The 144,179-nt window shown below is 39.1% G+C and overlaps 2 protein-coding genes and 2 pseudogenes across 5 annotated transcripts; 1 reads left to right on the top strand and 3 right to left on the bottom strand.

Moving 5' to 3' along the window:
• Window positions 1-41,505: 41,505 nt before the first annotated feature.
• Window positions 41,506-102,654, bottom strand: LOC105034861 (protein DETOXIFICATION 42). 4 transcript variants are annotated; one of them, XM_019847116.3, is made up of 15 exons: window positions 102,217-102,652; window positions 101,984-102,130; window positions 101,637-101,758; window positions 99,690-99,899; window positions 99,326-99,519; window positions 95,381-95,516; window positions 54,699-54,795; window positions 54,455-54,555; window positions 53,872-54,035; window positions 52,778-52,849; window positions 52,555-52,671; window positions 52,288-52,383; window positions 52,083-52,204; window positions 42,204-42,298; window positions 41,506-42,002 (listed from the first exon to the last, which is right to left on the bottom strand). In XM_019847116.3, the coding sequence occupies exons 2-14, from the start codon at window positions 102,109-102,111 to the stop codon at window positions 42,253-42,255; spliced, it is 1,605 nt and encodes a 534-aa protein (XP_019702675.1). In that variant the 5' UTR covers window positions 102,112-102,130; window positions 102,217-102,652; the 3' UTR covers window positions 41,506-42,002; window positions 42,204-42,252. The 4 variants fall into 4 exon arrangements, with proteins under 4 accessions (XP_019702675.1, XP_073105516.1, XP_010908478.1 ...); XM_073249415.1 differs by lacking the exon at window positions 41,506-42,002 and adding an exon at window positions 101,451-101,519 and having other exon boundaries at window positions 42,006-42,298; XM_010910176.4 differs by lacking the exon at window positions 41,506-42,002 and having other exon boundaries at window positions 42,006-42,298.
• LOC140854057 (uncharacterized) lies at window positions 42,312-48,720 on the bottom strand (annotated as a pseudogene).
• Window positions 72,613-74,612, top strand: LOC140854056 (uncharacterized; annotated as a pseudogene).
• A 3,722-nt stretch (window positions 102,655-106,376) lies between the features above and the next one.
• LOC105034860 (probable glucan 1,3-alpha-glucosidase) lies at window positions 106,377-142,979 on the bottom strand. Its single transcript, XM_010910175.3, has 6 exons — window positions 141,318-142,979; window positions 122,926-123,199; window positions 122,715-122,850; window positions 110,956-111,166; window positions 110,646-110,852; window positions 106,377-106,914 (listed from the first exon to the last, which is right to left on the bottom strand). Exons 1-6 carry the CDS (start codon window positions 142,905-142,907, stop codon window positions 106,549-106,551), a joined length of 2,784 nt encoding a protein of 927 aa, XP_010908477.1. The 5' UTR covers window positions 142,908-142,979; the 3' UTR covers window positions 106,377-106,548.
• Between the last annotated feature and the right edge of the window lie 1,200 nt (window positions 142,980-144,179).

Genomic DNA, 144,179 nt, shown 5'->3' with positions numbered 1-144,179 from the left:
GATTTATCACATAATCCTTAAACTGTATCACGACCAAATGATGCGCTATTACTAGGACGATAGCGATATCAAATGTAAGTCGTTGTGTGCCATATGCATTGGTTGTCCTCGTAACCAAATGGTGTAGAGATACTGGTATGGCACGTAGGTAAAATATAGGAGTACATCACTGAACGTGACCAACTACGGAGCACTCTACTGTCAAGGATAGCTCGTGAAGGATATGGGTATAAGAGTCCCTCCGATCTGAGATCGCTACGGTGACTTACAAGCAACTCACTGTATTTTGATGTCAGACTATCTGAGTTTATAATTTAGTGATGGAAGGTTTCTGGACACAATCAAGTACTTATCAAGTTAGTGCGTGAGTCAAGATGAGATTGATCCCTCTGAATTAGTAGGAGTTAATGTATCAATATATTTTAATTTAGCAAAATCTGAGCTCGGATAATCCATGAGATGGATTTGAAAGGTTAGAATACAATGTGGATGACTTATCTAGGATTGATAATTAAATTCTAGGTCATCCTTGAGCATTAGGATTAAAAGGATGAATTATACGGTAACCATACGCCAATAGATTCTTGAATATTGCTTCGCCTTTATTCGACCTATCCGGACGTCGAGTCACCATGCTAGATGGTTACATCGATTGATTCAAAAAGTTATTTCTATGCTATCGATTTAGGTTCAAACCTATGGGGTCATACTCAAAAAAAGTTTTTGACTAATGTGTGGTTGATCAATGATTGAGAATCGTTCAAGGCTTAATCATCAATTCGATTGATGATTAACCTTATACAAAAGTTGTAATAAATTTATTCACTAAGTATTAATGAATTAATGAAAGATTAATTAATAATTAAATTATTGATTAGGTCAATTTGATTGAGTAAAGAGGATTAAATAAAATTTAATTGAATTGGATTCAATTAGGTTTAACCCGATTAGGTTATGAGATGATCTAATCGCTAAGGGAGAATTATCCCTGATTTGATCAGAATTTTGGTTTAATTAATTTTTAATTTAATTAAAATTTGATTAAAAATTTATGAACTTAATTAGATTTGATTTTATTTATTTTATTTGGACTAAACCATATGTGATTTGGTTTGGATTCAAATAAGGAAATAAAGAGTCCATATAGGATTGGACTCTTCTCCCTTGCGTCGACCCACTTTGCATGCCATCTATCTCTATGCACAAATAATTTGTATGAGATTTTTTCACACCAAAGAGTTTCCCTCCCTCTCTATCTCACATCCAAATCTAATTTGATTTTGATAAAAGAAAGACTTTAAAATTGGATTTCAAAATATTCTTTATCAAGAGAGTCTGTTCTTATCCAAATCAACCTCTCCATGCCAACTTATTTTTTTCTCCTTATATGTGCAACATTTTGAGGACATTTTTGTGGGAGATTAGTTGGAGAAGTGATTTATTATGAAAAAATATGGGGTGGGGCGTCCCATATTTTCTTAGCATGTTTTGGCATAAATTTTTAAGTAGAGGTGACAACACATCAAGAGTTCATGATCTCTAGGACTCTTCACCCCACCTCCTAACACGTTGAAATAAAGGGAGTTTTATTTCATTCTTATGTGTGTAAGAGACTGAAGAGAGAGGCCTTCATGTTGAAAGGAGTTTGGCATGGGTTCATGGCATAAAAAAGAAGAGGAGAGTCCTTCTTCTTAGGGTGTGCACAAAATCTATTTTCTAGGGTTTTATACTTTTGGGTTTGGGAAGAAAGAAAAAATAAGAAAAAAATTATTTTTCTCTCCATCTTTCTTCCACCTCTTAATCTTCTCCAGAATTCCATATTCAACCTTTAGAAAGGTTTCAAAGATTTGAAAAAAAGATCCAGATCAGTTAAGAAGAAAGTCTTCGCATGAGCTAGCACTCTCGAGAAGGCCGATCAGATCAAAGCTTCGAGTGGATTTTTTGTAGAGACCAGACGCATATGCGACTGTGAGTAACCAGCAAAGATCTTCTTCATCATGTCTCTTAGTAGCGGTGATCATCGACCCACACTCAGGTATCAAGTTCTGAACTCAGATTAGAAGTAGATGTGATCTACTGCTCACATGCATGCATGTTGATTTTATCTTCAATAGTTTTTAGATATTATATGCAACATATCATGTCATAGATCCTAAAGTATGTTGATTTGATGACTAGATCATATACATGTTAGATTAATTTAATTAATCTATTTACTTTTTACTATAATTTATTCAAAAAAAATTTTGAAATACATGCATGAAATTGCTACATTTTCCAACACCTTGATCATCTTCCATGTGGATCACCATTGGAGGGCTTCTACTTTGAATTTTTATGGAGATCATTTTGCCATCGATCATCTTCTATAGGATGTATAATTTCTATCCTATTGCATGCTTGAATGGTTTGATTGGAGTCTATAAGGTGATTCTAGGATTTGAGTTTCAGTATGCTGGTTTTAAGTGTTAAAACTCTTTTTATGCATGTTAAAAAATTTTTAAAATCCATATTTTAATGCATGGTCAGAACCCAACATCAACCCCCTGCTGACTTTGGATGGTCCGCTCTAGAGGATCTTCTAGCCTTCTTCCTGGCCCCCAACCTCTACCGCAATCAACCAATGGATAGACTGGTCTGGGCGAACCTACCGATCCCCTTGGCCAATAGCATCCGGTGATGAGGACATTCATAAGCTCTTGGGCTTTGACATGTTGGACAACAACCCTCCATCTAAAATACGGATCAAGATATGCCAATTATGGTTTTTGTCTGCATGAGTCAAGTCAGGGTACACCCTCTTATGCCATTATCCTACTTGCCACCCACGTGCTAGGTAAACTCACATCACCTGACCTCCCCTGATTGAGAATATGCCATATAGCTCCATGTGATGGGATAGTCAGAATGACTTTCTGCCCCTCCTTGCTTGACTTTAGTTCCCCCCATTAATGAAAGACCAAAGAGGACTCTCAGGGAATGTGCAAATAATGAGCCATCTGGGCATCAAGCTCGAGATCAGGGGAAGCTCAGTTTTAGCATTATCTTTGGAGATTCTGAGCCGATCCTTACTCCTAACTGAACCTTTGGTCCTCCACTATTATAACCTATCACTCTGAGGGTGGCCCCTATCATACTGACCCTCTGAATAGGATCCACTAAAAAGCCCTTCGATACCTACATTCCTATCCATAAGTGGGTTTGGACCAACTGGCCAACCCCCTCTCCTGGCCAGCGCACTCCATCTAATAGTAAGGACCACTTGGCCTCCAGACTTCGACGTCACAAAAGGGATCGGGCATCAAACAATAGAACAGGCTCAAGGATTAATTATGATTCTTATCCAAACAAGTCAAGTCAGGATATATTATCGTCATTTCACTCGCCACCCACAAGCCTACTAAGTCCATGTCACGTCACCTTCCTTGCCTAAAGGTCCACTTGCCAACTGACATTATCCAGACAATCCATCACGTCACCAATCTCTCTATAAGTAGAGGTAAAGAGGAGACCCCCAGGTACATACGTGTGCCCATCATACTTGTGCCCTCTCGAGATTTTCTCACCTTCTCCTCTGTTGCACTAGATTCTTGACTTGATCGTCGGAGGGTCCTTGTCGGAGTCAATTTCGATCGAGACTTGTCTTGCAGAAATGCCGCTCCAGTGGCCCCTAGCTTACTCCAGCCATATCTATATGCAGTCAAAAATCTTTCACAACAGTTAGAATCGGCGAATACAAACTAGCAAGCAGATCACTACCACTTCTTGTATTAGGCCACAACTTAGGTACAAGACTTTTATTGATTTATCCTATAGACAAGATAAAAGTCTTAAAGCCTTCATCCATTTGTACTTAGATTATCTCAGTTCCTCCAAGATAGTTCCCAAAGACCAAAATGGAGATGGAGCATCAACATCATATACATGGACCAAATGGATTTATGGTAATATCCTACTAGTCATGAGGTTCTGCAAGTATTTGTCTATCATCAAGAACTAAGAGAACTAGTCCTTCATGCATGGCTTCAAGAGTGATAGAAATCCAAAATAAGAAGAGAAATTGGCACATTAAGGAGCTCATTGCATCAAACCTCACAGCATCAACTATTCATCAGAGGAGAAGGTAAGAAGGGTGTTGCCCATGGATAGCTACCCAAGAGGGAGGATAAATTGGGTATTAAAAAAAAATAAATGGTACTTATGCAAATTATACTACTTAAGTGCTTAATGAAACAAGATATAAAATATGCAGCAAATGAGAATAGTAAAGTAAAGGCACACAATCACAAACACAATGATTTTATAGTAGTTCGACATCAAACTCAGTACCTATGTCCACTCCCTAAGTAAACCACTTAAGAATTTAACTATAATCACTAAGCTTGATTATATTTAGATTATTTTTCTTGGGTTCATAATCCAATCCAATTGGTTTTGACCTAGGCTCACCAACCAAAACCTTATAATGATTATTTTTCGAGGCTAACAATCAACTCCGATTGATTTTAACCTTGGCTCACCAATCAAACCAATACAATGTCCAACTCAAGGCTTGGACCAATCCAAGTTTCTCACCCCAAGAAACTTAAAATTAAACATAATTAATACAAGAATAAAAGTTCAGAAAATAAACACAATAAGGCACAAGAGAATAAAATCTAAATTGCTTGCTAGTTGCTTGACTTCTTCTCCTTGAATGCTTGAGAGATGTGTGTGAAGATCTTCAATGCTGATTCTCTGACTTCTCTCAGCTTGAGGATAGTGGAAGGACATAAGAAAATCAATAAAACACTCCTTCCTTTCACTATTAAGCTCATAAACTAAAAAATACTTCAAAGCTCTTCACTAGGGTTCGAAAAGATACTCTTCAATGCTCCAAAGATTTTCTTATATAATGCTGATATTTTCCACCACTTAAAATCATCTGAAGATCCTTTGAAAAGTGTTTGATTCGTTGGAGATACGAAAATAACCATTGTAGGGCACATGGGATAAGAAGCTAATTTTTTCAAAAACTAGCCGTTACAGACACTGGATGAGCTTAGTTTTTCTCTGAGTCAGCTCAGTTCTTCACTGGGTCAGCTCAGTTCTTCGCTGGGTCAGCTAGTCATAGCAAGCTGAAAAATAAGCTTTCTATCTTTTGATGTGTTCTCAGACTTGGTCAGCTACCTTTCTGACTGAGTCAGCTAAGTTGCTCACTAGATTGGCTTAGTTGAAAACTGAATCGGTTAAGTCCCCCAGATCCTAAATTTTGAATTTCTATGCTTTCTATGTTTTGTATCTACTTGGACTGGGTTGGCTTAGTTTTTGGCTAGGTCAGCCCAGTTTGCATGCCAAGCATGCCAAATATTATTTTTCAGCCTTTCTTCTCTAATTTGATTTCTAGGCTAGACTTGCCTTCTAAACTTGATTTATTCTTTATTAAAACTCTTTGAAGGGTGTGTCTAATCTAGAGTTTTATCACTAAGATCTTGGGTGGTGATTCCTAATTTAAATATTGAAAAATATTTGGAAATTGTGAGCTTCTTGAAACTTAAAACTACACATCCTCATAAACAATGTTAAAAACTTAACAATTTATACTCAAATATTTTTGTTATCATCAAAATCAATTCAGGGTGAACAACTCTCTCTTTTTTATGATGACAAAATCCTTTGAGTATAACCTTTCCTTCAAATTTCAAATTGATTCATTTTCAATTATTGCATATATACATTCAGATTTTATCAATTTCACTTTCTATAATTGCATACACAACATATGCAATCAAATTTTATCAATTTACACATGCTCCCCTGAGTATGAGAATTATGCTCAATTCAATTTTAATTTTATCAAAATTTGTGATACTCCCCCTTACTATGTGCCATAAGTTTCAAATTAACAATTTATCAATTGTAATTTCAATTTGATACTCAATACTCAATTTGATGCTCAATGCTGAATTACTATGTTTTATTAATTGTAATTTCAATTCTTAGTTTCAATTTGATACGCATTCATTTGAATTGATACTTATTCTTCTCCCCCTTTTTGTCATTATCAAAAAGGTAAACAATCATTATACAACACATATAAAGGAAGTATTTCTTATATAAAGCAAAGGCAAACTTCATTCATTCGTAAAGAAAGGTACATTGAGTCCAAAAAAAAACTTGATCATTACATAACCAAAACATTGACAACAAAAATGCTCAAAATGTTATGTAACTACATGCATCCTATATGCAACCTAATCTATGCTCGGCTCGGGAGGGCGGAGGAAGCTAGATCCATAGGCACAGAGGCATGCTACTTGACAAAAATCTTCCTCACTGCATTCTCCATCAATGAAGAGAGACATCCAGAGACACGATAAAAAATATGATCAGAAACACGATGTACAATCTTCTCAATCTGATCCCCAATAAGTCGAATAGTAGATGAAGACACAGTAGGCTTAGGATGCTATGGCACAGGCTCTGGCACATCTCTTTCCTCTCCTTCCTCATCTATCTTGACCCACTGCCCATAAACCTTCTTAAATTTCATCCTCTTCATTGACTTCAAGTTGTAGGTGTCATAGTACTGAAGCTTTTTGATAGGCTCTCCTTCCAAATTAACTCCAAAATCTTAAAAAACCAAAGTCAGAAACATTCCATATGGCAAAGCTGGCTTTCTCCTTTAGGGGGTTTCTTACATTCTCTTTAAAATCAAAGCTGGAAGATTGAATTTTTCTCTTCTTAAGGTGTGATACATGACAACAATATCATTTTTCATCAAAAAATCAAATTTTTCAATCCGAGGGAGGAGGATTCTAGTAGTAATGTGATGAAAAAGTCTATACTCTATAGATAAATCCCTAGCATGAATCTCCTCAAAATGCATTGCATCATCTCTTCCAAATAGAAATCTTAACCCAATAGCTCTATCATCTAATCTTTCTGCTCCTTCAGTGGGTGCTCTAAGCAAAACTCCTAATTTTTCTTGAGACAAATTGATTTTAACCCCTTTCACTTCTGTTTCAAAGGATTTTGGTCTAACAATGGCATTTACATAAAATTTCCCCACTAGATTCAAATAGGTTGGAAGATCAATACTAGAATATAGATATTTCCATCCTTGAAATTTTAAGCATTCACCAATCTCAAAATCTTTATTTTTTAGAAAATTAAAATCTATTTTTCTCCCAATTGTAACAGTTCTATAAGAGAAATGGAGACCTTGACCTAGGAGAGGGTGGAGACATTGGAGAGATCGGAGGAGGAGGCTGAGAGGGGGCTGTCGAAGGAGGAGAAGACTGAGATGGAGACTGAGATGGCTCAGAGCGATCTTCATGATACTTGGTCCAACGTTCATCGTGAATTCCTCATCTTGGCTGCGAAATGGGGCACTGACGCTTCAATCTCGAACCAACACATTTTTTGGGTGCCATGGATCCAAAAATCTCTCCGATTTGAGGTGGATTAGGGTTTTAAGGAGAGGATTTTAAAGTTTCTAGAGTTCTAAAGGTTGATCAGTTAAGAAACAAAACACCCTAGGTCTTATGAAAATTTTGTTTAAAAAATAGGATTTTTGACAACTTAGTCGGCTCAAAATAATTGTGAGTCGACTAAGTATCGGATCGGCTAAGTTTTTCATGAATAAAAATATTAGCCAACTCAGTCTGGCACAAATCTGAATTTTCTAAGTTTAACACTAATGATAATGCAATTTAAACATGCCTTTCCTAATGCAATTAAAACATGAATAATTCAAGAAATTTATCATATTAAAGACAATCATTTTATCATAAAATTTACACACAACAATTCAACAAATTGGATCAAATAAATCTAATTGTTTTGTTATTGCACAAAATCTCTCTTCATTTAAAGATTTTTTAAAAATATCAGCAATTTGATTTTCAACTGACATAAATTCAAGGGTTATATCATTACTTTGTACATGATTTCTAATGAAATAGTGTCTAATTTTATATATTTTTTTTGAATGTAATATAGGATTTTTAGTTAAGTTAATAGCACTTATGTTGTCACATCAAATAGGAATATTATTACAAGTAATACCATAGTCCTCTAGTTATTGTTTGATCTACAATAGTTGAGCACAATAACTTCCGACAGTAATATATTCGACTTTCATTGTTGACAAAGCTACTGAATTTTGTTTCTTGTGAAACTATGAGACTAAATTAACTCCTAAAAATAGACAAGTATCATTTGTACTCTTCCTATCTAAGCAAGAACCAGCAAAATCAGAATCACTATATCCAATTAAGTCTAATAAAGATTATTTTGAATACCACAAACCTACATCTTAAATATTTATTAAATATTTAAAAAAATTTTAACTGCAGCTATATAAGATTTCTTAAGATTTGATTGATAATGTGCATACATGCATACACTAAATATTATATCCAACCTACCTGCAGTTAAATAAAGTAAAGATCCAATCATATCTCGATATAGCTTAAGATATACTATTTTTTCTTTTGGATCTTGATCATGCTTGCAACGTGTGCTCATAAGGGTGCCACTTCATTTGACATTCTCTATCCTAAATTTTTTTAATATTTTCTTGATATATTTGCTTTGATTGATGAAAATCTTCTCATTTGATTGTTTGATCTGGAGTTCGAAGAAGAAGTTCAGTTCTCCCATCATATTCATCTCGAACTCACCCTGCATAAGTCTAGCAAAATCTCTACACAAGACTTCATTAGTAGTACCGAATATGACATCATCGACATATAATTACACAATCAATAAATCATTTGATTTTCTCTTTATAAATAATGTTTTATCTACATTCTCTCTTTTAAAATTATTGTTTACTAAAAACTTACTCAATCTATCATACCAAGCCCTAGGTACTTGTTTTAACTCATATAAAGCTTTCTTAAGTTTATATACATGATTAGGCAATTTTTGATTTTCAAAATCTAGAGGTTGTTCTATATAAACTTTCTCCTCAATTAATTTATTTAAGAATATACTCTTTACATCTATTTAAAAAAACATAAAATTTATAAAGCAAGCAAATGCTAAGAATAATCTAATAGCTTCAAGTCTAGCTATGGGTGCAACTATTCATCAAAATCAATTTTCTCTTCTTGATTGTATTCTTGTGCAATCAATCTAGCCTTCTTTCTAATTACATTAGCCTTCTCATCAAATTTATTTCTAAAAATCTATTTAGTTTCAATTACTAAAAAGCTTTTAGATCTTTCAACTAATTTTTAAACTTTATTTTTTTCAAATTGGTTTAACTCTTTTTGCATTACCAAAATCCAATTAAGATCTTTTTCAGCTTCTATTATATTTTTAGATTCTAAATGTGATACAAATGCAACATGATTCATAGCTTCTCTAACTGCTGCTCTAGTTTTAACACCATGAGATGGATCATCTATTATTAATTCCTTAGAATGTTCGAGATCATACCTCCATTCCTTTAGTAAATTAGATGTACCTTACTTATCTTGAGATTGTGGCACTTCTTCTTCAACATCTTGCTCCACATCTTTTTTTTCTTGAGAAAGAGTATCTTTAATATTCATGTCTTTCAACTTTTTCTCAAGATTTTTTGCATCTACATCAAGCTCTTCTTCTCTTATTTTAAGAGAGTTAGTCTCATAAAAAATGACATGCATTGATTCTTCTACTAACAATATTTTTTTATTAAATACTCTATATGCTCTATTATAGATGAATAACCTAGGAAGATCTCCTCATCAGATTTTGCATCAAATTTTTTTAGTTTATCTTTATCATTTATTAAAGTAAAACTACATCCAACAACTTTAAAATATGAAATATTAGGTTTTTTTTTCTTTAAAGAGTTCATATGGAGTTTTCTTTAAGATTGATCTAATTAATGCTCTATTTAGTACATAGCATGCAGTGTTAATAGCTTCCATCTAAAAATATTTTAGGAGGTTACTTTCATAAAGCATGGTCTATGCTACTTCAATTAATGTTCTATTCTTTCTCTCTACCACCCCATTTTATTGAGGTATGCTAGTGGCTGAAAAATTATGATTAATTCTATTTTTATAACAAAAATTTTTAAAGTTATAATTTTCAAATTCGATTTCATGATCACTTCTTATATTCAAAATACTACATTCCTTTTCTCTTGTTATTTTGTTAAATAAATTAACAAACATATCAAAAGTATCATCTTCATGTGATAGAAACAAAATCTAAGTAAATCTTAAAAAATCATCAATTATAACAAAACCATATCTTTTTCCTCCAAGACTAGTAGTTGAAATAGGTCCAAACAAATCCATATAAAGTAATTCTAATGACCTACTAGTTGAAACAATATTTTTTGATTTGAAAGAAGATTTTGTTTATTTATTAAGTTGACATGCTTTATAAATTTTATTCTTTATAAAATTTATTTTAGATAAATTTTTTACTAAGTCAAGTTTAATTAATCCAGCCAATGAATCCATGCTTACATAATCAAGTCTATTATGTCAAATCCAACTAGATTCATTTACTTAGCATTTATAGCAATAAGACATTCAATGTTTTTATTTTTAAGTTCATCAAGATCAACAATGTAAATATTGTCATGTCTCTTTCTTATGAATTTAATACTTTCATCAAATGAACTTGTTACAATGTAATGAGATGATTCGAACGAAACATTGAAACCTCTATCACATAATTGACTAATGCTAAGTAAGTTATGCATTAAACCTTTTACTAGCAGAATATTTTCAATACAAGTGGAGGGTGTTATCAAGATATTATCGAGACTAATTATTTTACCTTTACCATTATCTTCAAAAATTACTACACCTCTATCTTTAAATTCAGGAGAGATAAATTATGACTTATCTCTCATCATGTGCCTTGAGCATCCACTATCAAGGTACCACCTTTTTTTAGCTCTCACAGATGCCAAGCACACTCATACAAGCAATGAAATAAATTTAGGTACCCAAGCTAACTTGGATCCTTCGGGGTTAGCACAAATGGTTTCTTTTAGAATCAAAATTTATTTTATCTTTGATTTATTTGAATTAAAGATTTTGTATTCTATAAATTTCTATCCAATCTTATTATATTTATAACAAATAATGTTTCTATCATAATTTTGAGATTTTGCATATATATTCTTTAAAAATTTTTACTTTCTTAATCGATTATATCCTATACCGACTTTATCAAAAATCATCTTTTGATTATCAATCAACATTTGCAAATTTTTAGAACTTAGCATAAATCTGTTTACCGTAGATCTTAATCTAGTTACCTCATCTTGTAAGAAAATATTATATAATTCCTTAAAAGTAAATTCAAAAATTAAATCATCATTGTTTACCTCATTCACCAATGCCATAAGACAGATTTGCTTTTTCTTCTCTTTGACACTCTTCATCACTTGAAGAGGAGTCCTCATCATTACTTCATGCTATTTTTAGTGCTTTCTTCCTTGATTTTTTGGAGCTTTTTCTTCAACAATAGACAGTCCATTCGAAAATATCCGAGCTTCTTACACTCATACCAAAGAGCTTGATCCTTCTCTCTTTCTTTTTCCTTTTCTTTGCTACCTTCTCCTTGGTTCATGTTCAACTCATGGGTCATGGTGTACCAATCAGCTCCTCTAAGGTAAGATATTTAGGTCCTTCAGCTCTTGAATGGTAGTCACCTTTGGCTCCCAATTCTTTGGTAAAGATCTAAGAATTTTATGCACAATATCACTATTAGTATAGTCTCTTCAGAGACTCTTTAAACCATTCAAAATATCAATGAATCTTGTGAACATGTCGGTGATTGTTTCATATGGTTTCATTTTAAATAGCTCATATTTATATACCAATATATTTATCTTTATATCTTTGACTTGATTAGTACCTTCATGGGTGACTTCAAGTCTATCCCAAATCTCTTTGGTAGATAAATATATTGATATTCTATTAAATTTATTTGTATCCAAAGCACAATATAGAAAATTCATTGCTTTGGCATTAAGTTGAGCTAATCTCTTATCATGTTCATCCTAATCCTTTTTAGGTTTGGAGATGGACACTCCATCATGAAGGAAAAATCGTCTTTTTTCTTTGTAGGATCTTCCAGATTTCATAAAATCTGGGGTGGAATAATTTAAAAATTTTATCCTATGTTATTTCAGATCTAATATTTATTAGATCTAATTTTATTATCTAATATTTAAAATCTAAAATTAAATCTAAAAGTATGAGAAGTATAGACATACCTCAAGGGTAATCTGATTACCCTCTAGATGATCTCAGCACAGCCCGAGGTTCTGATGTAGCAACATAAGCGCCTGACCTCTATCAGTATCCACTCAGACAGGACCTAGAACGTCTTCTCCTCATGAATCTACGCTCCAAAAATCAAATCTCTATCTGATTTGAAAGTGCTTCAGAACTCCTTCTGAAGTTGGAGCAGCAGCCTTTCGAAGATGTTCTACAGCCTTCCTGTTTCAGGCATCACCATGCTTTTTCCTTGCACCAGATGAATGTCCAACTCCTTGGACATGAAGAGGGGAGATAGGAGAGTAGGGAGGATATAGAGAAGAAGGGAGGGGGTGGCAGCTATTGGGTTTGGTGCATAAAACAACTTCAGCCTAAAATCCTAGGCTCAGAAGGGTTTATATAGACCTTGTATGCTGCGCAGTGCCACATCATTCAATCAATCAAAAAAATTTAATAAATTTTGAAAAAATTTTGATTGGTTGCTTGACATCATCTGATCACATCAGATAAAAACTCAAGCCTCTATCTCAAAGTTGGTGCCAACACTGGATAAGGACAAAGAGAGGTTGGCGCCAAAGAGTCCAATCTTATCAAGACTCTCCAACCTTATCCACTTGGGGCGCCCACTTAATCCAATTGGGCTCACACTATAATCTGATTATGGCACCCAATTTGATATGGTTTGGCTCCACAAAAATCCTCCAATAAGCTCTTGCCAAGTGGCCTTCAATTTAAGACCCATATGTTAACTTTTGATAAATGTCCTAAAATAAAATTGGCAGGTGACAGGAATTAGCAGGTGCTTGTCTTAAATTCATCTCATAAATCAAGACAAGCCTTTTCTGAGCTGGACAAGCTTCATTTAGACTGAGAGAAACCTTTTCAAGATTCTCTGGATGAGTCAAATCATATTTGGCTCAGTAGTGATAGAAAAAATTACATGAGGAGAAAGTTAGGCTCAATCGTGTGCTAGCACGATTTCTTTGAACCTAATTGGATCTTATCCAAATCAATTGGGTTAGCCCAATTGATGACATCCAGACCCTAACCCTTGTTTGTATGACCCAGTTAGGTTCAATTCTATATGGTAATGAGACATATCACGATCTCATCATCCACATCATCGAAACTCCGTTCGATGGACTAGAACTCTTCTGATTCAGACAATTAGAATGATCGATCATTAAGATAATTCTAATTGCTCCCAAAATCCACCAATGATACCTAGTAGTATATGGTGGCAATCCATCAGAACTGAAGATGAACCTCTCAGTGCAGCTACCTATGTGATTGAGTTCCTCTATCATGTGTCCCGACTGAATTAGGGTTAAGGTGAACTCGTCAAACCCAACATCAGTCATATGAATCAATCGATCGATCCGAGTCCAATGTGAAACCCCAATAAAAAACTTTTTTTCCATTATTTCACTCTGCCACGGCCATGGGCTTAAGAACTCGATCTTTCGATCATTATAGGACTACTCTCATCTACCGAGGTTGATAGATCCCATCTTGGTGCGACCTAGTTCGTACAATGAATATGCTACAGCCAACATACACCTCAGGGTTTCGAATGGCTAGGAGATCGAGTTATGGTGTAGTCAAACTATAACACACTCAAGGTGAACTGTCGATGCACCTCAGGTCAAAGAACTAGATACACAACTGCAGCATCGAGCTAGTCATCGACGAGAAGGTAGACTTCCTTATGACTGTTCGATATGGTCATGCTCAGTACTCTCATTCTCAATGAATACCTGTACTCTCACTTCGATGTCTCCACACCGTAGACTCAAGACACATCTACCCTAAGGAAGCGATCGTACACCAACCTTCCGGATCGATCACCATCCTCGTGATGATCCTATGGTCAGGAGCTGTTTATAAGTTAGTTATGTAAATTCATGCCTTAAATTTTCAACTCTTGAAAATATGAATTGACATTCCTACTAACTCAAAGGATGTATCACAGACATAATGTACACAATGTGATAGAAGAAAAATCTATTTATTGATTTATAATAAAAATTATAAATTTGTCCTTAGATTTGTATAGGAATGTGTCAACCAATCTGGCATCTAGGACACACATCTAACAAACTCCTACTTGACCTAATGCCAATTGACTACATATCTAAGTCCCATCTTCTCAAGGTGGGCTTCGATCTTTTGCTGGCCCAATGGCTTAGTCAGCGGGTCTGCCACATTGTCTGTGGAGTCGACTCTTTTGACCTCGACATAATCCTTTTCGAGGTAATCACAGATCAAATGAAATCGCCGCTCAATGTGCTTGGACTTCTGGTGAGATCTTGACTCCTTAGCTAGGGCTATGGCATCATTATTGTCACAGTAAAGAGGTATGGCATCCGATGACATCACTCCAAACTCTGTGGTAAACTTTTTGTACCAGAATGCCTCCTTCACAGCTTCCGATGCAGCAATGTACTCTGCCTCCATGATGGAATCAGCAATCACCGTCTGCTTGGAACTCTTCCAGCTGACTGCACCACCATTGCAAATGAACAGACTCTCGATGTCGACTTTCGATCATCTATATCAGACATAAAGTCTAAGTCTGTATATCCTTGAATCTGGAGTTCTCTATTCCCAAAGACTAGAAACATATCCTTAGTCCTTCTCAAGTACTTAAGGATACATTTCACAGAAGTCCAGTGCTCTTCGTCTGGATTCGACTGATATCTACTTGTGACACTCATAGCATGGGCTATATCAGGTCGTGTACATAGCATGGCATACATGAGGCTCCCTATTGCCGAAGCATAAGGGATCTTGCTCATGTGTTCAATCTCCTCAGGTGTGCTAGGGCACATCTTCTTGGAGAGATGAATGCCATGTCTAAAAGGTACTAAACCTCTTTTGGAGTTTTTCATGCTAAACTTTTTTAGCACCTCCTCTATATACATCTTCTGTGAAAGTCTGAGCATCTTATTTGGTCTATCTCTATAGACCTTAATACCCAGTATAAAGGATGCCTCTCCTAGGTCTTTCATAGAGAACTCCTTAGATAACTATACTTTGACTGAGGTCAACATGAGAATGCATTTCCAATTAGGAGGATGTCATCTACGTACAATATGAGGAAGACAACCACACTCCCACTGACCTTTTTGAACACACATAGTTCCTCCTCGTTCTTGATGAAACCAAACATTTTGATCACATCATTGAAATGAGTATTCCAACTCCGAGATGCTTGCTTAAAGTCCATAAATGGATCTTTGCAGCTTGCAGACCTTGTGATCATCATCACTGAATGTGAAACCAAATGGTTGTTCCATATAGATATCTTCCTCAAGATGTCTATTTAAAAATACCGTTTTCACGTCTATCTGTCATATTTCATAATCGAAATAGGCTGCAACAGCAAGCAATGTGTGGATGGATTTTAGCATGGCTACGGGCGAGAAGGTATCCTGATAGTCAATGCCTTCGCGCTGACTATAACCTTTCGCTACGAGTCTAGCCTTGAATGTCTCCACATTCCCATCTGCACCTATCTTTCTCTTGAAGATCTATTTACATCCAATAGGTACAATACCTTCAGTTGGATCTACCAAGGTCCAGACTTGGTTTGAGTGCATCGAGCCAATTTCTGATCTCATTGCCTCTAACCATTTCTCAGAGTCAATATCTGATATCGCCTCATCATAGGTCTTGGGATCATCACCATGAACCTCATTTTTTGTGAGGAATATTTTCTCTACGTCCTCTTGTATAGTACCTAAGTACCTTTCAGGAGGATAGAAAATTCTAATCGATCTACGAGGTGGAAGAAGTTGTGTTAGGACTGGTTCTAATTGATTGGGTTCCTCAGGTTCTTTAGCTCGTTGCTCTTGGGAGATATTCTCCTTGAGCTTAATTATTCTTCCGATGCCACCATCTTGAATAAACTATTTTTCAAGAAAAGTAGCATTTTGACTTACAATCACATTGTGATCTTTCGAAATATAAAAATAGTATCCTAATGACTCTTTAGGATATCCTATGAATCGAGCTCTAAAAGATCTGAACTCTAACTTGTCCATCTGCTGTCTTGACATGAGCCGGACAATCCAAAATTCTGAGATGATTCAGACTTGACTTCTTACCATGCCATATCTCATACGGTGTGGTAGGAATGGTTTTAGAGGAAACCCTATTCAATACATAAATTACTGTCATAAGACAATATCTCCAAAGAAATTCAAGGAGGTCCGTGAAGCTCATCATGGAACGGACCATATCTAATAGGGTCTGGTTTCTCCATTCTGAAACTCCATTGAGTTGAGGCGTTCCAGATGGAGTCCATTGAGAGACTATACCATTATCCTTAAAATAGTCTAGAAACTCCCGACTAAGGTATTCACCTCCTCAATCTAATTGAAGAACCTTAATGGGCTTTCTTGTTTATTTTTCTACCTCATGTCTGAATTCTTTAAACCTTTCAAAAACTTCAGACTTGTGTTTCATTAAAAATACATACCCGTACCTAGACATATCACCAATAAAGGTAATAAAGTAGACGTAGTTGCCTCTAACCGACACATCAAATGGGCCGCACACATCCGTATGTACTAGGACAAGTAGGTCTGTGGCCCTTTCCCCATGTCCCATAAAAGGAAGCTTGGTTATTTTGCCTTGAAGGCATGATTCACAAACTGGATATGACTCGAAAGCCAACGAACTCAACAGCCCGAATTTCTCTAATTTGTTAACCCTATCTTCCGCTATATGATCTAGCCTTGGTGCCACAGATACCTATTATTTAGACTATCTCTAGGCCTTTTAATTCCTATGGTATTTATATTTTGCTCAATATTAAATACAGATACATCAACATGTAACTGATAGAGACCGTTAATGACAAAACCATTTACAACTTTATTATTTTCATAAAAAATATTATAATGATCCTTATGAAAGCTAATCACATAGTCTTCTTGTGCTAAACATGAAACATAAATCAAATTCCTGCTTGCTGCAGGCACATAATAACAGTCTCTTAAAACTAAATCTAATCCTAACGATAATCGCAGAGGGTAGGTTCCCACGGCCACAGCAGCAACTCTTGCTCTGTTCCCGACACGTAGGATCATCTCCCCATCCCTCAACCTCCTGCTCTCCTCAAGACCCTGCATAGAAGTGCACAAATGAGCACTAGAATCAGAGTCAAGTATCCAACTGGATGCAGAAGAAACCGTAAGGTTAGACTCTATAACGAGCATACCTTCAGAAGGACCATCCTTCTTATTCTTTAGGATGGCCAGGTACTGAGGACAATTTTGCTTCCAATGGCCGTCTGATTGGTAGTGAAAATATTTTCCCTTATCAGCAGCCTTCTTCTTCGGTTCTGTCTTCTTCTTCTTGCCATCCACCTTCTGCTTCTTCCCAAACTTCTTTTACTTTTCAAAAGACTTTCTCTTGGAAGAACTTCACTCCACAGTAAGAACTGAACCTTTTGAACCCTTCATAGAAAGCTCAGCCATAACCAGCATGTTCATTAACTCGGCCAAGATACACTGCGTTTTATGCATATGGAAGTTCATGATAAACTGACCATATGCATCAGACAAGGACTGAAGGATCACATCAATATGAAAATCCTTATCTAAGATGATATCGAGCTTCTCAAGCTCCTCAAGGTCCTTAATCATTGTCAAACAATGATCTTGGACTGACTACCCATCACGCATCTTGGCCTTAAAAAGTCTTTGATAGACTTGATACTTGGCCGTGCGACTCTGCTCACCAAATAACTCTTGCAGGTGAGCCAACATTTGGTGGGTAATCAAAATATTCTCATGCTGGTGTTGCAAGTCATCAGACATTGCACCCAATATGTAGTACCTTACTTTATTATTGTTGGGTATAAAATAATCCCAGTCGAAGTTCGTAAGAGGCCGACCCTCCCAGGACTCTTCCGACTTCTGACTTTGTGCGACATCTTTCTGAACTCCCCCGATCGTCCGAGCTTCCACAGTACCATCCGGACTCTCCCAGCAGTCGACCTTCCACAGTGTCCTTCAGATTCCTCCAATGGACGAACTCCTATTGTGCCATCTGGACTTCTCCAATAATGAGCTCCTTCATTCATCTATCGAACCGTTTCAAATACTCTCTGGGCTTCACTATCAACTGATTTTCTACAGTGATCGACTACTCTCCGAATCTCTTCCAGACTTCCTCCTGTCACGATCGACTTCACTCCGAGCTTCTTCCAGACTTCGTCAATGTCCGAGCTGCTCCAGTAGTAGGACTTCTACAGTAACCAGACTCCATCCAAGTTTCTACGGTGGACTTCAGCCGAGCTTCTACAATAAGCGATCTCCATCTGGGCTCCCATGGCAACCGATCTCCATCCGAGCTTCTTCAGTAAGCGGCCTCCTTTCGAACTTCTGCGAGAATCGGACTCCATCCGAACTTTTATAGCGAATGAATTTCAGACAAACTTCTACAACGGACGGGCTCCAGCAGTCGGATTTCTATAGTGACCGACTATCTCTGGTGTCTTCCATACCTCTCTAGCCATCAACCTTCAACGGCGTCAATCGAATTTCAACAGTGCTGACCAGACCCCTCCAACAGATAAATTCCCTCCGAACTCCTCCAGCAGACGAACCTCCACAATGCCTTCCAAATTTTACTATCGATCGACCTTCTGTCGGATTCCTCATGCAACCAAACCTCACCAGTGGACAGTCTTCAGATAAGCTTCAACATCAGACAAATTCCAGACAGACTTCTCTAGCAATCAGACTCCAGCCGGATTTCTCCAACAAAAAGTTTCCGTCCGAGCTTCTACAGTAGATGACTTCGGTCTGCAGCATCAACGCCTAAGGCACCCAACAACGGCCTGTCAGCAACCTCGAAAATATTCGAGCTTCTCTCAGATTGCTGAGACAGAGAGCTATTCCGCTCCATTAGACGTCCCAACCGAGCTTCAACCGTCCGGCCCGAACTCTCTGGCAAGTCGTGACAACGGACATCACTCCACTCTCTGTAACAAACTCCACATGGCCCCACCACTCTCTAGCAAGTCGCGACAACGAACACCACTCCACTATCTATAACAAACTCCATGTGACCCCGAAAGTCCCACTTACACCACTACTCTCCGTAACAAACTCTGCATGCTCCTGAACAGCCCACTACCAGGCAGTTACAGACGTCGCTGTCAATCAGTTATGCTCTTCCATCTATAAAAGAGATCCCCCAGATACATTCTTCTCTAAGCTCTAAACTCTATCTTGAAACTCTGCTAAAATCTCATTCGAGTGCTCCATTTCTGTTGAGGCAGACTACTGACTTGAGCGTCGGAGGATCTTGCCGGAGCACTCCCAACTCTAGTTTAGACTTTCCTTGCAGGTCCTGACGGCAGCCGCGATCCTCTCGACTCCAGCTTCTCCGGCATCGACAGAATTTTGCACCAACAGTTATCATCATCCGTCCACTTTTCCAGAGACGCTCTCTGTTCAGCAGTCGGACATGCTGGCATGGTAGGTGGCTCCTGGTCCCAGACATGAGTCAATTTTTCAAAACCCAGAATAATTCTGTAGTTTCTCAACCAGTCCTTGAAATTGGATCCAATCAATCTGTGGGTGTCTAGTATTTTGGTCAGGGGGTTGGAGGTAGACATGTTTTCTATAGAGAGTCGAAAGTTTCTAGTTAGATTTTGTAATCAGACTTAACCAATTTATTTAAGAATTTTATTTTTAAACAAATTAAGCTTTCACTATTTTCTCAGATCCCTACACTCCCTTGGTAGAGATGTGAAAATCTCGGTGATCAGTGATTTCTAGTGGGTGGTGCGGTCTCACCAACTGGCTTATCACCTCACCTAACAGTTATTGGTGATGGGTCAACCGATGAGTGGACAACTCTTGTCCAATGATTTTCTAATCATGGTGCACCCAAAACTTGGTCTCTAATTCATGAAGCTCACCGTGTCCAAAATATTGCTCCAATCCTTAGTTAAGTCAGACCCACCATTTGCATGAACTAGATTCCTGATTGGATCCCTCACCATATCCGAAATATTGAGCCCAACCCATCCTCTAATTCATAGCATCCAATGCCTAATGGACATGGTTGCGTCTTCTCGGTGCAACTGAGCCACTGTAACCAGCCGAGAACAATCAACCCCGAGAAGGACCCGCACATCCATAATGGTGGAAGACCTAGACTTAATATTTTTTTAGAAAGATTTGAATTAGGTCTCATTAAACTTGATTTGACTAGTCATAACAATTATGACTAACCTAGTGGCATGGGTCAGCTCGAATTGTTAGCCACCTCAAATCAAAACTGGATCGACACATATGGCCAGGTAAGTGAGACCGGTGGAAGGGATATGCCATTAACTCGACAAGAATGCATTCGAGTTGAGTAGCTCCCAATTAAAAATTAGTCGATCGCATCTGCCCAACTTATCTTAGACACCAAATTGTCGAACCAGAACCAATTGGGTTAGCCTAGAATCCAAACTTTAACCACTGAGCCAAATTAGGTCTTAACTTGATTGAGTCACATCTAAATGTGATTCAACCTTGACCCAGACTTAATCCTATTAGGCTGGTCAATTATTAGCTTTCATGATCCCACCTAACCAACTCTTGATTCGGTTTGATCAACCGCTAGACCTAATTGAGCTACCCATGCCCGAACCCAATTTTATGAAAATATCTTAGATCTAAAATTCTTAATTTTAGACCAAATTGATTTCATAAACTTAATTCATTAATTAAGTTTGGATTCATAAACAAAACATGTAAAATAAATCCTAGGGTTTCAGGATCTAGGGTTTTGCAGAAAAGTAAGTTTTGATTTTTGATTAAGGATGAATGCGCGGCACCCCTACACATCATAAGAACACCCCATTGAATGGGAAGAGAGGGTCTTAAAACCCTACTTTATTCTTATGACCAGACGGTCATGAGGAACACCTTAATCAGAAATATAAATTTAACTACAAAACTAGTTAGATCTTAATTTACATATCTCATATACAATTTAAGATCTAACTAATACATATTTTGCATACATATTATGTATCAAAAATTGATCCAATTAACATGCTTTCAGATTTGATACATCACATATAATATTTGAAAAATAAGATTTAAATTGAACTATTCAAAATTAAATCTATTCTAGATAAGTTACTGGAATAATTCTATAACTAGTCTAGGCATGCAACAGATCAATTTTATGAAAAAATTAAAATTTTATTTTCTATTTTTTGATCTGATTATAATAATTATAACATCAAAAAAATAGAGAATAAATTAAATTTAATTTATATTTTAATCTCATTAAAACATAAAATTTAAGACTGTTCATGGATTCAACTAATCCTAGTCTAGTTATGCATCTCATGCATGTTAAATCTTCTTAGATTTAATTTTAAATATTTTAATTTTAAATCTTATCATATCTGATGTGATATCTAAAATTTTTTAAATATTAGATAAATAAAAATTAGATCTAAATTAGATCTGAAATAGATCCAAAAATCTGGCTCTGATACCAGTTAAAGGAAAAACTATCTTTTTCCTTTGTAGGATCTTTCAGATTTCATCAAATCTGGGGTGGAATAATTTAAAAATTTTATCCTACGCTATTTCAGATCTAATATTTGTTAGATTTAGTTTTATTATCTGATATTTAAAATCTAGAATTAAATCTAAAAGTATGAGAAGTATAGACATACCTCAAGGGTAATCTGATTACCCTGTAGATGATCTCAGCACAGCCCGAGGTTCTGATATAGCAATGCAAGTACCTAACCTCTACCGATATCCACTTAGGCAGGACCTAAAATACCTTCTCCTCATGAATCTACGCTCCAAAAATCAGATCTCTATCTAATTTGAAAGTACTTCAGAACTCCTTCTGAAGTTGGAGCAGCAGCCTTTCGAAGATGTCCTACAGCCTTCCTGTTCCAGGCATCACCACGCCTTTTCCTTGCACCAGATGAACGTCCAACTCCTTGGACGTGAAGAGGGGAGATAGGAGAGTAGGGAGGACATAGAGAAGAAGGGAGGGGGCAGTAGCTATTGGGTTTGGTGCATAAAACAACTTCAGCCTAAAATCTTAGGCTCAGAAGGGTTTATATAGACCCTGCATGCTGCGCAGTGCCGCATCATTCAACCAATCAAAAAATTTTAATAAATTCTAAAAAAATTTTGATTGGTTGCTTGATGTCATCTGATCACATCAGATTAGAATTCAAGCCTCTATCTCAAAGTTAGTGCCAACACCGGATAAGGACAAAGAGAGGTTGGCGCCGAAGTGTCCAATCTTATCAAGACTCTCCAACCTTATCCACTTGGGGTGCCCACTTAATCCAATTGGGCTCACGCCATAATCTAATTATGGTGCCAATTTGATGTGGTTTGGCTCCATAAAAATCCTCCAATAAGCTCTTACTAAGTGGCCTTCAATTTAAGACCCATATGTCAACTTTTGATAAATATCCTAAAATGAAATTGACAGGTGACAGGAATTAGCAGGTGCTTGTCTTAAATTCATCTCATGAATTAAGACAAACCTTTTCTGAGCTGGACAAGCTTCATTTTGACTGAGAGAAACCTTTCCAAGGTTTTCTAGATGAGTCAAATCATATTTGGCTCAGTAGAGATAGAAAAGATTATACGAGGAGAAAGTTAGGCTCAATCGTGTGCTAGCACGATTTCCTTGAACCTAATTGGATCTTATCCAAATCAATTGGGTTAGCCCAATTGATGACATCCAGACCCTAACCCTTGTTTGTGTGACCCAGTTAGATTCAATTCTGTATGGTAATGAGATATATCATGATCTCATCATCGACATCATCGAAACTCCTTTCGATGGACCAGAACTTTTCTGATTCAGATAATTAGAATGATCGATCATCAAGATCATTCTAATTGCTTTCAAAATCTACCAGTGATACCTAGCAGTATATGGTGGTAACCCATCAGAACTGAAGATGAACCTCTCGATGTAGCTACCTATGTGATTGAGTTTCTCTATCATGAGTTCCGACTGAATTAGGATTAAGGTGAACTCGTCAAACCCAACATCAGTCATATGAATCAATCGATCGATCCGAGTCCGATGCGAAACCCCAATGAAAAACTCTTTTTCCATTATTTCACTCTGCCATGGCCATGGGCTTAAGGACTCGATCTTTCGATCATCATAGGACTACTCCTCTCATCTACCGAGGTTGATAGATTTCATCTTGGTACGATCTATTTCCTACAATAAATATGCTACAGCCAATATACACCTCAAAGTTCTGAATGGCTAGGAGATCGAATTATGGTGTAGTCAAACTATAACACACTCAAGGTGAACTGTCGATGCACCTCAGGTTAAAGAACTAGACACACAACTGCAGCATCGAGCTAGTCATCGATGAGAAGATAGACTTCCTTATGACTGCTCGATATGGTCACGCTTAATACTCTCGTTCTCAACAAATATCTGTACTCTCACTTCGGTGTCTCCACACCGTAGACTCAAGATACATCTACCGTAAGGAAGCGATCGTACACCAACCCTTCGGATCGATCACCATCGTCGTGATGATCCTATGGTCAAGAGCTGTTTATGAGTTAGTTATGTAAATTCATGCCTTAAATTTTCAACTCTTAAAAATATGAATTGACATTCCTACTAACTCAAAGGATGTATCATAGACACAATGTACACAATGTGATAGAAGAAAAATCTATTTATTGATTTATAGTCAAAATTATAAATTTGCTCTTAGATTTATACAAGAATGTGTCAGCCAATTTGGCATCTAGGGCACACATCTAACACATCAATGATGATCTTAGGTGTGTGGTCCCATCATTATGACATTCTACATGTCATAATCTTGTGCTTGGATGAATATTCTCATTCTTGCTTTCCAATAGGTGCAGTTTGTCCCATTGAAGAGTGGTCTATTGATTAATTATCCTTCAACCAATGAAATCCTAACTAGGGTTGCCATTTAATCTTTAGCACTTTGACTGCTAGATCAGCAACTAATATTAGAGCACCTGCTCTGATACTACTTGTTGTCCAAAAATGACTACCCAACAGGGGGTATGAATTGGGTATTTAAAAAAAATAAATAATATTTATACAGATTATACTACTTAAGTGCTTAATGAAATAAGATATAAAATATGCAGTGAATGAGAATAGTAAAGTAAAGACACACAATCACCAACATAATGATTTTATAGTAGTTCGGTGCCAAACTCAGCACCTATATCCATTTTCTAAGTAAATCACTTAAAAATTCAACTATAATCACTAAGCTTGATTATAGTCAGATTATTTTTCTTAGATTCACAATCCAATCTAGTTAGTTTTGACCTAGGCTCACCAACCAAAATCTTACAATGATTATTTTTTCAAGCTAACAATCAACCCTGATTGATTTTAACCTTGGCTCACCAATCAAACCAATACAATATCCAACTCAAAGCTTGGACCAACCCAAGTTTCTCACCCAAAGAAACTTGAAATTAAATAGAATTAATACAAGAATAAAACTTCAGAAAATAAACACAATAAGTCCAAAGAGAAGAAAATCTAAATTACTTACTGGTTGCTTGACTTCTTCTCCTTGAATGCATGAGAGATGTGGGTGAAGATCTTCAATACTGATTTTCTGACTTCTCTCAGCTTGAGGATAGTAGAAAGATACAAGAAAATCAGTAAAACACTCTTTCCTTTCACTATTCAGTTCACAAACTGAAAAATACTTCAAAGCTCTTCACTAAAGTTCAAAAAGATACTCTTTAATGCTCCAAAGATTTTTTTATATAATACTAATTTTTTTCATCACTTAAAATTATTTGAAGATCCTTTGAAAAGCATTTGACTCATTGGAGATACGAAAATAGCTGTTGAAGGGCACGTGAGACAAAAAACTACTTTTTCTAAAAATTAGCCATTACAGACACTAGGTCAACTCAGTTTTTCTCTGAGTCAGCTTAGTCCTTCATTGGATCGGCTCAGTTCTTCATTGGATCGACTCAATCACAACAGGCTAAAAAATAAACTTTCTATCTTTTGATATATTCTTAGAAGTGGTCGGCAATCTTTCTGGCTGAGTCGGCTAAGTTGCTCGCTAAGTCGGCTAAGTTGCTCACTGAGTCGGCTTAGTTGAAAACTGGATCAGCTAAGTCCCCTAGGTCCTGAATTTTGACTTTCTGTGCTTTCTATTTTCTGTATCTACTCAGACTGGGTCGGCCCAATTTCTGACTGAGATGGCTCAGTTTGCATGCTAAGCATTCCAAATGTTATTTTTCAGCCTTTCTTCTCTAATTTGATTTTTAGGCTAGACTTATCTTTAAACTTGATTTATTCTTCATTAAAACTCCTTGAAGGGTGTGTCTAATCTAGAGTTTCATCACTAGAATCTTGGGTGATAATTCTTCATTTGAATGTTGAAAAACACTTAGAAATTGTGAGCTGCTTGAAACTTAAAACTACACATCCTCATAAACAATGTTAGAAACTTAACAATTTATACTCAAATGCTTTTGTTATCATCAAAATCAATCCAAGGTCAACAAGGGGAGATGCCTACCGTTAAGGAGCTCACAAGCTCCTAGCCTTCCTCTCCTCTCTCTTTCACTCTCTTTCTTTATTCTGATGGGACCTATTCTGGAGCTCTAGAGTTCCAAAACATTGCCTTTAGTGGTTGTCTCCATAAGAAGATAGCTGCTCCAAGTGGGAGGATAAAGGGAGGGGGATTTCATGAAGAGGGAGAGCTTTGTTTGAGAGGCATCATGTTTGTCATAGTATCTTTCTCTAGCCCTTGCCTACCTAATTCCTATTTCCCATGGGTTGGGTTTTGTGGAGAGATTGGGAGAAAAGGAAGAAACAAAGGGAGAGGGAAAAGAAGAGGAAGAGGGAGAAGGAGAGGAAGACAAGGGCGGCAATGGTTGCCAAGGGGTCACCAATAGGGTCTGTATAGCCATCTTAGGGAAGAGGTTAGGGTAGAGGATAGGGGTAGGATCAACATTTGAGGGTGGATTTTTTAATGGGCATGATGGTGATGATAGATCTAATCGTTATGTAATTACATCCACATTATTTAACAAGTAGACATTTTCCTCCACACCAACTAATATAGACTAGGCAAAAGAAATCTCGAAAGGGAGGCAAACTATGTCCACGTTAGCTAATAAGTAAACACCATCGATGAGCTCTGACCCTAATTGAAAGGAGAGTAGACCACATTATAACAATTCAGAAAATACAAGATTGACATTACAATAATTAGATATGTAAGATGCAAATTCATGCAAAATATAGGATTTCTAAAAATAAAATAAATAAAAATATCTAATAAAAATTTCAAAACTAAAAAAATACTAAATAAAATTATGGGCAAAATAATTCAAGATTATCAAAGCCAAATGACGTAGACGCTATAGCGGGCAGATATCTTGATTTGATGGATCGGATCCAAAAGGATAAAAAATCAAACTGATTGTCCTAGACCCTATAGATTTTGATAGTGCTACACTAAAATGGGTATAACTTTCTCATCCGATATTAGAATCACTTATATACCTTAATTCAGAAAGCTCTTTTTGTGCCCTATGAGTTTGACCTAATTTTGGGACCAGATTCATTCATTTAACAGATCAACGGGAGCTCGAAAGATCCTACACAAGTTTGAAGTTTAATTTTTTACCTATTTTGTATTCCAAATAAACCTAAAATTTCAGATAGTTTGGGCATCTAGTTAGAATTTTTCCTTTATAAATAAGGACCCCTGGCCAACATTGTAATCAGTTTATTTTCTTTAGTATTGAATCAAAAAAAACTCTAGAAGAGAATTTCTTCTTTCTTTTTCTATTATTTTTATTTCATGAGTCTTTCTTCTCTCTTTACCTTCAAATGTGGCCTAGGATACATCAATTGATATCAAAGCCCGATGATCCTTAAGTGGAGCTTTTTTCTTACAGTCGAGATGGTAGGTAGTACTGGTAGCTGCAAGTAAAACTAAACTATAACCTAGGTGGCAGCAGCTCCTGAAGAAATCATGTAATAGGAGCAGGATCTGATGATAGATTATTTGAGGAGATAGATGACAAAATTGACTACGCTTCTTACGTAGTTGGAAAATTAAGATGTGAGATCTGAGGTGAATCAAAAGACCATAGATCTGATAGAGAAACTTTAGATTTCAAGAACCCCTTCCATAAGGATACTCCCATCTACCAACATGAAGGTCAAGGCGATTCATTCGAGCGACCAATCTGTTGGTATGATACCATCAGAGTAGATCCGCTTGAATATTTGGGTAGTCTACAAATAGAGGTATTCCTCGATTGGCTGGATAAAATCAAGTGCATCTTCGATTATAAGGAAGTACCTGACGACAAGAAGGTAAAACTTATCACCTTAAAGTTGACGGATTAGGCTTCTGCTTGTTGGCAACAGCTAAAGAAGACTAGGGAGCACAAAGGTAAGCCAAAGATCCAAAACTAAAAAAAGATGAAGATGTTGAAGGAACAATTATTGTCCTTCAACAATACGCAATCCCTATATCAACACCTGCAAAACCTCCCATAAGGGTCTAGGTCTGTGGATAAATACACAGAGGAGTTCTACCAACTGGTCGCTAGAAATAACCTGACAAAGGATGAGTTGGCTGAGCGAGAGGTTCCATCTATGGTACATCCTATCCTTCATGAATTTACTGATATTTTTCTTAAAGATTTGCTTGCAAGACTACCACCAAAAAGAGATAAGGAAACTTCTAACTCGAGAATGAGTTCTTTTTAGTTTGGGGAGTATGACGAAGATGTCATAGTATGCAAATATCTTGATTTAACGGATCAGACCCGAAAGGACAGAAATTCAAACTGATTGTGCTAGATCCTGCTGATTTTAATCTTACTACGCTAAAATAAGTATAACTTTCTCATCCAACATTAGAATCGCTTATATGACCCCAATTCAGAAAGTTCTTTCCATGCCTTATGTGTTTGACCTAGTTTTTGGGCCAGATTCATTCGTTTGATAGGTCAACAGGAGCCCGAAATATCCTATATGAGTTAGAAGTTTAATTTTTTACCTATTTTGTATTCTAAATAAACCTAAAATTTTAGGTAGTTTAGGCATCTAGTTAGAGTTTTTCCTCCATAAATAAGGGCCTCAGGCCAACATTGTAACTAGTTTATTTTCTTTAGTATTGAATCAAAAAAACTCCAGAAGAGAGTTTCTTCTTCCTTTTGCTGTTATCTTTATTTCGTGCATCTTTCTTCTCTCTTTACCTTCAAAACGTGGCCTGGACTGCATCAGTTGGTATCGAAGCCCAGCGATCCTTGAGCAGAGCTTCTTCCCTGCAGTTGAGATGGCAGGTGATGCTGTGACTGTTGGAAATAGTATCCCAAAGCCAATCGTCAGTCTGTTGACGATTGTGCTCTTTCTTGTATTAGTATATGAATTATAAATTAATATTCATATACTAAAAGTTATTTTGATATTTTTTCATCACAAATTATTTCATCTTCTAATGAACTCCTGTGTTGTGGTGAAGTCCTTAGGACTATTTAAACTCGACAAAGGAGGATTTATCGTTTAGTCCTTAAACCTGTTCGCGACCAAATGATACGTTGTTACCAAGGACAATAACATTTATCAAGCATAGGTCGTTGTGTACCATATGGATTGGTTGTCCTCTTAACCAAGGAGTGTGGAGACACTGGTATGGCATACAGGTGAGATGTAAGGATATATCTGCACTGAACGTGACCGACTCCGTAGCTTTTTTTGCTGTCAAGATTTGCTCCGATGGGATATGGGTATAACTGTCCCTCCGACCTGAGACTGCCACAATGACTTGCAAGCAACTCACTGCACTTAGGCACTGGATTACCTGAATTTCTAATTCAGTGACGGAAGGCTACTGGGTGTAGTCAAGTACTTGACTTGTCAGTGCATGTCAAGATGGGATTGACCACTCCAGTTTAAAGAGCTATGTACAGTCGTGTTTCAATTTAGCAAAACCTTGGCCAGGGTAGTCCTAATGAGGAGTCACAGGACTGTTTGAGTTGAGCATGATTCGAATGATCTGATCAGGGTTGATAGTTTAACCCTGAGTCGTCCTATACACAGGGGTCAAAAGGGATGAATTATATAGTAACCATATTCGCGTAGGTTCTGAATGTTACGATTGCGACTATTCGATCCATCCGGACGTCGGATACCATTGCTAGATGGTCACTTCGATTAGTATAGAAATTAGTTCCTGTGCTATCGACTTAGGTTCGAACCTGCGGGGTCACATACATTAGAGGTTCCTATCTGATCTGATGGCTGGTGAAGAGTCCCACTGGACTGAGACTCTTCGACCAAGAGTCCTAATACTCAAAAACTCTGAGTCCTACATGTCTGAGACTCTATGATCGAGAATCAGGATTCTCTGATCATAAGTTCCACACATTTTGGGTACCGGGGTAAAGAGTCTCACTGGTTTGGGACTCTTCGATCAGAGTTTCATATTGATGGACTTTAATGTCCGATTGCCCATCGAATTTGGACTCAGTATTTATGAGAGATTTAATTAGTGATTTGATCACTAATTAACTCAATTTGATTGAGTAATTATTTTTGGATCAAGTCCAATTGACTTGGATTCAGTTGGGTTTGACCCGATTAGGTTAAGAGTTGACCTAATCGCCGAGGTGGTTTGGTTCCTGATCTGATCAAGGGTTGGGCTTAGTCAATTTCTGATTTGATTAAGATTTTATTGAGCCTAATTAAGCCTAATTGTATTGGGTTTAACTTAGTCTAATTGTGCCTAACCTATTTTGATAAAGTTGGTTCAATTAGATTGGTTTAAAATTTCAAACCAACTTTGACTTATCTCCCTGCGCCACCTCACCCACCTACACCTATTTGAATTCATGAGAAATAAGTTCTCGTGAATTTTCTCCCATACAGAAGCCTTCCCATGCTCCTCCCTTGTGCGCCATTTGAGTGGATAAAGATTGATTAGTTGGCCATTCAAATTCAAATGATGTTTGAATTTGAATGAACAACTAATCCCATGCGCCACCTTATCCACTTGTGCGCCACTTGCTCTACACGAGAAAAAGTTTCTCGTGTAAATTCTCTATGCACAAAGAACCCACGCCCCTTCTCTTCTCACGCCTTGAGTGGATAAGGATAGGTTGGTTGGAATTTGAATTCAAATTCGATTTGAATTCAAGTGAGCAACCACCTAGCTTTATCCTCTCACGCGGTGAAAATGCTGTAAAGATACGGTCTTGCACCATTTTAAAAAGAAAGAGAAGGTGGGGCATGCGATATCTGATCTGAGAGAAAAAGGATGGCATGAGAAAGGCCTTCTGCGTGAGAAAAGAAAAGAAAAGAAAAGAAGAGAGAAAGGGCACAGGGTCTTTTGTGAGTATCCTAGGATTTCTGCCTAGGGTTCGAAAAGTGAGAAGGTGAGCTATGAGTGTCGTGAGCCCACCAAACTTCAGGGAGAGCTTTATCAATCTCTCAAGTTTCTTTGCTAATGATCTAGAGCATCCGAGGAGTCGGCAGACACCGATCGAAAGAGTTCGATCAGCATCGACCATCGAAAGGATTCTGCAACGAACTAGCATTCGTGAGGAGTCGATCTGATCGGGAGCTTCATGTGGATGATCCACAGAGGCTAAACATACTGTGTGGCTGTATTGCGATGATCAGACCTTCCTGACGGTGATCAGACTGCAGCGATCGACTACTTGCATGAAGGTTATGTGTTCTGAACACATAACAGTAAAATATTTACTGTAGAATTCGAAATTTTAAATTTAAATGCATGCTATATATATCATATTTAGATCCTTGTATAGGGTTAATATATGTTAATTAATTAGATTAATTAATAATTTTTACTGTAAAATTATAATTTTAAAAAAATTTTAAAATTATCGTTTTACCCCTGCACTGAAATTCACTTCGAATGGTATCAGAGCCAGTTCTAAAATATGATATACATTTGCATGCATAGATTAAGTAGTAATCTAAACGTTAAAATTTAAAATTTAAAATTTAAAATTTATTTAAAATTTCAAATTTAAAATTTAAAATTTGAAATTCAAAAATTTAAAATTTAAAATTTGAAATTTGAAATTTATTTGATTAGATCACTTGGTAATTAGGGCTCACCCATGTCATTAGGTAAATCAGTGTGACTGATTTAGGTGCTCCTAATACCGACTTTAATTAAATCCTTTTTAATCTGAGTTGGTGAAGTCAGTGGGAGGATTAAAATTGGCTGGTTAATTTCTTCTCTTCTATCCTTTAATAAAATCCTCAAAAAAATTATTAGGTCCCTAAAAAAGATTAAGTTATAGTGATAACTAAGTCATAGCCTCCCATTAAGTGAGTGATAATGAGTCCATTAGTTTAATAATCACTAGAGGCCCAAAGGCCTGGTGCTTATTGACTAATGGAATTATCATTCATAATATGATCATTTGGTTGAGTCTTTCTAATGGTGGTCAGGTTGGCTGGTCAAAGTCGGGCCTGATCATTTATTGGTCAGATTCACCAAATCAAGTCATGTTAATGGTTGGACCTAACCAGATCTTTTCAGTGGAGGCCAAAGCCTACTGATTAGGTTCTAGGGCAAAAATTAATTACTAGAAGTTATTTAGAGAAACAACTGGTTATGAACCTACCCATAGATGCACATAGATTGACCAAAGTTGGGCTCGTGTGTAGTCTGTGTGGATTCTAGTACCCACTAAGGAATTAAAGTAATTTCTCAAATTGGAGGTTGAGGCTACCAGTTCGTAAAAATACTGGAAGAAACTTTAGACTAAAGTCCAAGTCGTTAGTATTAATAATTTATGTACTAATAAAGGTCTAGTTTTTTTTTATGCAGCTATGGCCACTACCCTATTGCTCCGGTCATTATTAGATAATGACAAGCTCATGAGACCTAATTTCGATAGCTGGTATCGAAAATTAAAAATCGTCCTTGAGCATAAACGGATCCTTTATGTAGTAACAGATCCGACACCTGAGGAGCCAGCCCCGAATGCTAGAGGGACGGTCCGAGACACTTATCAGAAGTGGCTCAATGATCGCACCATCTTTCGGTGTATAATGCTGGCGACAATGAATGATGAGTTCAGCCACAGGTTCGAGAACGTCCAGCCGCAGGAGATGCTTCAAATATTGAACGACTCTTTTGGCACGCCTGACGATGTTGAAAGGCACAAAACTAGTTGTGTTATTTTCAATGCTCGGATGAGGGATGGGGCCTCAGTCACTGATCATGTACTGTACATGATCGAAATGATTAAGCGCCTAAGTAAACTGAACTTTTCCTTGCACGAGCAGCTCGGTAAGGATACGATCCTTAATTCTTTGTCCAAGTTCTTCCTCTCCTTTCTTACTCATTTTTGAATGACAAAACCTGCAGTGAACTACCACGGCTTGTTGAGGTTGCTGCAGAACTTTGAGAAGGACCACCAGCTCCATAAGGAGTCGGTGAATGTTGTGGGAGGGTCTTCTTCTGGTCGTCGACCCTTTAAGAAAGGAAAGAAGAAGAAGAAGAAAAAGAATAAGAAGGTGCAGCCGCATGCAGGGACGTCTGCACAGGTCAGACCAAGAAGCATAAGCTTGACCAGAGCTAGACGGAGTGCTTCTTTTGCAAGAAGCAGGGGCACTGAAAGAGGAACTATCCTCTATACATTGCCTCCCTGGATTCGAACAGGCTGAAGAAGAAGCAAGGTAATTATATGATAACACTTTGCAACTTTTTCATTTGCGATACTACTGCCTGGGTATTGGATACCGGAAGCCCTTATCATATCTGTAATTCGATGCAGGGTCTGTAGGTCAGTAGGAGATTTGATGAAGGCGAGAGGTTCTTGAATGTTGGAGATGAAAGCAAAATTTCAGTTCTAGCTTTAGGAATCATGAACCTTATAATCAACTCTCGTAATGTAATTCTGAGTGAATGTCACTATTATCCAAGTTTTTTATTAAATATTATTTTTGTAGGCCTTTTGGCCATGTATAGTTATAAATTTTTAATAAAAGAAAATGTTTGCAATATCATTTTGAATGGTGTTACAATATTTGTTGGACAACTAAATAATAGAATTTACTTACTATCACAGTCTGTTAATATGGTTCAAACCTCCGGTAAATGTCCTAGAATGGATAATATGTCAAAAGTCTACCTTTGACACTGTAGGCTAGGTCATATCAATAAGAACAGGATAAATAGGTTGGCTCAAGAAAAAATTCTTGAAGTTGGTGATTGTGAATCACTTCCAACCTGTGAGTCCTGTCTTCTTGGGAAGATGACCAAATCACCTTTTATTGGAAAAGGTGAGCGAGCCAGTGAACTCTTGGATCTGATACATTCTGATATATGTGGATCCATGAGCTCAATTGCAAGAGGTGGATATTTCTGCTTTATAACCTTCACAGACGACCTATCGAGGTAAGGATATGTCTACTTAATGAAGCATAAGTCGGAGTCGTTTGAAATGTTCAAACTATTTCGAAATGAGGTAGAAAAATAAACTGGAAAGTGTATTAAAACTCTTCGATCTGATCGAGGAGGTGAATACCTTTCCAATGAGTTTCTGACATATCTTGGGGAGAATAGGATTCTCTCTCAGTGGACTCCTCCTGAAACACCACAGCATAATAGTGTCTGAAAGGAGGAATCAGACCTTATTGAATATGGTTCGATCCATGATGGGGTTTGCTGGTCTGTCGATCTTCCTCTGGGGATATGCGCTCGAATCGGCTTGTTACCTTCTAAATAGGATTCCGAGTAAGTCTGTAACCAAAACACCTTATGAGATATGGATAGGACGTAAGCCAGTACTCTCGCACCTTAGGGTTTGGGGGTGTCCGGCTTATGTTAAACGTTTAATTACGGACAAGCTTAGACCTAGGTCTGATAAGTGTTATTTCATAGGGTACCCAAAAGAGACCCAAGGATATTATTTCTACCTAACTGATGAGCAAAAGGTGTTTGTCAACCTTAAGGCAATCTTTTTGGAAAAGGAGTTCTTTGGTGAAGGGACTGTTGCCTCTAAGGTCGAACTTGAGGAAGTTCGGCAGGTGGAAAAATCGACACAAGTTGCTGAACTTGAATCGGATTTGGTTAGATCAGATCTGGAGCCCATTGTTCCTGCACCCTTAAGGCAGTCTGGTAGAGTACTACGTCAACTGGACAGATACTATGATTTCTTGGTCCGGGATGGTGATCCTGTCGAACTTGATGAAAACGATGAGGATCCGATCACCTACATGAATGCAATGCAGGGACCTGACTCTGAGAAATGGCTAGAGGCCATGAAATTCGAAATGGAGTCCATGAAGGTCAACGATGTGTGGACATTGGTTGACCCACCCGAAGGAGTAAAACCCATAGGGTGTAAGTGGGTCATCAAGAGGAAGAGGGGCACAGACGGAAAGGTGGAGACCTATAAAGCCCATTTGGTTGCCAAGAGATATCGTCAACGTTATGGTATAGACTATGACGAGACATTTTCTCCTGTGGCAATGCTCAAATCCATTCAGATTATGTTTGCGATAGCTGCCCATCTGGACAATGAAATCTGGCAGATGGATGTGAAGACAGCTTTCCTAAACGGAGAGCTGGACGAAGAGGTGTATATGATACAACCTGAAGGGTTCACATCCACAAATGAGTCTAAGGTGTGCAGGCTACAGAGGTCCATTTATGGACTTAAGCAGGCATCCCGGAGTTGGAACATACGTTTTGATAGGATGATCAAGACGTATGGCTTCGTTAAGAACAGAGAAGAGCCCTGCATTTATAAGTGGGCTAATTATCCAGTAGTGGTTTTTCTTGTATTGTATGTGGATGACATTCTCTTAATCGAGAATGATGTCCCTGCATTACAGGAAATAAAGATTTGGCTGTCGTCACAGTTCTCCATAAAGGATCTGGGAGAAGCTTCCTACATCCTAGGGATGAGGATCTATAAGGATAGATCTAAAAGGTTGCTTGGCTTATCCCAGTCCACGTACATTGATACTATGCTGAAGAGGTTCAGCATGGAGAATTTCAAGAAAGGCTATCTACCGATAGGCCATGGAATTTCTCTCTCAAAGAGGAATTATCTGACAACACCTCAAGAGAGAGAGCGTATGAGTAGAATTTCATATGCTTCGATAGTGGGATCTATCATGTACGCCATGACATGTACACGACCAGATGTGGCATACTCACTAGGGGTAGTGAGTAGATACCAATCTGATCCAGGAGAGAATCACTGGAAGGTTGTTAAAACCATCCTGAAGTATTTAAGAAATACTAAGGACCAGTGGCTTGTTTATAGTGAATCGGATTTGAGACTTATAGAGTTTACAGACTCTAGTTTTCAATCTAATCATGATGACAGCAAGAGTGTGTCGAAATTTATTTTTACCCTTAATGGTGGGGTTGTCTGCTGGAAGAGTTTCAAGCAGCATACTGTGGCTGATTCAGTTTGTGAGGCAGAGTATGTCGCTGCATCAGATGCTGCCAAAGAAGCGGTGTGGCTGAGAAAATTCCTCATCGAGCTCGAAGTAGCACCCTCCCTTGTTGGTCCAATTCTGCTCTACTGTGACAGCTCTGGAGCCATTGCTCAGGCGAAGAAACCGAAGGCACACCAGCAGACGAAACATATTCTGCGCCGCTACCATCTTATCCGAGAAATCATGGATAGAGGTGACGTCGACCTTCAAAAGATCGACGGGAAGGAGAATCTAGCCAACCCATTCACTAAAGCCATTATGGTGAAGGAGTTCGACGACTTCAAGTCAAAGATGGGTATTAAATACTGCACCGATTGGCTTTAGGCCAAGTGAGAGATTGTTGGGAATAGTGTCCCAAAGCCAATCGTCAACCTGTTGACGGTTGTGCTCTTTCTTGTATTAGTATATGAATTATAAATTAATAAAAGTTATTTTGATATTTTTTCATCACAAATTATTTTATCTTCTAATGAACTCCTGTGTTATGGTGAAGTCCTTAGGACTATTTAGACTCGACAAAAGAGGATTTGTTGTTTAATCTTTAAACCTGTTCGCGATCAAATGATCGTTGTTACCAAGGACAACAACGTTTATCAAGCATAGGTCGTTGTGTGCCATATGGATTAGTTGTCCTCTTAACCAATGAGTGTGGAGACACTGGTATGGCATAGAGGTGAGATGTAAGGGTACATCTGCACTGAACATGACTGACTCCAGAGCTTTTTCTGCTGTCAAGATTTGCTCCGATGGGATATGGGTATAACTGTCCCTCCGACCTGAGACTGCCACAATGACTTGCAAGCAACTCACTGCACTTAGGCACTGGACTATCTGAATTTCTAATTCAGTGACGGAAGGCTGTTGGATGTAGTCAAGTACTTGACTTGTTGGTGCATGTGTCAAGATGGGATTGACCACTCCAGTTTAAGGAGCTGTATATAGTCGTGTTTCAATTTAGCAAAATCTTGGCCAGAATAGTCCTAGTGAGGAGTCACAAGACTGTTTGAGTTGAGCACAATTCAGATGATCTGATCAGGATTGACAGTTTAACCCTGAGTCGTCCTATACACAGGAGTCAAAAGGGATGAATTATACAGTAACCATATTCGCGTAGGTTCTGAATATTGCGATTGTGACTATTCGACCTATCCAGACGTCGGGTACCATTGCTAGATGGTCACTTCGATTAGTACAGAAATTGGTTCCTGTGCTACCGGCTTAGGTTCGAACCTGCAGGGTCGCACACATTAAAGGTTCCTATCTGATCTGATGGCTGGTGAAGAGTCCCACTGGACTGGAACTCTTCGACCAAGAGTCCTAATGCTCAGAGACTCTGAGTCCTACATGTTTGAGACTCTGTGATCGAGAATCAGAATTCTCTGATCATGAGTTTCACACTTTTGGGTACCGGGGTCAAGAGTCTCACTGGTTTGGGACTCTTCGATCAGGGTTTCATATCGATGGACTTTAATGCCCGATTGCCCATCGAATTTGGACTTAGTATTTATGAGAGATTTAATTAGTGATTTGATCGCTAATTAACTCAATTTGATTGAGTAATTATTTTTGGATCAAGTCCAATTGAATTGGATTCAGTTGGGTTTGACCCGATTAGGTTAAGAGTTGACCTAATCGTCGAGGTGGTTTGGTCTCTGATCTGATCAAGGATTGGGCTTAGTCAATTCCTGATTTGATTAGAATTTTATTGAGCCTAATTAAGCCTAATTGTGTTGGGTTTAACTTAGTCTAATTGTGCCTAACCTATTTTAATAAAGTTGGTTCAATTAGATTGGTTTAAAATTTCAAACTACCTTTGACTTATCTCCCGGTGCCACCTCACCCACCTGCGCCTATTTGAATCATGAGAAACAAGTTCTCATGAATTTTCTCCCACACAGAAGCCTTCCCATGCTCCTCCCTTGTGTGCCATTTGAGTGGATAAAGATTGATTAGTTGGCCATTCAAATTCAAATGATGTTTGAATTTGAATGAGCAACTAATCCCATGCGCCACCTTATCCACTTGTGCGCCACTTGCTCTACACGAGAAAAAGTTTCTCGTATAAATTCTCCACGCACAAAGAACCCATGCCCCTTCTCTTCTCATGCCTTGAGTGGATAAGGATAGGTTGGTTGGTATTTGAATTCAAATTCGATTTGAATTCAAGTGAGCAACCACCTAGCTTTATCCTCTCACGCGGTGAAAACACTGTAAAGACGCGGTCTTGCACCGTTTTAAAAAGAAAGAGAAGGTGGGGCGTGCGATATCTGATCTGAGAGAAAAAGGATGGTGTGAGAAAGGCCTTCTGCATGAGAAAAGAAAAGAAAAGAAAAGAAGAGAGAAAGAGCGCAGGGTCTTTTGTGAGTACCCTAGGGTTTCTGCCTAGGGTTCGGAAAGTGAGAAGGTGAGCTACGAGTGTCGTGAGCCCACCAAACTTCAGGGAGAGCTTTATCAATCTCTTAAATTCCTTTGCTGATGATCCGGAGTATCCGAGGAGTCGGCAGACACCGATCGAAGGAGTTCGATCAGCATCGGCCATCGAAAGGGTTCTGCAACGAACTAGCATTTGTGAGGAGCCGATCAGATCGGGAGCTTCGTGTGGACGATCCGCAGAGGTCAGATATACTGTGTAGCTACATTGCGATGATCAGATCTTCTCGACAGTGATCAGACTACAGCGATCGACTACCTGCACGAAGGTAATATGTTCTGAACACATAACAGTAAAACGTTTACTGTAGAATTTGAAATTTTAAATTTAAATGCATGCTATATATATCATATTTAGATCCTTGTGTAGGATTAATACATATTAATTAATTAGATTAATTAATAATTTTTACTATAAAATTATAATTTTGAAAAAATTTTAAAATTATCATTTTATCCCTGCACTGAAATTCACTTCAGTGGCTGCAAGCGAAACCAAACTACAATCCAGACGGTGGTAGCTCCTAACCAAATCATGCAATGGGAGCGGGATCTGATGATAGAGTGCGAAGATTTGAGGAGACAGATGATGAAATTGATAGTACGTCTTATGCAGTTGAAAAATCGGGATGCAAGATCCAAGAAGAACCAAAAAACCATAGATCTGATGGAGGAGCTTCAGATTTCGAAAACCCCTTCCATAGGGGTACTCTCATCCACCGATATGAAGGTCGAGATGATTCACTCGAATGATCAATCTGCTGGTATGATACCATCAGAGTAAATCTGTCTGAATATTTGAAGAGTCTATAAACAGAGGTGTTCCTCAATTGGCTGGATCAGATCGAGCGCATTTTCAAGTATAAAGAGGTATCCGATGACAAGAAGGTGAAACTTATCATCCCAAAGTTGATGGGTCGGGTTTCTGCCTATTGGCAACAACTAAAGAAGACCAGGGAATGCAAAGGCAAGCCAAAGATCTAGGACTGAAAAAAATGAAGAAGACGTTGAAGGAATAATTCTTGCCCTTCAACTATACGCAATCTCTGTATCAATGCCCGCAAAACCTCCGACAAGAGTCTAGGTCTGTGGATGAATACACGAAAGAGTTTTACCAACTAATCGCTAGAAACAACCTGACAAAGGGTGAATTGGCTAAGCGATAAATCCCATCCATGGTATGTCCTATCCTTCAGAAATTTGCTGATTTTTTTTTTTTGAAAATTTGCCTACAGGACTACCATCAGAAAGAGATAAGAAGACTCTAACTCAAGGATAAGTTCTTTCTAGCCTGAGGAGTATGACGTAGATGCCATAGCAGATAGATACCTTAATTTAATGGATTAGACCCGAAAGGATAGAAAATCAAACTGATTACTCTTGAACCCAGCTAATTTTGACCCTACTGTACTAAAACGAGCATAACTTTCTTATCCGACATCAAAATCGCTTATATGACCCTAATTTGAAAAGCTCTTTCTATGCCCTACGTGTTTGACCCAATTTTGGAACCACCTTCATTCATTTAACAGGTAAACAGGAGCACGAAAAATCTTGCATAAGTTGGAAGTTTAATTTTTTTACTTATTTTGTATTCTGAATAAACCTGGAATTCAATGTAGTTTAGACGTCTAATTAGGATTTTTCCTCTATAAATGAGGACCCCCAGCCAACATTATAATTAATTTATTTTCTTTGGTATTGAATCAATCAAACAAAATCTAAAAGATAGTTTCTTCTTCCTTTTGTTGTTATCTTTGTTTCATATATCTTCCTTCTCTCTTTACCTTCAAAATGTGGCCTAAACTGCATCACCAAAGAACATGGACATTGAAGAACTTCAAGTTTTACCTCAATATATCTTACTCAAAAGAATGCAAAACACGTGATCCAATTCAGTCTCTAGTGATTCCAATATATCAAGTTATTTAGAGAGACAAGTTCAAGAAGTAACGATTGCAAGGGATACAATGATTGCTGTGCGGGCAGGCTAGTAGCGCCTTGGTACTTTTTAAAATACTTGACCCGTCATGCGCCAAATGAACGATACATATTTTTTCACAAGCATACATCCAGCTGCTTGTTTTAGTAAACTGAGGCTTACCCCAGGGATCACACCATTTTGCCTAGAAGTTCTGGGTTTGATTCTTGGATAGCATAACTTCGACATCTAGATCCAGGCAACTACAATATAGGCAATTTCCCTCCCTTTCTTCCAAAAACATTCAGCTGCTTTTTTTTTTAAAAGGAAAAGACATCACTCATTCAGCACAGCATAGGTCCAACAATCTCCATATCCAAACCTCTCCGTTTTGTAAGCATGATATCAAACGAAGTCAAAGAACGGAAAAGAAGTCAGCGGATGACAAGACACCGACCTTTAGGAGACAAATGCTCATTTGCTATTGCAAATGTATCAAAAATTTGAACAATTCAATCCTGCCATGAAACACATAATATATTCAAAAAAAACTGTAAAATCATCCCATACCAATAATGCCAGTGTGCCACCAAAATGATGGCAAAGAAACAACTACTTTGACACATCTTTCGGAGCGTAATGTAGCAGAACAAGACACATCTTTCGGAGCGTAATGTAGCAGAACAAGACTGTATTTTATAACCCATGACAGGACCAAGAAACAAGGATGGCATGACCCTTATTTTACCTTTTTGGTTGGGGGAGGGGGTGCTCGTCTCGAGTCACACAGGCGAGATTAATAACTTGGTAGCTAAAGAGGAAGCCCTAGAATATTTTCATTTCATGCTGCAGAGCAAATGTAGATTCCTTAGAAATTAAAACCCTTAATAAAATTTCAAAGGATCACTTCCAATAGATTTCAGAGTGTGAGAGAGAGAGAGAGAGAGAGAGCGAGGAGTTTATTATGTGAACCTAGGTAAGAACAGATTCAAAGAGAACACTCTTGTTGTGTGACATCATATAAGAGACATCCAAGCATCATGGTAATCCCATCATGAGCACTAGTACACTTACCTACCATATCTCATAATTAGCCCTGAAAAAGGAAAGAGTCAACACAAGGTCAAACGCAAAAAATAGTTAATAAAGGTTTTTAGTGACAAAGTTCAAGCTCACTTGCTGCCACATTTCTGTAGGATTAGAAAAGCTGGCTGGTGCATATTATTGTAGATATATGTCAGCTTTCCAATATAAGATGTATTGGATAAAGTCAAGTTGTTTCAACAATTGAGTAGTCCACATTTAGAAAAAGAAAAAAGAAGGTTTTACATTATTGGCATACTGTGTACACTACAGTCACATTCACAAGATTCCATAAGACCAAGAGGAAATATGCCATGATTGTCCTTTTAAGCGTACACAACAGAACTTTTTGATCATTCATTGATGATTACCCATTGTAAAAATCTATAAACATATCGTAATACTTCTCCCATTTCTTGTTGTAAAACATGACTGCTGAAATAAGGACCTAAAGGGGTGATTTTATAAGCTTTATAAATCACAAATACAGATAACGGGTGATTTTACACCTAAAGGGGAAGGAAATGGGGCCAATGTTCCTCCAAATGGTCTTATAAGGACCCTGCATAACTTTGTCGTGCACATGCATCTATTTCTCAACATAAAAAGCTTTTTGGAAGACCGATTATTATCTTTATGCGCCAAGATATTTTAGCCATTTGCAACAGCTTGATTACATGAATATTGTGGCATCAGAGTGTCTAGAGTTCTATAGCCTGTATGAAGGATTATTACCATCACAGAAACTGCTGGTGCCTCTGACCAAAAGACATAATGCTCTCATTTTGTGCTCGGGCTAGCTTTCAGACAAGAACCTGTTAAAGGAACCTTCAGTCTCTGATAGCTAATTTTTTTAATCCTTTTTTGTGTTAAGTATTTGACCAACTAGTATTGACTTGTAACACTCAAATGAAGAGTATATTAGTAAAAGATACAGTATGTGTATACATACAGATCATGGAAGCAACAATGATCCAAAAGAGTGAAAGGACCTATAGCAATACAAGTGTGCACACCTTTAATAATTGAGTTGGCAAAACAAAAAGGAATCCCAAATGTAAAGCTTTAAACACTCCGGAGAAATGTCCACGGCCCTCTAGCTGTCCCTATCCTGCACATGTCGAACATTTGATAAGGAAGCACAGAAAAGAGTCAAGGTCCAGCACAGTAATTTAGAAAATGTCATATGCCCTAAGTTATTACACTCATCTTCTGTTGTGATTTCCGTTTGATATCCTATTCTATGGTTCTTGCACCAACAATGACATGATTAATATTCTGCCCTTTTTTAGATTATACACCATATCAAATATCATTATTAGAGTCTACAAGCATATGATAATGCATTATAATATGATATCGCTTAAATGATCCCACAGAGAAGTGCTGTAGGCTCAGAGTCATGTAAATGGAATGGTCACATGCCTAGTGGAGGGTGCCATTATGGACCTAGGAACAGAGTTTTCATTCAAGGTTTACTAATAACAGCTGTTATAATGGTTGCAGAGTCTTATGTTATACATGTATGTAATGGGTGATGGCTCTAGTACCATGAAACATCACTTGACTTTGTACAGTTCTTCCAATCCATACAGCATTTCCTTTAAAAATATTAAATTTCCATATCAATTGAAAATCTTATGTCAAGACTTACATGATCAAGTAACATTTTATTATTAATTTCTATAACACTGTTGGTTAGTAATAGTTGTTAAAACAGCAATTATGTTATTCCAGAAACTCGATCAAGGGACTAGGCAAATAACAGCTATTATTTCGATTCAAATAGTAAATAGCAGATTCAAAGGAGATATGATTGGATAATGACATCATGGAAACTTTTTTTCATGAAATGAAGATCAACAACATAATTTTTTCATATTCCATGTTGTTAAAGCATCATCCTGTAACAACAAATCTATTTGAAATCTGAACACCATGATGAATTATGGATTCCTCCAGGATTGACAATACTGCTATGTATATTATGTTAGGGACTTAAGGTTTGCCATACCATCCTGTACCGAATGGAGTGATATAGGGCATATCATACCATACCGGTTTAATATGGCTACATGGTATAGTGGATGCACCAACACTCGGTATGCCGAACCGCCCCTATACCAACATAGTAATAGGTTAGCACTAGTACAGCGCCTAATATCAAGATGATGAACCTTGGTTAGTCTAATTTTAAGGATCACATAACAACCTGTATGAGAACATAATATTTTCTTTTGTTAGTATGATTCTATATCAGTCTATATTATTTTTTTGTATGGAATCTATACACTAGTATATATAACCCTTGATATATACCGAATATGAAGAAATAGAAACATAAAATCCTTTCCCTCTCGCTTATTTTTCTTTTGATTCTATAAATATTTTAACATGGTATCAGAGCCACCAATCACCTAATATGATGATGCCATCTCTTTTGCCTCTTCCAAGCCATCGTTGCCATGTTTAGAAGCCTTGAAGACCCCCATTGCCAATATATCGATCTCTGTCTTCTGATGAATCAACACTCGGACATCCATGATCCTTTGATGTCTCTACAGCTCTCCACCGCTTTTCTCCTCAGCTTCAAGTCTTGCATCGTCTCTCCTCACCATCACTCGGCCCCTTTCTCTCCATCTCCAATTTCACTTGCTGCCTCCGGCTCTTTCATCATCCAATTCGAGTTCTTTTACTCCTTTGCTATGGTGCCTCCATTTGCAAGGATTGTCAACCTTTGGCTTTGCCTTCTCTCGTAGTGACAGCCCTCACTGGCACTATACCTTCTCTGTTTTCTCACAACCACATCATCTAAAACAACTACAATAACCGACGAGTCACTCTGTCATGTTAGCATAGACAAGACACATCATCCAACCACATCATTGATCAGTCATGACATCCTACTACATCATCATCTGTCCAACCACAAAGCTTGTCACATCAGTTGTTTTGCCATATCAGTACAATGTGAGAGCCATATCAATCACTAATAAGACGATATCATCAAATATGTTAGTCAGCCATATTAGTTTGCAACATCATCAAACACACCAATCAACCACGTCGGCACATATATCAGTCTATCATGTTAGTCAGGCAAGTCTACAAACACCAGCCTGCCATGTTAGTCAACCACGTCAATGGACACATCAATCTGCCGCATCAATTACCTACATCAACATTGTTAAAAATATTAGTTTACTACATTAGCTTTCTGATCTACCACATCAATTTTTGGGCTGCTATGTCAACTTCCTTTTCCACCATGTCAAATTCTGTATTGTCACATCAGCTGGACACATTAGCCTGCCATGTCGGGTTCTGAGCTACTAAATCAACTCCTGATCTGCCATATCAGCTTTTGAGCTTCTATACCGACTCCTGCTCTAGCATACCAGATTTTATGCTATAACATCACCTTGACGGTCTACCATATCAACTTCTGAGTTGCTAAGTCAACTCATAATCTACTACATTAGTTCTGAGCTGCTATGCTAGCTCTACATTAGTCTCTGTGATATTACGTCAACTTTTGATTTATCACTTCAGCTTTGCACTGCCACATCAAGTCCTAATTTACCACCACGTCAGCTCCTGATCCATCATGTCAGCTTCTGAGTTACTACATTAGCTTACAATCTACCACATTAGCTTCTAAGTACATTCATAATCTAGTTTCCAAAACTCAAGTTAGCACCTATAGTACTATCTTGAGTTTAAGAGGGATATTAGCGTATCGGCCATATTATTTTCCTTGTATGGATCTATACACTAGTATATATGACCTCTAATATATACCGAATGTGATGGAACAAAAATATAAAGTTCTCTTATATTTCATCTACTTTTGCAAATATTTTACACCTTCAACAGCATATATCAGATCTAGTAAAGCTTGCCTTCCCAAAGCAAATTTTTGGATTATTAGGACCGATTTGAGGAGCAACTTCTAATCCCCTGATTGTTGACTTCGCAAGTAGAATCTGAAGAAGTTTTGTAGGTGTAATAGTTCAAATCTATCACCTTTCTGACTTCTAAAACCAAAAGCTTCCACAACTAAGCCAGCACCGATGCCCGATTCTTATGCTGCGACTAATCCGCCGCGGCCTAGAACATGAAGCTGGTGGGTTGGTGCTTCAGGCGAACGGCGGACTCACACTTGTTGTGGACCACCAAGGCCAAAGCCTTGAAGGCGTCCACATCACCCTACACCATAAGCTCCAGGTCAATCAACCTCAGGTAGGTGGTGGTGGTCGAGGAGAAGGCCTAGATTGGGGCGAGGGTTAGAGGAGATCTAGGGATTCTGAGGAGAGAAGCAGCCAAGTGCTTGCGGGAAGGGAGAAGAGCCCATCTGAAGATGGCTCGAGCAGCCATGGCTAAGAGATGAGAAAAGGTAAAAATGGAGAGAAGAAACAGAGGTTTGGAGGAAGAGGGATGCAGGCTGGAGAAAGATACTAGGGAATAAAATCCTATTATTATGAGAAAGATATTAGGGACCTAATATAGTATAATACAATAGGCAAATCCCATGATTTGGTACATGTACTAAATATGAATATGACAACTGGATCCCATGATTTTTGGACATTGATATGAGCTAATATACCAAGATTGTGCATGCAATATAATGGGCAAGATTGTGCATGATTCTGACAACTACAATTAAGACTGACAAAGAATTCTTCTCACTTTTTAACCAACAGAAGGATGGCTTGTTGGTAGACAAATAAATTTCTTACTACATTAAAAATCTGATACCAAACATATTCAAAAATTCCAAACATTTCCTTCCAAACCTTCTGCACAAAGTTTTGGCTATAACATTTTGAAAGATTAGCCAGGTCACTTGTGGGATTAAATTGGCTAACCATTTCACTTTTTGAAAACTAAACATAAAATATTTAGTAAATTACAAAAATTTCCTTGAGATTTGGGGTGAATCACACTTAGCCCCAATAGCATGAAAAACCTATGGTTAGCCACTCAGGATTTATTTTTATCCAACACTTTAAACCATTACTTAATAGAATGTTAGGCAAACTGTTAACTTTTAGTGGGACCCAAATACTACATCAGAAAAGTTTCAAAAATGACCAAAATTACCTTACATGACATAACAGCCTCCCAAGAACATAAGAAAATGTACATATCCTCATCCCCCTCTAGGGCAATTTTGACTTTTCATATGAGGTAAGTAGTTTTACTAACACCGTTAATTTGACTGCATGTAAGTAAAGTGTAATAAACATAAGCCTCATGGGAATTTTTATGATTTACTATAAATTATATATTTGCAGTTTTCTTTAAAAAATATATAGTACTTGTTCTATTATTATGCTTCTAAAACGAAAAAGGCAAATCATCGTCACTGCTCAGGATCAAAGGACTTCTGTGATTTGATAATGGCAACTAATGTGATGTTGGTTAAAAGCTAGTAGAAGATAATATTGCTAACAACAAAATCTCAAATTTTAAGTGGACTGAGGTGGTAGAATTTATCAAAGGGAAAATTATTTAGACACCCTTTAACCTAAAGCTAGTTTCACATCAAGTTTAAAAAGATTCAAAGTCGTCCCTAAAGTTAGTTAAGTAGTTCAATATGATCCTATCATCCATTTTCATTTATCCAAGGTCATGAGATTCCATCATGTGATGGTTACATGAGACTTTTAGGATTGAAATACCCTTATGAGAAGATACAAAGGAGGGACGAGGATAGTGGCGGGATTTAGAGAGGAGGATGGAGAGGAGGACAATAGCAAGTTTAGAGAGGAGGATGTGTTGGAAGAGGAGGTGGTGAGAGCAGATGGAGCTCGGGTGGAATGAGGTTAAATAGAAGGAATGGATAGAAAGAAGGGCCGAGGATGGCTGCAAGGTTTAGAGAGGAGGAGATGTCGGAAGAGAAGTTAGTGGGTGTGAGGAGGGATAATAAGAGGAGAAAAGAGGGCATTTTCCGATAAATATCCATTCCAATGAGGGCAAAATTATCCTTTATGACAATGTTTCAATAGTGTTGGATGCCACATGGGGCTCAGGACCACTAATTTCAGGAACCAATTGGAAACTTTTTAAACTTGAGAGATAGTAAAATTGGCGCTGTTGAAAAGGTATCTAAGTAGTTTTCCCTTTATCAAATTTACTCGCATAAAAAACTATAAAATGGATCAAAACATAATACAACATAATGGATTAGGTCCATTGCCCTCTTTAATTAGAACAGGGGCCGTGCCCCTTTTTTCTTTACACCAGCATATCCACCCAACTCCATTGCCTCTCTCCCTCTCTCACACTATCTTGTCCACTCTCTCTCTTGTCCCCATTTCCATACCCTCTAAGCCTTGGATCGTGCCTCTGCACCTCTCCCCAGATTATAGCTTCCCTATCGATGCTATGTGGAAATAGGGAGGATGTCTTCTTTGGAGAAAGGAGTTTTCACCTAGGGTTTTCTTTAACATCAACGGCTTTGGATCTGATCCCACCATGCCACATATACAATAGGATCAGGATGGTGAGGCTTGTTTGGTCCCGATTGCTGAGCTCCAAAAAGGCTCAAGCGAAAAAGGAGTTTTTAAGGAAGAGCAATGGTAGCACTAAGGTCAAGAGCCTTGATTACAAGGTGATCGAGAGTTATGCCAGCAAGAGCAAAGAGAAAAGTTGTGGCTTTGGTCCTATATATGCAATAAATGGTTGTTTGCTATACTTAGTGGCATTGGTAAGAGGCACTGATCCTTCTTATAGCAAATGCGTAATGCATAACTTGGCATGGTTTAGTGATTCAAATTTTTTTTGAGTGCTTGGTGGCGGTCTTTACATGATTGTTGATTTCATAATAATTTGGACTGGATTCTTTTAATTCATTTTTTATGCTCATTGCAATGCATGATGCAAAAGCCAAAACATAAATGCACAAACTATAACACACCCACTAAAAGAGACACTTGAAATACTTATACACATGTCTACAAGTTCAAGGAGATCAGAAAGCCATTTGATTATGGGAAATTGCTTACAACACCGAGTGGAACCCCCAACTCCTCATGGGTCAATGAAGCGATAGACCAAGGCTAGGCCATGCATATAGCTATATTTAAGATAGGCTAGGCTTGGCCAGAGGAGAACTTTGGTACCCCTAAATCATGATTGTGTGGATGTGATTTTCACTATTTTGCCAAAAGACACAAAATAGGAGCTTTATTTTAGAGTTTGATTACTTTCTAACTAGGATAGTTTTCCTATGGATGGGTCATTCAGCCAATATTCTTTTAGAAACCCTCTACAACTGCAGTCACCCCAACTGCCTAAACACCTATTGACTATGCTTTCTACAATTAGCTTGATTGTCTTTCTCGGTAATAAATATATGCAAAGGCCAAGTCACAATATATGCTACAATGAACCAACAGCTATTACATATTAGGGATAAGCTTTGAAATGGCAATATTCTCCATCTTGGCTTGTTTCAGTTCTTGAGATTGATTTGAGCATTCCTTCTCATTTTATCACTATAGATTTTTATTCTAGAGTGATTATTAACCATGAAATTGGCTATGTTTTGATGGATGAATTAACTATACTTACTAGGTATTAGAGCAGATTGTGCTTAAGAAGGGATTTCTTGTGTCAACTTAGCATTCATAAGCAACCTTAACCTAACTAGAATATTTTTTCTTATATATCTGTAAAGTATATATTTATGACAATTGCAAAATGCCTAGAAAATTGTGTACTTTGCATTGTATTCATTATTTACAAGTAAATTGGATCAAGCAAGAGATTATCCTATTATTCAAACTCTTAGACATTTTTGAAACCCATAGGCATATGTATTCATGAACTCTTATCATATCTAAAGAAAAATGTTATAATCATGTGAAACTCCTACATAACTTTAAATATGGTGTTTTTGAAGTGCTTGAATATTTTGAGACGTATGTCAAATATTTGAAGCTCTTTGATAGTCATGTATAATTTTATAAACTGCAAAACTATTTGTGTAAATTGAAAATGAAATAAAATTGTGAAATAATTGAATTTTGCATGCATACTTTGGACTCAATCTAGCTACGTAGTGGACCCCACCAATGGGGGGTTTATATATTGGCACAATGATTTGTTTCAAAACTTGATTATAGTGAATCAACTCCATAGAGATTAAATGTGATAATGGACCTACTCCACAGGGAATCAAATATAGAATAGTGGACCCACTATGTAGAGAATCAAATACTCTATCGGGGTTAAATGCAATATATTAGACATCAAGGTTTTATGTCCCGATGGGATGGGGAGCGGCCTGACCGTCCCATCTTATTCCTGTGAGAAAACAGAACCGAGATGGGTTCGAGATTCTGAAACCCATTCTAAGCAAGGAGAAAAGAAGAACACGGAAAGAAAGAAAGGAAGGAAAGATGAAGAAAAGAAATGAAAGGAAAGGAAAGAAGAAGAAAAATGAAAAAAGAAAGGAAGAAGAAAAAGAAAGAAAAAAGAAAGATAGAGGAAAATAAAGAAAAGAAGAAAGAAAAAAGAAAAAAGAAAGAAAAAAAAGAAAAGGATAAAGAATATCTACCAGGGTGCAAGATCATGATTGCTATCGAAATGAAACAGGACAGCAAGACATCCCGTTCCATGAAGAAATCAGAACACCTTCGTTCCAAGGGATTTAAAATCTTGCTAGGCCCTACCACAGTAATAATGTGGTTGTAGGCTCATAAGACTAATAAGCCATTAAATAATAGTTTTGAAAAATAATGTATTGTTGGCGCTCTTTCCAATCCCTCCGAACGTGTTGCAGGGCTCACTAGAATAGTCCCATGTAGGTGCGGCAAAGAAGAGTAGTGATAAGCTAAGTAGCGAGGGTTGATTCATGCAAACATGCCACTAGCGTCAGATCAGCAAGAAAATGAACGAAGGAAGAATAGAGAGTAGCATGGATCCAATACCTAATTATTAGAACTTTCACTATCATCACACCACCATTCAAAGGAGGTAGATAAAAGTTTGTAGCATTGGAATATAATAGAGAGGTGCAGCATTGGGCTACCATAGGGGTGTAGCATTAGGCCATGGTAGTAAAAGCTAAGTTACAACTACTCCTAGGATAGAAACTACAGTTAACTAAGATAAGATAAATCCATTGGATTGATTATCAAAAGATCTCTTACAAAGTATAATTTTTATTTATTTATACTAATAGATAATAACTGCACAATCTGATGGTTGCAATCTCCACTTCCGGGGGTTTTGATAACTGACATCAGTTATCCTCTACTATGCATGTTAGTCGGCATAGTTGCACTGCACCAACTATCACACCAATAACATGTCTTATTAGTCATAACTTTAGCCATCTCTTTTATTTCAGCCTACAATACAGTTCTTGTACTTGGAAATATACCTGCGAAGACATTTCAATTGTTTCAGTCTATTCCTATGTATTGTCATTGATCGAAGTCCTGATCCTTTAGCCCACTTATCAACACCATGACCGAGCCCTCCTTCAGGCTATACCTCCTTGATAAAATTTATCATGGCTAAACTTTTATCCGCTTCAACAAGAGTCACGTGGCCCTCATTTGCTTTGATTCCATCAAACTTGATCCACGTGGTGTTTACTTACAACCTCTAGCTAAGCCGTCGAGATAAGGTATAAACATGTATAAATTGTATATTGGAATTATGTGTCAAATACTGATTTAGAACATGGTTTATTATTCATTAGAAATGTTTGTGTAAGTGTTATATTGGCTTTGGAAATTGATTTATAAAGTGCCTTGCATGTGGAATATTGGTTTTGGAAAATTGTTCGAATATTATTATTTGGAAATAATTAGATATGAAATATTGATTATAAAATCCAACTTCATTAATGATATTAATTATTTTATGCATCAATAGATTGTTAAAAGCTTTTTCCTTTTGTACTTGCTTGATCCCTCTAGGATCTAGCTATGGTTTTTGGTTGCTTATTGGGCTTTTTCACTCTTTTCTTCTTTCTTTTCAAAGCCTAATGTTTAGACAGTGATGAGTTGTGATTGGGATGTGACTATAGAGTGAGGATCTTGAATTTTGTTGGACCTCACCTTGTGGTCTTGTAAAATTTGTTCATACAGGATTTAAATTATTTTATAAGTATATTGTAAATTGCCTTAAGGTGTAATTATGGCATTGCTTGTAGTTTCAGGATTGGCATTGCATCCAATTCAAGTTTGAAAATTTTAGTTAATTTTGGAAATAGTTACCTAGCTTATCTTATCAGCTACTGCTAATTTGTTTTGTTTGACTGGTTATCAACTTGCATGTTCATGGGGCCCAGTCTATTGCATGTGCAGCAGATTGCCACAACCCTTGGAACATGCCTGTGGATTAGAGGCATAACAACACGAGCATTAAGGCATCCCCTACTTTTATATTAAGAAAGGAGTATATATTCAAGCGGTACAAGTTGCACAAATTAAGGACAATGCAATGGAAATTCAATTGAGATGGTATGCGCATATACAAAAAAAATCTGAGGGAGCTTTAGTAAGGATTGGAGTTTTAAAATGTGTTGAAGAATGCAGAAAAAGAAGAAAAAGACATCAAGTGATATGGATGATCACTGTGAGAAAAGATACAAAAAGGTTGAAAGAATACCAAAGATGGTCCTAAATAAGAATGATTGGAAAATAAAGATCTTTAAAGCTATTCCCTAATAGTTGGGACAAGACTGGATGGCTATGGTTATGGTTACACACAATTTCAGAAGGTGGTTACGGCATGCTAGCAATAAAGAGACTGCATAGTGTATATTTGTTATGTAGGCTGCAAATGCAGTTACTTTTTTTAAGTATTTAAAAATAAATAAAAACAGCAATCATGTAAAACATATTCACAAATAATATTTGGAAATTTACCTCCAAAAGCCAGCAACCGTTCGTAGACTCATGTAGATTGCTAGAGCTACCCAGATTCCAACAAAACCATGACTAGACGAGAGGACAACCAAGCATAGGATGCTGACAATGGCCACCAGGACCTGAATAAAAGGAAGAATCATAAGTAAAAGAAGTAGAGGAAATTTATCTATATCACAAAACAAAACCAGTTCTCTTCACTTGCCATAGAATATGCAGAATATGCAAAATCCGATGCTCCAAAATTGATGCCATCAAAAACAAAGGCCAAAGCATTAATTGGTTGAGTAAGCGCCACAAACTGAATTAAAGTAGCAAATATTTAGTCAATATTAGAGACATATTGCATTGGTGCATGGATTCTGAAGACATTCAAATTTGGTTTTATTGCACCAGCAGATTCCTGGATTATAATGCAAATGTAACAGACTTTATCCAAAGTTATTTCTCCAGACTGAAGGTGCTAAGATACCGGGATTCCTATGTGCATGAGTTGCAGAACATTGGCATCCTTGGTAAATAATCTTGATGCAAACTGCAAGCCAATTCCAAGTATGGCGCATAGGACCAGACCTAGAATCATTCCCCACTGGAAAACATAGTATAGGAAAGTTATTATTGGTTATGAATAAATGAAATCCATAAAATATGTGCACTATGGAAAAGTGAATGACTATTGGTTAGAAAATATTGACCTGCAAAACACGGGATGCAGCAGCTCTTGCTTTGGAGTGATCCCTTCTAGCAAATGCACTTGCAAGTATTGCCTGCAAAGATTCAGATTTAACTGAGTTTGTTTGTGATAAAAATTAGGACCAGTGATGCTATTATGCCACAAATCGGACCAACTGATTGAACCATTTAATGAATTGCTTGTGGGAGGCAGTCTTAAATATCTAATCAACAGGAACTCTGCCTAAAGGTTTCAGAACATCCAGTGAACTTTTCGGGGATAAGGCCCAGAGCGAGCAGCGTATGTCTCGGTTTTAGGTGCCCAGGATTCACCAAGCATGAGTGTTCAACCAGAGAACCAATAGAAAATCTTCCCCTTTGGGTGTTTGGATTTTGTTGGCAACCTGGCATGCAGATGCTCATATACCATAATAACATGGGGCTGGAAAAACATTGCGCATATGGTTTCTCCATGTAAAAAGACCATGTCTGCAGCGAAATTTCTCTAGCATTAAGATTTCATATATGAACAAGCTTGGAGGTTAACATGCTATGCTCATATGGTACAACACGGTCATCCTTGAGTTACCAAAAGTGAGTGTGGATGAAGGAATGAATTTGGGTGAGGGTCCACGATGCATGTCTCCTAAAAAAATATTCATAAGGGAGCAACTAGGAAGTGGATGTGGGGATGAGTTTCTGAGGAGATTCTGAAGTGAGTGGACTACCCTAAGTAGAAGATTCCTGTTATTTGGGTTCATCCAGACACCTCTTAGATTTTCCTGTATTTGCAACAATGGAGGTGAAAAATCTTACTCCCAAGGGTAACCATTATTGTGAGAATGATTAATGTGTCCTGGTAGGATGGTGTCGGAGTAGCAGGAAGTGCAATTGCTATTGTAATATGGCTATTCTTCACCTTTTGAATCCATCAGTTGTCTCGTCATCTGAGTAGCTGATGATCTAAATAAGTATACTTGATAACCTTATCAAACTACGCATAAATGCTTTTGACAGAAAAATAACAAAGAACATGCATATAGGTTGTCTTTGTATTTATATTCAAGTAATTAGATCTTAAGCAATGAACAAATAAAAGCAACAGTGGATTCTCAACCTGTCCAGCAACAGCCAATCCATCAGCAAGAAGAGATGTCGCCAACCAAATCTGAAGGCAGATCTGGAATGCAGCCATAGGGATTGATCCCTGTCTTGCAGCCATTGATGCTGACAGTGTCACACAGAATGTGACAGCAATTACCCTTGCAAGTAATAGAGAACCTGAAACAAAGTATAGTGATGTAACTAAATGAAAATAATTTTTTTTCAGAAAGCACTAAATTCTGACAGTTTCAAGACATTAAAGCAAGTTAAACAGAGTGAAATAATATAACTGAGGAGAACAAAAGATAACAAAGCAATAAGACATGCAATAGTTCAATAATCATGTGCAGGAAGAACATCAAATAAATGAAGTTTATTCATTAGAATATTAGATGATGAAAGATTTGTAGCATCATAACTTTCTATGAGCTGAAGGCATAGAATTAAATTATATGACAAATAACCAAGTCTTTTAGTAAAGTGTCAAGTCCTAAAATAGTTATCATTGGTGTAGGATGGAGAATCAAATTCTAAGGCATTCAAAGAAATCGATGTTGAATGTACTGTCGATTCTAGTTAAAAAGAGAACTTCTTACCATTTTTCAGGAAGCGGCTAAACTGCAGATCTTTGAAACTAGGAGGTAAAACATCAACTTTCCTCAATAATCTCCACAAAAGTATTAATGAAATCAAGTATCTAAAACATAGAAAACATGGCATTTAATAAGCAATGTATTATTGATAAACAAGAAAAAAGGTATTCCATCAATTTGCAAAAGCCAAAAAGATAAAATACATCATTTGGTAAAGTTTATGTGAAAAAGCTGAGTTAATTCTTACTGAGAAATAACATGAGCAATGGCTGCCCCACTGACACCTAACTGGAAAACAAACATAAATATGGGATCCAAGATAATGTTGGTCGCATCTCCAGCCACTGAAGTATCACAGAAAATTAATTTGTGTTAGACAGAATTATATATAAAATCCACAAATAAATTTTCAGAATGCATGGAGCCATTGGATACTACTAGAATAGAATTCAGAACTAATAAAGAAAACACAAAACAAAAGCAATTGGCCAATTATCTTCAAAGACAAAAATGCATTAGCTGAAAATTAAAAAGCAATAGTGTCAAAATGTACCAATAAATTTTTAGGACATTAAGATCTCCTCAATGAAAAGTAATGCATTTTCCACTTCCGATAATCAACCTCAATTAGAAATGTAATGTCTTCTCCAAGTAATATGAAAAATGCAAATGATAGAGGACAATGTAGTGGCAAGAAAAGTGACACAGATTCTAAACCGCAAGAAAGGGATGGTAGCATCAGTAACGTATTGTTCCAATGAGAAACTGGCACCAATGTGGATGCTGGGGCACCAAAACCTCTGCACCAGTATATATTTGGTCATACCAGTCCATACTAGTCCTTACTAGTGCATTGTAATAGCGAGGTACTGGCCTTACCAGCCGATACCAACATTTTTCCATGTTTTCAATTTTGGTACAAACCATCAATTATGATGCTGTACCATACCATTCTGATGGAGAAAATGGAAGAGGTTCAGTACCAATATCTAAGAAATCTTGAAATAAGTCATAATTAGTAAGCTTTGTCCTTGTCAAACAAACATTGTCATCATTGTGTATTATGTATACTTTTAACAGATTATGCATACAAATGTAGCCAATTTTGATAATATACAATTGGCATTTCCCTAACAAAGTAGATTGTTGCGGCAACTTGTAATAACATATCTTTAATTCTCTCCATTTAAATTCAACTTTTGAATTCAAATTATTGTTGTAATCTTCTCCTCATTTTTCTCCTATCTCTCGATTGAAATTCAAATTTTGAATTCGAATTGTTGGAATAATCTTCTCCTTATTTTTCTCCTATAATCACTCTTGTGCATGTTATATATATTCAATACATACTCAAAGAAATCCCAACCAATCAAGTAGGATTTTAGCCATCACAGTGTCTCTTTCATGGTATCAGAGGCTCAGTCCAATTTGGCATCACTGTCTTTCTTGTGCAAACCCAGCTAGGACTGGAAATGGGCCAGGCCACACCCCTATCCAAGCCCAGTTTGAAATTTTTTTTGGAGCTTCGGGCCGAACTTTGGTCCAAAATTTTTTGAAAAACTCAGGCCCAAGCCCTATCCAAGCCCAAGCCCGGGCCCTGTTAGATGTGTGCCCTAGATGCCAGATTAGCTGATACATTCCTGTACAAATCTAAGGGTAAATTTGTAATTTTGACTATAAATCAATAAATGGGTTATTCTTCTATCACATTGTGTACATTGTGTTTGTGATACATCTTTTGAGTTAGTAGGAACGTCAATTCATATTTTCAAGAGTTAAAAATTTAAGGCATGAATTTACATAACTCATAAACAGCTCCTGACCATAGGATCATCACGAGGATGGTGATCGATCCGGAAGGTTGGTGTACGATCGCTTCCTCAGGATAGATGTGTCTTGAATCTACGATATGGAGACACCGGAGCGAGAGTACAGGTATTCGTTGAGAACGAGAGTACTGAGCGTGACCACCTCGAGCAGTCATAAGGAAGTCTACCTTCTCGTCGATGACTAGCGCGATGCTGCAGTTGTGTGTCTAGTTCTTTAACCTGAGCTGCATCGACAGTTCACCTTGAGTGTGTTATAGTTTGACTACACCATAACTCGGTCTCCTAGCCATTCGGAACCTTGAGGTGTATGTTGGCTGTAGCATATTCATTGTAGGAACTAGGTCGCACCAAGATGGGATCTATCAACTTCGGTAGATAAGAGTAGTCCTATGATGATCGAAAGATCGAGTCCTTAAGTCCATGGCCATGGCAGAGTGAAATAATGGAAAAAAAATTTAACATTGAGGTTTCACATTGGACTCGGATCGATCGATTGATTCATGTGACTGATGTTGGGTTTGACGAGTTCACCTTAACCATAATTCAGTCGGGACTCAAGATAGAGGAACTCAATCACACAGGTAGCTACACCGAGAGGTTCGTCTTCAGTTCTGATGAATTGCCACCACATACTGCTAGGTGTCACTGGTGGATTTTGGGAGCAATTAGAATGATATTGATGATCGATCATTCTAATTGTCTGAATCAGAAGAATTCTGATCCATCAAAAGGAGTTTCGATGATGTCGATAATGAGATCACGACATGTCTCATTACCATACAGAATTGAACCTAACTGGATCACACTAACAAGGGTTAGGGTCTGGATGTCATCAATTGGGCTAACCCAATTGATTTGGATAAGATCCAATTAGGTTCAAAAAAATCATGCTAGCACACGATTGAGCCTAACTTTCTCCTCGTGTAATCTTTTCTGTCTCTACTGAGCCAAATGTGATTTGACTCATCCAGAGAACTTTGGAAAGATTTCTCTCAGTTTAAATGAAGCTTGTCCAGTTCAGAAAAGGCTTGTCTTAATTCATGAGATGAATTTAAGACAAGCACCTGCTAATTCCTATCACCTACCAATTTCATTATAGGACATCTGTCAAATGTTGACATATGGGTCTTAAACTGAAGAGAGTTCATTGGAGGATTTTTGTGGAGTATCCACATGCCTAAACCACATCAAATTGGGTGCCATAATCAGATTATGGCGTAAGCCCAATTGGATTAAAGTGGGTGCCCCAAATGGATAAGAATGAAAGAGTCCTGATAAACATGAACTCTTTGGCACCACCTTGCTTGTGCTTATCCAAAGTTGGCGCCAACATAGGAGAGAGGGTGGGGGTTCTTATCTGATGTGATCAGATGATATCACTCCACCAATCAGAATTTTTTCAGAATTTATTGGAATTTTCTGATTGGTCGAATGATGTAGCACTGCACAGCATACAGGGTCTATAAAATCCCTGTCTGTGCCTAGGGTTTGAAAGTTTCTGCTCAATACCTAGCCAAAACGAGAATCCTCTCCTCTTCTCCATGTCCTCCCTGCTCTCCTCCCTCCCCTCTTCACGTCCAAGGAGTTGGACGTCCATCTGGCAAAGGTCCAAGGCATGGTGATGCTTGGAACAGAAAGGCTGTAGGACATCTTCGACATGCTGCTGCTCCAACTTCAGGAGTTCTGAAGCACTTCCAAATCAGATAGATATCTGATTTTTGGAGCGTAGATTCGCGAGGAGAAGACGTTCCAGATCCTGCCCGAGTGGATACCGGTAGAGGCCAAGCGCTTGCGTGGCTACATCAGAACCTCGGACTGCGCTGAGATCATCTACAGGGTAATCAGATTACTCTTGAGGTATTACTTGTTTCCTCATCCCTTTTAAATTTATTTTAGACTTAATATCAGATATGAAGATTAGATCTAGAGACTTAGATCTGAAATAAATGTAGAATAATTTTTTTTTTAAATTATTCCATCCCAGATTTGATGAAATCTGGAAGATCCTACAAAGAAAAAAGGTGATTTTTCCTTCAACTGGTATCAGAGCCAGATTTTTGACTCTACTTCAGATCTAATTTAGATCTGATTTTTATATTTATTTATCTGATATTTAAAAAATTTCAGATGTCACATCAGATGTGATAAGATCTGAAATCAAAATATTTAAAATTAAATCTAAGAAGATCTAACATGCATGAGATGCATGACTAGACTAGGATTAGTTGAATCCATAAACAGTCTTAAGTTTTATGTTTTAATGTGATTAAAATATGAATTAGATCAAATTTATTCTCTATTTTTCTGATGTTATAAATATTATAATCAAATCATAAATAGAAAATAAAATTTTAATTATTCCATAAAATTGATCTGTTGCATGCCTAGACTAGTTGTAGAATTGTTTTAGTAACTTATCTAGAATAATTTTTATTTTGAATAGTTCAATTTAAATTCTATTTTTCAGATATTACATATGATGTATCAGATCTGAAAGCATGTTAATTAGATCGATTTTTGATACATGAGATGTATGCAAAGCATGTATTAGTTAGATCTTAAATTGTATATGAGATATGTAAATTTAGATCTAACTAGTTTTGTAGTTCAATTTATATTTCTGATTAAAGTGTTCCTCATGACCGTTCGGTTATAAGAACGAAGTAGGGTTTTAAGACCCTCTCTTCCCATTCAATGGGGTGTTCATATGACGTGTAGGGGTGCCGCGCGTTCATCCTTAATCAGAAATTAAAACTTACTTTTCTGCAAAACCCTAGATCCTGAAACCCTAGGATTTATTTTACATGTTTTGTTTATGAACCCAAACTTAATTAATGAATTAAGTTTATGAAATCAATTTGGTCTACAATTAAAAATTTCAGATCTAAGATATTTTCATAAAATTGGGTTCAGGCTTGGGTAGCTTAATTAGGTCTAGCGGTTGATCAAACTGAATCAAGAGTTGGTTAGGTGGGATCATGAAAGCTAATAATTGACCAGCCTAATAGGATTAAGTCTGGATCAAGGTCAAATCACATTTAGATGTGACTCGATCAAGTTAAGACCTAATTTGGCTCAGAGGTTAGAGCCTAGATTGTAGGCTAACCCAATTAGTTCTGGTTCGACAATTTGATGTCTAAGGTAAGTTGGGCAGATGCGACCGACTGGTTTTTAATTGAGAGCTACTCAACTCGAACGTGTTCTTGTCGAGTTAATGGCATATCCCTCCCACCGGTCTCACTTACCTGGCCATATATGTCGACTCAGTTCTGATTAGAGGTGGCTAACAATTCAAGCTAATCCATGCCACTAGGTTAGTCATAATTGTTATGACTATGTCAAGTCAAGTTTAATAAGACCTAAATCAAATCTCCCTAAGAAAATATTAAGTCTAGGTCTTCCACCATTGTGGATGTGCGGGCCCTTCTCGGGGTTGATTGTTCTCGGTTGGTTACAGTGGCTCAGTTGCATCGGAAAGATGCAACCATGTCCATTAGGCATTAGATGCTACGAATTAGAGGATGGGTTGGGCTCAATATTCCAGATACGGTGAGGAACCCAATCAAGAATTTAGTTCGTGCAAATGGTGGGTTTGGCTTAACTAAGGATTGGAGCAATATTCCGGATACGGTGAGCTTCATGAATTAGAGATCAAATTTTGGGTGCACCATGATTGGAGAATCATTGGACAAGAGTTGTCCACTCATTGGTTGACCCATCACCAATAACTGTTAGGTGAGGTGATGAGCCAGTCGGTGAGACCGCACCACCCACTAGAAATCACTGATCACGAAAATTTTCACATCTCTACCTAGGGAGTGTAGGGATCTGAGAAAATAGTAGGAGCCTAATTTGTTTAAAAATGAAACCCCTAAACAAATTGGTTAAGTTTGATTACAAAATCTAACTAGAAACTTTTGACTCTCTACAAAAAACATGTCTGCCTCAAACCCCCTGACCAAAATACTAGACACCCATAGATTGATTGAACCCAATTTCAAGGACTGGTTGAGGAACTACATAATTATTCTGGATTCCGAAAAATTGACTCATATCTTGGATCAGGACCCACCTGTCATACCAGCACGTCCGACTGCTGAACAGAGAGCGTCTCTGAAAAAGTGGATGGATGATGATAACAAAACAAGGTACTACATGTTGAGTGCAATGTCTAATGACTTGCAGCGCCAGCATGAGAACATTTGGCTCACCTGCAAGAGTTGTTTGGTGAACAGAATCGCGCGGCCAAGTATCAAGTCTGTCAAAAACTTTTTAAGGCTAAAATGTATGATGGGCAGTCAGTCCAAGATCATTGTTTGATAATGATCAAGGATCTTGAGGAGCTTGAGAAGCTCGGTATCATCTTAGACAAAGATTTTCAGATTGATATAATCCTTCAGTCCTTATCCGATGCATATGGTCAGTTCATCATGAACTTCCATATGCATAAGATGCAGTATACCTTGACCGAGTTAATGAACATGTTGGTTACGGCTGAGCTTTCTATGAAGGGTTCAAAAGGCTCATTTCTTACTGTGGAGCGGATTTCTTCTAAGAGAAAGTCTTTTGAAAAGAAAAAGAAGTCTGCAAAGAAGCAGAAGGTGGATGGCAAGAAGAAGAAGACAACCGAAGAAGAAGGCAGCTGATAAGGAAAAATATTTCCACTGCCAATCAGACGGCCATTGGAAGCAGAACTGTCCTCAGTACCTGGCCACCTTGAAGAACAAGAAGGATAGTCCTTCTGGAGGTATGCTCATTTTAGAATCTAATCTTACGGTTTCTTCTGCATCCAGTTGAGTGCTTGACTCTGGTTCTAGTGCTCATTTGTGCACTTCTATGCAGGGTCTTGAGGAGAGCAGGAGGCTGAGAAATGGGGAGATGATCCTACGCGCTGCTGTGGCCGTAGGAACCTACCCTCTGCGATTACCGTTAGGATTAGATTTAGTTTTAAGAGACTGTTATTATGTGCCTGCAGCAAGCAGGAATTTGATTTCTGTTTCATGTTTAGCACCAGAAGGCTATGTGATTAGCTTTCATAAGGACCATTGTAATATTTTTTATGAAAATAATAAAGTTGCAAATAGTTTTGTCATTAACGGTCTTTATCAGTTACATGTTGATGTATCTGTATTTAATATTGAGCAAAATGTGAACGCCATAGGAATTAAAAGGCCTAGAGATAGTCTAAATAATAGGTATCTGTGGCACCTAAGGTTAGGTCATATAGCGGAAGACAGAGTTAACAAATTGGAGAAATCTGGATTGTTGAGTCCATTGGCTTCCGAGTCATATTCAATTTGTGAATCATGCCTTCAAGGCAAAATGACCAAGCTTCCTTTTGTGGGACATGGGGAAAGGGCCACAGACCTACTTGTCCTAGTACATACGAATGTGTGCGGCCCATTTGATGTGCCGGCTAGAGGCAACTACGTCTACTTCATTACTTTTACTGATGATATGTCCAGGTACGAATATGTGTTTCTAATGAAACACAAGTCTGAAGCCTTTGAAAGATTGAAAGAATTCAGACATGAAGTAGAAAAACAAACAGGAAAGCCCATTAAGGTTCTTCGATCAGATCGAGAAGGTAAATACCTTAGTCGAGAGTTCCTAGACTATTTTAAAGACAATGGTATAGTCTCTCAATGGACTCCACCTGGAACGTCTCAACTCAACGAAGTTTCAGAATGGAGAAACCGGACCCTATTAGATATGGTCCATTCCATGATGAGCTTCACGGACCTCCCTGAATTTCTTTGGGGACATTGTCTCATGACAGCAATTTATGTATTGAATAGGATTCCCTCTAAAACCGTTCCTACCACACCGTATGAGATATGGCATGGTAAGAAGCCAAGTCTGAATCATCTCAGAATTTGAAGTTGTCCGGCTCATGTCAAGAGACAGCAACGGACAAGTTAGAGTTTAGGTCTTTTAGAGCTCGATTCATAGGATATCCTAAAGAGTCATTAGGATACTATTTTTATATTCTGGAAGACCACAATGTGATTGTGAGTCGAAATGCTATTTTTCTTGAAAAACAATTTATTCAAGATGGTGGCATCGGAAGAATAATTAAGCTCAAGGAGAATGTCTCCCAAGAGCAACAAGCTAAAAAACCTGAGGAACCAAATCAATCAGAATCAGTCCTAACACAACCTCTTCTACCTCATAGATCGACTAGGGTTTCCCGTCCTCCTGAAAGGTACTTAGGTACCATACAAGAGGATGTAGAGAAAATGTTCCTCACGAAAAATGGGATTCATGGTGATGATCCCAAGACCTATGACGAAACGATATCAGATATCGACTCCGAGAAATGGTTAGAGGCAATGAAATCAGAAATTGACTCGATACACTCAAACCAAGTCTGGACCTTGGTAGATCCACCTGAAGGTATTGTACCTATTGGGTGTAAATGAATCTTCAAGAGAAAGATAGGTGCAGATGGGAATGTGGAGACATTCAAGGCTAGGCTCGTAGCGAAAGGTTATAGTCAGCGCGAAGGCATTGACTATCAGGATACCTTCTCGCCCGTAGCCATGCTAAAATCCATCCGCACATTGCTTACTGTTGCAGCCTATTTCGATTATGAAATATGGCAGATGGATGTGAAAACGACATTCTTAAATGGATATCTTGAGGAAGATATCTATATAGAACAGCCGCTTAGTTTCACATCCAGTGATGATGATCACAGGATCTGCAAGCTGCAAAGATCCATTTATGGACTTAAGCAAGCATCTCGGAGCTGGAATACTCGTTTCAATGATGTGATCAAAACGTTTGGTTTCATCAAGAACGAAGAGGAACCATGTGTGTTCAAAAAGATCAGTGGGAGCACAGTTGTCTTCCTCGTATTGTACGTAGATGACATCCTCCTAATTGGGAATGACATTCCCATGTTGACCTCAGTCAAAATATGGTTGTCTAAGGAGTTCTCTATGAAAGATCTAGGAGAGGCATCCTTTATACTGGGTATTAAGGTCTATAGAGATAGACCAAATAGGATGCTCGGACTTTCACAGAAGATGTACATAGAGGAGGTGCTAAAAAGGTTTAGCATGGAAAACTCCAAAAGAGGTTTAGTACCTTTTAGACATGGCATTCATCTCTCCAAGAAGATGTGTCCTAGCACATCTGAGGAGATTGAACGCATGAGCAAGATCCCTTATACTTCGGCAATAGGAAGCTTCATATATGCCATGCTACGTACACGACCTGATATAGCCCATGCTGTGAGTATCACAAGCAGATATCAGTCGAATCCAGGTGAAAAGCACTGGACTTCTGTGAAATGTATCCTTAAGTACTTGAGAAGGACTAAGGATATGTTTCTAATCTTTGGAAATGGAGAACTCCAAATTCAGGGATATACATACTCAGACTTTATGTCTGATATAGATGATCGAAAGTCGACATCTGGGAGTCTGTTCATTTGCAATGGTAGTGCAGTTAGCTGGAAGAGTTCCAAACAGACGGTGATTGCTGATTCCACCATGGAGGCAGAGTACATTGCTGCATCGAAAGTTGCGAAGGAGGTATTCTAGTACAAGAAGTTTGCCGCAGAGCTTGGAGTGATGTCATCGGATGCCATACCTCTTTACTGCGACAATAATGGCGCCATAGCCCTAGCTAAGGAGCCAAGATCTCACCAAAAGTCCAAGCACATCGAGCGGCGATTCCATCTGATCCGTGATTACCTCGAAAAGGGTTATGTCGAGATCAAGAGAGTCGACTCCACAGACAATGTGGCAGACCCACTGACTAAACCATTGGGCCAGCAAAAGATCGAAGCCCAGCTTGAGAAGATGGGACTTAGATATGTAGCCAACTGGCATAGGTCAAGTGGGAGTTTGTTAGATGTGTGCCCTAGATGCCAGATTGGCTGACACATTCCTGTACAAATCTAAGGACAAATTTATAATTTTGACTATAAATCAATAAATGGGTTATTCTTCTATCACATTGTGTACATTATGTCTGTGATACATCCTTTGAGTTAGTAGGAATGTTAATTAATATTTTTAAGAGTTGAAAATTTAAGATATGAATTTACATAACTCATAAACAGCTCCTGACCATAGGATCATCACGAGAATGGTGATCGATCCGGAAGATTAGTGTACGATCGCTTTCTTAGGGTAGATGTGTCTTAAATCTACGGTGTGGAGACACTGGAGCGAGAGTACAGCTATTCGTTGAGAACGAGAGTACTGAGCGTGACCACCTCGAGCAGTCATAAGTCTACCTTTTCATCGATGATTAGCTCGATGCTGCAGTTGTGTGTCTAGTTCTTTGATCTGAGGTGCATCGACAGTTCACCTTGAGTGTGTTATAGTTTGACTACACCATAACTCGATCTCCTAGCCATTCGGAACCCTGAGGTGTATTGTTGGCTGTAGCATATTCATTGTAGGAACTAGGTCGCACCAAGATGAGATCTATCAACCTCGATAGATGAGAGTAGTAGTCCTATGATGATCGAAAGATCGAGTCCTTAAGCCCATGGCCATGGCAGAGTGAAATAATGGAAAAAGAGTTCTATTGGAGTTTCACATTGGACTCGGATCGATCGATTAATTAATGTGACTGATGTTGGGTTTGACGAGTTCACCTTAACCCTAATTCAGTCGGGACTCAAGATAGAGGAACTCAATTATACAGATAGCTGCACCGAGAAGTTCGTCTTCAGTTTTAATGGGTTGCCACCATATACTGCTAGGTGTCACTGGTGGATTTTGGGAGCAATTAGAATGATATTGATGATCGATCATTCTAATTGTCTGAATCAGAAGAGTTCTGATCCATCAAAAAGAGTTTCGATGATGTCGATGATGAGATCACGACATGTCTCATTACCATACAGAATTGAACCTAACTGGATCACACTAACAAGGGTTAGGGTCTGGATGTCATCAATTGGGCTAACCCAATTGATTTGGATAAGATCCAGTTAGGTTCAAGAAAATCGTGCTAGCACACGATTGAGCCTAACTTTCTACTCGTGTAATCTTTTCTGTCTCTACTGAGCCAAATATGATTTGACTCATGTAGAGAACCTTGGGAAGGTTTCTCTCAGTCTAAATGAAGCTTGTCCAATTTAGAAAAGGCTTATCTTAATTCATGAGATGAATTTAAGACAAGCACTTGCTAATTCCTGTCACCTGCCAATTTCATTTTAGGACATTTGTCAAATGTTGACATATAAGTCTTAAACTGAAGAGAGCTCATTGGAGGATTTTTGTGGAGTGTCCACATGCCTAAATCACATCAAATTGGGTGCCATAATCAGATTATGGTGTGAGCCCAATTGGATTAAAGTGGGCGCCCCAAATGGATAAGAATGAAAGAGTCCTGATAAACATGGACTCTTTGGCGCCACCTTGCTTGTGCTTATCCAAAGTTGGCACCAACATAGGAGAGAGGGTGGGGGTTCTTATCTAATGTGATCAGATGACATCACTCCACCAATCAGAATTTTTTCAGAATTTATTAAAATTTTCTGATTGGTCGAATGATGTGGCACTGCGCAGCATACAAGGTCTATAAAATCCCTGTCTGCGCCTAGGGTTTGGAAGTTTCTGCTCAATACCCAGCCAAAACGAGAATCCTCTCCTCTTCTCCACGTCCTCCCTGCTCTCCTCCCTCCCCTCTTCACGTCCAAGGAGTTGGACGTCCATCTGGCAAAGATCCAAGGCGTGGTGACGCCTAGAACAGGAAGGGTGCAGGGCATTTTCGACAGGCTGCTGCTCCAACTTCAGAAGGAGTTCTGAAGCGCTTCCAAATCAGATAGAAATCTGATTTTTGGAGCGTAGATTCGCGAGGAGAAGACATTCCAGATCCTGCCCAAGTGGATACCGGTATAGGCCAGGCGCTTGCGTGGCTACATCAGAACCTCGGACTGTGTTGAGATCATCTACAGGGTAATCAGATTACTCTTGAGGTATTACTTGTTTCCTCATCCCTTTTAGATTTATTTTAGACTTAATATCAGATATGAAGATTAGATCTAGAGACTTAGATCTGAAATAAATATAGGATAAATTTTTTTTAAAATTATTTCACTCCAGATTTGATGAAATCTGGAAGATCCTACAAAGGAAAAAGGTGGTTTTTCCTTCAGGCCCAATGCGAACCCAATTGGACCAACCCAATCCCTCCCTAAAAAAGAAAAAAAAGCCTAATCCAAAAAAAAATAGAGAGAAAAAAAGGAGGCCAAGCCCTAACCTCCGGCTCCTCTACCTCCCTTTGCCCACGCACTTGTTTTCGTTGGAATCCATGTGCTTTAGCATCGCCGAGCGGCCATCTCCCTCTCAAACCTCCAAACATAGTTGAGGCCGACGAGTAGCTCGACGATGGCGGCCTCCACCTTCTCCCAATTGGCGAAGAAGAGCGTCTGAAGGAGCACGCTGTTTCGGGGCACCACCGCAACAGTGCTCCGTCTCCCCTCGAAGCTCCACTCCCCCTGCCACCGCACGGTGTCACGCACCACCGACCCCAGCCACTCGCCGATCCTCGTTCACCAACGAGCGTCGCAAGATGTCGCCTAGCCATGAGGTTCTTGGGTCGTAAAGGCACCAAGATCCCTTTCTTTAGAAGGGGAAGCACCCACCCGACGACAGACAGTGGGGAGTGGGCAATGTTCGTGGCCTTGCGGCCGCTCAGGATCTTGAAGTGGAGGATGCCAAAGCTGAAGACATCGATCTTGGTGCTGAGATTCTCCGGGGTGATGTAACTGGGGTTGAGGTGGCCAAGGGTCCCCATAGGTGGGGGAGGAGTGGGGCTCTAGCTCGCAGCAAGTGAAGGGGATGCGGATGGAAGATGGGCTAAGGGCTAGGGCTCTTCAAGTTGGAGTTCGAGTAGACAAAGTCACGAATGTCACGAATACTCAAAGAATGTCAAGAACACAGAACAATAGGGTTAGGGGTTGATTAGGGCTAATTGATTAAACTAATTAGCTAACACTAACTAATTAATTGATTAGGCTCGGGCTATCTCAAATCAAGGATTTGGGCTAAACCAATTTGAGTATGGAATTGGGCTCCGACCAGATATTCAGGCTACTAATCGAGCTAAATTCGGGCTCGAGCTCAGGCCGCACCTAGACTGGGCCAAAGGTATGCATGTGCTTGGTCGGAAAAACAAACAGGCTCTATATTGAGGCCCAAACCCGGCCTGAATTATTTCGGACCGAGCCCAATTCCAACACTAAACCTAGCCCTTCTCTCATATCAAAGATTTCCATCCCAACAATATCAGCAATATCACATTTTTCATCCGAACTCAAATCCTCTCCTATTACATCCCTTATCATCTCCAATATCCCAAATATAATACCAAACAAGCTAGATGGCAGCACCTATATCCTTTAGAAGTCTCTCTTTGAACCAATTTTATAGGGACATAAGCTTACGTCCTTCATTGATGGCTCATTTACACCACCTTCCCCAAATTAATCAGATGCTACACTATCAGATGCTTCTTTCTTGGATCAATGCTACACTATCAGAAGCAACCCTTACATAGTTGGAGTCACCTCAACTAAGCAAGCTTGGGATGCCCTTTCTCGTTTGCTTCCCTTGCTCCTTCTCATATCATGACTATGAAACGGCAGCCTAATCACATTAAGAATGGATCATCCTCTATGTCATGCCCCGAATCTGGGACATAACATGGCCATGCTACCAAGGGGTACTACCCTTGATAATATGAAGACTAACAATCATAATCAGCTAAAATCTTCATAAATAAAATATAATAAATGATTCAATTCTATCATTCATCATATAATTAAATCAAAATTAGTTCAGAACGACTAAATCTAAAATCAAATATCAAACCAATATCTCCAAATTCATCAATAGTTGACTACAAGTCCATTATTATCCAATAAGCTAAGATTTAGCCACAAAATCTCCAAGCTCGCTAACGTAGACCCTCAAGCCTGGATCATCCTTCATTCCTAATCTTATTCATCTGGACAAAAAAAGAAATAAGCTACACTAGCTCAGTAGTAAGTAAACCTTACACTATCTAACACGAATCAAGAATAAGTTTATACATACATCAATAAATCATTTAAAGAAGATGATTATCATTGCAAAATAAAATCTATATAATAACAATATATCATAAATCAATTATGCTCTTGCATATGCATAAATCATGTAATTTTCATAAACATAGTTTCCAATGCATAACATAAACAAATTCATAAATCATGTTAACTATACAGACAAAATCACAAGTCATCTATCATTTTGTCATATCATAATTCTTAATAATTTTCTTAGACTAAATGCTAAGATCACTTTATACCTATGATAAGATCATAATCATCAAAATATCAACTACTATTATCCATTGACAGGGTCGTGTACCAACTACTATTATCTGCTGGTAAGGTCATATACCAACTACTATTATCCACTAGCAGGATTGTAAGCCAACTACTATTACCCACCGGCAGCATCATGTATAGCTATCTGAGAGCCTTTTATCATATTTCTTAAAATAAGCATTCTTAAATCATATTTCATCGAATCATATTTTCTTAAATCATACATAAATAAGATGCTATATAATTTTATAGAGCTCATGGTCCAAAAATAATTTTTGACAACAAATCAATCGTGAAATAGTTCCTTTCATAATAAAACATAAATGTCATAAATATGGAGTTCATATTTCATAAGCAAGTCATTCATATTAAAATATTTATAAAATTACTATTTTATTTTATGAAAATACAACATAATTTTTTTATGATAAAATAATCGATAATTTAAAAATAAATAAAAAATATCGGAATTACTTACCTCTTTCATCCTACCCCTTCAAACTTCGCTAAACAAATTTATTAAACCTATTTAACATATTAAAAATATAATTAATTTCTATTCAATAAATTCAATCATAAGAAAAGAAGACTATAGAGAGATGGTCGGTCCAATAGGTTATCCGGACACCAGTGTAATTCATGGCCTCCTAGCCGAGGGTCAGATCTAAGCGACTCGATCAAGAAAATAAAAAGTACAGATTGGATCGAGATCAAGATCAACCAAAAAGGTTAATCAATAGTGGATTTCAAAGATACTAGACATGGCCGAGATAATCAGTTCGACAAGCTGCATAGATATCAAAGTGATTTCGGATCTTGTTTTCATCTCCTATTTATACTGAGGTTCATAGATCAGATAAAAAAAGAGAGAAAGAGGGAGTAGAGGGAGAAAAATCCTAAAGAGATAAGGAGAGAGAGAGAGATAAGAGAGAACTTTTCTCTCTTTTCTTACCTTTACTTTTTTCTCTTTTCTTTTCTTCTTCCTTTTCTTGGCCGAATAGGGGAGGAAGCAAGTTGGTTGCTAGTCACCAGAGGATCGACGACGAGCAGCGGCAGCTAACAACTGACGACGATGGAGCAAGGATAGCTGGCAGCGGTGACCGGTCAGTCAAGAAAACCATGAAAAACATGAAAAACAGGGGATTCGATTCCCCTTTCTAGGATTTTCAGTCATTGGCTGCTCATCGACTGCCAAGACTTCATCATGGAGGGTCGTGGGGAGGACGGACTTCTCAGTCTAGTGTTCGGCATCAAGGAACAATGACGCCAATGGCTAGAAAAAGCAAAACAAATGTAAAAAAAAATAGGGGATTCTCTCTTCGTAGTTTTCCGGCAAGATCGGTGGCTGGCGATGGTGCCAAAGGCATGGAAAGAAGGGAAAGAGAGAGAGAAGGGAGGGCCTTTTACCTCGACTTTGGTGGCGTCTCCAACTCCAATTTCCGATGGGCACGAGTTTAGGAAAATCTGTAAAATAGGAAAAAAAGAGAGGAAGAAGAGAGGGGGAGGGCCGATGCATGCCGTGGAATCCTTTGGAGGGGGAGGAGGAACTTATAGAATGGAGGGGAGGCCGAATCCTCTCCAAAATCGGCTTCCTCTCCGATGAATTTGCATGGAAGAAGACTCCTAGCGGGAGTCTTCATCATTTTTTTTTTCTTTCTTTTGGGTGGGGTTTTGGGCCAATTTCTAATGGGCTAGTCCAATGGACCAAGCCATCACACTCTATGCAAGATTATCTCTAGCAATTCAAAGTTTTTATTGACAAGCTAGCTATGTGAGTCACTAGTAAGTGATGATGATTTGCTCATCTGCATCCTAGATGGACTTCATCTTATCGCTCATTTGCTTCTTCAATTCGAGTTCATGCTCACACCTATCCTCCTCTTAAAGAAGTCTATACTTTACTAATCAGTGAGGAAATTAGTCTCATGGAAGAGTCCTCCATGCAATCTGCTACTACATTTATTGCCTCAAGGCCTGCTAAAACAATCCAGGTCAGTCCTACTCACCATGGGAATAATCAACATCATAACAATGGCTAACATCCCAATCATCTTTCAAGGGATGGCATCCTCCCCTCTCCTAATGAGCCTTCTCGTTTCTCGCATAGTCACTCTTCATAGTTTACTCACTCAATTTGTCAAATCTGTAATAAGGTTGGACATATTGCTATTAAGTGCTAATATCACATGAACTATGCATATCAAAGTCATCATCCTCCAGAGAAACCTGCAAGTTCCAACTATGGCGACTGCTCCCTTACCGATAACAAGACATGGTATTCTGAGTTTCTGACACTAGTGCTACTCACCACATCACCGACGATCTCAACGAGTTATATATCTCATCAAAATATAGTGGTTCAGACAGTGTTCAAGTGGGCTTTGATAGTGTTCAAGTTGGTAACGAACAAGATTTGTCTATCTCTCTGAAATTGATTTACGACTAATCAGTAACAATTATTTTCAATAATCAATCCTTTTCAATTTCAATTATAACTAAAATTCACCTGTCCAATATTCTTCATTGTCCTCAAGCCTCTACAAATCTCTCATCTGTAAATCATTTCTCTCACGATAATTATTGCTATTTATTTTTTGATGAATTTGGCTTTGTTGTCAAGGACAAGGATTCGGGAGTGACATTGTACCACGAGATGATCGAGAAAGGACTTTACCCTTTCTATTTCCTTGCAAAAGGTGCACATGATCACTCACTAGCAGCCGATGCAGGATTCGCCGTACCAGGCCGAACCGCCCGATACGGTGCGTATCGAGCCAGACCGGTGCTCAAACGGTCCGGTTCGGACCTTTTTTTCGAGAAACACCCCGAACCGGTACCGAACCGAGCGGTTCGGTCCGGTTCGCTTCCATACCGTCCAAAATCAGACGGTATGGTCCGGTTCGGTTCGGTTCGGCGTGAACCGAACCGTACCGACACTCCATGTGCCAAAAGTGACTAGGGGGAGGGGGGTCGGAGATCACATGCATAAAAGAACCCTTACCTACTTTGGAGTTCTCTGAGATGTCTCAGAGAACTCCCGAGGGTCCGAAGATCTCAACGAAACCGTTGAGACCTCCGAAAAATTAGAAAAAAAGAAAAAAATTCCGTCAAATTGCAGGAGTGGTTCGAGGAGAGGCTGATCTTTGGCCGGAGGTAAGATAATGTGTTATTTTCTTAGTAAATATTTTTTTTTTAATTTTTGTTGTTAAAAATAGGATAAAAATGAGAAGGAATGAAAATAAGAAAAAATCATGCCAAAATCTTATGATTTTGGGATGATTTAATTATATGTGATAGATCTTTGGAAGATCTACATGATGACACCAAAATTGTTAATTTTCGTTAATTATATATTTTTTAAATATTTTTAAATATTTATTTATTTAAAAATTAAAAAAAATTAAATTTTAGAAAAAAAAATCAGAGTTTGGGAATCATGTTTAGAATGATTCAAACTACTTAAATCTAATTTCAAATTTTTTTTCAAATATTTGAAATTAAAAAAATATTTTTTTAATTATTTAAATTTAAAAATTTAATTATAAAATAAAAAATATATAAAAATAGTGTTATATTTTAGTTAATTTAAAAATATTATTTGAAGCATATAACATATTTATTTTAAATTTATAAATTTTAAAATAATTATTAAAATTATTTTAAAATTATATATAATTATTTTAATTATCGTTAAACTATCGTGTTTTGTTATACTTGCATATATTTATAAGAAAAAAATTTAGAGCATGAAGTTCGTTTACTTTAATTAATCAACTATTTTATAGTATATATTTATTTATATAAAAATTATTAAAAAAAATAAAAAATAAAAAATCAGTGTTAGTTTTGAAATTGAGAATAATGTTTAGAATGATTCAAAACAATTGAAATATTTGAATCTAACTTGAGATTTTTTTTAATTTTTTTTTGTAAATATTTAAATAGTAAAAAATATTATCAAATAAAAAATATATGTAATTAGTGTTATATTACAGGTAATTCGAAATAATTAGTATTTTGTTATATCTGCAGAAATGAGTAAGAAGAAAGATCAAGAGCATAACATCGGTTGGGATCATGACGAGATGCTCTCGGCTCGGCATCATTGGAGATGCAAATGGTGCAACACAGAGTTCAAGGGAGGAGTGACTAGGTTGAAGCAGCATCTAGCTGGTGGTTATCCTGATGTGTCGATGTGTCGGAAATGTCCGCAAGAGGTCCGACAATTGATGAAAAAGCACTTTGCTGATTCGAAAGCAGCGAAGGAAAGGGCAAAGCAGAAAAAGATCGAAGTAGACCGTCGAGCTGTAGAGCCACCTTCTTATCACTCTAGAGAGTCAGAGGAGGCTTCTACTCCAGATGATGAGGAGGCACAGATTGAGGCTGCCATTCATGCGAGCTTGGCGGATCAGTACCAGCAGGAGAAAATGGCCCGATACAGAGACCGATTCGGACCATCATGCTACGAATCAGGATCTGGATCAGCAACTGGTAGGGGAGAATTCGAATTCAGGAGGACTACCTCAGTCAGAGAGCCTGGTGGTAGAGGGAGCAGACGCAGCATGTCTTCTTTGTTGGGAGCTTTTGGCAGTAGGAGGAGGTCCTCCAGAGATATTCCAGCAGGAGCCAGCATTCAGGATTTGGATCCACATGCTTTGCCCAGCAAGGATTCAAAGCAGCAGATAATTGACAGTATACTAAAAAAAGATAAGAAGAAGGATATGTGGCAAGCTATTGGATCATGGTTTCATTTCAGCCATATTCCAGCAAATGCAGCAGCCAATCCTTACTACCGATCTGCTATTTCAGCCATAGAGGCTGCCGGCCAGGGTGTAGATCCTCCAGGACCTAAGGACATCTATGGTCAGCTTCTTGACAACAATAAAGAGGATCTGCAGAGATAGATTGCTTCTTACAAAAATAAATGGCCTACATACGGTCTGACAGTGATGTGTGATGGTTGGATAGGTCCTACTAGGCGGAGCATCATTAATTTTTTGACATACTGTGATGGAAAAATATTTTTTTACAAATCAATCGATGCTTCAGATAAGATGCATGATGCCACATATATCTTTGGTCTGATGGAGGAGGTGATTGATTCAGTGGGTGAGCAGCATGTCGTGCAGGTCATCACAGATAACGGACCACAATATAAGGCTGCCAGAGAGTTGCTGATGGAGCAGCGACCGCAGATATACTGGACCCCATGTGCTGCACATTACATTAATCTTATATTGATGGATATCGGAAAGATTCGCAGGGTGCAGCAGGTAGTGGAGATTGCCCAGACCATTACTAGATTCATCTACAACCACACATGGGTTCTTTCATTGATGCGTACGTATACTGGGGGAAAGATCTTACGATCAGGTATCACACGGTTTACTACCAACTACATAGCACTTAATAGTCTTCTTCAGAAGAAAACAGCCCTACGTCAGATGTTTGTCAGTGCCGAATGACAGGAGAGCAGATATGCGAGGACCGGCACTGATGGAAGTCATATGGAGAACTTAGTGACGAGTCAATCATTTTGGCAGCGGGCTGAGAAGATAGTGAAGGCTATCAAGCCTTTATATGAGGTGCTTCGCGCCGTGGACAGCGAGAGATACCCCCAGATGGGCTTCCTATATTACATGATGGAGAGGATAAAGAAACAGATCAGTGAGAATGATCCCATGCATGCTCAAGAATTCATTAACATTATTGAGCGCCGTTGGGGCTATCAGATGGGCAGAGATTTGCATCTAGCTGGTAAGTTTGGATTCAAGAATGTTCTAAAATATTTTTTCGAAGTATGAAAATAAAATTGTGCTTAATCAGTCTTGAAATTTATCTGCAGCTTATTACTTGAATCCGAGATTTCAGTATACTATTCTGGGGATAGATATGGATAGCGAGCTTCTTGCTGCTCTTCGCAATGTCATATATAAGATGGTGCCCGATCCAGAAATCACGTCGTTGTGTCTGCAAGAGGTATGCTAGTTTAAAATAGATGTAATTATTCAACTGAATTCGATCTGATATATTTATAAATAATAAATATATTTTATTTCAGACGAAACAGTTTAGAGACGAAACAGTTTAGAGAGGGATCAGACAGTTTTGGAGTCCCATCAGCTGTCGTAAGCAAAAAGCAGATGAATCTAAGTAAATTACATATCAATAATGAGCAATGTAGATTGATATGTAATTTTGCTTAATAATATCATCAAATTTGATATATAATTTTACTTTTGTAGCTGAATGATGGATTCATTTTGGAACGTCAGCAAAAAATTTGAGATATATGGCTGTCCATATTCTTTCTCAGACAGTCTCTGCTAGTGGCTGTGAGCATAATTGGTCCACTTTCGCCCTTATCTACAGCAAACAGAGAAATCGTTTGACACAAAAATGCCTCGACGATCTTGTATATGTTCACTACAATCTGAGGTTGAGGCTAAAATATATTCAGGAGGAAGTTCAGTTGAAGTACACTGATCCGACGCTGGATGATTATGCCGACGAGGATGACGATCCGATCATCGGATGGCTTGCAGGTCAGCAGCAGGAGCCAGAGCTTGATGAGCCAGGATCTCCTCCACGACCAGCCAATGTGGTGGCAAGGGAGATCAGGGTGGATCCAGGACAATGGACAGAAAAAAATATTCCACATAGGGTTCCAACTGATCAGCCACAGTCTGAGGGGACACAAGGGACTCATTCATCACATGACTCACTATCCGATACATCTTTCCAGAGATTCGAGCGAGAGATGTATAGACGTTCCTCCTGGCAGCCAGCAAGAAGGCATCCATCCTCCCAATCACAGGAAACTCAGTCACAGAGGGGCACAAGGGGGGAAAGGAAAAGACAGTTGCACGTGCACCACTCTCGAGAGTACAGGAGCGATCTGGTTCAGATACGGACACCAGGGAGAGTGATGATGATACTGGTAGTAGTAGCCATGGATCTGATGATCAGGAAGGAACTGGAGGACAGAAGACCATTTATGAGACAGCCACAGGATGATATTCGATTCACCGGTGAGTCTCAATTTATGCATGTCACACAGGATAGGGATCATGGTGGACGAGTCGGTAGAGATCGTGGGGAGCCGATTTCATATAGACGACGGACTCCTAGAGGTCGTCCAGCACATGATGCAGCTGCGGACGATCTTGCACGTGGAGTAGGATCCATGGATGTATCTGGATCATCTTCGCATTATGGATCCTATTATCCACAGCCACCTTATGATCCATATGCATATGGTGCATCCGAGGCATCATCTTCTAGTGGTTACTATCCTATGCAGCCTGGAGTAGCTCCAGGATCAGATTTTGCTACTGGCATATTTGGATGGGCTCCTCCACAACCGTACCATCATTTCGAAAATACTTCTCAGAGTCAGAATTTTAGCGAGAGGTCTGAGATGTCTTACAATCCAGAGAGGAAGCCTTATGGGATGATGAATATTCGAGAGTACGGTGCAGCTTGGCTAGAGGGTTGGACTGATGTCCCTTCAGACTATGTTGATGATCCAGATATCTACGAGCGTCACAGACACTCGACAAGAAATTAAATGCAGAGTACATCTTAAGGTTCGTATATCAGTTATTTGGCTTTGTACTTAAATATTTAGATACATTTTAATGCGTATTTTATATATTTTTTCTTTAATTTTAAGATGACATAGTTGTAATATAATGTAAATAAATATATGTTTGAAATTTTGGATCAAGAGTCTTTGTACCGCAACCTAACTCCAAATTGAACCCAAATATGTCAATAATATGTAATATAATGCCATATTGAGGTTGTATTTATCAATTATTAACTTTAAAAATCAAAAAAAAATTAAAAATCGAAAAAAATTGTGTACCGGTACCAGACCGGTATGCCCGAGCATACCATATGTCGGTACGGTACGGTACGGATACCGTACTGGTCTGGCACCGGCACGGCGACCGATACCGGTACAGCGAACCTTGAGCCAATGTGAGCCATCGTATCTCCATTGATCTCTGGCATTATCGTCTCCATCATCCATCTCATGATATCTAATCCTCTATTTTCCCTCTTTCAATTTCAAATAAAGCAAAACAAACTATATGTTCATCTTGCCAATTAGGAAAAGTAGAAAATTGCTATTTTTATTATCTATTTCGGCTTCCTAGTGTTCTCTAAAAATAATATATTATGATATTTGGGAACCTTCCCTTACTCTTTCATGCTCAAAAGTTTCTTATTATATGTTATTTGTTGATGACTTTCCGCGTTATTCATGGTTGTTTCTCATGTGTTACAAATCTAATTTCTTTGATATTTTTGACTCTTTTAAAGCACAAATTGAAAATTTGTTTAATACCAAATCAAAATCTTCCACTCTGGTGGGGGCAGTGAATTCAAAAGCAACACTCTTAAACATTTTTTGTATTCACATGGCATAATGCACCAATTTTCTTACCCCAATACTCCAAAATAAAATGTTGTCATCGAAAGAAAAAAAATGCCACATTGTTGAAACCGGAATTACACTTCTTTTTCATGAATCTCTTCCTCCAAAATGCTGATTAGAAGCATTTTCTACTGCAGTATATTTAATAAATCGAATGCCTATTGTTTCTCATCTCAAACGTCGCCATATGAGAAACTATTTCAAAAATCTCTTGACTATTCCCATTTACAAGCTTTCCATTGTCTATATTTTCCTGGGCATACAAGTCCAATAAACTAGAATTTTAATCCACTAAATGCTGTTTCTTAAGGTATAGCACTATTCACAAAAGGTATACATGCCTTGATTTAGTGAAAGAGAATATATATATCACGTCATGTCACATTTGATGAACATGTCTTCCCTTTTTCAACCATATCACCACTTCAATCAGCTTCTCAGAATCCCAATTCTACTCTTGACACCATTTCTACGTGGTTACCTCAACTCCCCACTCTTCTCAATACTATTTAGACTACTAATAATTGTACATTCTCAAATTACTGTATAGGTACAGCATGTCAATCTCAAAATTCTTTTATGGCAACAACATCCAATTCAACTATTACACCATATGACAACACAAGCACCCCAATTGAACCCATCCTACAACCTCAACATTAGACCACCTCTTACCTTGTCTTCCCCGAATCTCCTCTACCACCACCACCAACCTAACCAAACTCCCCCCCCCCCCCAACTCCATACCAACCAACCAACCCACCCACCACAATGCACCCATCCCATTACCACCCAATCTCAATCAGATATCTCCAAGCACAAAATATTATACCATCCTGCCACCTTCTCCCAACTGCCCTTATCAGTCCTATCCTATTGAACCAACATGTTATACACAAGCCTCAAAATGTTTGGAGGTGGAGATGCTTCATATGTCTCGAATTTACCCCTCTTAAAAATCAGCAAACTTGGACTCATCCCTTTTCAGCTCTATATGAATGTTGTCAGTTGCAAGTGTGTTTCAAATTAAATGCAACCTCGATGGATCCATTGACAAATACAAAGCTTGTTTGGTTGCCAAAGGTTTTCACCAACAACCTATAGTTAATTTTATGGAGACATTTAGTTCTATTGAACTATTCTCATAATAGATTTGACTCATAATTGGCCACTCCATCAACTTGGTGTAGAGTATGCCTTTTTACATGTGACCCTCAAGAAACGGTATTTATGTCTTAAGCACTTGGTTATATTAATCCATCAAAATCCATTCATGTCTATCAGATGCGCAAATCAATTTACTAACTTCCAACAAGCTCCTCATGCTTGGTATGAAAAGTTTGGCTCAAACTTGTGGAGTTAGGGTTCATTGTTTCACAATCAAATCCTTCACTATTTAGATATCATCATGACAGCATTAAATTATATCTTCATTACATTGGTAATATCATTCTCACTGACATTCGCAATCTCATCATTGAACTTGCTAATTCATTTAAGATAAAGGATATAGGCTCATTGTCACACTTTCTTCGTATCCAAGCAGATCGGTGGAGTAACGGAATTTTCCCACATTAATGCAAATACATCTTAGACTTACTACAATGCATCAATATGCTTGGATGCAAACCATGTTCAAGTTTTGCTCTATCGAAAAGCTGGGCCACATCGATAGCCCACCTTTTGATGATACTTCATTTTATTGGAGTATTGTTTGAGCCCTACAAATATAACCTTAACATGGTCAGATATTGCTTTGTTAGTCAAGTAAGACTATCAATTTTCACAACATCCAATGGTGGCAGTAGTCAAATGCATACTAATATTTCCCAAAGGCACCATCACTTGTGGGCTTCAGCTATGACCACGATCATGAGATCTTGTTGTTCACTCAGTTGCAACTTGGCCTAGCAGCTCTATTGATAGACACTCTGCAAATGATTTTTGCATTTTTCTCAGACCTAACCCTATTTCTTGGAGAGCTTCAAAGCAAACAACAATTGCTAGATCATCTATTGAAGTAGAGTATTGATGCCTTGCCCAAACTGTTGCTAAACTACAATAGTTATGTTCTCTCTTGCGTGAATTGCACATTCCTCTCTAGTTTGTTCTTTTAATCTGGTGTGACAACATGTCTTCCATCTCTCTTTCCTTCAATTAGTTTTCCATGCAAGAAATAAGCATATCGAGATCAACCATCACTAAGTCCAACAACTGGTAAGTCATAAGCTTTTAGTTGTCAAATTCACCTCTTCTGTAGATCAAGCCGCTAATATCTTCACCAAAGGTCTTTACTTCAACCACGTTCAGCTTTTACAATCCAAGATTCACATTCAACTGAATGCTCAACTTGAGGGGGGATAATAAAATACCTTAAATTCTCTGCATTCAAATTCAATTTTCGAATTCAAAGTATTGTTGTAATCTTTTTACTTTTCTCCTACTCTCTCTACTCAAATTCAAATTTTGACATTGAATTGATGATGCAATTTTCTCCTTATTTTTCTCCTATAATCACCCTTGTACATGTAATTCATATTCAATACATACTCAGAACTACCAACCAATCAAGTGTGATTTTAGCCATCACATTGTGTCTCTTTCAATTCGGAACCATTGGACCTTACTCCAGTTGTTTCATACCATCAGAGCTCGAGTCCATGCTCCTAAAGCTTCTTATAATTACAAAGATTACGATGCACGGCTGAATTATCTGTAGTCATTCTCCACCATTTAAGGTAATATTTAGAGCTAAGATGGCATTGCCTATTTTCCTACTAAAGAGCATCAGTTGATCATTGAGAAATCTAACCGTTCTTGCCATATGGCCATTTCTGGCAACCTCAAACCAAGGTGATTTGATGTAAATCAACCAGCAGAAGTCATCCACAAATCTGGATCATGGAACCAATGCAGCTATAAGCTTATTGGAACATCTACATTGCTATCAGTAAACAATGCCTGCAGGCAACTTTTCACCTGTTTTTTCTTTTTTTCCTCTACTGTTACCTATTATTTCTTTGGGAAGGTGCTGGACACACCTCTTCCACTCTATATCTGACCACAAAGGGATCAAATCATGACCCCTGAGTATTATGCTAGATGCTGTGTTTTGCCAGGCAAAGCGCTCTAGTTTTATTTAGATTTCTTGATGTTCCATGTGAAACTTTATATCCTACAACTTTCCATTTCTACTTCATTTCTCTGAAATTTGTGTTTTCATTGAAGCATCCTGGGTTTTCTTCCTCCCTCTCTTTTTCCCCTTTCTAGTTAGGTTTATTTCACATCACGGCATGGTCATGGTCACATATGTCCATCATGATATAATGTAGCATTTTGTCATGGATGTCCAAGGCTTTGATGCTCGTGACTAGGAAAATGTTCAATTCCTATAAGTAAACTACACATAAGGCAGGAGTTATGGAATCATCTTAACGGATTTAACCCTGATCTCTTTTCATGTACAGTATAGTCATCTAATGTTGGAACACCATGTCACCACCTTAGATTCTTGAATTCACCATAACCACTACCGTCACTATTTCCTTGTCTTCCTTTACCATGAAGTCCAACTAAAGAGAGGAAAAAAGGGGCAACAGGTCTTATTCTTAAACTAACTAGTCAAATTAGAAGTTATAGTGGTCAATGTCAATCATGGTTTTAGTAACATGGATATTCATATATGATCTAGATTCTGGAAAACACTGTGAATGCATGTTTGCAAGTTTACCAAGACAATGTAAATCCAGGTCCCAAACAAAACATATGGCCAATAGATAACTAAAGATCCCACTCTAAAATATATCACCTTTTTCGTTTCTTGGATAAAATAGAATAGCATATATACGGCAGCAGAAATAAAGAACAGCAAAGTCAGATGTCCTTCCAGAGTGTTGTTTCAATGATGCACCGTGTTGAGAGAAGAGCAAATAATTTCATCCTCTCATGTTTATGCCATATGCTTCAACATTCCACTTAGTAACCACATGTTCTTGTACATAAGGTCAGTGGGAGATTAGGATGTTGAAAATGTATCAATATCTAAACTAAGAAGATACAAGCCAGAAATCAAAGCAATGCAAAAAGCTTATGGTGGTGCAGAAACATTAAGCAACAGAATTTATACATCCTTATTAGGTGGACAATGTGGATATGTTACTAGTACTTGGCATGTGCAATACATGTATGGATCTAAAGGGAACGATTCTATGATAACTATGTCCTCATCAACTTGTACAATTTTCAGGTTATGTTTCACCATGAGATAGTTTAACGTAAAAGGATTGATTGATACACCCAAATGTAGTTGGCGTTCTTTTCTTGTTTCTCTCTTTTAAGATATTACATGGACAGAGACCGATAGCTGGGTAGGTGGGGAGTCGCAGGAAGTGGGGGGGGGTGTGTGTCGGGAAATATGTCCCAAATGCCAATCGTCAGCCTGTTGATGGTTGAGCAACCAAGTATTGTAATTGATTTGTTAATAAATAAAATATATTTTTGGCATTTTCATTATAAGTTTTCATCTTCTAATGAACTCCGTTGTTGTGATGAAGTCCTTAGGACTACTATTTAGGTTCGACAAAGAGAGGATTTATCGATTACTTCTTAAAACTGTTCACGACCAAATGATGGGCTGTTAATAAAGATGACAGCTTCTATCGAGCATAGATCGCTGTAGGCCATATAGGTTGGTTATCCTCTTAACCAAGGAGTGTGGAGACACTGGTATAGCATACAGGTGAGATGTAAGGATACATCGTCATTGAACGTGACCAACTCTAGAACATTCTGCTGTCGAGAATGTCTCTGATGGGATATAGGTATAAATGTCCCTTAGACCTGAGATCACCTCAGTGACTTGCAAGCAACTTACTGTGCTTTGGTACTGAACTAACTGAATTTCTAATTCAGTGACGGAAGATTTCTGGGCACAATCAAGTACTTGCGAAGTCGGAGTGTGATCAAGATGGGATTGACCACTCCAAGAGTTGGAGAAGAATGAGTCGCTGTATTTCAATTTAGCAAAACCTTGGCCAAGGTAATCCATCAGATGAATTTGATATTTTGAAATACAATGTGGACAACCTGATCAGAGTTGACAGTTGAACTCTAAGGTGTCCTATAAGCATTTTGGTCAAGGGGATAAATTATATGGAAACTATATTGGCATGGGTTCTATAAATGTTGTTCTACATATTCGACCTATCCGGCCGTTGGGTACCATTACTAGATGGTCACTTCAATTAGTACAAAAATTTGTTCCCGCGCTACCGGCTTAGATTCGAACCTATGAGGTCACACACATTAGAGTTCATGATTCAATCGGATGGTTGATCAACGATTAAGAATCGTTCTAGGGTTAAACGATCAATACGATTGACATTTAACCTAGTGCAAGTATTGCAGGAGGATCGATTAGTTATTCGATTGCTAATTGACTTAATTTGATTAAGCCAAAGGGTTGAGATTAAGTCTAATTAAATATGATTTAATTAGATTTGGTTTGGGCTTGATTGGATCAAGTCCAATTGGTTTATTGGATAAGCCAAGTGCAAGAAAAAACTAGTCCTAGTTCAATTAGGACTTGGATCAACCTAATTTCTAATTTGATTAGAAAATTAAATCAGATTTAAATCTAATTTAATCTGATTAAATTAGGCTTTTGATTGGGTTAAGACCTATTTTAATTAGGTTGATTTGGTTTTAGGTTGATTTGGTTTGAGAAACTAAATTTGAACAAGTCATAGATTGAATTTTAATAAGACTAGGATTCCACCTTGCGCCACCTTAGCCCCCCACGCCCACTCTCTCTTATCCCACGCCCACTCTATTGTTTTGTGCGACAAAACCATCTCTCCCAGGTCTTCACACGTGCCCAAAACTTTTCTCTCTTTCTCTCTTACATGGAATGTGGTTGTAGACCAAGTCAAAATAGGAATTAGTTTGGATTTCAAATTCTATGACATAGAGTTTTAGGAAACCAAAACTCTTTCCTTATGGCACTAATTTTACCCAGATTTTTTTGGGATTTTCGTGGCTTTTATGGCACATAATATGCGCCCTTTACTGGTGGTCCACGGCAGAAAAAGGAGGGGACGCCTAAGAGTTGGGCGCCCCTTGTCTTGCCTTGTTTGGATAATCCTTGACTAGATATTTAACCTAGACAAGGACTCTTCATATCTCTCTATTTAAAATGAATTTCTTCATGAAATTTTCATGGAACACAGAGCATTGAGAGACCTTTGGGGCGTCCAAAAATCAAGAAGAAAGAGTCTTGGGGCGTGGAGATCTAATAGATACAAAACTAGATGTCTGGGTTAGAGCAAAGAGAAGAAGAAGAGGGTCTTCTTCTAGAGTTGCTGGGTTCATCTCTTCCCTTCCTCCATCTGTAAGCTTTCTGAGAATGTCTCATCTAAAACTCCTCCTTTTCTCATCTTTGGAAGAGTCCAAATCAAGAAGCAGGAGGCATCTGATCGACCATCGAAGAAGGATCAGCGCAGTACTAGCATACTGTGCTGATTTCCTGGATCAAGACTTCTGATCGTGAATCGTGGGCTCGTGTGGACGACTCCTAGAGGCCGGACGCATATGCGACTCGCAACATCATCCTCAAGCCCGGATCAGCAAAATTAGAACATCTAACTTGCAAGGTAATAGATCTGATTTATTATATTTTACATACATTAGATATAGTATAGAAACATGTTGATATGATCAACATGTAGTTCTTGCTCTTTATATTTTAATTTCTGATTTAATGCCACGTAATAATCATATAATAGGATCTTAGATCTAGGGATTCTCTGATTTTATAAGATAAATTTTGATTTATTTTAGTCTTCCGCTGCCTGATCTTGAAAAAGTTTCAAGATCTAACCCTGAAACCCTAGATCTGGTTCTTTCAATTGGTATCAGAGCTTAGGTTGTTTATTACATGATTATTTATATATGCTTAGATTATTTCTTAAATTAGATCTAATTTATAATCTGATTGTTAAATCTGAAATTAAAATTTTTAGATCAATCACGAACTGTAGGTTATCCTGCTGTAAGGTTTACCCCTTACAGTGCAAAGGTTGTCCTAGTTCGTGTAGATCTATCTTTAATCATAAATTTGTCAGATGTGATCTAGATTAAATTTATGATTTATTAGATTTAAAAGGTATTTAAATCTAAAATGAAATCTCTTTGTTAATAATTTTTGCGCAAAGAACCATCGTATATTTGTCTGAGAAATTTGCGCAGTTTAAAGTTGAAATTATTTCAATTACATGAATCTGTTTAGATTAGATCTAAAGTAGTTTCATGCTTATTTCACTTGCATTTTGATTATGAATCAAACATGCAACTTGGTCTGTAAGAACCATGTTGTAAAAATATTTTACAAACATGAAAATTATTTTCGAAAAAGCCGAACTCCAACCCTCAGCGCAAAACTTAATTGAGAATTAAGAAGTTGTTTGATTAGGTTCTAGGATTGTGAATTGAAGAACCTAAGACACAAACCATAATACATTGGGTTAATGAGTTAGTGGGAATTAGGTCCATTAATTGGGTTAGGCCTAAGGTTAGATTAAAAATGGACTTAATTAGAGAATTGACTAAATCTAATCAATTGTTGTCTTAGATTAGGTCAAAGATTCTCTAGATCAATTACAATAGTTGTAGTTGGTCAAGTCCATGTCTTTAACGAGAACTAAATGGACTTGATTCTTGGCTAAACGGTCTAGCACGAACTGTTAGGTTGATCTAATCGAAACTAATTAAACCAATTGGTGTCTAAGGTAAACCAGACCGGTGGTTTTTAATTGGCAGCCCGCTTACCTGATCATTTCTGATGGTGTCTAAGGCAAGCTTTGGCAGACCCTCCTACCGATCAAACTTTTCTGGCCTCTTGGTGAAATTATGTTTTGATCGGATCACTTGACTATTCGAGCTAACCCATGTCAGCTAGGTAAATCAGTGTGACTGATTTAGGTGCTCCTAGACCAACCCTTTTTAATGGTCTCCCTTAAGCTGACTTGGTGAAGCCAGTGGGAGGATCATGATAAGCTGGTTCATCTGACCTCCTCCTCTAAATCAATTAAATCCTCTAAAATTATTAGGTCCTTAAAATGAAATAGTTATGGTGATAACTAGATCATAGCCTCCCATTAAGTGGATGATAATGGATCCATCAGTTGAATAATCATTGGAGGCCCAAAGGCCTGGTGCTTATCGGCTGATGGAATTGTCATTCATAATATGATTTCTTGACTGCATCTTTCTAAATGGTGGTTAGGTTAGCCAACCAAAGTTGGGCCTAATCATTCATTGGCTAGATGGACCAAGTATGGTCATGTTAATGGTTGGACCTAATCAGACCTTTTCAGTGAAGGCCAAAACCTATTGATTAGGGACGGGCAAAATTAAAATTACTAAAAATTATTTAGAAAAACAATTGGTTATGAACCTACCCTTAGATGTACATGGGTTGGCCAACCAAAGTTGGGCTTGTGTGCAGTCTAAGTGGATTCCAGTACCCATTAAGAAATTAGGGTAATTTCTTGAATTGGAGGTAGAGGCTACCAATTCAAATAAAATAGTGGGAGAAACCTTTTGATTAAAGTCCAAATCTTTAGGTTTAATGAATCAATTACTAATTAGGTTATGGTTTTCCTTTGTGCAGATACGGCCACTTCCCTATCGCTCCGATCATTGTTGGACAATGATAAGTTGGTAGGATCCAACTTCAGTAGCTGGTACCAAAAGTTGAAGATAGTCCTGGAACATGAACAGATCCTATATGTGATAACGGATCCTGCACCTGAGGAGCCAGCTGCCAATGCACGTGGAACAGTTAGAGACACTTACCAGAAGTGGCTCAGTAACCGGACCACGGTGCGCTGCATCATGCTGGTTACCATGAGCGACGAGTTCAGTCGCAAATTTGAGACAACTTAACCAAAGGACATGCTTCAAGTGTTGGAGGATGCCTTTGGCACACCCGATGACGTGGAGAGGTACAAGACTAGTTGTGCCATCTTCAACGCCAAAATGTAAGATGGTGCCTCTGTCACTGATCATGTATTGTACATGATCGAGCTGATGGAGCATTTGAGCAAGCTCGACTTTTTCTTATATGAGTAGCTTGGGAAAGATGCAATACTGAACTCGCTGCCCAAGTCTTATCTCCCATTCCTCACTCATTATAGAATGATAAAGCCTAAAGTAAACAATCATGGGTTACTGGGGTTGCTTCAGAACTTTGAGAAGGGTCACCAACTCCACAAGGAGTCGGTGAACTTAGTGGGAGGTTCGTCTTCTGGTTCTCGACCCTTTAAAAGGAAAGAAGAACAAGAAGAAGAAAATGAAGAAGGTGCAAGTTCAGGCTGGGACATCAGTGCAGAGCCAGACCAGAAAGATCAAGCCCGATAAAAGTCAAGATGAATGCTTCTTTTGCAAGAAGCGGGGGCACTGGAAGAGGAACTGTCCTCAGTACATTGCCGCCCTGGATCCGAACAGGCAGAGAAAGAAGCAAGCTGTTGCTAGGCAAGATATTTATATGATAACTCCTTGCAATTTCTCTATTTGTGATATAACAGACTGGGTATTGGATACCGGTAGTCCTTACCATATTTGCAATTCGTTGCAAGGGTTGCAGGTCAGTAGGAGATTCGAGCAAGGCGAGAGGTTCCTGAATGTTGGAGATGGAAGACCAGTTCCAGTTCTAGCATTAGGAATCTTGAAACTTGTATTTGAGTCCCATACCATTGTTCTTAATAATTGTCATTTCTGTCCCAGTTTTTTTTTAAATGTTATTTCTGTAGGCCTTCTGGCCAAAAATGATTATGAAATTTAAATAAAGAAACATGTTTGTAATATCATTATGAATGGTGTTACTAGTTTTTGTGGACATTTGAACAATGGTGTGTATATGTTATCACAACCTGTTAACATAGTCTATTCTACAGGCAAGCACCCTAGATTAGATAGTGTATCAGATATCTATTTATGGCACTGTAGGCTAGGTCATATAAACAAAAATAGGATAAACAGGTTGACTCAAGAGGGAATCCTCGAAGTCAGTGATTGTGAATCACTTCCAACCTGTGAGTCCTGTCTTCTTGGTAAAATGACCAAGTCACCTTTTATTGGAAAAGGTGAGAGAGCTACTGAGCTCTTGGGCCTAATACATACTAATGTATATAGATGCAATGCAGAGATCTAATTCCGAGAAATGGCTTGAAGCCATGAAATCTGAAATAGAATCCATGAAGATCAATGATGTATGGACATTGGTTGACCCACCTGAAGAGGTTAAACCCATTGGATGTAAATGGATCTTCAAAAGGAAGAGGGGCACAGACGGAAAGGTGGAGACCTATAAAGCCTGTCTGGTTGCCAAGGGATAATCAACATTATGGTATTGACTATAACGAGACGTTCTCCCCTGTGGCAATGCTCAAATCCATTCGGATAATGCTTGCAATAGCTGCCCATCTGGATTATGAGATCTGGCAGATGGATGTAAAGACAGCTTTCCTGAATGGAGAGCTGACCGAAGAGGTGTATATGATACAACCTGAAGAGTTTACATTCACAGATGAGTCCAAGGTGTGCAAGCTTCAGAGATCCATTTATGGATTGAAGCAAACTTCTTGGAGTTGGAACATGCATTTTGATAAGGTGATGAAAACGTATGGCTTCGTTAAGAACGGAGAAGAGCCCTGCATCTATAAATGGATAAATGGTCCAGTTGTGGTATTCCTTATCTTGTACGTAGATAACATTCTCTTAATCGGGAATGACATCTTCGTACTACAGGGAATAAAAGTTTGGTTGTCATCGTAGTTCTCCATGAAGGACTTGGGTGAAGCATCCTACATCCTAGAGATGAAGATCTATAGGGATAGATCTAAAAGGATGCTTGAGTTATTCCAGTCCACGTACATAAACACTGTGCTGAAAAGGTTCAGCATGGAAAATTCCAAAAAGGGCTATCTACCGATAGGCCATGGAATTTCTTTCTCTAAGAAGGATTGTCCGACAACTCCTGAAGAAAGAGAGCGTATAAGTAGAGTCCCATATGCTTCGACCGTGCGATCTATCATGTACGCCATGACATGTACAAGGCCAGATGTGGCATACTCACTAGGAGTAGTGAGTAGATACCAACCTGATCTTGGAGAAAACCACTGGAAAGTGGTTAAAGCTATCCTTAAGTATTTGAGAAATATTAAAGACCAATGGTTGGTTTATGACGAGTCAGATCTGAAACTTGTGGGGATCACAGACTCCAGCTTTCAATCTGACCATGATGACAGCAAAAACGTGTCGGGTTATATCTTTACTCTGAATGGTGGAGCCATCTGCTGGAAGAGTTCCAAGCAGTATACTGTGACAGACTCTGTTTGGGAGGCAGAGTACATCGCAGCATCGGATGCCGTGAAGGAAGCTGTGGCTGAGGAAATTTATCACCGAGCTCGGAGTAGCACCCTCCCTCGATGGTCCGGTCCTACTCTATTGCAACAGCACTGGTGCCAAGGTTCGCTGTACCGGTACCGGACGGCATGCTGGTGCCGGACCGTACGGTACGATACCGGTGCTGTACCATACCGACATACGGTATGCCTAGGCGTACCGGTACATAATATTTTTTTCGATTTTTAATTTTTTTTTTGAAGTTAATATTGATAAATACAACTTCAATATGGCATTATATTGCATATTATTGACATATTTGGGTTCAATTTGGAGTTAGGTTCCGGGACAAAGACTCTTGATCCAAAATTTCAAACATATATTTATTTACATTATATTTCAACTATGTCATCTTAAAACTAAAAAAATATATATAAAATACGCATTAAAATGTATCTAAATATTTAAGTACAAAGCGCAATAACTGATATACGAACCTTAAGATGTACTCTGCATTTAATTTCTTGTCGAGTGTCTGTGACGCTCGTAGATGTCTGGATCATCAACATAGTCTGAAGGGATATCAGTCCAACCCTCTAGCCAAGCTGCACCGTACTCTCGAATATTCATCATCCCATAAGGCATCCTCTCTGGATTGTAAGATATCTCAGACCTCTCGCTAAAATTCTAACTCTGAGAAGTATCCTCGAGATGATGTACGATTGTGGAGGAGCCCATCCAAATATGCCAGTAGCAAAATCTGATCCGTAAGATGCTCCAGGCTGCATAGGATAGTAACTACTAGAAGATGATGCCTCGGATGCACCATATGCATATGGATCATAAGGTAGCTGTGGATAATAGGATCCATAATGCGGAATGATCCAGATACATCCATGGATCCTATTCCACGTGCAAGATCGTCCGCAGTATATATATAATTAAAATATATGCAAGTATAACAAAACATGATAATTTAATGATAATTAAAATAATTATTTATAATTTTAAAATAATTTTAATAATTATTTTAAAACTTATAAATTCAAAATAAATATGTTATATGCTTCAAATAATATTTTTAAATTAACTAAAATATAATACTATTTTTATATATTTTTTATTTTATAATTAAATTTTTAATTTAAATAATTAAAAAATAATTTTTTAATTTCAAATATTTGAAAAAAAAATTGAAATTAGATTTAAGTAGCTTGAATCATTCTAAACATGATTTTCAAACTCTAATTTTTTCTCTAAAATTTAAATTTTTTTTTAATTTTTAAATAAATAAATATTTAAAAAAATATATAATTAACGAAAATTATCAATTTTGACGTCATCGTGTAGATCTTCCAAAGATCTATCACATATAATTAAATCATATCAAAATCATAAAATTTTGATATGATTTTCTCCTATTTTTATTTTATCTCATTTTAATCCTATTTCTAACAACAAAATAAAAAAAATATTTACTAACAAAATAACAAATTATCTTATCTCCGACCAAAGATCAGCCTCTTCTCAAATCACTCCTCCAATTTCACGAAATTTTGCCTTCTTTTTTAATTTTTTGGAGGTCTCAACGATTAAGTTGCCCACGGCCATGGGTGTTCTCTGAGAACTCTCAAAGAACACCAAAGGTCTGGTGCTTATTAAAGCACCAAACCCTCTCCCCATGTGAAGTGGGCCACGCCCATTTCTCTCCCCCCTCTCTCCCCCCAACCACGTGAAAAGGCCCCCACCTTCCCCCTCCCCCTTCCCTTGGGCGGTACGGTTCGGTTTACCCCGAACCGATCCAGAACCGAGCCATACCGTCCCGAAATATCGAACCGCACCGAACCGGGCAGTTCGATGCGGTTCGGGGTTGTGTTCCAAAAAAAAGGCCTGAACCGGACCGATAAGGGACCGGTCCAGCTCGGTACGCCCCGTACCTACCGACGAACCATGACTGGTGCCATTGCTCAGGCAAAGAAATCCAAAGCACACCAGTGGACGAAGCACATTTTGCACCGCTTCCACCTGATCCGAGAGATCGTGGATCGAGGTGACGTCGACCTTCAGAAGATCGACGGAAAGGAGAACCTGGCCGATCCCTTCACTAAAGCCCTGGCGATAAAAGAGTTCGACAACCACAAGTCGAAGATGGGTATTAGATACTGTACTGAGTGGCTTTAGGACAAGTGGGAGTTGTTGGAAAATATATCCCAAATGCCAATCGTCAGCCTGTTGACGGTTGAGCAACCAAGTATTGTAATTGATTTGTTAATAAATAAAAAATATTTTTGGTATTTTCATCATAAATTTTCATCTTCTAATGAACTCCGTTGTTGTGATGAAGTCCTTAGGACTATTTAGGTTCAATAAAGAGAGGATCTATCGATTAATTCTTAAAACTGCTCACGACCAAATGATGGGCTATTAATAAGAACGACAGCTTCTATCGAGCATAGATCACTATAGGCCATATGGGTTGGTTGTCCTCTTAACCAAGGAATGTGGAGACACTGATATGGCATATACATCGTTATTGAACGTGACCAACTCCAGAGCATTTTGCTGTCGAGAATGTCTCTGATGGGATATAGATATAAGTGTCCCTTAAACCTGAGATCACCTCAGTGACTTGCAAGCAACTCACTATGCTTTGATACTGGACTAACTGAATTTCTAATTTAGTGACGGAAGGCTTCTGGGCACAGTCAAGTACGTGCGAAATCAGAGTGTGATCAAGATGGGATTGACCACTCCAAGAGTTGGAGAGGAATGAGTCGCTGTATTTCAATTTAGCAAAACCTTGGTCAGGATAATCCATCGGATGGATTTGATATTTTGAAATACAATGTGGACAACCTGATCAGAGTTGACAATTGAACTCTGAGATGTCCTATAAGCATTTTGGTCAAAAGGATGAATTATATGAAAACTATATCCATATGGATTCTAAGGATGTTCTACACATTTGACCTATCCGACTGTCGGGTACCATTGCTAGATGATCACTTCGATTGGTACAGAAATTTATTCCTGTGCTACCGACTTAGGTTCGAACCTATGAGGTCACACACATTAGAGTTCACGATCCAATCGGATGGTTGATCAACAATTAAGAATCGTTCTAGGATTAAACGATCAATATGATTGACATTTAACCTAGTGTAAGTGTTGCAGAAGGATCGATTAGCAATTCGATTGCTAATTGGCTTAATTTGATTAAACCAAAGGACTGAGATTAAGTCTAATTAAATATGATTTAATTAGATTTGATTTGGGCTTGATTGGATCAAGTCCAATTGATTTATTGGATAAGCCAGGTGCAAGGAAAAACTAGTCCTAGTTTAATTAAGACTTGGGTCAACCTAATTTCTAATTTGATTAGAAAATTAAATCAGATTTAAATCTCATTTAATCTGATTAAATTAGGCTCTTGATTGGGTTAAGATCTATTTTAATTAAATTGATTTGGTTTTGGTTTGATTTAGTTTGAGAAACCAAATTTGAACAAGTCATAGATTGAATCCTAGTAAGACTAGGATTCCACCTTGCGCCACCTTAGCCCCCCACGCCCACTCTCTCTTATCCCACGCCCACTCTCTCTTATTTTGTGCGACAAAACCCTCTCTCCCAGGTCTTCACACACGCCCAAAACTTTCCTCTATTTCTCTCTTATATGGAATGTGGTTGTGGACCAAGTCAAAATAGGAATTAGTTTGGATTTCAAATTCTATGAGATAGAGTTTTAGGAAACCAAAACTCTTTCCTTATGGCACTAATTTTATCCATATTTTTTTGGGATTTTTGTGGCTTTTATGGCACATAATATGCGCCCTTTGCTGGTGGTCCACGGCAGAAAAAGAAAAAGGGGACGCCCAAGAGTTGGGCGCCCCTTGTCTTGCCTTGTTTGGATAATCCTTGACTAGGTATTTGACCTAGACAATGACTCTTCATATCTCTCTATTTAAAACGAATTTCTTCATGAAATTTTCGTGGAACACAGAGCATTAAGAGACCTTTGGGGCGTCCAAAAATCAAGGAGAAAGAGTCTTGGGGTGTGGAGATCTAATAGACACAAAACTAGGTGTCTGGGTTAGAGTAAAGGAAAGAAGAGGATCTTTTTCTAGAGTTGCTGGGTTCATCTCTTCCCTTCATCTGTAAGCTTTCTGAGAGTGTCTCATCTAAAACTCCTTCTCCTACTTCTCATCTTTGGAAGAGTCCAAATCAAGAAGGAGACATCTGATCGACCATCGAAGAAGAATCAGTACACTAGCATACTATGCTGATTTTCTGGACCAGGATCTATCACGTGGGCTCGTGTGGACGACTCCTAGAGGTCGGACGCATGTGCGGCTCACAACTTCATCCTCAAGTCCGGATCAGCAAAGTTAGAACATCTAACTTGCAAGGTAATAAATCTGATCTATTATATTTTACATACATTAGATGTAGCATAGAAACATATTGATATGATCAACATGCGGTTCTTGCTCTTTATATTTTAATTTCTGATTTAATGCCATGTAATAATCATGTAATAGAATCTTAGATCTAAGGATTCTCTGATTTTATAAGATAAATTTTGATTTATTTTAGTCTTCCACTGCCTGATCTTGAAAAAATTTCAAGATCTAATCCTGAAACCCTAAATCTGATTCCTTCAGGGTGCGCGTGGGGTTGCTCTGTGTGGGGGAGGGAGGGAGATAGGAGGGGAGTCAAGTAACTATTTGACTAAAGAATATGAAGAAGCTATATGGGTAAGCCTCGTGACCTCTTACATACTGGCATGCACAAATAAAAATTTATAGGAAACATTATCGCCAAAAAAGATGATATTGTACACACTTTTCCTTACTTTCTCACTTTCTTTGTGTCTCTCTCTCCAAACAGAGCAAACTCATGAGGGCAACTAAAGTAAAAGGAGAATTAATCTATCATTCTTCCTTAGTTCCTTTACCAAAGAATGGATGATCATCAAAGGATCTATTATGAAATGAATGGATGATCATCAAAGTTAAGAATGTTGTAGTCGACAGGCCATGAATTGGTGTCAACTTCCTGATTGAGAAAATTATGGTCAGGAGAGAAGCCAACTGTGAAAGCAAAAACATAAACAGGGATATCTTATTTCTTATATTATTTCAGCTCATCTAAGCTATTCGAAAGAGTTTGGAGCAAGGCCTACACAACTTGTACTGAAAATCATACCAATGTGTGACTAATTTGTTACGATACAATATGCACCTCATACTAAGTCAAGCTCCTGACATTTTTTTCCAAGGAATGTTGAACAAATCCAAATCGAGTAGTTATGCTCGTACCAAACCAAACCAACATCAACCTAGGACAATTTGGTCGATTTCTATAGTTTGGGCTATAAAAGGATCCCTTGCCTCTCCCCGGATGAGCAAGAGCTTCAAGATCTTTTAAGGGCTCTCTTGATCACTTTCTCCGCTCTCTACACCTTGCGACGCTTAAGGTAAGCCCCCCCCTCTTTTTATCTATCTTGGTCCTTATCCTCGTCATGAAGTCTCAGCACCTTTCTCTTGCTGGATCTAGATGGATCAAAGTTGCTTCGAGCCGTCTCAAAGCCCTCCTTGTCATCAGATGCCTCAGCCTCGATCTCTCTCTTGAGTGAGTCCAGAGGCCTTGGCCTCTCTCTCTCCCTCCCTCTCCTTCTTCCTCCCTCTCTCCCTTTTCTTCCCTATCTCTTACTCTCCTTCTCCCTCTCCCTCTCCCTATTTCAATATGCTCCGGCATAGAACAGTATTGAACCATACCGTACTAAACCGGTCGCCAATCAATACGAGCCCCGGTATTGGTCCAATAAACCTTGCTTTTTCTTTTCCTTTCCTATCTATGGTACTACCCAAAACCTGACATTATGAGTTGGTACCAGGTGGCATAAGGTGGTTCCTCTTCCAAGGTTTTGACCAATATAAATAGGTTCCCCTCATAAATTGAATCAAAACATGGTACCATACCAATTCCTCCAATACCTTACTAATACAATCGATATGGGGCAATATGAGTTAGTAGGGCAAACCTTCGTCTGGATGAAGAAGGAATAATTTCACATACTTTTGAGATAGAGCCAATCTAGGCCAAAAACTTGAAAAGAACAAAGAAATGGGTTGTCAAATTAAACAATTTCTTTATATCAATGAGACAATATGCTTTTCTAAGACGATATACAATTGAAGAGTCATAGACCTAAAAAAAGTTACAGGATTGTAGTGAGTGGACTGAAAAACAAGGGATAGTTTGGGGGAATAGCAACTATTGATAGAAACAAAAGGCTACTTCAATAACAAAAAAAAACAGATAGAAATGAAAGCCAAACATAGATTTGCATAAGGAAACAAAATTAACTGTAGGCATACTGCTTGATACATTTATGATATAATTGTTGTTCATCTACATTCTGCATTCAATAAAAGTTGCATAATAACCAATAATTTATTTGCATTTTGGTTGTCATAGTGGTGAAGATACCCTTCTAGGTAATCATATACACATCTATGTTATAGGTACGAATTGAGGACTTGGATAAATACACAATGGACAACTTGCAAGTCATCCTATTGATTCTAGAGAATTAGCAGTAGAATGGCATGAAATTCCCAAGCATTGTTTGAATATTCAATACCTAAAGAGATGCATGATATGCACTATTTCGGGGCTAAGCATTCATATCCTTGGCCTGCTTCCATATTATTGCATAATGTAAAACCTAGGTAGACATGATAATTTTGGTTCATATTTGCACAACTGAAATATGAAAGTACGATATGACTCAACCAATCAATGGGAATATGTATTGATGTAAGAGGGCCATTCTTCAGCAACAAAAAAAAAAGGGCTGCAAAAATTTGCTGGAAATAGAAAAAGAATATCACTTGGTTTCGTACCAGTTGCATATAAAGGAGTTCTTGTATCCTTGAATCCTCGATAGACCCCTTGCATGGCCAAAGATAAAAGAACGGCAGGAGCACCCAGAGACCTCAATGTCAAGTATTGACATGCTGGGGTCAACATAGGGGAATCCTATTGAGACAAAAGGCCCTGTTATTATATAGGCAATAGTTTATATTACAGATTTCAACAAAGTTGGAAACATGAAGCATAGAGAAACAGAGAGAGTGGTGTCTTTAAAATTTTCAGCAATAAAGACTTAGCTAATTGGACTAGCACTCCTAGTCATATAGCCAACTCTTGTATGGATTCAACCAAGCATCAGTCTTTTAGAGCAATAGGCATGGCATATTTTGAAAAATTGCATCCAGTAACTTTCATTTCAATGGAAAACATTATCCTATAACCTTCATTAGCCTTGCATTTGAATGAGAAGATGTGTATCCTTGCCCTTCAATTTTTCAGAAAATAGTCTGTTTATTCTGGGTTTTCATGAGTATCTTAGAATGTTTAAAAACAAGGTTGGAGTCTTTAATTTAGTCAAGGCTACAAATTATTATATGTAAAAGATATAGTAATATATTCTTGAGTCATGCATTGTCATAGCTTGAGGTATCGCATGCTAATGGCATGCCAACTTGGCACTAGCATAGCCACAAGCGAAGTACTAGTATGCAGTCAATATTGTGCCAATGCCATATTGCCATATCATCCATCTTGAACCAAAGTAGAAGGAATTTTATGTTTAGGGTCGTGGACACACTTCTGAATCTCCTTGGAGATTTGTCTCTGCACCCACTTCTTTAATGTTCTGTCATTAACTTTTTTAAGAGACTTGCTTCCATGTATCCACACTTCTAGTAACTAAGTATTGACCAACACTTTGATCCATCTGTTAGAATCAAAGTTTAAGACCCCATTGGATGAGAAGCATTCCAACCACCATGTGAGAAAGAAGAAGAAAGAAGAAAGGATAGAAAAAGAAAAGGAAAAGGAAAGAAGGAAAGAAAAAGAAAATGGAAGGAAAGGAAGGGAAAAAACAAAGAAAGAAAGGAAAGAAATAAGAAAGAAAAGAATAAAGAAGAAAAAGGAAAGAAACAACAAAGGGAGAAAAAAGAAAGAAAGCTGAAAGAAGGAAGACGGGAAAGAAAGAAGAAGTAATAGGAAAGAAAGAAAGGAAGGAAGGTAGAAGAAAGAGAAAAACTGAAGGAAAGAAGGAAGAAGAAGAAAGGGGAAAGAAAGGAAACAAGAAGGGAAAATAAAAAAGGAAATGATTGAAGGAAAAAAGGAAAAAGGAAAAGAAATAAGAAGACAAAGGAAAAAAAGGAAGGATGGGAGAAGAAAAAGAAAGAATAGAAGGATAGAAGGAATAAGGGAATAGAGGAGAAGGAAAGGGGAAGAAACAAAGGAAGGAAGAAGAAAGGGAAGGAAAGAAGAAGGCAAAAAAGAAGCAAAAGAAAAAAGAAAGAAAGAAAGGTAAGAAGAATGGGAGAGAGACGAAGAGTACCTATCAAGACTCAATCGGCATAGCTGCCGGGATGTGGTGGCAAAACAAAGCATCCTGTTTCATGGAGAAATTGGGGTAATTTTATATCAGAAGGCCACAATATATTGTGATTGCGGTACACAAGTGTTACTCTTCATAGTGAACATCTGAAATCATCTTTTTCGATCCTTCATGATGACTTTTGTCACAACCTAAAACCTCACCCAAAAAGCCTAGTCAAAATGTGTTATTTGGGTTCCTTGATCCCATATAAGTATCCAACATCTATCTTGTGCATAACCGTAGTGGGACTAAAAACACGCCTGCATGGGTCCTCATATACTCCCCCCATTTAAACCCTAATGTCCTTGCCAGACTAAGGGTCCAAATATATTCAAATTTAATCATAAGCACCACAATCGGCCTGTGCTCAGCCCCAATAGGCTCATACTGCAGTGTCCTCTAGTCCACATAGGCTATAGACCAGGTCAGCTCTGATATCATTTTGTCAGAACATTGGATCTCACCCAAAAAGACTAGATGGAAGATATTATTGGGTTTCTTAGTTCTGTATAAATATCCAAGATTTACCTAGTGCACAGCTAATGTGAGACTAAACACACCCGCATGGGTCCTCACAACTTTAGAAACTCACCATAGGATTGGAAAATCTCTACACTCAGAACTACTTTTTTATCACCACATCATATTGGTAGCCTGACAACATGGGTCAAATTATTGTGTCTAGCAACCTAACCATTAAATGTCTTAAAAAGATGTGCTGTGACCATAAATTTCTTGGGGCTTTGCTTTCTTAAAAAGGTACATTACATCATGCCTTGCTTAGCCAAAGATCCACAGATTAGTTGAGGAATTTATCTATATGAATGTTATGCAATTTCACCTGATTAGAATTTCTTAAGAAAACAGACTTAAATCTCATAACACTCAAAAAACACATGAAGAAAAAAACTGAAATGGAATTAACTCCCTAATTAATCTATTGATCCATGACTCTAGTTTTTGCCTTATTGGAAATTATTCAGATAGTCAGTTCAAGGCACATAGCTGTAAAACCAGCTAAACAAAATGCATTCCAGTAGGTACAATATGAATATAAAGTTCTAAATACTTGTTGCAAACTATATCAACTGGTATGTCAACATACTTCAGCATGCTAGTCTAGTACATCTAAATTTATTCTTTTTTTGGGCAAAAACAATCTCACCATATTCTGAAATTCTTCGACAGAACACATGATTATATCATTTGCTCAGTATCCTAAATAAAACTACAATATGGTACAGTTGTATGTTCAACACATTGATTTGTTTTAACTTTTAAGGTTCTTCACAACTCTTGCTTCCCAATCAACAAGACCTGGGAAATGATTATAGGAGTTAATGAATTTTTATGAAAGCAAACATAGAATCATTTGCAGGGTTTCAGATTTTTGTATTCCTTGGATCATGTTAAAAAATTAGATTCTTTTCAAATACTTGAGCCACCATTTCAGTTAGTGGAGCCATCCCTTTAACAGTGTATATTCTACCGGCTAAAACAGCCGATATCCATAAAGATAATGAAAGGTAAGAGGCAACAGGATGGAAAGGAAAATTTTTACTGGAGAAGAATAAATTCCAGCCATTGAATTGAATAATAGAGAGCAATTCTTTATGCAATCCGATGGTGGAACACTTTAAGCAAACCACTCTCCGACTCTATACATAGACAAATCTATAAAGTGAAGAAAAAAAGCCCCAAAAGCAATCAATATATAGTCCCAAAAAGAAAGAAATATAGAAAAACCATAAAAGTAGACAAATCTATTAGTTCTCACTATACTGCTGTACCTATCTTGAGGCCCAAAAAAAAAATCAGCCAGCACATCTATAAAAGTCATTAATGGGCTCAAAAAGTCAGCTTAAGTGCTTCTACTCTTAAAGACAAAAATATAGATATACTCCTAAACGATATATGAGTTCTAAGTTCAGTGATACTCCTTAGCTTTCTCTTTTTTTCTTGGACTTGAATTTGCATGTCACTTTTAAAAATCAGTGTCAGACTAACAGTCGAAAAATGTCTCTTGAGATAGGGAATCAAGCAGTGGCTAAATAAAATGATCTGTTAGTTATTTATTCTGATTTTCCTCATCAATGAGATTGTTAGGTACTTCTTAAGTTATTGGATTTTCTGGATACAGATTAGTGGTATAATGTCTGTCACTCTTTAGCCTCAATATTACCACTTCATTAACAGAATACTTTTTCCCCATTCAAGAATGGGACAACCTTTATCCTCACCGGAGCTTTCAGTTTTGAATTAAAGTTATTTTACCATTAAATCTTTACAATGATATTCTTGCTACAGGCATTACTAAGTAGGTGAAAACCATGGAGAAAAAGGTATCTAAATAAAGTTAGACCCCTGAAATAGGCATAGAGAATATACTTACAGGTTTTACACCCATAAAATTCAAGATGGGTATTGCTCCAAGAACGAGAATGAGAGCTTGGAGAAGGCCAAGTACCCCACCAATTACTAATGCTGAAGACACTGATGGCATATGTTTCCGTTCACTCTCAAGTTTGACAGGAAATGTAGATTTATCAGAGAAGGAAGATGAGCTGTAAGCATTCCCATCAGGATCTGAAAAAGCAACGACAGAATGATAGAGAGTGTGTTACTTCGATATCTCATCAAGTTACAATGGAAGTGGAATATATGAAACAGAGAATTCAAAATAAATTGCTACACTTTTGTTTATGTAGCTCTTAAATCCATCCTTTAGAATCAATAAAATTGTAGTGCTGGTATACCAATTTGAGGAATCAATTCTTTCATTTCATTATTTACAGAAAAAGGCCCTTCAAATGCTTCACGTTCAGGTTCGTCATTGGCCATTTTGCAAGCTGCATCCTCCTCAGCAACAAAAGATGTAGTTACACTAACAAGAGGAAAGATAGCAATCCTGGAGACTTGATTAAATACTGCAATGGAGACACCTACAGCGGCAAGCTCCACTGGACCTGTTGTTATCCATTGACAAAAAGAAATGGGCTTACCTATTTATTTTTTAGGTAGTTAAAACCCGAAATCGATAGTTGGTAAGTAAAAATCCTTAAAGATTTTTTTTTTTAAAAAAAGTATTAAGAAATTTAAAGCATTCCTTCAGTGAAAATCTGTCACACAAGAATGGACAAAATTGGAAATTCAGGTGTAAATTACCAAAGATTTAAGTTGGATGAGGAAAAGAAGGCAATGCACAAGCTATCAAATAACAAAGTATTTGAATCAAGGCCTATAATTGGATAAAAAGGTAAGAATAACTCCACTGCAGGCTGCATAGATACTTAACTCCACAATAAGACCTCATCATGTGATTACACTGAGCCACAATGGCAGCATAGGATATGTGGATGTCCAACAACAACATAAAGGTAAGATAATCGACAAACTCTTGCAGCACAAATGCGGCAAAATATCTAAGTTTTGGCAGGCCAAGTGCATAAAAACTTAACATATTGGATTGAAGGCTCAATATTTTGGACTGTGATTTGCGAGCTTTAGTATTTCTTTAAGCAACTTAACTTCTCATATAGTGTTTGAAATAGATTGGCTTCTCATATACTGTTTGAACTGCCTTTATATTGCCTCTACTACCATACAGAAATCAAAATTTTTTATGAACTGACACTCAAATAATTCATGCAAGATGATATACTGTTGGGGATTCCACTAATCAATTAGAATGACAGATTTTTCCATGTATATCTCAAGAACTTGGTGTCCAGAGAAAAGACAGACAATTTTGAAGCATTGTAAATGAACAATATAGTAGCAAACCATCCAGGTGGCATGCACTAATAAACTGGCACAACTGTTTCTAGTATGCTGTGAATGAATAGACTTTGAGCCTAAATTCAGACAACTCACATATCCAGCAAGTTGAGGAAGTCATGGTGTAGCTATCAAAGACGAAAAACCAGAATACACTTTCAACATGCTGAAACCAAAACACTACTGCTGATTCTCACTTAGCATTTGTCACTAGAAGCTTGAAGCTCATATAGTATATCTAAGACTTCAATGTCTCTTATTCTAAAAACCAACAAAATTCATCATCCACAGCAAAGCAACAGCAAATTTGCATCTAACGCTCACAGATGACATGATGGCAAAAGCTAAATTACAACAGATCTCTTCTATATGAGTTTGAGCCAGTCTTGAAAAAAACAACTGGCATACAAACAATTTGCAGGAAAAGATTCATATCTGAAGGTGCGAAGATAAACTGGCAACTGTTTCCAGTATGTTGTCAATAAATGAACCTTGAGCCTAAATTCTGACAATTTGCATATCCAGCAAGTTGAGGAATTCATGGTGCAGCGATCAAAGAGGAAAAACCAAAACACACTTTTAACATACTGAAACCAAGACACTACTGCTGATTCTCTCACTTAGAAATTGTCATTATAAGCTAGAAGCTCATATGGTACTGTAGGACTTGGTTGTCTCTTATTCTAAAAACCAACAAAATTCATCATCCACGGCAAACCAAGGGATGAATTGCATCTCACCCTCACAGATGACAGGATGGCATAAGCTAAACTACAACAGATCTCTTGAATATGAGTTCGAGCAATATCCTGAAAAAACAACTGGCATTACAAACAATTTGCAGGAAATGGTTCATATCTGAAGGTGCGAAGAATATTACCAAAAGCATGCTCAAAAGATGCAACTAGAAAGAAGGGCAAACAAACCAATCTGGCCGATGAATGCCGTGTCAACCAGAGAGGCGATCGGATCGGCTGTCAATGCCAATGCAGCAGGGAAAGCGATTCGTGCAATCTCCAATCCTAGCTCATCCAATTTGAAGACTTGTCTTCACAGCACAAAAATTTAAATGACAAATGATTAGCTAAAACAAGCCCCGCTTAAAAAATAAAAAAATAATAAAAAAAAAGAAAGAAAGAAAAGAAAAGAAAAAAACACCAATAAGCAGGAAACAAAAGATGCATACGGTCAAATTATTATTTTTTTTTTTTGACTATTTGCAGTAAGCTATTATAATAAAAGCTAAGGTGCAGTTATTACAATATATGGCTACCTTGCATCTTTGAAGAAGACGAGAAGAGGGGACGTTACTCGCCCTTCGGACATCAAGAAGGTGTCGGAGCCCAGAAGCCTATCGTTCAAAGGATCCATGTCTAGATGACAAGCGATCGCTCTCCCCATAGAGAGCTCGATCGATTATCTTGTCATGCAGGAGAAAACATCAAACTTATAGCTATCAATTCAAAGAAAAGGAAAAAGAAACAAGAAGAAGAGCTTGAAAACCACCTTAAATGAGAGACATCCCTTCGTGTCCTCGAGATTCCCACTTTCCACTCCCCGAAAGAGACTTTGTTTGTTTCTCGGTGCAGTTCTTCAAAGCAGAGAGAGGTAGGTGTTGACGGCTTGCAAAAGAGCTTTTAAGAATAAACAAAGGGAAGGAGAAGAGCCTGGCTCAGTTGTATCCTCCTCCCACCACGGAAGTGGCACCGCACCAAGCCACCAAAACCATTCCCTCCCCCAGCTTCCAACCACTCTTTCAATACTTTGTTAACCCAGTTGCAAACTAGAAACCTCGGAGATGAAATCTAAACAAAATAATTAAATAAGACCATCTAAAGTCCACAGAATTTAACTCAGTGCTTTTTTCTAATCAACTGTTGTTCTTCTAATATCTACATGGATTCAAGGACAAGAAGTGAAAAGAGGGAGAGGAATAGAAGGAACAGTGCGAGCTAACCGATCGATCACAGCCGTTTAAGATTCTACTAGTTGTCTTTTTGTATTTAAAATTATTTATAAATAACATGTTGTAAAAAATTTAAAGCCAGAAACACACGGGAATAGAAAGGTGGGTCCTCCACCCCGTTGGGACCCACCCCGTTGGCTTTACGCAAACGGGAAGGAGATTCCGTCTCCAACGCTGCTTGAACCATGGCTTGGGTGTATGTGTCAGTGATATTAGCTCGGAACTTCAGAAAGTTAGAATTGATGCCAAGAGAACCGTTTCCCTTGGGGTTCTTATGGTCTTTGGGTGAAAAGGAGAGCCACATTATATTAATTCTATAATGAAACCTGTTTACATTTATTGAATTATTACCACTTTTTTCACCTCTTAGATTTTGGATGGATTAGAAAGTGTTGTGACTAATCTCCTATCATCTGTCATCGATAAAGAGCACCTGCAAAATAAAATTTTCATAGATCGAAATTATGTTCGACGGAATCTTCCGATATTTAAAACAGTGGAGAATGATGAACAGTAGATTAAGAATATTTGAATTGACAAAATTTCAGTGCAAAATTGTCTCTCCCTTTTATAGATGATTCTGATATAACCGTTGAGCACATAATCTCATTTTTTATGATGCTAAATTATCAGACCATAATCAGAGTTAATGGATCGTTTATGCCTACTAATGATCGTGACACGTAGTCGATAACCGTTTATAACGATTAGATGTGTTGAGAAGATAAGCCGACTATATATTAATAATAATAATAAGTCGGTAGTCTTGGAGATCTGAATGAACATCGATCGGTAACTCTGATATGCCGATAATTTTCGATCGGAAGTTAATCAAGTTATCTGTTGTTGGTTGATAATAGCCGACTGTCGGTCGATCAACTGATTGTTAATAAGAGTATTACGTTCATAAAATCGATGTAGAGTTTGAGTCAGGGATTAGTTGATTTATCCCAACAAAAAGATACGCATGCTTCTTTTCAAAATTTGTAGGACATCCTGGGGCTTATTAACGGGATTTTTTTATTTCGTTGATCTAATCCTCCCATTTTCATAAAAAAATAATAAAAAATAATCTCAGTTACGTACCGTGCTCTTTCCTCCATTATGAATCGGTCCGGTGGGGATAACTTGGGGTGCATGGAGACCGTGTGGAACAAGAGTTTAAAAAGACAGCCTGGTCTCAAAGCAAGTCCTAGCTTTCCTCATGCTCTATCGTGTAAAACGGATACCCTGCACGCTTGTAGCGGCATCCTATGTCTCATAAGCAGAGTAAGCAAACAATGGTACCCTTTTAGAAATGATTAAAGGGGGAATATTGATGACAGATATTCAAAGACAAAGCAAATATCAATTTATGTGTAATTAAGCATGTAGCCAAATTAGGTGGTGGACTGGATGGCTTCTTATGTAGCTAATCATAGTGTGGCTCCATGATCCTCGTCAATTTATCCATTTATATTCAGAACATTATATTAACCCGTGCAAATAGTTATATTTACCGTAGACCTTTATAAAACAGCCATGTCCAATAAAGAAAAATAAAGGGTGGATTACATATATACATATGCATACTTATTTAAATGCATACATATATGTAGGTATAAATTGTGGATCCAAAAATCTTTCAACTACCATTTACAATTTTACATCCAAAAATTAATCAGCAATCAAGTTAAACTTACTAGAACAATGAATATTGGATTAACAATTTAAGTTGTGACACTCGGAAGGTTTATGTTTGGCCACTTATTACTTACAAAAAAGGCAATATCTAGATGATTTGCTGCCAAAACTGACTTCCTAAAATAAGTTAGTAAGATAAATATCGATTATTTACAAGAACAACTATCCAAAAAGGAGTTGTTTATTTAAAAAATTAATGGTAACTACAAAGCAGTTAACAGGACAATAAACTACCTCAAAGGATGTTTTCGTTGAAAATAACTTCCAATCAATAATGAAGAAAAATACATTTAATTTCTCACATACTTCAACACTCCAATACTTCTATCAGGTGCCACTCACCTTCTATCTTATAAATCTTTTGTAATACTTGGTCTGACAATTCCCTCTTAGAGTTTAGGATTCAAAGCTTTATTTTACAGTAAAAGAATCTCCCAACCATCAATAAATGTGACTCTAGATCTTCCCAAAGAGAAAAGATCCAATCCACTCACCCATGAATACAAGTGAACTAAAATGAAGTTTCGATCTACTTCTGTTTGGATATTGAAGTTTCTGTGGATTGAAGATTCAACTTGACCGGTCAAGGAGGTCGAAGGATATATAAAGTAGAGGGTCAACCTAGCCACACTTGAAGTTCAAGTTACATCAAGGAAGCAACTCGAGTCTTACCTGCAAACGAGTTGACTTAAAGTGATCGAATTTGTTACTCTTAAAGCAGAGAAACAATAGGTTCATCCCCCTCTTTTTATGATTAATTTTTTATCACCATTTATATTGTATCATAATCACTAATAATTAAATTTATTTGTTCTTTCATTCATCCTCTTTTTTTCTTCTTTCTTTATATCAATCACTCCGATAAGTCCTCTTAATGAGAAAGAACCTAGACTTCTAAGGCAATCTTCGAAATGAGTGATCATGAAAAGAAAATTTTGAATATGAAAACAACTACTTAACATTTTGCACAGCAATTTCTGCATGACATTTCACATGTAATGTCTTCTATATTACTGCATTGTCCAAATCATTGAAAATTTGATTTTTGAATGATTTCAAACAAGCATAGATAGAATGTGCTGCAGACGCAATGATCACAGTTAATCTAGATCTGGCATTGAAATTTCTAAATAGGAAGACAGTTCTGTTTCATGACTAGTAGGCCTCAGCTAGGAAGCTACTCACCTTCAGCAACCTGGGCCAAGGCTCTCATTTGATACATCATTCACTGTCAGCATATGGCACAAAAGCCCCGACCTATTAACAAAGCAACAACCGAGCACTTGGTTTAATTGCGTCACCCCTTGCCATTGGACAAGGATGCAGGGGTTCAATTCTGGTTCACACCGACACCCTCAAGGAAGCTTGATAACCAGATACAAAAGCACATTGATGTTTTCCTACGTTTCTACCAGGCAAAAACTTACATCACGAAAAGAGTAATATGATCATGATGACCAGTTCCAGAGCAATCTTCCATAGGACAAATCTTACTGAAACAACTAGACCACATCCCACTCAGCCAGACCGTACCCCCTCCTCTTTTGATTTTCCTTTCCCTTGTAGAACTACCCATGTGCTAGTTCGTACCCGAAGTGGGATAATTGAATTCTACAAACCTCCACAATCCCTTGCAAGTCTCGACTCGAGCACTAATATAAGTTTCTCTTCAAAACATCCCAAACAAATAAGCTTTCAGAACTAAAGATGCAAAATAGTTAACTGGAAGTCAGAAAAAACCATCATACCCCAGCGCTCAGGGGCCCAAATAGTGCCCTTATCTCCACAAACAATCAAAAATTATGCCAGATCACCACAGACCACCAATTACATCATCACTGCAAGGACGTAAAACAAACACTATGATACAAGCACGGTTGTCAGTCTCCAATAGCCAAGAACCGTACAGCAATAGATAACAGGAGGAAGGTGAGTGTTAAACCAGCTCTCAGGACATGCCAATCTTGAAAAGAATAGAAGCTGATCATAATTAACCACCCGCAATCAATCACAGTGATTGGAACATGAACAAAATTCTATACACATGCATTACACATACATTACACATTACATTGGAAAGGTTCGGTAGATCATAACAGATACATGTGGAGTAATGATCAACATTGTTCTTGAAAATGATCTAAAACAAACATGGGGTACCCCTTATCCAGCAAAATTGGAGTACATTGTTATAGTATCCTCAGAGTCCAGTCATCTGCAATGCGGACATTGGGCTTCCGGACTGTAACTGCAACCAGGCTTGACCCTCCTCGCAGGGTGAGCGGACCAAGTTCAACATCAGCCTCCCGGTTTCCAGGTTCAATCACAGCTTTCTTTGCCCCAGATGGTAATCCTAACAAAATAATCCTCTCTATAACACAGTCTGAAGAGAATTTCCCACCAATTTTGGCAGGCCGGACATCTATTGATGTTAGCTTGCAATCAGCAAAGATAAAACGGCGATGGATGTACGCCCCTTGCTCAAAGTCATAGCTTTTGCCATCATCAACATAAAGCTCTCCTTCAGCAGCAAGTGAACCATTCAGAGCTATCACCTGATCACATAAAGCAGATTACATACATTACTAGTGAAGCAGCTTTACTCGAGGGAGCACATTGAAGATGACAATTCACTGTCAGAATTTGATTTACAAAGAAAGAGACCATCGTATTTTGCACTGGAATGCCTTACACAATTCATTGCAATTTTATGATTTTTGCAGCAGGTAATTATGATGCAAGAAACAGGATCAACAGAAACAGTAGGAAATTATAAAGCTGTCATCAACTATGCAGGAAATCGATCTGAGTCTAGGATTAAAATATACTATCAAATATCAATATCATTTTATACTTGCAAGGCCACCCACAAGTTACAAAGAAACACTTGGAACAGACCATGGAAGATTTGGAAGAAAATGGTAAGCACCTAACTCATCTATTCACATGATTGACCGACTCCATAAATAGTTCAGGTTGCAGATATTAAGCTGATGTTGCCCACTTACAAACAACACCGATGCCCCCACATAAGGATTGTAGGCACTAGATCAAGCAGAAGAAAAAAATAAGCTGACAATGATTAGGCAAGGTTGCTTCAGTTTTAGATGTACCCCAGTGATCATGATCAATAATATTTCAAAGAACGTGCCCCCGTATACTCTATGTTACTAATAATGCTTGGGCAAAAATGGCCAAGAAAAGCATGCCAGAATAGTCCATAACACCTCTTATGAGAATGTTAGAGGACTAATTACTTCCCTGACCAAGATGATCTCCCGTCTAAGATGCTTGAATTCAAATGTCCTTGAAGATCTTTTCTAGATAAATATTACTACTATAGTAGGCTTGAAAGCTAGATTCTCAATGGAAAATCCTATGTATTTGTGTTGACATCCAGGACCTTACAGTTTCCAGTCATGCAATGAAATGCAATCTCAAATTGTCCATCTCCAGACAATCTTTGCAGGTGACATTGGGACAAAATTTAAAGTGCTGGCAGCGAGACCCTACCGAATATTGGCTATTAAATGTCCTTATCACTATCAACAGTGAACAATAGATCCACAAATATCAATAAAAAAAAGTTCTACAACATGTGCAGGATGATAACTAATTTTATCTTAGGAATCATCATGATTAAGAGGAGGAAAACAATTTTACGAATATTGATTCAAGCTCTGTTTAGGTTGTGAAAGAGGTGGTTGCACATGCATGGTCAATAAGCTGTTTGTGAACTTAGCTCCACTGTCCTCCACTTTAGCCTCTTGGTTACAATTCCAAATCTGCTAAACCATCTATTATGCCAAGGGCATGGGTCAGAAAGCTAGCTTTCAACGGTGGATATGATGTGGGGCATTGGACATAGCTGAAATTTGTCGAAGGGAAAAAAAGGATAAGATTACACTTGACTTTAGTCCTGCGTCCCTTTGGGTTCTCCATACTCTCTCATCTGGAGTTTCCATCCTTAATTGGGATGACTATGGAGGGACTGTATCCTATAGAAGCTGCTCCCGGACGAGGACAAAATATAACTGGAAAAAAGTTATGCAGGGAGCAATATTATGCAGTATGCACAAGCACAAAAAGTGCAAATTGAGGCAGTGGAAAAAGTGTGGGACCTCAGTAAAATGTTTTTAGCAAGAAATAACAGATATTTTGCAAATCAAGAATTAACATATAGGAGAGACTATAAACTATCAGAAACAAATGTGGGTACCCAGTGTGGACCGGCTAAAAGGTGAAAGCTATAACCCCCAAGCCCATGGCAGCACGTTGTGGTCACCTAATAGGACCTCTTTGCATTTAACTACACAGATCACATAGAACTGGGGTATTTTTGGGTCCACTTAAAAACCATTCTTCTTGCCAATTGAAACAACACAAATAACACTATGAATAAGACATCTTCAGACATTTCCCATGGCACAAGTGTGTGTGTGTCTCTGTGAGAGAGAGAGAGAGAGAGAGAGATGAGGCACAGATCCAATTCACAAGCTGTAGCAATAGAACCAAGGATCAGCAAAAAACACAGAAACATCATCACCAGTGGCAATGGTCAAAAATCATGCTCTTTTTCCAGAATTTTTTTATTTCTTTGAGTTTCATACAAAATAAGATCTACTATAAGTGGGTATGGCAGCTAGTCTAATTGCTGTATAGTACGGCTAAAACACCCAACAACTTTTCATACTTTCCCTTTAATCACAAAATCCCAGGCGAACTGTTGAAAAAACACTCACTTAGGATACAATCCAGTACATACTCTATTGGATTAAACAAATGGACTTAGTTGTTATCCAATCTATCAAGTCTTTAGCCTATAGTTGACTATCTCTTTTATTTTCAAGAACCAGTTGGATGAAAAATATTTCAAAATGAATAATCATGCAGTTAAACATCATAGTTAAATTTATAGGTCATTCTCACAGAGATATGCCCATGAGCGCATATAAACATGCAAATGCAAACATGTATGTCCATGTACTGCAAAGTGTCAACCAAAACTTCTTGTTTTCATATAACTTCTCCCAAGACCTAGATGATATAGACATTCATGAAGAACTCTTTCTTCATTCTTATCCACAGACTCCTTCCACTGTGGATCATTCTCTTCCCAATTCTATATCATCTAGGTCCAAGGCAGATCAAGTCAAATCAACACCCAGGCTCTAGACTTGGCTATTAAATCCTATAACAAGCACAGTCCTTTAATACCTAAGTCTCAGAATGCCTACCTGGGATATGTAGTAATGAAAAAATAAAAATTGATAGGAGATTAAGTCCTGCTAAACTTTGATTCAGAACACTAGGAGAAAATTAACACCAAGATTTAGAATTTAACCACATATGCCTTAACTGGTTAGCCCAAAAAGAAGCATATTTTGTTTATATCATGGACAGTATTAACAGAAAGCATCAAAGATCAAAATGCATACAACAGATTTATTTTACATATATTAGCATTTTTAATTAAAACATCAATGAAAAAGAATCTCCAGATAAATCAATTCAGAAGTGCCCCACCACATTACTTTAGATAAATATCCTGACAAAAGATAAAGGTCACATATATTGCAGCATAACCATACATAGAACTACAAACCAAAAGCAAAAGAACATATCTAAGTAAGGATTAGATGACATGTTCCCTCTATGATGCACTAAATTGCAATAAGCTTAATTTTTGATTTTTTTTTTAAATGACACAGAAGACAAGCATACAAAATATAAATTTCAAATTTTCAAAGCAAATGTTTTCCTTATAAAACAACAAAAATAAATTCAATTAATGGTAAAACATCTAAGAAACTATCTCAACATATGTCCTATGTTATTTTTGAAAAAAAAAATAATATTATCTAAAAACACCTTGTGAAAAAATAATAAAAAGATCTTTACAGTTCCCTGGGTTTGTTAAAAGTCCAAAAGCCCACCATATATGGTTGTTGACCAGAATAAAATAAAGCAAATTGTCATAAAGTGATACAGTTATTTTAATTAAATGTTATTATGAAAGAATAACAAAAAAGATGAAATTCAGCATCTTTCTGATGATGTAATAGCTTAACCATAAACATGACAAACCAGAATTTCAGGTTAGAGTATGCACTTATGCTTTGCCAAAACCCAAAATTATTCCAGTCAGAATGAATTGAAGTGTTCCTTTTAGACACCATCACATTTCTATGCAAGTCAGATGGTAATTGACTGCATAAGAGGCAGCTTTAAAGGAAATCTAGGGCTCAACAGGTAAAAAAGACCACCAAGTATATAAAAGACATACCAGAGTGTAAGGATCATTCACCATTTGAGTAGAACTACGCCTAAATCTGTCCTTTCTGGGTACTATAGTTCCTGCCTTCTGGAAACTGGGTATGCTGTCTTCTGAAACTTCCAATTTGTGAGATATGCCACCAGTATATGCAGCTCCATTTCTCATGTTATACCATGACTGCCCCATGGGAAGATAAACTGACACAGATTTTTGCCTCTGTCCGACATCAAGAGTAGATACCAAGAAATCCTCAAATTGTGGTCATAGTTATAAAAAAATAGAAAGAATACTAAAACAGAGAATAAATCATATAAGATACCTTTTCATAAATCCCTTGGACCAACAAACTTGGCCCAACCATGAAAGCCTCACCAGTATTATATGTTTCTTTATCAGCAGGGAATTCTAGCCATAGAGGGCGCATAACAGGAATGCCACTTACACTAGCCTCTCTGAATAGTGTATAATAATATGGTAACAACGAATATCGAACATGTACTGCCTCTCTTATCAAGGCAGTGTTGTGCTCTCTGCAACATGGCCATCAAGAAGTATGATCAAAAAAACGTCATGATGTTAACCAAAAAACAAAAAACAACTTTCTATTGTCTAGGAACCTTTGCACAGTACAAAAACGAGATGTTGTGAGAAGCCAAGTTGTACTTAAGTAACTTGTATGATAACCAAGTTTCACTAACAGATGAACTTATCTGTCCCAGGAAACAATACAGTAATGAGATGCAAATTCAATAAGCCAATATATATGTTTGCAGTTGTGTCTTGCATACATATCTAAAGATCAGGCATTAGAAACATTAGAAGATTCACAAAGTCTACTAAAATAAAAGTACTAGAAACAATAAAAATTTACCACATAATTTAAACTTTTCCATGAATATTACTCATTCTTCTACAATATACAAAGGGCATGCCATGTTCAGATCCAAAGATCAGGTCCAATAAATGGTCAAAGTATTCATAGAACAGGAGCAATTAGTTAAGAAAATAAGTCGAACTGGATAAAACAAAAAGGTTCTTTACATCGTATATGATATCTTAAGATCTTCCAACTGCCAGCCCCAACAATTTTCATTTTTCTAGAGCAAGACAATCCTCTCAACATTCATTCACAAGATCACAGCCGTCGTACGATTATATGCTATGAAATACATCTAATAGTGACTAGAGGCCAGTAATGACTTAGTGAAGGATTTGTATATGATACTTCTATTTAATTATGATAACTCTAAAAGTCATATGAGACCAACTGCAAAAGAAGGTTCCTGTTGAAACACACAGGATATGTACTTGAGTTGCACAGTATTCTATATGAAATTTTGATGGAGTAAGAATTGGAACAATTACAGTAACAGTATACATTAAGTTAAGATAATTAATGATGGCACTAGATGAAACTTTGACATAAAGTCTCTGGTTGTTTTGAAAATTGCACTACTGAACATGGATGGAAATGTTTGACTGTCATAAGCATATGTGTAAATTATAAAGAGGCAGGGTCAGGCTTTTAGCCTTTAGTTCGAGTAGATGACTTCCAATTCAGTACATCAACTATTTTAGTGATCCAAATAGCAATATTACTGAAAAACATCAAGACATGAGAATTTTAAATCTTCTACTAACTTCGCAAAATAAGGAGAAAAGATGGCCTTCACTAGTAATTGGTAAAAAAATGAAAAATAAAGATGATATCTAGTTATCTCTAGAGGGTGAGCCTTGGCGGCATAATAGTAAGTTGTTCTATTGTGACCTGAAGATCACTAATTCAAAACATGAAAACAGCCTCTCTGCACAGACGGTTAAGGCGGCGTAAATTTGACTCTTGCAAGATCTCATAGTGGCAAGAGCCGCATGCACTGGGCTACCCTTTCTAGTTATATCTGTAGTGTTGATGAGATAGATGAGAATCATCATACTGAAGCAATTTCTTTGTTGTAGAGATTGTAGACTTTGTGTTTAGTAAATGGTTCGATCTTAATGTGCATGACATTCTAACAAATATGTGTACAAAAGCATGCCAAGTTACCCTCAAGTCAGATAATATAACTTCCTCACAAAAATTCCAATAGTCAATAGTATAGTTGCCAATAAGTAGTGTTCAATCGATATACCAATAATTTAAACTATCATTTAATGACCTGCCATATCATATCGGTCTCGTACCGGTACACTGTCTTGTACAATTATAACACTCACTATGCTATCTCATACTATACTGAACCGCACACTATAATAAGATGATATCAGTATGGGATCCACTATCGAGACTGTGAATTTTGGGTTAAGCCTTTATCTGTGGTAGTTCAACAACCTTTTACCTTTGCTTCCAATTGCTCCAGATGGAATCTACTAAAGTAGTTGACCCAGTAAAATACCACCACATTGCATGCCAGCAACCCATAAAAAAATATGTAATGCTTTCTAGGCACTTCTATATCATAATTATGCAAAGCAAGTGCAGAGATGGGAATATATGTAAAAATGCAGTGAACATTGGTCCTAGAACATGATGGGACAGAAGAAGTGCCTAAGGATATGATTGTTGTAATGGATAAATTATAACTTTATTCCATCTGAAGGTTATACTGCACTTTGTTTCTACTAGTGTTAGGCATGTGGATTGTACAAAAGAGGACATGCAGATTGTACAAAAATATTTTCTACTATTTATATTATAATTATTACATTGAATATGTGATATATATTAAATAGGCTAGAGAGAAAAATTACTTGCAGACAAAAGCAAAAGAAAAGGAGAAAAAAATGCCATTCCTCTCAGTCAAACCTGTGGCTTTGTCTATTGGATACAACTTGGGTTTGGTTTAAGCCAGGAACAACCAACCTGACCCAAACTTTCCTACTAACCCCGGTCTTTTCCCACTATCTGCCTTTCTATCCATCCCCAACTAGGAAAGGGAAACCACCCACCATAGGAGATGAGATAAGCAAAAGGATAGAAGGAGGAAAAAGCATCATTCGTCCAACTTGTTCCTACGCCTTTTTCTTCTTGGATGAAACTTAAAGTCGGCTCAAGTACGAACGACCTACCGCAACCAATCTCTACATGATCCAACCCATTAATCTATTTAACCAACAAAATTAGAAACCAACCTCCAACCAACTATTCATTTCAAACTTACATAATTATCACATTATACCTATTAATAATTGTTGAAGATTCGACTAAGTTATTACCGAATCATTGCTGATATTGAAGATTTTCTTGCTGTAATTTTCTTACCATTATTAGAAGATTCCCTTAGCTGTTTTATTCTGTACAGATTTAGTCAACTCTTGTAAATTAGAAAAGTCTGGTTGTAGGCTAGCTGTAGTAGTTATTAGCTCCTATTATTGTGCCCTGTATTATCTCTTATATCTCCTATAAGAAGGAGGCCGTGTAAAATTTTTTCTGTACTGAATCAATAAGAGGATGTTTGGTTCGCAACCGGAATCAGAATGGGAATGAAAATCAGAATGGCTTGGAATTGGAATCGGAATGGCCAAATCCCCCGAAGCGTTTGGTTCATGACCGAAATCGGAATTGGAATAAAAATTTGAATCTATAGAGAGAAGGGATTAAGTTCTATATAGATTGAGCCATTCCCATTCTACTCTGGAATCGGAATCGGAATGGAACTCCTTCCAACCAAACGGTTGGAATGGGAGTCACTCATTTCGATTCCGATTCTAGACCCCCACTCCTTCCAACCAAACACCCCCTAAAATTATTTCTATTGTTGATATGGTATCAAAGCAAAACAAAATTTTGCTCCTGTGAATGCTCTAGTGTAGCCGTTGCCCATATGCCGCTGCTGTCCCTTCTTTTGCTCTTTTTTATCCTAAATCTTGTTTTTTGTCTCTATTGTTATCATGTCAGACAATTCATCCAAGTCTTCCCCTGCTATCCAAGTCTTTACTGGACTCAATATTGAGTTCAATGAGGTTAGGGGGAGGATTATTGGCAGACAACTACTCTCTCCCATTGAAGAAATCTTCTTGGAAGAAAGAAGAGAGGAGGCCTCCACAACTAATGCCACTGAGACCAGTGTTTTCAGCCAAGAGTAGATGGATCATCTTCCTAAACTGCTAAAATCCAATTCCTCATCTGGTATGCCTAGTGTTTACCTTGCTCAAACAGGTAGTGACTCTAATGCTTTATCTTGTTGTTCAAATTCTACTCCTTGGATCATTGATTCAAGAGCATCTGACCACACGACCAGTTTTTCTCATCTATTTAATACCTATTCTCCTTGTTTTGGAATGAAAAAATTAGAATTGCCGATGGTAGTTTCTCACCTATTGTAGGGAAAGGCTTAATCAAACTCTCAGGGAATATAGATCTTAAATCTGTTCTCCATGTTCCTAAACTTGCCTGTAATCTCTTGTCCGTGAGTAAACTATCCAAAGATTCTAACTGTCGTGTTTCATTCTTTGATTCTCATAGTGAATTACAGGACTAGAGCTTGGGGAGGATGATAGGCAGTGCTAGGATGATAGATGGTCTTTACTATTTTGATGACGACTCCTTCAGTAATAAAAAAGCTCAAGGTTTCAGTAGTATTAGTTCAAATTCTATTTATGGACAAATAATGCTTTAGCATCTTAGACTAGGACATCCTAGTTTTTCTTATCTTAAACATTTATTTCCTACTTTATTTAAAAATTTGGATTGTTCATCTTTTCACTGTGAGATTTGTCACTTATCAAAAAGCCATCATTCTACTTATATCTCAAAACCCTATCGTGCTTCTAAACCAGTCTATTTAATTCATAGTGATGTTTGGGGGCCTTCAAAGGTTATAAATTTATCTGGAAAAAAATGGTTTGTGACTTTTATAGATGATGATACATGATTATGTTGGATTTACTTGATGAGTGAAAAATCTGAAATGGAAAAACTGTTCAAAGATTTTTACAACATGGTGGAAAATCAATTTCAAACAAAAATCAGTATATTTCACTCCGATAATGGAACGGAATATTTTAATGAGTGCTTGGGAAATTTCTTGAAAGAAAAAGGAATTCAACATCAATCTACCTGTCATGATACCCCTAAACAAAATGGAATTGCTGAGAGAAAAAATAAACATTTACTTGAAGTGGCCCGTGCCATCATGTTTTCTATGCATGTTCCAAAATATTTATGGGGAGAAGCTATTTTAATGGCATCATACTTGATTAATAGGATGCCTACTCGCATTTTAAAATTTGTCATACCTTTAGAGTGCCTCAAAAAAAAACTTTTCCAGAATCTAGAATACCCTCTGATTTGTCATTAAAAGTCTTCGGGTGCATGGTATTTGTTCACATACCTGAGAAATTTCGATCTAAACTTGATCCTAGAGCTGAAAAATGTGTTTTCATAGGTTATGCTCCAAACAAGAAAGGATACAAGTGTTATAATCCTCAAACTGGAAAAGTCCATGTAAGTATGGATGTTTCTTTTTTGGAAAATCAACCTTCAGCAAAGATTATATTCAGGGGGAGAAAGAGAGAGAAGAAGTCAATTTTTGGAACATTTCTATTCCTCTACCTAATATAATTCCCAATTCCACTTCTCCTGTTTTTTCCAAAACACAAACACAGGAAAAATCTGTTCAGGATATTAGAAATAAAGGAAATTCTTGTCAACCATTGCCAAATATAGATGTATCACAAACGGGGGGAGAAATACTACAAAAAGGTGAGCTTCTGGTTTATACTAAAAGAAGGATTCATAAAAATGATGAAGACCTGCCTATTACTCTAGCACAAGATCAACCAAAATCTCCGAGGGATGGTCTACTAAACACTCCAGGTAATCATATTTTTTCAATTCCTTCTTCCATTATACCTTCTAACAATAAGCCCTCAGATCTTGATCTTCCTATAGCCCTCAGGAAAGGCATTCGAAAATGTACCAATCACCCTATTGCCAAATATTTATCTTACCAAGGACTTTCTAATAACCATAGAGCATTTACTTCTAAAATCTCTCACTTGTTTGTTCCAAGAAACATTCAGGAAGCACTAGATGATCCAAATTGAAAGTTAGCAGTTATGGAAGAGATGAATGCTCTTACAAAAACTGGTACTTGGGAAGTACTTGAATTGCCAAGGGATAAGAAGACAGTAGGGTGCAAATGGGTGTTTACTGTAAAGTGCAAGGCCGATGGTAGCACAGAAAGGTACAAGGCAAGGCTAGGTGGCAAAAGGGTTTACACAAACCTATGGGATTGATTACCAAGAAACGTTTGCTCCAGTAGCAAAAGTTAACTCAATTCAGGTTCTCCTATCTTTGGCTGTGAACTCCAATTGGCCCTTACATCAATTGGATGTAAAAAATACCTTCCTAAATGGAGATTTGGAAGAGGAAGCTTTTATGAGTCTACCACCTGGGTTCGAGGAAAGGTTTGGTAAAGACAAAGTTTGTAGATTAAAAGTCATTGTATGGCCTCAAACAATCCCCAAGAGTTTGGTTTGAACGTCTTGGGAAAGCTGTAAAAAGCCATGGTTACACTCAAAGTCAAGCAGATCATACTATGTTTTATAAACATTCAAATGAAGGGAAAATTGCTATCTTGATTGTTTACGTGGATGATATAATCTTAACAGGTGATGATCATGCTGAACTGGAAAGATTGAAGAAGATACTTGCTGATGACTTTGAAATCAAGGACTTGGGTACATTGAAATATTTCCTTGGGATGGAATTCGCTAGATCTAAGGAAGGTATATTTGTCAATCAACGTAAATATATACTTGATTTACTTAGTGAGACAGGTTTACTTGGTTGTAAAGCTGCTGAAACACCAATTGAACCCAAGTTAAAGCTACAAGCTGCCAAACCCGAAGATGTGGTGAACAGGGAGCAGTATCAAAGACTCGTTAGAAAACTAATTTATTTCTCTCATACACGTCCAGATATAGCTCTTGCATAAGCATGGTGAGTCAATTCATGCATTCACCAAGAAAGGAACACTTTGATGCTGTGTACAGAATCTTGAGATACTTAAAAGGGACTCCTGGAAAGGTCCTGTTGTTTAAAAAACATGGACATCTCCAAATTGAAGTCTACAATGATGCAAATTGGGCTAGAAGTATAACCGATAGAAGATCAACTTCTGGCTACTGCACTTTTGTTGGAGGAAATCTTGTTACTTGGCGAAGCAACAAACAAAATGTGGTGGCTAAGAGTAGTGCAGAGGCGAAATTTACATCGGTTGCACATGGGATTTGTGAAGTGATGTGGATTAAAAGATTATTAGAAGATTTGAAGATTTCTGATCCGTCACCCATGAAAGTATACTGCGATAACAAAGCAACGATTTCAATTGCTCATAATCCGGTTCTTCATGATAGAACAAAACATGTGGAAGTGGACAGGCACTTTATTAAAGAAAAACTCAATAATGGGCTAATTTGCATGCCATACGTTCCAACCACCGATCAGATTGCTGATATACTTACAAAGGGGCTATATAAGAAGCAATTTGACAGTTTGATTAGCAAGCTAGGAATGAAAGATATCTTTAAGCCAGCTTGAGGGGAAGTGTTGAAGATTCGACTAAGTTATTACTGAATCATTGCTGATATTGAAGATTTTCTAGCTGTAATTTTCTTACCATTATTAGAAGATTCCCTTAGCTGTTTTATTCTGTACAGATTTAGTCAACTCTTGTAAATTAGGAAAGTCTGATTGTAGGCTAGCTGTAGCAGTTATTAGCTCCTATTATTGTGCTCTGTATTATCTCTTGTATCTCTGATAAGGAGGCCGTGTAAAGTTTTTCGATACTGAATCAATAAAATTATTCCTACTTTAGATCAAGGTCTGCGGAACCGGTACCGGTGGCCGGATTGACTGGTCGGCGGTATGGTTCGGCATGCTTCCGTTCCATTCCGAACGGAGCCGAACCGGAGAAGAAAAAGAGAGAAAGAGAGAGAAATAGAGAGAGAGAGGGAAGAAGAAAGAAAAAGAGGGAGGGGGTCCGCTGGAGGGGCCGTCGGAGGGCCTCCGACGGGCCGCCGTGGCCCGTAGGCGGCGTTTACGGCCCCTGCGGTGTGAAACAGGGGCGGATTATTTTCGTATTTTTTTTAAAAAAAATATTGCCCCTGTTTCCATATTTTTTTTAAAAAAATATTTTTTAAAATGAAGTCGGCACTAAATTTGCTAGCATCACTTAAGTGAAGCCGGCAAACCCCATGCCGGCTTCATTTAAAAAAATATTTTTTAAAAAAAAGAAAAACAAGGGTGGATCGCCCCTGTTTCACACCACGGAGCCACAGGAGGCGTTTACGCCGCCCGACGGCCTGCCGGAGGCCCTCCCAGCAGACCTCCCTCCCTCTTTTTCTTCCTCTCTTTTCCTCGTTTTCTCTCTTTTCTTCCCTGACACCGGCATGTGCTGTTTTCCATGTCGGAACCGTCTTGGTTCCCCGTCGGGACAGTTCGGCATGCCTGTACCAGACGGTTCGGCTCGGTACGGCATTCCTTGCTGTAGATAATAATTGTTATCTTTATCATATCTGAGCTTATAAAATGATATTACTATTACTAAAAATATGATATTAACTTATTTCTTCAAAGCCTTCATTGATGTTTCAAATTTTATTTTTAATTACTAGAACTAGTGTCTGTCAGGTGCGACATATATGTAAGGAATATCTTTTGGATGACATTTCCCAGTAATGTATAAAAAATCTAACCCATACTGAACTCTATTTTTCAGAGAGAGAGAGAGAGAGACCAGACATCAGAAACTTTGGAGTATGGGAAGCACTAGACACCTAGCCTTCTTAGGCACAGTATGGGGGCCTTAGAGTCCAACATGCATGTGCTACACTCCAAGACTTTCCCATCATATATAAAGATAGTACCTTTCTTGTTATTTTATATATATATATATATAAACTTTTGTTTGATAATATCTTCTATATATCAATAGTTCAATCAATGCTGATGGTACCATCGTGAACTGTCTGGTTTATGGCATACCGAGCCGTGCCGGAGGCCGATCGGAATGGTTCCGGTCTTTCGATCAAGTAATCAGCAAGAGAGGGGGAGAGGGAGAAGGAAAGAGAGGAAGAGAGAGAGCAAGGGAGAGGAAGAGCGAGAGGAAGGGAGAGGGCAATAATGAGTGAGGGCTACCAGATTAGGACCAACGAAGGGGGGGTGGGGGAAGAGAGCTTTCGAAGCCCTTTCCTCCAATGCATCGAAATTGGGGCCCTTATATTGAAAGGAAACAAAGACATCAACCCCTTTTATATTTTTCTAAAATATTTTAAAGTGAAGTCGGCAATTGCTACTTAGTTCACTTATTATTTTTTTAATAATTTCATAAGTGAAGTCGGCAACATGCCCTCTCTCCCCTACCAACTTCACTTTAAAAAATTCCAAAAAAAATATAAAAAGAGGCCCATGCCCTTATTTCCTTTCAAAACAGGGGCTCCGACACACGAAGGAGAGAGGGCTTCAAAAGCCCTCGCTCGCTACCACCCTTTCCCTCTCTCTCCCTCCCTTCCTCTATCTCTCTTCCTCTCTTTCCTTCTCTCTCTCATTCCTCCTCTCTCCCTCTGATGCCCTATCCCGTTGTCCCCCTCCCTTCCTCCTTCCCTCTATCTCTTTTTCTCTCTCTCCTTCTCCCTCTCCCCCTCCCTAGCCAGAATGGCACAGCACTGAAGCATACCATACCACACCATCGACCTACCAGCATGGATGTCGGTTCTAGTATTATAGACCTTGAGTGCAATCTTTTTTTTTTAAATTTTTATTTGTCTTAATCCTATTTATTAGAATTTGATACTAAAGTCTTTTTTGTTCATTTCCTCCCACATCTTAGTGGTACTTTATTTTACTAGTATATATGTGTTTGTGTGTGCATTCCAACTTTTGAAACATACAAATCAAGCCAGACTCAAACATTTCCGTGTTACATAATAGCATAAAAAATGAGCTTTCTTATTTCTTTGTTAAAATTTGTGAGTTTACAGCATACATAATATGACCTACTGTCTGTCAATTTTAGGGCCAACACTGATTGTGCTTTAATTTAAAAAATAGAAGAACATTAAAAATTATTTGGTGAACACAGAAATATATACCCTTGGAAATGCTTAATAGCCTTAAATCATTTTAAAAGCTAATGTCAACATATCTTTCCGTTAAATTTCTGTACAAATTTATCTGTGGCAGAAACAACAGTAAACATGGAAAGCTTAAAATGATAAAGAGATTTTATAGATTGAAGTACCACATAATTATCATGAAACAAGCTAAATGTAAACAAGAGTCATCTTCACCATTGCAGAGGTTATAAATTGCACTGGGCTCCTTGAAGACAAAAGTTAAAAAAAAAAAAAAAAACAAAAAAAAAAACTAGGTCCACTAATTTCAAACATTTGTTTGTTCATAAGTAGTGTCCACTTAACCCACTGGTCAAGTAGATTGTTGTCCTATTATTTAACTTAAAAATCTAGATGTAATCAATGTACCATAAGTGGTTGCCTATGCCATTTTCCAAGGCACGAAAAATCTGACATTACTTGAAAATGAATGAGGCAAAAATAGACCAGGATGCAAAGCAATTTCTCTCATTTAACTTTATATTTGACAAATAGGTGTAAAAACTTCTTACTGAAAAGAAAAAGGCTCCTTTGAACAAAAGATAGTACCATAATTCTTCATTTGAATGATAAGATGATTCTTTACCAAAAAAAATGATAAGATGATTAAAGTAACACATAAAGATGAGGATTTATATGATGGTTAGAATTGCCAAAATAGATGTGTTCCATAAACTATCACCAATCCAGGCAATAATCAACAAATCTAGAAGCGGGAACCAATGGGAGCTTCTAAGATGCCTAACTTACCTTGCTAGTGTAAGTATATTCTTTGGATGATGCAAGTAGCTCTAAAAAGTAACAACCTTTACCTGGGTTTGTTTAGATATTCCAAGTTGATGCACAGCCAATGTATGCAATCTATTATGATGCACAATCACGGTATCGAATATCGAGCGACTGGACCACACAGATTCCAGGTCAGAACAGTAAGTACTGCTGTACATACTATAACATCATTGTTTATCGGCTGACACAGCTTGAGCCGGCCAACCGTTACTACAGCCATCTGTAGCCTCCAATTTTTCCATTTTTCCTTGATTCAGTGCTCATTTTCACAAAAAATATGGTAAATGTAGTGATTTAAATGCCGGAATCATTCTATCTTATCTGTATTGAAGTTTTGCATTTCTATTTAACTGTGTTTTGTGGTGTAATACATATTGTCATATAACTTATCTAAAAAATACATTAGACAACTACATTTGTGCATTTTATACAAAGCCAACCAGCACAATCTGGCACTTGGAGAGCTCCCCACTGCCTCTCACTCTGTCGCCTCCACATGATATTAAAAACAAAGTCAGGGGATTACAGCTGTCCATCCCAGCACCAAGAGATTCAAGCTCAATCTGCCTCAATCAGGCATATACTAGATTACCTATACTAGGCTTATTGAGGCCCCAAGTATTTGTTCAACCATATCGGTTGGTATGGGGTCAGGGCCAGTATGCCTGGTAGATCTTGTGCAGAATCAAGTCAGCTGCTTATACTACTTGATAAGAAATTGAACATAAGATACAGCAAAACCATATTTGAGGGCCAACGAAAGAAAGTGTTCTTGAAAGTCCAGAAAGTAGTATTCATCTATATAAATAATTTCAAAATTAGTAAATTTCACCTACTTGTGGTTGTTTTATGCTTCATAAGTGAATCCGCTGATGGTACATCAAACCAAAGAAATGAATGCAGAAATAACAAAATAATACTTCTATAACATTTGAATATACAAGTCAACATATTAATGTTAGCGCATGCTGTGCCAAACTCTAGCAATAAAAGATAATTTCTTGAATAACTGGGAGAAAATATCAGGGAGCAAGTATAAAAGCTAAAGCACGATTCAAGATGGTGTGACAACCTAAGTTCCCTGTTGCTACACCACTGTGAATAATATGGCACACTAGCAAGCTACATCAATTCTGACATACAGAATCCAGGAGACGTTTTTGAATAAATTACCCAAATAACCAAGGTTCCCGTCTCTTAGTGTCTTGATGGGCATGAGCTCTAAAGAAAGGATAGTAAGCACCTAATTGGTACCAACGCACTAACAGTTCAGGTTCTGGGTTGCCAAAGAATCCACCAACATCCGCACCTATATAGATCACAAATATCAGGTAAGTCCATCGAAAAGAAGGCAGGAGCCATGTCTATTGAACAAGTTACTCACCAGAGAATGACAAGCCAGTAAGACCAAGTGTTAAAATCATTGGAACTGAAGCTCTGAGTTGGTCCCAATTTGCAGAGTTATCTCCAGTCCAGACTGTACCATACCGTTGACTTCCAGCAAAGAAAGCCCTTGACAAGACAAATGGCCTATCCATTCCATTACCACGCTTTAGAAGTCCATTTGATGTAGCCATGTGGAAGTAGTATCCATAGGCATTATGTACCTCCCTGTGCTCTACATCTCCATAATGTATTGCATCCCTGGGCATGGTAATCTGACAAAATCAAATATATTTTTTAGATAGCAGCATCAATAAAATATGTTGTTTCAAAAGCATGAAACTCACATATACATAGTATTCATGCAAGGCATTACAGCATAGTGTTTGATAATAGATAATTTGATATGGCTAAATGACAAAAGAAAGAGCAATTGAAAGAATAAATGCCAAACAGCTCATTTTGAGCCAAAAAGCCAACACTAAATCTTTGTAGTAGTCTGATGGAGTAAATAACCAGGTCTATGACAGTAAACTTACCGACCAGCAAAAGGAGATAGGTTAAGAGTTATGTTTGTAATCTGAATGTAGCACCTAGAAAAACATCATATGGCATGAAGATCCAGGTTAAGGATCAAAACTTCATTTATATTTTATTTTGTAAGACTCCAGATTAAAAGAGGCAACTTCTTTTTGATGCTCTATGCTTTTGCTGGCATTTTCACAAAATATGATCTAACAGAAGAGAATATGCACTACATGTATGATACATATTTAGTAATCCCAGTGCCCTATATGGGTGAGGGAGCTAATTGAAAAAATGTGATTCTGTTTTTTGTTCAAGTTAGATTTGACACAGATCCTTTAATTCAGCCTCAATTATTCATCATCAAGTAGTCAAAACTATAAAGATAAACAGTGGTACAAAAATTTCAACTTTTTTAGTGCAGCTTGAGGATAACATAATTATCCAGCAAGGTAGACAATGAACTTAAAAAAGGCAACACAAAGGACCGAAAAAAGTTAGGCAAATAAATGATAGATGATCTTTTTACCTTTTTATTTTGAGAGAAGACACCAGTATATATACATGTCTTCCCGGTTAAGAATAAAATGGTCATGATTTTCTCTAAGGACTCCTTTTGCCAAATAAATGCTCATAATCATAATTACTGTAACAAAAAACAAATCCCTATGGAAATTAATATTGAAGGACACCTAGACCACTCTAAAACATGAGCATAGATCTTATAAGACTACCTAAGCATAAAATGAAAACATAAAAATTTCTAGATCTATTTTTGGCCAAAATAGACTCACAATGTTACTTCAACACTACAAATAAGTGGAAACTAATCAAACAAACAAATGATTCAAATAGCTAACAACTAAAATCTCTAGAAATATCAAAATAAGAAATCCAATAACTTCTAATCTGAAAATTAAAAAAAAAGAGAGAATCACATTCACAACTGAAAATGGAGTCGTTTAGGAACAAGATCCAGGCACTTCCTCTTGAAGCATTTTTTTCCAGTAAGCTTTTATTATCTTGTTCATTTCACAGATTCCTAATTCAGATTTCAAATAGCCCATCAGAACAAGAAGGAAGCAATTAACAATACTAAAGATTGGGATAGTAATCAGCTATCGTCATTACCGCAGACACATTCTTTTATTCTACCACATTTCCATATCAGCTTTCAAACCCCCATGATTCTAAGGAAAACTTATAGAAGAATTAGGCCAGTATAACAAGAATTAGGTCGGTATAACAAGAAACGAGCAATATGAACCAACATATCAAATGCATGAGCCTTCTAGTCGAAGTCGTTCTCCCACTAGGTAATCACACAGATGCACAAACTTAACCATCTGAACGGTCTTTACATTGTATTTAGATAGCATAGCCAACTGCGAAAGTTATCCTAAAACCATGGAACAAATTTAAAAGGAAATAGTCCATTCATATATCACAATACCTTTATACAGCTTCAATTAGAATACTACTATCAAACTGCTAAATTCCCATGCAAAATGGCAAATATAGGGGAAAAACTTTGCATTTGGATTTTCATCACTATTTTTACCCCATATCATGTGGTCTATTTCTTACAACCTCAACAGCAGCAGAAGGTTCTGCTTAGTGCAAACTACCTTTGTTCAAATGCATTTGTCGCCATAATCAAAAATAATAATAACCACAAATTGTGGGCCTCCACATTTTTCCACAATTTGTTGTTAACATTCCTGCTCACCCAATCCCATAGCCTTTAGTAGATTTTTATACACATTCAAACTTCTGATCATACCTGGCAGAGAACTTCTAATCAAAAGATGGTCCACATAAGAAGGCTACCATGGTTGCATATTACCAAAGATAACCCACCATGTCATAAAAAATAGCAAATTAAGACAGATTTTAGCAAAAGTGAGATTTGAAATGAGATTTACTCATCAAGTTTCAAATCCATGAAATGAAAAGCTAAATAAGTAGAAAGTCATCTCCAACCTATCTTCTTAGATACAAGTTTTGAAAGGTCGACTATAGTTTTAGCAGTTTTGGCAGTTTGGATGGTTTTAAAGGTTTAACTCCAAGTTTTGGTATTTCAATCAAAAAAATTAAGAAAAATATAAAAATGGAAAAAATAGGAAAAATTACAAAAATGAAAAGAGAAATATTACAACATTTTAGAGCATTTGGTATTATATAGGTTCATTACTAGTGTAGTTTTGGCAATTCATTGCTAAGTTAATGTTACGATAGAAATTAAATTTACTGGTATTTGATGTTGGGAGTTATGCATAACTCCTTGAGCTTCAATTTTTACAAATTCATTATATTTCATTTTTAATAGAACTCTCAAATATATTGAATTTGGGCTTTTATAGTATTTTTGTTGCTAAGTAATTGTTCAATCAAATGCATGCAGTCATAAGCTATTATGCTTATTTTATATAAAAATATTTATTTTATGAAATGACTTGTAATTAGTTCTTCATGTTAGTCTTTATAAGATTGATAAGAGTTCTTTTCTGGATGGCCAGCTTGTCAAGTGTTAAACTTATCAGCCATCTGCTCTTTCAACTCAAGGAAAAGAAACAAAAAGCACCAAAATCGATCTTCTGTCTTATATAGCTGATGTACTTAAATAAATAAATGAATTAAAAATTTATGTAAATACTAACATTAAACCTAAAAAGGTTATGTATGGCTAGTTTTGGTCGGTTTTACTGAAAACTAAACCAATTCTAGTTAGTTTCAGCAAAAACTAATCAAAGCCGTCGAAATTGACTAAAACTCATAACTTGAGGTCAGCATAGGTTCAGTCTCAACTGAAAAGGATCAATTGGGACCAAGATTTGAAACTTTGCTTAGATATAGTATGTAAGATTAATTCCCTTGGTTATATCAAGCTATCTCCAATTAAACGGTGATGGTGATAAAGCCATGCAAATTGAAGGAAGGAAACATTGTATCTTCACCATAAACATCATGAATTTATTTGAACTACAAGTGAGCAAAAATGCAAGGTTAAGTTGATAGTACATCTCTATGTACAAAATCATGTTTGTATATGTATTTTCGTGGGCTCATAAAAATTTTGGTTATCCAAGTGCCTTTGAAAGTGGAATATCATACCACTTGATATAAAACGACTATTGGAAAATGCAATCATAGTCTTTGTCTTGCTAACTGTTGTTAAATCTAAGGACGTATGAAATAAACAGTATAGAATAAAACCACACATGCACTTCAATATGCAGAACTAAATCATTTGGTTGACAAGGAACATTGTTGGAACATTGTTGGAATGGACCTATAAATACATCAATATATATTAGCCATCTGGATACTAAAAAATTCATTTTTAGCAGAAAATCATTGAGGAAATTCAAAGCCATGTTGTACAGGTCAATGCTTTGTCTAGAGCAGAAAGATATCTTCTAAACAATGAAACTATATGAAGAGTAATGGCAAATAAGTTCTCAGTAGCCAAGATCTTATTTGCCCAATGCAGGTGCAGGTGCATGAGTGGATTCAGTGTAAGCATAACAAAGATGATCTCTAAAAATTAATTTAAAATATAAAGGGCATGGAAAAAGTTTCTTGAGAGATTCAGAAGTGACTATCGCACAACAAGTACAAGTTTCTTGCTAATAAAGACACTATGTGTTAGTTAAATTCCCTTCCCTCCTTCAAAATTCCACAATGTGCTCACAAACCCTCTTAATTACACTACAACCATGATACTATTAATTTTGTCATATGAAAAACAAGTTCAACTTTATTCAGACCAATCTATATAAATACATATTCTCATTTATGACTTCATACACTTTTGGGACTCTTTTTCCTTTAGGCAAAAAAAAAAAACTCTTACGAATTGATTGACATCCAAATTTTCAATCACAGTTTTTAAGTAGAGAATGGCACTTGCACTTGGCGGTGCTCAGGGCATCATAAGTTGATTAAGAGTCAGTACGTGACCTCATTTAAATTAAAAGGGCAGGACTGAACTACAGAAACCTTTCTTTAGGCAAGCTATCACAGCAATTTCCACAAGCAAACAACAAAGGTTAAAAAAGGGAAAAGACAACAACAACAACAACAACGTAGCTCTTCACTTGACAAGTTAAATGGGAGAGGGAGAGCCTCCACTCCACTTTGACAAGACTTGAGAAAAGAAAAAAATCTTGTAGACCTTCCCTTCCACTTTGAAGGGATGCAAAAAAAATAAAAACAAAAAAAATATAAAGAAAGCTTCTCTCAGCCAAAATGCAACAGCGTATTCGAGACTAGGGTAGTTAGATGTCTAAACCAAAAAAATGTTTTCGCTCGTAATTTGGATTTAATTTTCTTCATTTTTTCAATAATTTATATTATAGATTTTATGTTGTTAACACCAAACTTGGACTTCACAAGTTAATATTTGGTAGGACCAAAGTTTGCCATCCCAATATCACACCCTACACTAGTACTTAAGGATTTAAGTCCCAATGAGATATCCCGCAGGATATCAGGACGGGATACCATCCCACGTGTTGGGGTAGGACCGAACTACCATCATCTCAGCATCCCAATCAACACATCTTAAGACATCCCTTGTCCAAGCATAGAGACGAGATGGGATTGCGGCACATCTCATTCTATGAGAAAACTAAGACAGCTCCATCCGACGGAATTTAAAATCTTACCAATGCCATCCTATTACCGTATCAGTACACCTAGTATGGTATCCAAATTGATATACCAAGTGCCGATATGCCTCCCACACCGCATGTCGGTTCAGTATTGGTATTGACCAATACAACAAACCTTGGGTAGGACATTGAAAGTATTCTAGCATTTGGTTATAAGAAATTCAACAGATATGTTATTTTTAAGATTTGAGAGAATTTTTTTGGTTTTCAAGTGATTTGTGAAGGGAAGAAGGGTAGGGCCTCTTGGAGTGGATCGGGCCTTCTAAGTAGAGAATTCACAAGATTTGAACTTATGTTATTTTTAAGATTTGAGAGAATTTTTTTGGTTTTCAAGTGATTTGTGAAGGGAAGAAGAGTAGGGCCTCTTGGAGTGGATCGGGCCTTCTATGTAAAGAATTCACAAGATTTGAACTTAGTTTAGTTATTATCCTCCAATCAATTTTATATATATCTTCTTTGTGGAAAAATGTCATGGATGTCTTATGAACCTTTTAAATTTAAAGTGGGCATTCCTCCAAGAAATAGATCAATTCACTTGGTTATTATTTTTTTAGATTGTTGTTAATCAATGAAAAAATAAGTACACCCAAATGACGTTAAAGAAGCATATTGACAGTTACATTTCATTTTTCTGTAACATAATAATATAGCCCCAAAAAATTTGAAACACAAGCTCAAAGATCCCAAGTAACACAATGTGCTTATATTATGTCTAATTATCTAAAATGTTTTCCTTGTAGTCTTTAGATATCTATATTTTCTGTATCTTCCAGCACTTCTAACTTTTTTACAAAATTTCTTAGTTAGTCTTGGCCCAAAGCTACAAACTTAAACCAAAACTACAGAAACTACCAAAATTGAAACATAATTAGCCTGATCAGAACAAAAATCAGAACTGGCTCCTTAAATTAATATGTGTTGATATTAGAAATTACAATCATCTTAGGATGGCATTCATAAGGCAAAAGGCAAACTTGTACATAATTCTCATACAATTTTTGTTTTTAAAAAAAAATATTAGATTGATACTAGAATTGTAATGCTCTAGCTTACTATGGATGGTGGTAAAATTCAAAGGTGATTGTGGTCTTACTGTTCTAAAATATATATATATATATATATATATATATATATATATATATTAGATTGATGCTAGATTTATAATGCTCTAGCTCGCTCTGGATGGTGGTAAAATTCAAAGCTGATTGTCATCTCACTGTTCTTGTAATATTTCTAGAAACTAACATTATTAAACAAGGGATGCAGTGGAGTATGAGTTATGAAAGTGTTGGAGATTTCAAATAATTGTTGGGTGCAGATAATTCTTGAAGGAATAAAATCCTGGAACCGGAAAAAAAGTGATCATGCTCTTGCAGCTCTTCTATATATGAGTGTTTGCATTGTGTGCATGAGGAACACAGGAGTTTGTATTGTAAATTTGTTACAGTGTGTGTTGGTTTCAGACAATTGTTGGATGCTAATCATTTGCCACAGTTCCATTCTCATCACTAGATTGAGGAAAGTGATGTAAATAGATTGAACCCTCCTTACGTAGGTCATATACTAAGCGAGATCACCTTAACGAGCAGAGGTGCCTGTGAATAAAGATATATCATACAATATCTATAGATGCTTCCAAAATTTGGAGATTTTATAAGAATTAGATCTTTATTTGCAGTATCTTTTTATTATTCATTATCCTCGCTACCCAAAAAAAAAAAAAGGAGGACAGAAAGGGGAGGAGGGATGAAAGGGCAATTTAGAAGGATCAAGGCAAATTGACATCTTAACAAGTCAATTCAACTATTTTGCAAAGTTTGAGGTGATAATTTTTCCATCAAAACCTATGGGTTCTGAGTGTAAGTATGTTCATACTACAATATATGTTACGCCGAGCTAATTTAGTTTGAGTTATGGTAAGTCCAAAATAGTTTAAAAAATCAATAGTCTTTGTTGGTGCAAAAATCCGCCTGCGTCGGAGAAGCTGGAGTCGAGGGAATCGCGGTCGCCGTCGGGACCTGCAAAAGAAGTCTAAACCGGAGTTGGGGTTGCTCCGGCAAGACCCTCCGACGCTCAAATCAGTTCTTTGCCTCAACAAGAATGGAGTGCTCGAACGAAAATTTTAGCAGAATTTTTGGGATAGAAATTAGAGCTCAGAGAATAACATATCTGGGGTCCCCCTTTTATAGGCGGAGGGAGCAACAGACTGATAGCGACGTTTGTAACCGTCCGACAGTGGGCCGTTCGGAGCCAGGAGGAGTTTGTTATGAAGAGTAGTGGAGTGGAATCGTGGCCATCACCGTGACCTGCCACGTGGAGTCTGAAGCGACGTCCGTTGTCGCGACTTGCCAAAGGGTGAAAGAGCCGCACGGTATCCGTCGCAGGAAGTGGAGCAGAGTTGTGGCCATTATTGTGGCCTACCAGGGAGTGATGGAGCCGCGTGGAATCCGTCGCAGGAAGTGGAGCAGAGTCGTGGCCGTTACTGTGGCCTGCTAGGGAGTGATGGAGCCGCGCGGAATCCGTCGCAGGAAGTGGAGCAGAGTCGTGGCCATTATTGTGGCCTGCCAGGGGGTCCAGGCCTGTCGGCCGAAGTTCGGTTGAGGTGCCTGACGGAGAGAGGTAACTATCCATCTGAGAGGAGCTCGGATGTTGCAAATCCTGTTGGGTGCCTTGGGCATCAAGGCTGCAGACGAGGACCACTTGCCGTAGGAGCTCGGTCAGAGGCTTTCCGCAGATGCAGTCCGGTTTCGCGCAGACTTCGGCAGAGGATCGACTGGCGGTGGATGTCGGATGGCGCTGGAGAGGTTCATCCGCCGGAGGGGTCCAGCTGCTGGATTCCGTGAGCCCGGCATTTGCCCGCTTATAGAAGTTCGGTCGGAGTCCGATCTCCGTAGAAGCCCGGATGGAGATCATTTGTTGAGGAATCCCGACCAAGGCCTGTCTGCAACAGAAATCCGAAAGGAATTCGTCCATAATAGAAGCTCGGGTGAAGGCTTACGGTGGGAATCCGGCACAGACCGCTCGTGGTAGAAATTTGAAGTAGATCGTTTGTAGCAGAAACTCGGAGTAGGTCGCTTGCAGTAGAAGCTCGGAGTCTGGCCCTTGTAGGAGTTCGGGGTGAGGTCTACCTGCAACAGGAGTTCAGGGCGGAAGTTCGGCTCCCGTGGGAGCCCGGACGAAGTCTTCCTGCAGTTGAAGGAGTTCAGGGCGGAAGTTCGGCTCCCGTGGGAGCCCGGACGAAGTCTTCCTGCAGTTGAAGTCGGGGACGAAGTCCGGCTCCCATAGGAGTCCGGATGAAGTCTTTCTGCAGCTGGAGTCGGGGACGAAGTCCGGCTCCCGTAGGAGTCCGGATGAAGTCTACCTGCAGTTGAAGTCGGGGACGAAGTCCGGCTCCCGTAGGAGTCCGGATGAAGTCTGAAGTCCGGCTCCCGTAGGAGTCCGGATGAAGTTTTCCTACTGTTGAAATCGGGGACGAAGTCCGGCTCCCGTAGGAGTCCGGATGAAGTCTACCTGCAGTCGGAGTCGGGGGCGAAGTCCGGCTCCCGTAGGAGTCCGGATGAAGTCTTCCTGCAGTCGGAGTCGGGGGCGAAGTCCGGCTCCCGTAGGAGTCCGGATGAAGTCTACCTGCAGTTGAAGTTGGGGACGAAGTCCGGCTCCCATAGGAGTCCGGATGAAGTCTTCCTGCAGTCGGAGTCGGGGGCGAAGTCCGGCTCCCGTAGGAGTCCGGATGAAGTCTTCCTGCAGTCGGAGTCGGGGACGAACTCCGGCTCCCGTAGGAGCCCGGATAAAGTCTTCCTGCAGTCGGAGTCGGGGATGAAGTCCGGCTCCCGTAGGAGTCCAGATGAAGTCGACCTGCAGTTGAAGTCGGGGACGAAGTCCGACTCCCGTAGGAGTCCAGATGAAGTCTTCCTGCAGTTGAAGTCGGGGACGAAGTCTGGCTCCCGTAGGAGTCCGGATGAAGTCTACCTGCAGTTGAAGTTGGGGACGAAGTCCGACTCCCGTAGGAGTCCAGATGAAGTCTTCCTGCAGTCGGAGTCGGGGGCGAAGTCCGACTCCCGTAGGAGTCCAGATGAAATCTACCTGCAGTTGAAGTTGGGAATGAAGTCCGGCTGCCGTAGGAGTCCGGATGAAGTCTTCCTGCAGTCGGAGTCAGAGGCGAAGTCCGACTCCCGTAGGAGTCCGGATGAAGTCTTCCTGCAGCCGGAGTCGGGGACGAAGTCCGGCTCCCGTAGGAGCCCGGATGAAGTCTTCCTGCAGTTGAAGTCGGGGACGAAGTCCGGCTCCCGTAGGAGTCCGGATGAAGTCTACCTGCAGTTGAAGTCGGGAACGAAGTCCGGCTCCCGTAAGAGTCCAGATGAAGTCTTCCTGCAGTTGAAGTCGGGGACAAAGTCCGGCTCCCGTAGGAGTCCGGATGAAGTCTAGCAGGTGGTCGACCACCGCCGAAACTTGGGTGGAGTCCGCTCGTCGTGGAGAATCCGACCTACACTGGTGGGGCTTTATCCGTCGGCAGAGCTTGGGAACGTTGCGGAGGCTCGGCCGCCGGAGAGGTTCGGAAAGATGTCGTCGAAGGTCGGACGTCGGTAGAATCCCTGGAGGATCACTCCTGTCACGAACTTCGGCTGGGGGGTATTTTATACCTAACACTAGTCCCCCTACTTCCGAATTCGAGTTTCGAATGAAGTACAGAGAAATTTTCACAGCCGAAGTTGTCCCCTTGGATCCCGTGCACGATCGTCCTCAGATATTCTGGCATTTAATGCGCGCGTGCTGGAGTCTTTTCAAATCGGGGCGATTCGAAGGGACCTTTCGGAATTCTCGCTGGAGCATTGGCCCAAGTACGGCGTAGTAATGGCTTTGTCAGCTGTCAGCCGCTTTTAACCGCCTGCTGTGGCGAGTGGGACACGTGGCGAACATGGGTCGGCCTGGGGAGATCCGCGATCATTATAGCGTCGGATCCCAGGGTCTATTTAAACTCGCCTTTCCGCCTTCAGGAGTCTCATTCTGTCTGAAAGTTCTGTCGGTGTCTGTCTTCTCCCCGAGAGCTCTGACCCTCCTTGGCGTCCACCTTGGCCCTAAGCGTTCTTCGAGTCATCCCTGTCCTTGCACCTCTGCATCCTTCGGAGCGACTTAGGTTAGTCCCGAAACTTTCATTTCTTTTCTTGCCATCTAGATACCCTTTCTCCTCCATTTTCCTTCCACCGCATTCCCCTGGTTTGGTCCCCCGCGAACCTTTCGCCTCTTATTTCGCCTGATTTCTCCGGGATTTTTAGGGTCCTTGTTTGAAATGTCTTCTGGCACCTCCGCCTCCAGTGATTCCAAGAGTTCATCCGCCTCAGCCCCCCAGAACCCTCGTACTGTAGACGAACCCTCATCTAGGGCTGGGCCTCGTCCGATTTTTGCGCCGGACGCCATTCCTTGTTCTCTGACTCCGGATGAACTTTTATTGATAAGGGTTCAGTATGGAGTTCCTCCAGAGTATGATCTAGAGCTTTCTGGTCCCGCCGACCGGGCTAGCACCCCCCCACCTGGCCGTTTCTGTCTGTATCAGGAGGCCTTCCGTGCTGGGCTCCGTTTTCCGCTTCCGCCCTTCGTCATCGCTCTTTTTTGTTTTTTAGACATTTCTTTAGCTTCAGTCGTGCCGAATTCCTTTATGTTTCTGATAGGGTTCCTCTCCCTTTGCCACGTAGTCGAAGTTCAGCCATCTCTTTCTTTGTTTAGGTATTTTTACACCTTTAAGCGCCACCCCTCGGCAAAGGACTGGTGGTATTTCTCCCTCCAGTTTGGCAAGAAGGGGTTGCTGAAAGGTGCTCCCTCTTCAATCCATAACTGGAAGGAAAAGTACCTCTTCATCCAATACCCGACCTTGAGGTTGGGATTGCCCCCTTGGGGCTCCCTGAGGGACTCTGTCCGTCGGGCTCCCAGCCTGGGGGAGGACGACCTTCAGGCCGCCCGGAAGCTTCTTAGTTATTCAACTCCTTCCCTTCCCAACCTTCTGAAGGAGCAGTTTTTGTTCAACATCGACTTGAGCCCCCTGGATCCTGCGAGTATCCCATCTTTCCTTTCCTCTTCTTTTCTCCTGCTCTGCTTCTCTCTTTTTTTTTTTGCGTGTTACTTCTTCCTTTTTCACCCCATCACTGATCTCTTTCTCTCTCTCTTCCTTCTTTTTTTTTTTTTTTTTTTGCAATGAGACGCGCCTTGACGCTTTTGTCTCCCGATGGCAGTGTCCTGCCGAAGTGCTTCCCTTGCCACAGGGAATTCCGCTGAAGTCCACGATCCAACGTCTGAAGAAGGAAGTTTATCATTTAACAAAAAAGTCGAAGGAGATGGATGGCGAACTTCGCAGGTTGAGGAAGAGTCACTCTGAGGCCACCGCGGAGGCCACCTACTTTCGGAACCTCCACGTGAAGGGGATCATGGAGTACAGCCGGAGGAAAGCGAACTTCGAGAAGGAACTCGAGAAATATAAGAAGCGCGCCAGCGACCGATCTTGGGCCCAAGCTGCCAAGATCAGCTCTCTCAAAGTTGAGCTGTCGGCTGCGCAGGAGAGGATTAGCCAGTTGGAAGGAAGCTCGTCCCGACTTTCGACTCGGGCCGACTGCGACCGAGAATGGTCGAAGAAGCTCTCCGACCTTCAGCAACAGCTCCAGGATGCCGAGGCGAGCTATAACGCGTACCGGACCAGCTGGTGCAAGCAGGTGGACGACTATAGGGGGAAGCTCAGGATGGCGACCGACGAGGTTGCCCGCCTTCAAAGGCAGCTAGCCGAAGGAGCTCAGTTTGCTCTTGTTCGGGATCCCGACGAACTCCAATCCCTGAGAAGAATCGTAGAAGAGCTATCTGTCGCCCTTGGGGAGGGGAAAGCCGAACTGCAGCAATTGAAGATCCAGCTGGCATACGAGCAGCAGGCAGTCAAGGACGCGGAGGCGGAATCCGAGGTCCTGAGAAAAAGACGCCGAGAGGCGGAGAACGAAAGCCAGTGGCTTCATCGGAGATATATGGAGATGCTAATGAGAGAGAAGGAATTGAAAGAAGAAGTCGAGAGCTTAAGGCACTCCCTGATGAGGATTGAAGCCGAAAGTTCGAAGTCGGAGGAAGCCGGGCCCCCTTAGGGCTCTTTTTGTCTTTCGTCCTTCTAGGTGTCTTCTTTTATCACTTGTCTGTTTGTTGTCGTTGTTGTTGTTGTTTTTTTTTTTTCGGGCCTTCCAGGCTCTGTAACGCACACTTTGCTAATGAAATGAAAAGATCTTTGTTACCTTACCCGTACGTCGTGTTGAATTGTCATGCGCCGGACTTCTTTCATTTTTATCCCGTGTGATGTCGATGTTGTTCGAAGGTTCCTTGTTCATCTTTGTATTAGGTCGTCATTACCGAGTTTCTTGCATTTTTTATTGGTTCGGCGTCGACACCGCTTGGAGGTTCCTAGCCATCGTCGTGTTGATTTGCCTTTTTGTTCGTGACCGTAGATCTTACTTTCTCTTCCTCCTTCTTCATGGAGACGAGGTCCTTTGTGCTTTTAATGTAGTTTGGCCTCCATTTTTCGTTGGGGTAGCCCGCCGCTGTTCCTTCACATTTTCCTCCTTCTTTTAGGCAAGAGTTCTCCCTAGCTTTTTACGGAGTCGCGGTAGCGTAGAAGGGCCACCGAGAAGGTTTTCTTCTTTCTTGTCGGGTCTCGAATGGCCGGACCTTAATTGATGTCAGGACGAGGTTCTTCTCCTATTTCTGATGTAATCGGTTTCAGCTCAGGTTAGGACGAGGTTCTCCTTCTGTTCCTAACAGGACTGCGGGGGCACATATGGGCGCTGTGTGGCCTCTCCCCCCATCCGGTCTACAAGTAATCGGGCCTTCGACCTTGCTCATGTTAGGGCGAGGTTCTCCTCCTATCCCTAACATGGCTGTGGAGGCGCATATGGGTGCTGTATGGCCTCTCCCCCCATCCGGTCTACAAGTAACCGGACCTTCGACCTTGCTCATGTTAGGATGAGGTTCTCCTCCTGTCCCTAACATGGCTGTGGGGGCGCATATGGGCGCTGTGTGGCCTCTCCCCCCATCCGGTCTAAAAATAACCGGGCCTTCGACCTTGCTCATGTTAGGGCGAGGTTCTCCTCCTGTCCCTAACATGACTGTGGGGGCGCATATGGGCGCTGTGTGACCTCTCCCCCCATCCGGTCTAAAAATAACCGGACCTTCAACCTTGCTCATGTTAGGGCGAGGTTCTCCTCCTGTCCCTAACATGGCTGTGGGGGTGCATACGGGCGCTGTGTGGCCTCTCCCGCCATCCGGTCTAAAAATAACCGGACTTTCAATTTTGCCCACATTAGGGTTTGTTTTCATTGTCCGAAGGGGTCGTCCCCTGTCGTTACAAGTCTATGCCAAAAAGGAAAAGATGTGTAAGTCTGAAAGGAATCTTGATTTAAAGCGGGATCGTTCGCAATACATTTACAAGTTTTTCAAATCCCAGGGCTGTAGAAGGTCTGCTTCCTGTCAAGATCCTCCAGAGATGGAGTTGATGATTCCAATTGGAGGCCGATCTCCGGACTGCTCTTCCCTCCTCGACGGTTCAGGCTGCGGCAGGGCTCTTGGTCGATCCTCTCTACCCTCAAGCCGACGTCGAATGAACCTGTCGAGCCGACCTCGTCTAATGAGCTCCTCGATCTCGTCTCGGAGCTGAATGCATTCCTCCGTGTCGTGGCCGTGGTCACGATGGTAGAGGCAGAACTTATTAGGATTGCGCTTCCCGGGGTGCGTGCGCATCCTTTCTGGCCTTGGGAGCTGCTCTCTGACTTCCATCAGCACCTGGATTTTCGATGCATTGAGGGGGGCATAGCTGCGAAATCTCCCTGGGGGAGACCCCCGGCGGACCCGGCGCACCGGGCTTCTCTGTCTGCGTGCTCGAGGAGGAATCTGGGCGCGCTTGTGCCCGAGGAAAGTTCGAGAACGCGGCCGAGCTTCTCTCGCCCCTTTCTCGACTGCGGGCTTACTCGAGTCTCCCGCCTGCCGCTCTCTCGCGGTCTCCTCGTCCTTCATCTTGAAGGCTTCTTCTGTTCGGGCGTACCCCTCGACCCGAGCCAACAAATCAACAAAATCCCTGGGGTACTTCTTTTCTAGGGAGAATAGAAGGTCATTCTTCTGAAGGCCGCCTTTCAGAGCGGCCATCGTGATCGATTGGTCCAAGTTCCGGACCTCCAACGCGGCGATATTGAAACGGTTGACGTAAGCCCGAATGGACTCCCCCTCCCTCTGCTTAATATTGATGAGGGACTCCGAATCCTTCTGGGGATGCCGGCTGCTAACAAAATGAGCCACAAACTGGTGGCTCATCTGATCAAAGGAAAAGATGGTACCCGACTTCAGCGTCGAGTACCAGTTTCTCGCCGCTCCCTTCAAGATGGATGGAAAAGCTCGGCACAGGATGACGTCGGGCGCGTCATGAAGCAACATCATTGTCCGGAAGGCCTCCAGGTGGTCAACTGGGTCCGAAGTCCCGTCGTAGCTTTCAAACTGAGGGAGCTTGAAGTTCGGCGGGATCGGTTCCTGCCCGATCATTTGAGAAAAGGGAGGGTCAGTACAAATTCCTCACCATAAGCGGGGGGAGCGTGGTGGAGTTCTTCGATCTGCCAATTCATCTCTTGGAGCCTCCGGTCCAGAAAATCCTCTCGACTACGGGTCTCGAGGGTCTTCTGGCAGAATGGAGGTAGAGATCTTCCAGGGGTGGAATCGTGATCTGACTGAGGGCTCTCCACCCTCGAATTCGTCTTTCCAGGAAAGACGGGGCGGCTGGCCCAAGTGGCCCGTCCTACCACCGGATTTTGGAGTTCTGGCGACGCTCTCTCCAGTCGCACTGATGCCTGCGGCTGCTGCTGCTGTATGGCCTGCACAGCTTCAGTGAGGCCTCTGACCTGCTGAACCAGTAGGTCGAATTGCTCAGCGCCAACCGCCGTTGCCGGAGGAGGAGGAGGCTGGAAAACTGGAGGTGAGGCCGAAGCCTGAGATCTGACCGCGAAGGCCGTGGATCGCCGTGTGGATGCTTTGCGGGGAGGCATCGGGCGAAGACCTAATGGGGGAAGGAGGAGAGGACGTCGGAAAAAATGACCGGAGGCGGTCCCATTGAGCGCTCCTTTAAAAACAAGGGTACTGCGAAGACACAGGACCCCTTCCTCTAGCGCCAATCCTGTTGGTGCAAAAATCCGCCTGCGTCGGAGAAGCTGGAGTCGAGGGAGTTGCGGTCGCCGCCGGGACCTGCAAAAGAAGTCTAAACCAGAGTTGGGGTTGCTCCGGCAAGACCCTCCGACCTCAAGTCAGTTCTCTGCCTCAACAAGAATGGAGTGCTCGAATGAAAATTTTAGCAGAGTTTTTGGGATAGAAATTAGAGCTTAGAGAATAACGTATCTGGAGTCCCCCTTTTGTAGGCGGAGGGTGCAACAGACTGATAGCGACGTTTGTAACCATCCGGTAGTCGGTCATTCGAAGCCAGGAAGAGTTTGTTACGAAGAGTAGTGGAGTGGAATCGTGGCCATCACCATGACCTGCCACATGGAGTCTGAAGCGGCGTCAGTTGTCGCGACTTGCCAAAGGGTGGAGGAGCCGCGCGGTATCCGTCGCAGGAAGTGGAGCAGAGTTGTGGCCATTATTGTGGCCTGCCAGGGAGTGATGGAGCCGCACGGAATCCATCGCAGGAACTGGAGCAGAGTCGTGGCCGTTACTGTGGCCTGCTGGGGAGTGATGGAGCCGCACGGAATCCGTCGCAGGAAGTGGAGCAGAGTCGTAGCCATTATTGTGGTCTGCCAGGGGGTCCAGGCCTGTCGGCCGAAGTTCGGTTGAGGTGCCTGGCGGAAAGAGGTAGCTATCCATCTGAGAGGAGCTTGGATGTTGGAAATCCTATTGGGTGCCTTGGGCGTCAAGGCTGCAGGCGAGGACCACTTGCCGTAGGAGCTCAGTCAGAGGCTTTCCGCAGACGCAGTCTGGTTTCGCGCAGACTTCGACAGAAGGTCGACCGGCGGTGGATGTCGGATGGCGTTGGAGAGGTTCATCCGCCGGAGGGGTCCAGCTGCTGGATTCCGTGAGCCAGGCATTTGCCCGCTTATAGAAGTTCGATCGGAGTCCGATCTCCGTAGAAGCCCGGATGGAGATCATTTGTTGAGGAATCCCGGCCAAGGCCTGTCTGCAATAGAAATCCGAAAGGAATTCGTCCATAATGGAAGCTCGGATGAAGGCTTACGGTGGGAATCCAGCACGGACCGCTCGTGGTAGAAATTTGAAGTAGATCATTTGTAGCGAAAACTCGGAGTGGGTCGCTTGCAGTAGAAGCTCGGAGTCCGGCCCTTGTAGGAGTTCGGGGTGAGGTCTACCTGCAACAGGAGTTCAGGGCGGAAGTCCGGCTCCCGTGGGAGCCTGGACGAAGTCTTCCTGCAGTTGAAGTCGGGGACGAAGTCCGGCTCCCGTAGGAGTCCGGATGAAGTCCACCTGCAGTTGAAGTCGGGGACGAAGTCCGGCTCCCATAGGAGTCCGGATGAAGTCTTCCTGCAGTCAGAGTCGGGGACGAAGTCCGGCTCCCGTAGGAGTCCGGATGAAGTCTACCTGCAGTTGAAGTCGGGGACGAAGTCCGGGTCCCGTAGGAGTCCGGATGAAGTCTTCCTGCTGTTGAAGTCGGGGACGAAGTCCGGCTCCCGTAGGAATCCGGATGAAGTCTTCCTGCTGTTGAAGTCGGAGACGAAGTCCGGCTCCCGTAGGAGTCCGGATGAAGTCTTCCTGCTGTTGAAGTCGGGGACGAAGTCCGGCTCCCGTAGGAGTCCGGATGAAGTCTACCTGCTGTTGAAGTCGGGGACAAAGTCCGGCTCCCGTAGGAGTCCGGATGAAGTCTTCCTGCTGTCGGAGTCGGGGACGAAGTCCGGCTCCCGTAGGAGTCCGGATGAAGTCTTCCTGCAGTCGGAGTCGGGGGCGAAGTCCGGCTCCCATAGGAGTCCGGATGAAGTCTACCTGCAGTCGGAGTCGGGGACGAAGTCCGGCTCCCATAGGAGTCCGGATGAAGTCTTCCTGCAGTCGGAGTCGGGGGCGAAGTCCGGCTCCCGTAGGAATCCGGATGAAGTCTTCCTGCAGTCGGAGTCGGGGACGAAGTCCGGCTCCCGTAGGAGCCCGGATGAAGTCTTCCTGCAGTCGGAGTCGGGGACGAAGTCCGGCTCCCGTAGGAGTCCGGATGAAGTCTACCTGCAGTTGAAGTCGGGGACGAAGTCCGGCTCCCGTAGGAGTCCGGATGAAGTCTTCTTGCAGTTGAAGTCGGAGACGAAGTCCGGCTCCCGTAGGAGTCCGGATGAAGTCTACCTGCAGTTGAAGTCAGGGACGAAGTCCGGCTCCAGTAGGAGTCCGGATGAAATCTTCCTGCAGTCGGAGTCGGGGGCGAAGTCCGGCTCCCGTAGGAGTCCGGATGAAGTCTACCTGCAGTGAAAGTTGGGGACGAAGTCCGGCTCCCGTAGGCGTCCGGATGAAGTCTTCCTACAGTCGGAGTCGGAGGCGAAGTCCGACTCCCGTAGGAGTCCGGATGAAGTCTTCCCGCAGCCGGAGTCGGGGACGAAGTCCGGCTCCCGTAGGAGCCCGGATAAAGTCTTCCTGCAATTGAAGTCGGGGACGATGTCCGGCTCCTGTAGGAGTCCGGATGAAGTCTACCTGCAGTTGATGTCGGAGACGAAGTCCGGCTCCCGTAGGAGTCCGGATGAAGTCTTCCTGCAGTTGAAGTCGGGGACGAAGTCCGGCTCCTGTAGGAGTCCGGATGAAGTCTAGCAGGTGGTCGACCACTGTCGAAATTTGAGTGGAGTCCGTCCGTCGTGGAGAATCCGGCCTACACTGGTGAGGGTTTATCCGTCGGCAGAGCTTGGAAACGTTGCGAAGGCTTGACCACCGGAGAGGTTCAGAAAGATATCGTCGAAGGTTGGACGTCGGTAGAATCCCTGGAGGATCACCCCTGTCACGAACTTCAGCTGGGGGGTATTTTATACCCAGCAGTCTTTGAATTCAATCCACCATTAGGATAGTCTATCATCTCCTTGTAAATCACCAAACCTTCGAAAAAAAGGGACAACATCGATCTGATGACCAAAAAGTAAATTCTTTCTAGCAATATGGCCATCGTTATGTTCTGTTTTAGATCAAAGAGTAAACACATAGAGTTAACAAGTCACAATACAGCTGCACAGTGACATACCTCAGGACCATTGAAGACTGAAGGCTCGTTCATGTCATTCCATATGTACAACGAGGGAGTTGAACCCACATAACTCTGGAAGGAGAACTTCTCAGCCCACCATTCCCGTATTTCTGGATTCAAAACATCCGGATACGATGAGGAACCCGGCCAGCACCAGCCATCAAAATCCTTCCCCATGGCATCCTTCACATAATAACCCTTCTCGCTCGCCTCCTTGTATATGTAGAAGGAATCATCCCGCTTGATGTGAGGGTCGACAATTGTCACCATGTGCCTCCCCTTCGCTGCCAGCTTCCCCTGCATCTCCTTGGGGTTGGGGAACAGCACCCGATCCCATGTGAAGTACCGCTTCCCATCAGTGTGCTCGATGTCAAGCCACAGCACATCATATGGTATATCATGCTCATCGAACGCAGCATCCACGGCCGCGACATCCTCCTCGTCTCGGTAGTTCCACCGACACTGATGGTAAGCCACAGCGAACTCCTGCGGCATCGCAGGGGTCCCGGTGATGCCGATGTACTGCCGCAGAACGTCCTTAGGATCGGGCCCGACAAAGAAGAAGGCATCCACGACCCCTGCCTCGCTCATCCACAAAGTGTCGATCCTCCCCTTTGCCGGCGAGGCCGAGTCGTCCCAACCGGGAGCAAGGACGTCGATTTGCATCTCGGCGGCATTGAGCCAGAAAAAGCCGGAGGAGGATCGGGCGCCGTGGGAGAGCATGAATGGGATGGAGCCATAGAGCCCAAAGGGGGAATCGGCGAGGTACTCGAAGACATCAAGATTGAAGAGACGATAAGGCTCGGAGTGCTCGACGTCAGGGCCGCTGGTGGGGCGGAGAGCGAGCGACGACGAGGCGTGCTCGGGGATGCCGTAGACAAAGTCAGCGCCATGGAAGGAGACGTCGAAGCTGATGGACTGGGGTCCATGGGGCCGGGTGTCGGTGTGGCCCCGGAACCGCTCCTCCCAGTCCTCGCCATCGTTCTTCTTGACCATCAGCTGCTCGAAGTCGAAGAGGCCAAGGGAGTTAAGGGAGAGGACCGGCTCGGCCGAGCCCTTCCGGCGGACCTGGATCTCGAAAGGGTCGTGGATGAGGACGGCCTCGAATCCGTCGGCGAGGTAGAAGGAGGAGGAGGACCCTGCGGCGGGAGAGGAGAGGCGGGGGAGCCAGAGGCGGTGATCGTCGAGGTCGGGGAGCAGCACGTCCGGGACCTGGAATCGGCGGCGGGGGGCAGAGGGGTCCTCGTCGATCTGGAGGCGGAGGACGCCGCCCTGGTAGACGGAGAGGCGAAGGAGGAGGATGCGGGAGGGGTCGCGGTCGGCCTCGGGGTCATCTCCGGCGGTGTTCTGACGGAGGGGTTGGGAGGGGAGGAGGCGAGCAGACACGGCTCCGTCGGAGAGGGAGACGTCGGCGGCGGACAGGGAGGGGATGGAGTGAGGCTTGCGGCCGCGGGCGCGCTTGCAGAAGGGGCTCTGGTCGCAGTTCCGGAACTCGTCCTTCTTCCAGGCGGAGGCGGTAGAGAGGAGGAGGAAGAGGACGGCGACGCGTAGGAGGATCGGCGGAGATCGATCGGCTGGCGAAGGCATGGCGATGGTCGCGGTGGCGGAAGTGGCTGGGTTAGTGGAAGATGGATATGTGGGTTTTAGTCAATGGCACACGGCTCGGATCCGGTCCAAGTCAGACGATAAAATCCTATTGGTAGCCCAAAATTCTAAATTGTTTGTACATTAAAAATCTTATAATTTTTTCAGTCTTTAGGCAGTTTTAAAAAATAAAAATATATACCTTTATATCAAAAACTTTAGGTTAAATTTGATAGCCGGCAATCTAACCGGATTGCTGGCAATTTAATGTGATTATCTAAATTATCATATTTGATATACTTTTTAGATTAATAATTTAAATTTTTTGACAATTAAGATTACCTTCCATAAGATAATCTAGATTACCAAAAAAGGGATAGATATCCAAATTACCACTACTTTGGTAATCTTATAATTTTTTTTGGACAAAAATACTCTCAAAAAATCTGGCTGATTTTCTTCCTCGCGATGGGCAGTGGAAAGAGGAGAGGCCAAAATCGATGCTTTTCTCTACAAAATCCGGCCAACAGTGGTCAGAAACTAGCTGATCGGTGGGCCGTCGTCGTCTCCTTGATGGCAGCCACCGGCAATCAAGGAGAACCGCCAGTCTATTGAGTTTCGATGGTCTCCATTATATTTTATTTATTTATTTATTTTTATTTGGATGATCGAGAGATCGGAGAGCCGTATTCGACACCACCGTCGATCCTATTCATGATGCTTTCTAGTTGGACGGTCGCCTACGGTGGCAGCAAAGGAGGAGGAGAAGGGCACGGTGATGAGAACCACCGGCCCTTCCTTCTCGATTTTTTTTTTTTTTTGATGATGGGAGAAAAGAAAAAAAATGGGCTCGATGAGGATTAAACGCCATCGGTCGCCATCGATGGCGCCATGCCGGATGAATGTGCGTGGAAGGAGGCGGCCAGCCATTCAGAAAGAAAGGGAGCATGGCAGAGAAGAATCGGCCCTCTTTCTCCTCCTTTTTTTTTTGTTTGGGATCAAGATGGGGAGCACGATGGAATCATCGGCCCCTCACCGCAAGCTTGTGCCGGTGGCCATTGGAGCATGGTCCAATGGCGACAGGAAGAAGAAGAAGAAGAGGGACGGCTCTGTCCCTCCTCTTCTTCTTCTTTTTCTTTTTCTGATAAATTATAATATATAATATTATATTTTATATTTTATAATATAAATAATATATAATAATGAAAATATTATAATATATAATATATTTTTATCTTTTTATTCTAAAAAATTAAAAATTTTGTGCATGGAGTA

The sequence above is a fragment of the Elaeis guineensis genome, chromosome 15 (genome assembly GCF_000442705.2).
Source record: "Elaeis guineensis isolate ETL-2024a chromosome 15, EG11, whole genome shotgun sequence".
Lineage (NCBI taxonomy): Eukaryota > Viridiplantae > Streptophyta > Magnoliopsida > Arecales > Arecaceae > Elaeis > Elaeis guineensis.
Note: the sequence above shows the minus strand (reverse complement) of the source record. Positions and strands in the feature narration are given on the sequence as shown.

Excerpts from the sequence above, each read along its gene's own strand:
- LOC105034861 (XM_019847116.3), bottom strand. The coding sequence starts at position 102,111 with ATGGGGAGAGCGATCGCTTGTCATCTAGACATGGATCCTTTGAACGAT. Across the intron at positions 99,520-99,689 it reads AGAATTGATTCCTCAAATTG|ATCCTGATGGGAATGCTTAC; the intron begins GTATACCAGCAC and ends TTGCTTTTTCAG. Across the intron at positions 54,036-54,454 it reads TAGCCGCTTCCTGAAAAATG|GTTCTCTATTACTTGCAAGG; the intron begins GTAAGAAGTTCT and ends ACTTTGTTTCAG.
- LOC105034860 (XM_010910175.3), bottom strand. The coding sequence starts at position 142,907 with ATGCCTTCGCCAGCCGATCGATCTCCGCCGATCCTCCTACGCGTCGCC. Across the intron at positions 123,200-141,317 it reads CAGTCTTCAATGGTCCTGAG|ATTACCATGCCCAGGGATGC; the intron begins GTATGTCACTGT and ends TGATTTTGTCAG. Across the intron at positions 110,853-110,955 it reads TCCAAGGGATTTATGAAAAG|AGGCAAAAATCTGTGTCAGT; the intron begins GTATCTTATATG and ends GATGTCGGACAG.